At 35.3% G+C, this 144179-nt stretch overlaps 8 protein-coding genes and 1 long non-coding RNA gene across 9 annotated transcripts; 3 read left to right on the top strand and 6 right to left on the bottom strand.

Annotated features, from left to right (window-relative positions):
- The first annotated feature begins 14014 nt into the window (after positions 1 to 14014).
- On the top strand, positions 14015 to 17949 carry LOC127082890 (wall-associated receptor kinase-like 14). Its single transcript, XM_051023117.1, has 3 exons — positions 14015 to 15073; positions 16257 to 16337; positions 16457 to 17949. Exons 1-3 carry the CDS (start codon positions 14320 to 14322, stop codon positions 17809 to 17811), a joined length of 2190 nt encoding a protein of 729 aa, XP_050879074.1. The 5' UTR covers positions 14015 to 14319; the 3' UTR covers positions 17812 to 17949.
- Positions 17950 to 18551: 602 nt separating this feature from the next.
- LOC127082891 (allene oxide synthase 1, chloroplastic) lies at positions 18552 to 20236 on the bottom strand. The gene has a single exon (XM_051023118.1). The coding sequence runs from the start codon at positions 20182 to 20184 to the stop codon at positions 18631 to 18633; it is 1554 nt and encodes a 517-aa protein (XP_050879075.1). The 5' UTR covers positions 20185 to 20236; the 3' UTR covers positions 18552 to 18630.
- A 6866-nt stretch (positions 20237 to 27102) lies between these two features.
- LOC127078651 (E3 ubiquitin-protein ligase SIS3) lies at positions 27103 to 27697 on the bottom strand. Its single transcript, XM_051019086.1, has 2 exons — positions 27443 to 27697; positions 27103 to 27339 (listed from the first exon to the last, which is right to left on the bottom strand). The coding sequence occupies exons 1-2, from the start codon at positions 27695 to 27697 to the stop codon at positions 27103 to 27105; spliced, it is 492 nt and encodes a 163-aa protein (XP_050875043.1).
- An 11095-nt stretch (positions 27698 to 38792) lies between these two features.
- On the bottom strand, positions 38793 to 39387 carry LOC127078650 (E3 ubiquitin-protein ligase SIS3). Its single transcript, XM_051019085.1, has 2 exons — positions 39133 to 39387; positions 38793 to 39029 (listed from the first exon to the last, which is right to left on the bottom strand). Exons 1-2 carry the CDS (start codon positions 39385 to 39387, stop codon positions 38793 to 38795), a joined length of 492 nt encoding a protein of 163 aa, XP_050875042.1.
- Positions 39388 to 44653: 5266 nt separating this feature from the next.
- Positions 44654 to 47033, top strand: LOC127085628 (uncharacterized). The gene is made up of 4 exons (XM_051026132.1): positions 44654 to 44938; positions 45029 to 45370; positions 46139 to 46479; positions 46633 to 47033. The coding sequence occupies exons 1-4, from the start codon at positions 44770 to 44772 to the stop codon at positions 46849 to 46851; spliced, it is 1071 nt and encodes a 356-aa protein (XP_050882089.1). The 5' UTR covers positions 44654 to 44769; the 3' UTR covers positions 46852 to 47033.
- A 1551-nt stretch (positions 47034 to 48584) lies between these two features.
- On the bottom strand, positions 48585 to 50720 carry LOC127085699 (octanoyltransferase LIP2p, chloroplastic). Its single transcript, XM_051026195.1, has 3 exons — positions 50185 to 50720; positions 49943 to 50093; positions 48585 to 49207 (listed from the first exon to the last, which is right to left on the bottom strand). Exons 1-3 carry the CDS (start codon positions 50572 to 50574, stop codon positions 48834 to 48836), a joined length of 915 nt encoding a protein of 304 aa, XP_050882152.1. The 5' UTR covers positions 50575 to 50720; the 3' UTR covers positions 48585 to 48833.
- Positions 50721 to 58828: 8108 nt separating this feature from the next.
- LOC127085348 (exocyst complex component SEC3A) lies at positions 58829 to 106578 on the bottom strand. Its single transcript, XM_051025868.1, has 25 exons — positions 106206 to 106578; positions 105431 to 105501; positions 104864 to 104944; positions 104549 to 104616; positions 104339 to 104441; positions 103930 to 104078; positions 103019 to 103136; positions 102114 to 102218; positions 94069 to 94170; positions 93841 to 93978; positions 93058 to 93186; positions 92881 to 92961; positions 92711 to 92785; positions 71562 to 71726; positions 71357 to 71492; positions 71170 to 71234; positions 65101 to 65271; positions 64938 to 65014; positions 62408 to 62489; positions 61126 to 61223; positions 60895 to 61003; positions 60727 to 60798; positions 59319 to 59384; positions 59157 to 59246; positions 58829 to 59080 (listed from the first exon to the last, which is right to left on the bottom strand). The coding sequence occupies exons 1-25, from the start codon at positions 106378 to 106380 to the stop codon at positions 58970 to 58972; spliced, it is 2637 nt and encodes an 878-aa protein (XP_050881825.1). The 5' UTR covers positions 106381 to 106578; the 3' UTR covers positions 58829 to 58969.
- Positions 67703 to 70603, top strand: LOC127085349 (uncharacterized). The gene is made up of 3 exons (XR_007789102.1): positions 67703 to 68448; positions 68726 to 69617; positions 69713 to 70603. It is a non-coding gene; the product is annotated as an uncharacterized LOC127085349 (long non-coding RNA).
- A 7573-nt stretch (positions 106579 to 114151) lies between the features above and the next one.
- Positions 114152 to 115916, bottom strand: LOC127084875 (probable galacturonosyltransferase-like 1). The gene has a single exon (XM_051025388.1). It carries the CDS (start codon positions 115596 to 115598, stop codon positions 114576 to 114578), a length of 1023 nt encoding a protein of 340 aa, XP_050881345.1. The 5' UTR covers positions 115599 to 115916; the 3' UTR covers positions 114152 to 114575.
- Positions 115917 to 144179: the final 28263 nt, after the last annotated feature.

Raw genomic sequence — 144179 nt, 5'->3', positions numbered from 1 at the left:
CTTTAAACCTTTTCATAAATGAAATACATCTTGTCTTAAGATGATGTAAAGCAATGTTTCGTCCATAATTGTTGAGTTGAGATAAATGACGTTTTTCTGAATGTTGATTTATAAATCCATTCGATGTGTGGTATACGTCCGCTCCACATCTGTTTTGGGTAAAACAATGTTTCTCGTCGATTAATACAAGATAGTTTTTGCTAAAATCGACCAACAAACAAACATTTTCTATCCAGAACTACGTGTTCCTTGAGTTCTCTATTGAGATACGTAGGAATAGGATTGCGAAATCTTGTCAGGCTCATTAATAAAAAACTTAGGTTTAGTCCCATTTGTTGCAAAAATCCAAAAACATCTTCTCTTTTCTTTTGATCCTATTATTATTTCCCTCATAATAACTTGAGAAGCCTAACATTTCTAAGCTAACATTGACACATACAATTAACCTAATGGTTCCCGTTGAGTACAACGAACGTGAATGGTGCTAATACCTTTCCCTTGTGTAATCGACTCCCAAACCCTGATATTGGTTTCGATGACCATAATCATTGTCGTTCCTTCTTGGATTTTATAAATATTCCCCTTTCCTTATTACAAATAAATAAATTTTGGTGGCGACTCTATTTAGTCCATCATGCGAGCGTATGATTGCGTGTTCGGGTGCGACAACATGCAAATGAAAGAAAATATGATTGAAACATTCTCCTTGTAGCTGATTCTTTGCAATGGAAGAAAAATGATTCATTGTTTTCATATTTTGGCCTTGAGCTAAGAAACCTTAGGTTTGGCTTGCCACAGATGGAATTAACCCCTTTGGTAATATGAGCATTAACCATTCTTCGTGGCCTGTTCTTCTCACGATTTACAACATATCTCCTTGGTTGTGCATGAAGCACAAGTATATGATGTTAAGTATGATAATTTATGGACAAAGACAACCCAGAAATGACATAGATGTTTATCTAAGTCCATTAGTTGAGGATTTAAATTTTTTGTGGGATAAAGGTGTTGACGTTGATGCTGCATATTCTGGTGAAAAGTTTAGGATGCATGCAATATTATTTTGCATAATGAACGAATTTCTTGCATATGGTGATTTGGTTGGATATAGTGTCAAAGGAAATAAAGCATATCCTATATGTGAATCTGATACTTGTTTTCACCAACTTGAGTTTGGAAAAAAATACTATTTACCTTGGGCATCAGAAATTTCTAAAACCCAATCATCCTTATCGTAGATTGCATAAGGATTTTAACGGAGAACATGAGTTTCAAAGTGATCCCAAACCTTTAACTGGCGATGGAATTTATCAACTACAAGAACAACTTGATGTTGTCTTTAGAAAGAAAAAATATGGTCCCGTTGAGAGAAATATTTGGAAAAATAGATTGGTGTTCTTTGATCTTCCATATTGGTCTAGACTTGATGTAAGATATTGTTTTGATTTGACGCATGTGGAGAAAAACGTGTGTGACAGTTTGATTGGAACACTTTTTAACACTCCAGGCAAGACTAAAGATAATAACAATTCCCATTTAGATATGGTGGAGATGGGTATACGAGAACAGTTGACTTCAGAAGATAGAGGAAAAATATCTTATTTGCCTCTGACATGTCACACTCTATCTAAAAAGGAAAAGAAAAGTTTTTGCGAGTGTTTGCATGATATCAAAGTTCCTCAAGGTTACTTTTCAAACATCAAAAAACTTGTATCAATGAAAGATCTCAATTTAGTTGGCTTAAAATCTCATAATTATAATGTCTTAATGCAACAACTTCTACCAGTGGCTATCTGTGGCATCCTTCTAAAAAATGTAAGAGTAACTCTAATCAGATTGTGCTTATTCTTCAATGATATATGTAATAAAGTTCTTGAATTCAAAAAATTATATGAATTAGAAGATGAGGTTGCAATAATATTGTGTCAATTGGAGATGTATTTTCCTCCATCATTTTTTGACATTATGGTTCAAATACTTGTTCATATAACCAGAGAAATCAGATATTGTTGTCTTATTTATTTAAGGTGGATGTATCCTATAGAGCGATACATGAAGATCTTTAAAGGATATACGAAGAATCATCACCGTCCGAAAGCTTTTATCATTGAAAGGTACATCAGAGAAGAAGTTTTTGAGTTTTGTTCAAACTATTTGTCGGAAACAGAGTCTATTGGAATTTCATAGTCTCGTCATGCTAACAGATTTGAAGGTAGAGGTACTCAAGGTTTAAATGTTAAGTCAATGGGTCGGGATGTAGTACTTCAAGCACATTAGTGTAGGTGAACCTTACATAGTTGCTCACAAAAAAGTTATAAAGAAAAAATATCCCCGAATGAATGACAGTTGTTGTTGTCCCGACATAACAAGGAATTCATAAGTTGGTTTAATATGAGAATTTCTAAAGATGATTGTGCATCTGAGACAAATAAATGGTTATCGTACATGACAAAATTCATTGTGATAACTTGGACGAAATACGATATTTCTAATTTGAAATTCTTGTATCAGATATGAGATGTCAAAGGTAATGTCACGACACTAATATCTGAACAATATAAACAGGATAAAAGATAAAGAACAATAGTACAAGTGACACAAACAATTGTTAACCCAGTTCAGTGAAAACTCACCTACGTCTAGGGGCTACCAAGCCAGGAAGGAAATCCACTAAACAGAATTAGTTCAAAGACTCTCAGTAAACACCTTCAAGTTACAGTCTTTTCACCTAATCTCTACCTGTGTGACTTCTATCTAAGAACTCTTAGATAAGAGATTCTACTCACTCCCCCTCAATCACAACAGTGATGTAAAAACAAATATTACAAAGAAGAAGACACTCTTCAAGAATACATACTTGATCTTGCTTAAAAGCTTCAACCAAGTAAACACACACTCATGCTTCAAAGCTTAGAGTGGACAAATTACAACACAAAAGTCAGTCCAATTCAATCATCAACAGGATGAATGAATGGCTCACAATACACAAATGCACACAAGACTAAAACCCTTATTCTCTCTCACTCTTTTGCTCGTTCTGTTGTGTGTTAAAACCAGGTTCTACATGGCCTTTTTATAGAAGCATTTGAATGGGCTTGAACATCATAAAACCCTAAATCTATTTTCCTTTTGTATATTCTTATGACAGCTGATCATATCTTGTTAGAAAATAAATAAATCTGGTTTTAATTACTGATTGAATGGCGCGTTTAATCTCCACATCAATCACACATAGATTAGCATGAAAACGCAATCAAAAGATACATAACATTCAGACTAAATGTTTTGTATACACATGTCTTGACATCGGGTCTGACATCTCAGCTAAATCCTGCACAACCATATTTAAACACCCTGCAGGAAACTGATATCTCTTGTCAAGACAACACTTGTGACATCTTGTGATAACTCTAGGTTATACCAAAATTGATGCGAACACATAGAACCAACAAACTCCCCCTTTGGCAAATTTTGGCTAAAACATACATCAGATCATTTGTTTCACAAGAGAATAATCACAGTATTAGTTCAGCAGCAGAAGTAATAAAACACACATTACTAGCTAAAATAGCAACTAGTAAACACATATTAAACACACATGCGCTTGTGCTCAAAACACACTACCTCCCCCTCCAACTAGCATAAGTCTGCTTAACACATACAAAACAATTCTCCCTCTAACAACACCTTCAATATCACCTATAATAAACAAATTGTCTCCAACGTACTTCTGTAACATCATCTGTATCATACAGATTATCTCCAACATCATTTGTAATGTGTGTAACATCATCTGTATATAGTATAGCATAGCTCATTTAGCTACTTCTCCCCCTTTTTAGCCAAAAGAGACCAAAAAGACAAAATAAATGTCTATTTAGTCAAACAAACAGAATGTCAAAGCAGAATGTTAAGTGTTACAGATCCAGGAACAAACACAGCTTTAGACAAGCTGAGATAAAATCCAGAAAATCCAAAAAAACCTGAAAAATACATCAAGGCAACAGAACATGACTGCCAAAAGAACCACCACACCATCACAACACACCATCAGAAGAGTGGGAGACAACTTCAACAAAAAACTAGTCAGAGGAGCTAGAGCTTGCATCTTCATCAGCATCAGAACCAGAACTGCCACTTGTTTCATCTTTAGTTTCAGACCTCTCACTAGAGGTTTGGGCTTCTGCTTCCTTGGCATGTCCAATATTCTCTCTTTCAGCTTGCTCCAAGCTAGCAATCAGAGCCTCCAAAGCTTCTTTCTTGACTGTTGCTACCCTTATCCCTGTATCCAATTCTTTACAAGTTTCTTTCAGCTCAGCAATAAGACCATCTTTTGAGGCTGGCTTTTTCACAGCAGATGTCATGACAATGTCTTCGACATGACTTCCTTCAAACAGTTTGTAGTGAACTGATAGAGGAGGTTTTCTTCTACTAGGAAGGTCATTTGTACTCAGAATTCCAGGGTGTTGGCTCAGGATAATCCCATAAATCATTGAGGGAAAAGCTATGGGCAGCTTTACTGCATTTGTAGAAGCATGTTTGACAATTTGTTCAAACATAAATCTACCATAATCAAATTTCAGCTTGGTTCCAACAGCAAATATGAATCTTCCAAGGGCATTTGAAATTGTGGAAATGTGGTTGGTAGGCACCCAATTTGCAGACCTTATCTTATGCAATATGGCATACTTCACAGTCAGCTTCCTAGCAGGGAGATGCTTCTTGCTAGGCTTTAAGTGATGAAGCAAGCTATCATCTTGATCATCCGAACTATCATCTTCTAGGTCAATCACCTTATTTACAGAATCATGCTTCTTAGACTGTGAAGCACTGGCAGTAGGTGATGCCACAGATTTCTTACCAGTCATAATTTGCCCTAAAGAGAACAAACCTTCAGCAGCCATATCCTTTTCAGACCTAGAAGAATCATCATCCTTCTCATTATGAGGTCCAACCTCAGGAGAGGGGTCCCTTCTTGATAGAGGAGTAGAAACTCCCTTTACAGAATGTCCTTCATTAGGGATTCTAGTGACTAGGTTTCTTATGACACGATCAGTGTGATGCATGTCGTCCTTAGAACTAGTGGCATATGTAGAGCTAGAAGGGATACTAGAGCTGTTACCTTTAGTGGGGAAAGCAGAGATAGATGCATCCATGGGATGGTTAGGAGCTTCTCCTGGAATGACATACAGCGGAATCACATCTAAAATATCTTCATCAAGAAAGTCCATTGAAGGCGTTCTATCCTTGTGAGTAGGCTTAGGAATTTGTGAACCAGATGGTGTTTGATGTTGTGACATCTTGTTGTTTTTGTGGAAAGGTTTCAGTTGCCCTAGCAGATGAGTTTGAGGAAGACGCAGAAAGTTGGAAATGTTTGAGTAGAGGTTGCGTGTGAAAAGGTAATAGATGGAATTTCCAATACTAGGTGATGATATACCATAAATGGGGCACTTTATTTTAAGTAAGCAGACAATTATTTGATTACCTTTTCCACTCCAAATTAATTGCTACAAATTCTCATAAATACAAATCCCTAATTTCCCTTTTAGAAATTCAAATAGATTTGCATCCAAGGCCTTTGTAAAAATATCATCTAATTGCATTTCAGTAGCAACATGCTCTAGGACTATAATTTTATCTTCGACTAGTTCTCTAATAAAATGATGACGAATATCAATATGTTTTGTCCTGCTGTGCTGAATAGGATTCTTAGAAATACTTATAGCACTCAGGTTGTCACAGTACAATGTCATAACATCTTGCGTGACATTGTATTCAGTCAGCATCTGTTTCATCCATACCAGTTGAGAGCAACTACTTCCAGCTGCTATGTATTCAGCTTCAACAGTGGACAGAGACACGCAGTTTTGTTTCTTACTAAACCATGATATTAAGTTGTTCCCCAAGAAGAAGCATCCTTCTAATGTGCTTTTCCTATCATCAGCACTTCCAGCCCAATCAGCATCACAATATCCAGTCAGCACAGATCCAGATCCATGAGTGTACAACATCCCATAGTCACTAGTGTCATTGACATATTTCAGGATCCTTTTCACTTGGTTTATGTGACTGACTTTTGGTTCAACTTGATATCTAGCACAAACACCTACAACGAAAGCAATGTCAGGTCTGCTTGCTGTGAGATATAGCAGACTCCCTATCATGCTTCTGTAGAGACTTTGATCTACACTAACACCATTTTCATCTTTAGAGACTTTCAGATGAGTAGGAGCAGGTGTCCTTTTGTGACTTGCATTCTCCATGCCAAATTTCTTAACAATATTTTTGGCATATTTTCTTTGAGATAGAAAGATAGAATCTTCCATCTGCTTGACTTGTAGCCCAAGAAAATAGGTCAGCTCTCCAACAAGGCTCATATCAAATTCAGACTGCATTTTTTTAGCAAAATGTTCGACCATCTTATTTGACATCCCACCAAACATAATATCATCCACATATTTCTGGGCTACCATGAGTTTTCCTCCTTCATTTTTGACAAATAAGGTCTTATCAATGCCTCCCTTTCTATATCCATTGTCAATGAGAAACACTGTGAGTCTATCATACCAAGCCCTAAGGGCTTGTTTCAGCCCATAGAGGGCTTTCCTCAACTTATACACATGCTTTGGAAGATTTGGGTCTGTAAACCCTTTAGGTTGTTCAACATACACTTCCTCATTTAAGTAACCATTCAAGAAGGCACTTTTTACATCCATTTGGAACAGTTTAAACTTCAGAATACATGCCACTCCAAGCAATAGTCTAATGGACTCCAGGCGAGCTATAGGGGCAAATGTTTCATCAAAGTTAACTCCTTCAACTTGAGTGTATCCTTGTGCTACCAATCTTGCTTTATTTTTAGTAACCACCCCTTGTTCATCAGATTTATTCTTGTAAACCCACTTTGTTCCAATAACATTTATTCCTTCAGGTCTTGGAACCAGTTCCCATACTTCATTTCTCTTGAATTGGCCTAACTCTTCCTGCATGACATTGATCCAGAATTCATCAGTTAAGACTTCTTTGACATTCTTGGGCTCAATCTTGGACACAAAACAGCCATGTGAGATCACTTCCCATGATCAAGTTGTGACCCCTTTATTTGGGTCTCCTATAATGAGATCTTTAGGATGATCCTTCTGAATTCTGATGGAGGGTCTCTTATTAATTTTGTCAGCTTCAGGTTCAGCTTGAGTGGGTTCACTCTCATTACTTTTGTCTGGGAAGTCAGCTGGGGCATCATTTAGAGATGTCTCAACATCGTCTGTGACATCAGTCGGTTGATCATCAACAACAACATTGATAAATTCCATCATTACTTTTGTTCTGGAATTAAAGACCCTAAATGCTCTGTTGTTTGTTGAGTAACCCAAAAGTATTCCTTCATCACTCTTGGGATCCATCTTCCTTCTTTGTTCACGGTCAGTCAGGATATAACATTTACTACCAAACACATGGAAGTATTTGACAGTAGGTATTCTTCCTTTCCATACTTCATATAAGGTAGTTGGAGTCCCTTTCTTCAAGGTTACTCTGTTGTGAACATAGCCGGTTGTGTTCATGGCTTCAGCCCAGAAGTGGTAAGGCAATTTCTTAGCATGAATCATAGCTCTGGCAGATTCTTGGAGAGTTATATTTTTCCTTTCTACCACGCCATTTTTCTGAGGGGTAATGGGAGATGAAGACTCATGACTAATTCCTTCAGATGAACAGAATCCAACAAATTTATTGTTCTCAAATTCTTTCCCATGATCACTTCTGATTCTGATAACCTGACTTTCTTTTTCTCTTTGAAGTCTTAGGCAAAGATCTTTGAATACCTCAAATACATCAGATTTTTCCCTTATAAAATTTACCCAGGTGTATCTAGAGAAGTCATCCACCACCACATAAGCATACTTTTTCCCACCAAGACTTTCCACCTGCATAGGTCTCATCATATCCATGTGGAGAAGTTCCAGCACTCTGGATGTAGTGTTATGTTTGATCTTCTGATGTGACATCTTTGTCTGCTTTCTAATCTGACACTCCCCATAAACTCTTCCTTCATCAATCTTTAAGTTTGGGATTCCTCTGACAGCTTCAACAAATATAATCCTCTTCATTCCTTTAAGATGCAGATGGCCCAGTTTTTGATGTCGTCATAGCTTCACTTCTTCTTCTTTGGCTAGAGTACACATTGATGAATAACCAGTTTCTTAAGAACTCCACATATAGCAGTTGTCCTTAGACCCGACTCCTTTCATGATCACTTCATTTTCTTTATTAGTAATCAGACATTCAGTTTTTGTGAAGTTCACATTTAGACCTTGGTCACACAGTTGACTGATGCTGATTAGATTTGCAGTCAATCCTTTAACAAGTAGCACATTGTCAAGGTTAGGGACTCTAGGGCAGTTTAGCTTTCCAATCCCCTTGATTTCACCTTTTTCTCCATCGCCAAAGATTACATAGCTGGTGGCATGAGGATGAAGGTCAATTAGCAGGTTTTTGCTTCCAGTCATGTGTCTGGAGAAACCATTGTCAAAATACCAGTCTTCTTTGGCTGAAACTCTGAAGGAAGTATGAGCTACCAGGTTAGTAGCACCAGTCCTAGGAACCCACTGTTTTCTGTTGACAGGGATATGGTGTTTCTAGGTTGATGATGAGAAGGACTAGGATAGTCGTACAACTTAAAGTAGAATGGTTTTATGTGGCCAAATTTTCCACAGTAATGACATCTTCATCTTTGGTGTTTTCCTTTATGTTGTCTTTCCTTATGATGTTGTGACACATGATGTGACATCTTTGGTTTGCTACCAGTGTGACTACACTCAGGAGTGGATTCATTGAACCCAAGGCCAGACTTGTTTCCTGCCATTTTTCCAGTCTGGAGGATTTTGTCTAAGGTGTCAGATCCACTATTTAGCATTCTGACATACTTTGTCATCTCATCCAGTTTGGAGTTCAAGAACACTGCTTAAATCTTCAACTTAGAGATGGTTTCCAAGTGTTCTGTCTTCTCATCCTCTAGTTGTGTTATCAATTTCTTCTGATTTTCCACTTGTTGACACACTTCTTCACTTCTGTAACACAACTTTCTGTAGGTAGTGGCTAACTCATCAAAGGTTACTTCATCATCACTTGAGTCTTCATCAGAACCTCATCTTCCAGTCAAGGCAGTCACAAGATTGGCATACTCTCCTTCTGTTTCACTTTCATCAGACCAAGTAGCAGCAAGAATCTTCTTCTGTTTCTTGAGATAGGTCCCACATTCAGCTCTAATGTGTCCATATCCATCATATTCATGGCACTGAACTCCTTTTCCTTGTTTGGATTTTTCATCAGATTTTGTTCTTCTTCCAGCATCATTGGACCTACTGATGTCAAATGAGTTGTTCTTGACATTAGACTTTGACCTTACATCCATCTTTTTCAGGAGTTTGTTGAACTGTCTCCCAAGTAATGCTACATCATTTGCCAGATCTTCATCAGTATCTTGACCACTTTCTTCCTCTTTCTCTTTAGTGTTTGACATGAAGACTATGCTTTTGACTTTCTTTTCAGATCCATCACTCATTCCCAACTCAAATGTTTGGAGGGATCCAATTAGCTCATCCACTCTCATATTGCAGATGTTTTGAGATTCTTCTATGGCTGTCACTTTCATGGCAAATCTCTTGGGAAGTGACCTGAGAATTTTCCTCACTAGTTTTTCATCTAACATCTTCTCACCCAGGGCTCCTGAGGCATTAGCGATTTCAAGGATATTCATATGAAAGTCATGAATATTTCCATCTTCTTTCATCCTCAAATTTTCAAACTTGGTAGTAAGCAATTGCAATCTAGACATCTTTACTCTAGAGGTACCTTTATGAGTGGTCTTGAGAATATTCCAAGCATCTTTAGCCACCTCACAGTTGTTCACCAGTCTGAAGATGTTCTTATCAACCCCATTGAATATAGCATTCAATGCTTTAGAGTTTCAAAGGGCTAGTTCATCCTCCTCCTTGGTCCATTGTTCCTCATCCTTCTTATCAGTTATAACTTCTCCTTCCTTAGTAATAACGGGATGTTCCTAACCTGTTAGAACAGCCTTCCAAGCCTTATTATCCAAAGATTTCAGGAAGGCTACCATTCGAGGTTTCCAGTAGTCATAGTTAGATCCATCCAGAATTGGTGGTCTGTGAACAGATCCTTCGTCTCTATCCATAGTACCAGAAAGTAACGTCCCAAGATCTCACCTAGAACCAGAGCAGGATGTCTGCTCTAATACCAATTGAAATTCTGGTATCAGATATGAGATGTCGAAGGTAATGTCACGACACTAATATTTGAACAATATAAATAGGATAAAAGATAAAGAACAATAGTACAAGTGACACAAGCAATTGTTAACCCAGTTCGGTGCAAACTCACCTACGTCTGGGGGCTACCAAGCCAGGAAGGAAATCCACTAAACAGAATTAGTTCAAAGACTCTCAGTAAACACCTTCAAGTTACAGTCTTTTCACCTAATCTCTACCCGTGTGACTTCTATCTAAGAACTCTTAGATAAGAGATCCTACTCACTCCCCCTCAATCACAACAGTGATGTAAAAACAAATATTACAAAGAAAGAAGACACTCTTCAAGAACACATACTTGATCTTGCTTAAAAGCTTAAACCAAGTAAACACACACTCATGCTTCAAAGCTTAGAGTGGACAAATTACAACACAAAAGTCAGTCCAATTCAATCATCAACAGGATGAATGAATGGCTCACAATACACAAATGCACACAAGACTAAAACCCTTATTCTCTCTCACTATTTCGCTCGTTCTGTTGTGTGTTAAAACTAGGTTCTACATGGTCTTTTTATAGAAGCATTTGAATGAGCTTGGACATCATAAAACCCTAAATCTATTTTCCTTTCGTATCTTCTTATGACAACTGATAATATCTTGTTGGAAAATAAATTAATCTGGTTTTAATTACTGATTGAATTGCGCCTTCAATCTCCACATCAATCACACATAGATTAGCATGAAAAGCGCAATCAAAAGATACATAACATTCAGACTGAATGTTCTGTACACACATGTCTTGACATCGGGTCTGACATCTCAGCTAAATCCTGCACAACCATATTTAAACACCCTGCAGGAAACTGATATCTCTTGTCAAGACAACACTTGTGACATCTTGTGATAACTCTAGGTTTTACCAAAATTGATGCCAACACATAGAACCAACATAATTATTCCTTTTATACAAAAGAAAAAGATAATCGTAGTACAATACAAAATAGTGGGGTTATGGTTGAGGTCGAATCCATGTATTTCTCTAGTTCGAAAGATAATAGTCCAATTTTTGCAACTTCCGCATTCTATGGTTTCATTGAGGAGATTTTGGAGATTGATTATGTTACTTTCAAAGTGTCTTTATTTAAATGCAAGTGGATTCCCAATAACAATGGTGTACAAATTTATGAGTTAGGACTCACACTGGTTGACCTTGGAAAGGAAACTTATAACACTGAACCATACATCATGTTTACTCAAGCAAAACAAGTTTTTTATGTGACAAACCCTGTGAACTTTTCGAGGAGATGATCAATTGTTCTCAAAGGAAAACACATTCCTCCTAGCGAAGATGAAAGCTTTGATATTCCTTTCACTCCTTCTTATGCAACACAAGTGCCTAATTTATATGGAGAAGTTGATAAAGATGATGTACATGCTACTCGTAACGATCATCAAGAAGGCATATGAGAAAATTAAAAAGTAAGTATTTTAATTCCTCATTCATAATTTATTGTATTTTATAATTACTAATGATGTTATTTTCTAACAACTATTATTATTTGAAATTATAAGTGTTTAAAGTCAAGACACCAAGAGACAAGACACAAAGACAACAAGATAGTATTATTTGTTGTAATGATGTGAACATTGTAGGTTGTTTTGTGCCATTTTGGTTTTGATGTAAATACAATTTTTGGTTCCAAATGGAATTGTGTTATTGATGTGATAATTTTTTTGTCTAATTCAATTAAAAATGGATGTATTGTTGTTTCTAGTCTGATATGATTCAGAAATATTCAGGTTTAAAATTTGGGAATACTGTAAAATTGAAAGAAAACACACACACACACACACACACACATATATAAACAAATTATATCACAACGATTTTTAACTTAACTGTTGTTATAAGTAGAACGCACTATATAGAATAATAAAAGGCATGAATGGTGTTGTTGGGATTCTAACCCACAAGACCTATAAATTATTTCACAACGGTTGATTGAATAAATCGTTGTTATAGGAAGCGTGCTACCTAACTTATAACCACAGTTTATCGCCCGTTGTGGAAACCACCATACATACAACCACATGCTACCTAACAACGGATGTGCAACTGTTATTATATGTGTTTCACAATCGTCATTATATGTGTTTTTCGTAGTAGTGACTAGACATTATATGTTCGAGAAAACTCACCTCTCGCAACCAGAACTCACATTTGATAACTTCACATACAACTTATTTTCTTGCAATATTTGAGACATGACTCTCAGATGCTTTGCATGCTATTCATCAGACTTTGAATATATCAAAATATAATCAATGAAAACAACCACAAACTGATTTAAGTACAAATGGAATATCCTATTCATGTACTCCATGAATACTCCAGGTGCATTAGACACAACAAACATCGACACTGAATATTCATAGTGACCATATCTCATTCTGAACGCAGTCTTCAGAATATCTTCTAGTTTCATACGAATCCAATAATAACCTAAACGCAAATCAATCTTACTGAATACGCAAACACCAACCAACTGATCCATCAAATCGTCAATTATCGAAAGATGATACTTATTCTTGATTGTCACTTTATTCAGTTGTCGATAATCAACACACAACATCATGTTACCATATTTCTTCTTGACTAGCAACATCGACGCTCTCCACGGCGAAACACTCGGTCGAACAAACTTCTTCTCAAGCAACTCTTTTAATTGTTTCTTCAGCTCACTCATCACTAAAACATACATTCTATGTGGAGCCATCGACACAGGACTAGTACCAGACACTAAGTCTATGGCGAACTCAATCTCGCGCTCTGGTGACAAATCACTAATATCGTCTAGAAACACTTATGAAAAACCTCACACTACAGATAACTCACCAATCACAACTTTGCTTTCAATCTTCATAGAAGTTAATATCATAAACACCTTAACATTATCCTTCACGAACTCATCCATTTGCTTAACAGATACAAACAACTCATCGCTTGAATCAAACTCTAAAAATGACACTGACTTGTCGAAACATTTGACATGAATATGGTTGAATTCCAACCAGTTCATTCCAAGGATAACATCGAGTTAATTCAACGATAACTCTATATTTTACAGTCTATTCCACATTAAAATATAGGATTTATAGGTCGGTCTGATGATCCGAGACCATTTTGACAACTCTATCATCAAATATCTAAGATGATCATTGTTGCCCTTCAAATATGTCATGTTATTTAGACTCTTTGAATCTTCGAATTTTGAGTATAACTTTTTTCTTAAACTAATTGAGATATCATATATGGTAAAAAGAAAGACACACACTAGCGTGAGCGGCCAAGGATGTGAAAAGAACTAAATATGATCAATCAAAATGACACGGAGATATGAAAATTGAGAAATCAGTACACACAATCACATATTTATTTTAATCCTATTAAAATACACAATTTCAATGCAATGCTAGAAACAATCCGCTGTTGGCCTAATACATCCTTCTAAGTTAGGTAACTAGTTCTAAAAAAAATTACCAAAGTAGTTTGAATTGAACTGTCCTTACTTGAATCCCCATCACCCTCATAAGACTATTTACGGTTGTTGCTTCTTCTCTAAGCAGAGTGTACCTCTATATTAACGGTCAATCCAAAACATTATTATTAATAATACTTTAATGTCATTATTATCTATCCACTTTTTTCTTCCACTCCAATTATTTAACTAATGTTGTCAATGTCATGAAACTATTCTCTCAAGAGTAAAGTATGGAGTGTGAAAACAAGACAATGACAGAGGTAGGCGTGGAAACAAAACATATTTGCATTTCACATTTCTTAACGGATTTGTTTCTTTCTTTCATCCACACGCATTCTTCTCCAATCCAATCCCATTCCTCTCTCATCATCACATGCATTTTTCTGTTTCTTTTCTAATCTTCCAAAATATAATAGTAACACTCTTTTTTTTTCTTTTTTTTCTCTATTTTCTTTCATTTTAATCCCTTAAATATAATGAAAAACTCAGTTCCTTAGATAATCTAAACCATGATCATAAAACACACACTTCTAATCCTTTTATTATTATCACTAATCTTTCTCCCACTAATTAATTCTCAAGTTAATTACCGATATTGCAACCGAACATGTGGTTCATCCAAACCCTCCCCTTACCCGTTCGGATTCTCTTCCGGTTGCGAAATTCGCCTCAACTGCACCGTCGACGGCGGAATCCTCATCGGCGAATTCCCAATCCAATCGATAACCTCGAATAGCATAATAGTAAACATCAAAGCACAATGTAATCGTCCGTTTGAAAGGTTCAACCAGCTCTTCAGCCACAAATACGCACCTACTTCCGGAAACGTGATTCTGTTACAGAACTGTACGGAGAATCTCTTGCCTTGTTCTATACCGGAGGCTCTGCTTCCGAATCACTTCGAATCGGAATCTAACGGTTGTAGCAACATCTCCGGTAGCGGCGGCGGAAAATTGAGCTGTTACTTTGAAAATAATACGAGACGTTTCGTGGATGAGAAAAGGTTGGAGAAAATCGGGTGTAAGTACTTTATGTCTTCTATATCAACGGAGAATTTGAGGAAGAATTTGGATTCGGCGGTTTCTTTGGAAGTGGCTACGATTGAACTTGGATGGTGGCTTCATGGAGATCGGTGTCGTTGTTCTGATCATGCGAATTGTACTGAAATTAAGTCGCCGATTGATGGAAAGCTAGGGTTTCGGTGTGGATGTAAGGAAGGGTTTGTCGGCGATGGTTTTTTGGCCGGAAATGGCTGCCGGAAAGGTTAGTTATTTTTTCCTCTTCTATTTGTTATTTTCCTTAAAATGTCTGCATAGTATTTAATAATTTTTAATTAAATCTAATAGTATAAGAGAGTATAATTAGTAGTAGTATTTTTGTAGTGGATACATGTAATTTGGAAATTAGGGAGTAATAATTAAAATAAAGCTTAAATTTAATGACGAGGAGGGAGTATATTTTCTTCCATCATATATAGACGAAATGACGAACGGTACAAAAAAAATTGAATTTATCTCCCATACGAAGACTCGTCTATTTTGTTTCTATAAAAATTAATCATAGAAAATAATGATAAAGGGCGATATTTAATAAATTGTTGATAATTAAATTTTTTGAGGGGACAATGCATAAAAAATTTGTATGATAAAGGGCGAATTTGAACTTTTTTTTTTACACGAAATTTTCAAAATTCGTCTGTATATTCAGGACAAAAATATAAAAATTGTGAAATAGAGAACAAAACTTCATAATTAAAAGTAGAAGATATTTTGTGCTTTGACTAAACATTGCTTAGAAAATGTTTTATGTTGTTTTCTTAATTATCTAAAAGTGACGGGGGAAGATATAGAAAGACCTTAAACATGCGTGTTAGACTTAGCTAGATCAATCATCCATGATTACCGGGAATTTAAGTCAAGAAAACTAATCAATTAGCCAAGTGGTCAATTTTTCTTTTCATAATTCGGTGCACTTTTCTTTTTATTCATCTTTTCCATTTTGTCTCAACATTTGCAAGAGTTCCTTATTACCCGCAAAATAGGGAAGTTTCGCCTAAAAGTCTAAGGTAGTTGCTCAATATGGCAACTACTTTATTCTTTTGCACTCCCATTTCTAACCCCTTTATCACGGGACAATACTAGTATTATTTATAAAATGTTTAATCAATCCTCTCTTCAATCTTACGTATAAATAAAAATATATAAATCCTAAATTTATTTTCTTAATAGTTTATGGGCCATAATTTTACCTGTATTTATATCCATGCTCTGTAATCCCCCCACAACTACACACTATCTTAACGGAAATAAATAAATATACAGTACTATGTATTTAAATATATACTTTTTTTTTAACTGGATTCAACTTGATTCTAATTTTTTTAATAATTTTGAAATAATGAAATTAGATATACTAATTGTCTCATTTGAATTTGGTTTGTGAACAGCCTCATCTTCAACATGCAATCCAACAAAGTACATGTCCGGAAGATGTGGAGGAACAGCTAGGTTCATTGTCTTAATCGGAGGTGTGTGCCTATTTCATGTTCCAAAAACCATTTGAGATTGTTTTAGGATTTAAACACATATCTTATCAATGGAAATGTATTCGACTGCAAAGCCAACTATAGCTTATATTATTTTGCAGGGTTTGTTTTTGGTGTTTCACTGGTGATTACTCTGGGTTCAGTATGTTGTTACTTTCGCCGACGCACCAAATTGAGAATAACAAAGAGCACAAAAAGACGCTTCACTGAAACTACTAACAATTACAGCATTCCTATCTATCCCTACAAAGACATTGAAAAAGCTACAAATAGTTTCTCAGAGAAACAAAGGTTGGGAACCGGTGCATATGGTACAGTTTATTCTGGAAAACTTTACAATGATGAATATGTCGCCATCAAACGAATCAAACACAGAGACAATGAAAGCATTGAACAAGTCATGAATGAGATCAAGCTAATTTCCTCTGTTAGTCACCCCAATTTAGTGCACTTGTTGGGATGTTCCATTGAATATGGAGAACAAATCTTGGTGTATGAGTTCATGCCTAATGGAACACTAAGTCAACATTTGCAAAGAGAGAGAGGAAATGGGCTTTCATGGCCTGTTAGACTCAAAATTGCAACGGAAACAGCACAAGCCATTGCACATCTTCATTCAGCAATTAGTCCACCTATTTACCATAGAGATATCAAATCAAGTAACATACTTTTGGACCGCAATTTTGGATCGAAAGTAGCAGATTTTGGACTTTCTAGACTAGGAATAACAGAAATATCTCATGTTTCTCACGTTTCAACTGCGCCACAAGGAACCCCTGGCTACGTCGACCCACAATATCATCAAGACTTTCACCTTTCTGATAAAAGCGATGTATATAGCTTTGGTGTTGTTCTTGTTGAGATCATAACAGGACTAAAAGCAGTAGACTTTTCTCGTGCTCATAATGAAGTTAACTTGGCTTGTCTTGCTGTTGACAGGATCAGAAAAGGGCTATTAGTTGATATTATAGACCCAATAATATTTCTTGAACCCCAAGCAAGCCATGATGGGTGGACACTTTCCTCCATACACAAGGTAGCTGAGGTGGCATTTAGATGTCTTGCATTTCACAGGGATATGAGGCCTTGCATGACAGAAGTAGCAACTGAGTTAGAGCAACTAAGGTTGAATGAGAGGAACTCTTTTGAAGAAAACAACTCTATTATAGCTTCAATAGATCACATATCTTCATGCTCTTCTTCTTCTAGCCAAAGTGAGAAACCTTTGAGTACCACTATATTGAAGAACACCGCGCCTAAGGATAAAGGTCATCTTAAGCTCGAGACTAAGCCCGTTTCCTTTAAGTCAGTTGATAGGCTCAATAGTAGTTCACCGGTTTCGGTTCAAGACCCAGACCCATGGTTTAGTGAGCAGAGTTCTCCTTCGTCAAGTAGTTTCCCCAGCAAGTCATTTGATCATGGATCAGACTCATATGGTCAACAAGCTAGTTTGTAGTTTATTGTAACTGCCTATAAGTTTATCTCCCTGTATAATAGCTTTTATGATATGTAACATTAAACAATGTTTGAATTTTTAACTTAGTAATTTTAAAATCTTGTAAATCTACAAAAGACATAGAGGAGGATTTTCACATGTCCAAAGGGTACACCATATCATAAGTTGTACTGGAGGCTTCCGTTGTTCAATTTTTGAGATGAGAAAGCACAAAAAGAATAAGAACAAGAATAACTGAAATCTTCACTAGCACCTCCCATGAAAATACATGACAAAATGGATGTAAGAGAAGTAATAGTTAAGAAGAATGAATGAATGGATTTAGTTTGGGATTTCAGAATCTCAATTATAGGGTTTTTTTGCCTTGTTTTTTTGTTTGATTTAATTTAAAACAAAATGAAAATAACAATCTAGTGCCACATTATTTAATGAGAAAATGATCATGCAAAATTATTTTTATACTATCAATTAATAATAACTATCTGTTTCATCAAATTAGTCCGTAAATTTTAAATTATTTATATGATTTGACATTTTAAAATATTTTAATTGTGTCGTCAAATTAGACCGTAAATTTTCAATTATTTATATGATTTAACACTTTAAAATATTTTAATTGAATGTATGTGTAATACTTTTTGTTAAAAAAATATCCGGAAAAGAAAAACCTAACAAAGTACTGCAATTTTAAAAATTGAAAGATCAAAAACTAATTCAAATCAAAATAAAACACCAACATATATACTTAAATATGATTAGTTAATGAGTTAATCCAAACAATGTATTGTCAAACCCTTATATCAACATGAGTGAGTAAAACTAAAAGGTGGCTTTCTTGAACGAGGTAATGGTAACAGACGATCCTGTTGCCCCCTTTTCAACTTCAACCTCAAAAGTATCATATCTAAGAAACAACTCCACCACCAAAAGTCTAGAAAACAACACAACAAAATCCTTCCCAGCACATTGCTTATTACCAACATTTGTTTGTTCCGTTTCAGGACCATTCGACCATAACACATGTTTCAACAACTTCTCCCCTTCCCCCAAAAACCTATCCCCAACAAACTCTTCAGCTCTATCAAATATCTTTGGATCCTTAGTCGCAAACGGTTGAAAACCAAACAGCATTTCACCTTCCTTCACTTGAAACGCATTCTCGTGATTCTCAATCACTAAATCACGTTTGGCTTTCGCGTACTGAAACGGCACTGGTGGATCAATTCTAAGGGTTTCATAAACCACTGATTTCATCAGCCGCATCTGTTCCAACCCAGCCATAGTCACTTTCCCGCCGTTCGATTTAACAACCGATCTAATCTCCTCCGCTAACCTACGGTGAAGATTAACCCCCGCTTCTCCAATATACGCCAACATACTGGGAAACAAAATCTTCATTCCACCAAATGAATTAAAACAAGTGGCGAATATAAGATTGTGAACCGCTTCTTCTTTAGAAACTCCGAGTCGAACCGCTTCATCCAAAACCGGTCCAGAAGATGACTCGTAGAAAAACTCATATAGTCTTTGGTAATCTTTCTTCACCAAAGCTGGTGGAAGAAGAAAAGTGTGAAGAAGTGGTTCCTCGATTAACCTCGGAAGACCTATAGTAAGAATTGGACCGAGCTGAAGCGCGGTCCATTTCGTAATTATACTCGGAGCATCAGTTCCGAGTTTTGTTTCGGAAGGGTTAACTCCGTAGAATGCTTTTGCGAGGTAGTTAAAAGCTGTTTGATCGCCGGAGTCAGCGAAAACAGCTTTTCCTTTTTTTGCAAGCTCTTTCTCTAAAGTTTCGAAGAGGTTTGTGTAAGATGAATGAAACTCAGGGATGAAATGGCTGCTTCGAGATTTGAGGAGGAAGAAGAGAAAGCGTTTGAGTTGGTCGTGTTTTGGTTCGGAGGGGTCGAGGTAAGAGAGGATTCGGTAACCGCCGGTGAGTTGTGTGGAAGGCATGTAAGTTCCGACGAAGAGGTCTCGTTTTTCTACTTTGGAAACGTCGAAGAGAATAGGGAAGGATTTAGCGTCGAGTAAAACGATGACGTTTGGGTTGGATGAAATGAAAGGGCCAGGTGGCATGTTGGCGCGAAAAACGGTTGAGTTGTATTTTTGGATTCGGTTTTTGAAGAAATTGGTTTGGCCTTCGTTGTAGAAATAATCTTGACGGTCTTTGATGGGTCCTATAAAAGGGAGGCCATAGTCGCCTGGTATTTCTCGCATTGGTAATGCAGATGTGATCGTGTATGCTTTTATTGGATTAAGAGGACATTTGGATATAGGAGATTTTGTTGTTGTTCTCTTTAATGGAATGTCCTTTTGTAGGAAAGTAGAAAATAAAGAGATAAGGGATGATGATGATGATGATGCTGCCGCCATTTTTGTGTTGCTTTGAAATGGAAGAAGGGAGAAGTGATTGTTATGAACAGTTGAGGCTTCTATTTATAGATACCAACATTGAAATTTAAGACAGTTTTGTCAAGATTTGGATAGAAAAAACGTGTAAAATGCGCATTGGCTTGTTTTGTTTCTTTTCTTACTAAATGATACTAGTATTCGTTTTTAGATTTTGCTACTATGAGCTAAGCCGGTGAACCAAAGGATAAAGACATGTGGGAATAGTGCTGATTCTCGTGTGTGTGTGTGTATATATATATATATATATATATATATATATATATATATATATATATATATATATATATATATATATATATATATTAAAATTTTGTAAACATCGTAAAATAGAAAAACTCTAATTAAATTAATAATATTATTAATTTTAAATATAAAAATATTTTTTTTAAATAATCAATATTTTCAAATATAATATTGAAATAATCAAATTTTTAAAATATTTATTAAAATAGTCATATTTTAAGAGACGTGAGCATGATATATGACGCATTCTTTAAATGTTTAGATATAAACGTCATTTGATATGACGCATATATGTACGTATGAGGAGCCATTAAAATTGAAATATAGAAATAGACGTTATTTGATATGGTGGATGCATGTAGGAGAAATCATTAAGATTGATGAATATAATATAATATTTGAGAGCATATAATACTTAAGAGCATGTTCATATTTTGTTTGTATTATTTTTTTTGAATTTTTTAAGTTCTAATTATATCATAGTTTATGCATTAATTTTTTTTAATGAATTATGGTAGATTATTAACGTCAAACAATTTTGTTCAATGAATTCTGGTAGATTATTAATTTGTTGTATTAAGAAGGAAAAAGTGAGATTGTGACATGTGTTGTTATATGAACAAAAGGAGGAGTTTGTATGAGATTGTTCAACGCATAATCTATAATATAACTAAAATTTAAAAAATTCAAAATAAGTCATATTCTTAAATGCGTCAATATTAATAACTCCTTTATTTATATATATATATATATATATATATATATATATATATATATATATATATATATATATATATATATATATATATATATATATATATATATATATATATATATATATATATATATATATATATATATTAAATATACGTTTATTTGTTATGGTTACATCTTTTAAAATATGATTATTTTGTTAAATATTTTGAAAATTTAATTATTTTGATATTATTTTTAAAAATATTAATTATTTAAAAAAAATAATTTTATAAATTAAATTAAATAAAAATATTAAAATTGTAATTAAATTTTAAAAAATTAACGTATGTTTAATGATAAAAAAATTCCTTAATATAAAAATCACGGGACTATAATTATAAAATTGAGTTGATACATATCAACCTATTGATAAAATATAAAATAGATTTGTTGAAGAAGTGGTAAGAAGAAATTCTAACAAAATTGATTTTAAATTTAAATATATTTATCATTTAAATATAATCGTGAATATCTAAAATCCTTATACAACAACTATGACTAAATGAATTTTACGATTATAATTTTTTTCAGTATATGAATTAAATTGGAAATACGTAGATATGAAAGTTTATAAGAAAGATTATGATGAGTGCTTAAATATAGAATTGTAATTTGCCACTATCTTTCAAAATAGAAATCTTAATTGAAAGAGAGTTGCCACTGCATTTTCTGTCCAGTTTATTAATAGCTATTTTTCAGGACAAGTTATTTTTGGACGGTAGGAATGATTTATTTTATTATCTAGAATATAAGAAAAATTGGTCCCAATTACCATCAAAATATGATCTCCAAAATTTGTGTGGACTGTGTTATTTTTCTTGAGAAGTAGGTAGGCACTAGCGTAATGGTTTTGAATGCAAACAAACGATGAAAAACACTAAAATAAAACGTGATTTTCTTTTCCTTTAAAGGAATTTTGAGGAAAAGATCGAATTATTTTTCTTTTCTTTTTTGTTTTTTAAAGAAAAAGTCGGATTCGATATACTATTTATAGTTGAAAATATAAGCTTAATAGGCAACCTAAATTTAATAGTCCAATTTAGAGCCGTGAAAAATTGTATTCAAACCAAATATCGTTATATTTGCACATGCACGTGTCGTTCATTGATATATTAGGGAATATATTATAATATTAAATTTAAGTAAAATACTCTAATTATAATTTTTTTAAATCTTTTTAAACCCTACATCTGTACATTTGATGAGGGATGTAATATTGAAAAATATGTTGATGGGTTATAACACATCCATTTATAGGTGTTTGTTAGCTTGATGCACCTAGACACTAAAAGTCAAAATTAACCTTTTTCAAAATAAGTGGACATAAAAGGATATATAATTTGCTTTATCAGTTTTCTATACTTTTCTTTTTTCTAAACAAAGGGGACGTATTAAAATCGATTTTTTTCCACCTTTTAAATTTTATTTGACACTCTCACATCTCTTATATTTTTACTATAATATCTTTTGTAATTCTTTTATGTTTTTGAAATATGGTGTGTTTTCAGGATTTTTAAAATTCTTTTAAAGAATTTCACGATGGTAACACACATAGACATCAACCTCGCTTCAAATTTCTGAACATTGTGGTTGAAAAACCTGAATTTTTGGAGGTGGTTAATAGTAATTTGAAGATTGAGGAGACTAGTAAACCGATGTATCTTCTTTGGATAAAAATGAAACATTTACAACCTTTCCTTAGGGGCTTGAATAGACAAGTGCCTGCAGATGTAGATAGGATTGAGGAGTATCGAACAAATCTCACAATTGCCCAACAAAAACTAGCAGGTGATAGGTTTAATTAGAATCTGATTCGGGAAGTAAAGAGGTGGAGTGATATGGTTTTGCAGGTAACTGACGAGGAAGAAAATTTACTGATGCAAAAGGAAAAAGTAACTTGGGTGCAACTTGGAGATGGGAATAATTCATATTTCCATGCAATTGTCAAAGATAGAAATAAACAAAACAAAATTCATCGGATTGTGGATGGTGACACAATGACTGACTTCAAGGAGATAGAGAAGGAAATGTTGAGATACTATGGAGATTTGGTTGGCAAGGCAACTCGTGAGTTACTCCATGTGGACATTGAAGCTTTGAGAAATGGACCACAACTAAATGAGAAATACCACCATGATCTAACAGACCCTATCACTGAGATAGAAGTATGGCAAGTCCTAAAAAGTATTGGAGCATTTTAAGTGAGGAGATAAAGAAAGAATAATGAAATAAGGATTGTATTATTAAATTGAATGAATAAAACTGAATTATAAAGTGTCTATTTATATACACCTGAGTGACTTCCCTACTAAGTAAAATAATAAACTAAGTAACAAACCCTAAACCTTAATTAACTTTGGGCTTGGGCCACACAACTCAACTTGGATTATATCTAATATCTCAACATACCCCCCTATAATCCAAGTTGTCGAAACACACTAATGATTGTCGATCTGAATTATTCCTAATTTCTCTCTCGGAGTTAAGAACCTGTCAATCTTCAATGCTTTGATGAAAATATTGGTCAATTGTACTTCACTTGAGCAATATATTACTTCAAGTTCACCTCGATTCACCTTTTCCCTTAAGAAGTGAAATCTAGCTTCTATGTGCTTACTTATTCCATGCAAAACTAGATCCGTCGTAAGATTTATGGCTGACTTGTTATCGATCTGCAGTAATAGAGGTTTCTTCACTTCAACCTCGATCTCTTCCAACATATATCTTATCCAAATTTCTTGACACACAGTGTCGCACCTCGAAAAAATGGGGATACGACTTCAAAGCGAAGCGCAATTGCACGCTCGCAATGATGGACTGAACAGAGTCGCCACCGAACTTTATTTATTCCTAAAAAGGAAAGGGGAAATATCGATAAAACCCAAGACAAATGAAAGGATAAGATATGGTCATCGCAACCAATATCAGGGTTCGGGAGTCGATTACGCAAGGGGAAGGTATTAGCACCCCTCACGTCCGTTGTACTCAACGGGAACCATTAGGTCAATTGTGTGCGTTAATGTTAGTTTGAAGTGTTAGGCTTTTCAAATTATTACGTGGGAAAGAAAGAAAGAAAGAGAGGAGAAAGTTTTTGGATTTTTGACGAAGGACTAAACCTAAGTTTTTTATTAATGGGCCTGACAAGATTTAAAAATCCTGCTCCTACGTATCTCAAAAGAGAAATCAAGGCTTACGTAGTTCTGGGTAGAAAAATGTTTGTTTGTTGGTCGATTTTAGCGAAAGCTATGTTGTATTAATCGACAAAAACATCGTTTTACCCAAAACAGATGAGGAGTGGACGCGTACCACACATCGAACGGATTTATAAATCTACATTCGGAAAAGCGTCATTATCTCTACTCAACAATCGTGGCCGAAACATTGTTTTGTATCACTTAAGACAATATATCTTCCATTTATGAAAAAGGTTTTTGATTAGTCGCACGGCGGCAAGAAAAGAGAGTTTGATTGGTTTGATGTATTTTGAGTGATGGCGAGAACTTGGATGAGCGAGATATACATCTCGAATCCTAGCCTCAGGAGTGCATGGTATACACCATGTTCCATTTCCATCCTTATTGAAAGAAGTTAAGATAGGAATTAAGTATTTTTGAAATTTGATTGTGAAAGGGTTTGAAGAAAACCGCATTGGCAATTTTAGACGATGGCGAGAGTTAAGATTGGCGAGGCATACGTCTCGAATCTTAACCTCAGGAGTGCATGGTATACACCATGTTCCATTTCCACCTTTATTGCGAAAATGTTAAATAAGAATTAGGTATTTTGAGTTTTTGTTGTGAAAATGACTTGACCATAGATCAAGTATTGATGGACGATTGAGAAAGATTTGACTGAGTGTTTGAAGAAACAAAGTGGGTAAGTTGGATGATGGCGAGAGCTAGGATTGGCGAGATATACATCTCGAATCTTAACCTCAGGAGTGCATGATATACATCATGTTCCATTTCCACCTTTATTGAGAAAAGTGTTGAATATGAATTAATATTTTTTGAGTTTTTGATTATGAAAAATGGCTTGACGTTGGATCAAGCATTTGATGAAGTTTGAAACAAATGGGATGGAATAGGATGGAGAAATGAGTTGATTTGTTTATTGAGAAAATGCTCGACGTTGGATCGAGTCTTTATTTTGTATTTTTTTTGAAATTGTTGATTTTATTCTTGTGTTAGTATCTAGCTAAACAACCAAACCATAGAGAAATAGAATAGTACAAGATTATTACACATTGGGGGAGTGGGGTACATTTGTCAAATGGGGATTGAAAAATCATGAAATAAATAAATCGGAACCAAACGAATAATGCATGAGTGTACGTGCAAGAGAACCGGCTCATTGTAAGAAAGCCCAAGAGTAAGCTATGTGAGGTTGATGGCGATGCTTAAAAAGCAATCGACTTACACGGGTTTGAAAATGGGCTCGATATTAAATCGAGAAAAGTATGATTTTTATAGTTTTAAAAATGGTTTTGCATGTATGATGAAATTAATAAAGAAGCATGGACATAAAAAAGTATTAAAAGAAACAAAGTGCTAAAAGATAGTGAAATACTAAAAAAATGAAATGCTAAAAAAAAGAAATACTAAAAATGCTATCTACGAGTATCGAACCCACTCCTCTTGAGATTACAGCACTACGCTCTCTCCACTAGGCTACTTACTAACTAACTGATAATTTATTGCTAACTTAAATATATAAACTAATGTAAATTAAAAGAGATTAAAATAAAAACTTAATAGAAAAAGAACCGTTAGTCAATTGGCAATTAAGCCCAGCCGCCTGGCTGTTGGACTTACCAAGGGGAAAAGATTGGAAACCTAAAACAATTATTAACTAACTAATTAAAAGAATCTTTTTTCATAATGTTTTTCTCTTTAAAACTAATTATTCTATTTAATAAAAAAAATGAAAAAAGAAAATAAAGAAAGAAAAACAAAAACGGATCTGTCTCTCTCACAAAGCTCGCTCTTCTCTCTCTCGCGATGCTCTCCACCTCAAACTCCCGTCTTCCTCACGAAATCTCTCGCGCCCCCAATCATCTCAAACCTTCGCACTCACCTCTCTCCCAATCGCTTCCAATCGCGTCTCTCTCAGATTCTCAAAATCTCATCATTCTTCTCCCTCGCCCAAACAACGTGAAAAATTGGAAGAAAAGCTCACCTTCGGCGAAACGACAGAGACGATGGCTCAAACTCGCTCCTTCCCTCTCCCAAGCAGGTTTTTGATTTTTTAGATTTAGGTTTTTTTAAGTTTTCGCTGCTTTTCCTCCTTTCCGCCTCCGATTGATTAGGGTTTTCTCTCTGAATCCCCTCCTATTTATCCTCTTCAAATTAGGGTTCAGATTGATGCTCCAAGGTTTCAAAAGAGAAAGCTTTCAGAAGCACTTTCGGATTCTCAGAAGTGCTTTTCCTATCTGATGATAGATTTCGAAACGGTAATCTGCACTTAAGCTTTTCCAATCGCTTTTTGTCCCAATTCCAATTTGGGAACTTTTGAAAATTAGCTATTTTTACTAATTAATTGGTGTTTTTTACTGCAGTGAAGATGATACTTGGTTTCGGTTTCCTCACAGCCTTGTTGGAATTGTTTTCGTTGCTTAGCTTCTGAAGAGAATAAAGCAGGATGCAATTTGTTTTATGCAGCCAACAAAACCTTTAGTTATGTATCTCGACTGTCAATTGTTAATGAACCTGTGTGTTATTTTTCAATCTTGGAGATAGAAGCACAGAACAGCTCCATATGAGTGCAAACGAGATTAACAAGATCCCTTATCAAAAAATCAATCCGATTTATATTCCTCATGCGTCTCAGAAACCAGATGTCTAATGAAGTGATCAATTGCATCCTCAACAACAGGTGAATTCACTTTTGCTCGCCACTCAAATTTTGCAACTGCTTTTGGATTCTCGGTAGGCTTCCTTGTAGACTGAATATTGGTAGAGCTACAACAAACTCAATGTTCTCTGATTTCAAAGTCTGAATGAGCTTATGTGCCATAAGAGGAGTAATATGCACTGCTCTCTGAAATAGCTCTGAAGCAGCATTAACATTCCCTTCTTTGAGCTTAGCCATTGCCAAATCATGATAAGCATTTCTTTTCTTGTTAAATTTTAGACAATTGGTCTTCAAGGTATCTCAGGTCATGTTTATGTGGTTGTGTGAATGCAGGGCGTGTTCAGCAGGATAAAGGTTGGTTTCTCACATAGCTAGTTGTTGTCACAACACTGGCAGAAGATCGCTCAGAATCTGGACGGAGATTGGACGGGGCACTAAGATCAGGATTTGGAAACACTGAGCAACGGCAACGATGACATTTCACATTCAGCCTGAGCCACTCGTCAATGCATTCAACATGAAAATTGTGTGCACAAGGCAAGCCATGAACCTTATTCCCAACACGGAACTCTTCTAAGCAGATGGGGCATTCACTGCAATCCGTAGGAACAACCTTTAACATGAACTTTGGAAGTTCCTGAATCAATGCTTCAACTGCTTCTCTCTGAGCTGGTGTTAGGTAAAGTCCTGGTCAAGTGAGTTTTGTTGTCGCTTTGGCTCTAGTTCTGAATTCAACTTTTGAAAATTGGGAAGTTTAATGAATGGCTTTGGTATTGCAGGGTGCTGCTATGCTGTTTTCTGTTTCAATTTGCATTGCAGTTTTGTAAGTTGGTAGCTATGACAGTTGTTTCCGTTGCCCTTTCTGCTTTCTTTTACTGCAGCTTATATTGTGCAGTGGCTTTTATGTTTTGTAGCCACGTCCTGCTTTTGGCTCCTTGCAGCTTGTTGTTTGGGGCTTTTGTAAATGAAACCGGGACTGCTGTGATATTGCAAGTTGGATAGAATTGACCGCACCGCCGAAGGCTGCATAGCAGATGACGCTTACATGACTGATTTGAGAGGTATTCGACGGGTTTGGTTGCAGAAGGCTCCGCTGTTGTTGTTGCGGGACCCGGATAGACTTTTTCATTTGAATTGCTCATGATGTATGCCATGAAGTTTGATGTATGTAGCATAAAATGTATATGAATAACCAATGAGGCATAATGTAATGCTTATGTAAAATGCTTGTTTTGATATGTAAAATGTGCTTACAAATGGAATGAAGTGTATGAGAAAGTAGCATTACGTACCATGCTTTTTTTTTTATATTGCCCTTTTTTTTAGGGATATGCAAATGATCATAAAATGTGGATAATTGAGAAGTTGGTTTATAAAAATGGAAAGGATTTTAGGCATAATCCAAAACTAACTTAAATATCAACTTAAATAATAATAACAAATCAGTAAAAACCAAATTAAAATCAAATTAATTTATAATTCATTTAAAATTACTTGGATATCAACTCTAACATTCATTTGGAAATAAAAATCGATTAGAGTTTTAATCGTTAGTAAAAATAAACAATTAAGATTAAATTGACAATTGGAATTAAACTTAATTTGAAATTAAAATCAAATTAAAAATAAAATAAAAAAGAGTCAAGATATTAAAATCCATTTTATACTGATGAATGTATGCAAATGCAAAAATAAAAGAAAAAATGGAAAGATTTCAGGATCAAAATCGGGGTATGACAGTTGCCCCTATTTAAGTATCTTCAACTAGAGAATATGAAGCAGGACACTCTTCATATGATCATAGTAGAAGATGATTAAATACTAAGAAAACCCGGATTTTGATCCTGAATCCCTATGACATGATGTGATATGATATGATATGCATGACATGATATGCATGACATGATATGCGTGATTCTTTTTTTGTAATTTTTATCTGATAGGGATATGGTGGACCCTTGACAGGAGATGCTATTAGACAGACCAAACTGTGGGGAAAGCTGATGATCCACAGGGAGGCAGACAAATGGTAAGAAACAACTTGCTGGGGAAACAATCTTGCTGGAGAATCAGACACACACTGGGGAGTATTCAAAGTGAGATTTGATAAACGACACTTAGAATACAAGGGATTTCGGTAGTAAGTTCACACATGACTTACCGAACCCGAATAAAGGAAAAGATGCTACAACAGGTTCATACATGACCTGACAACGCTGGGGAATAATCAAGGGGAAAACTCTTCAGAATAGGTTCATGTATGACCTGATACCGGAATAAGGGTTCAACAACAAGTTCATACATGACCTGAATGATATTGAACAAACAGAGAAAAATCTTCAGAGCAGGTTCAAGTATGACCGGACCCCGGAATAAAAAGGTTCAATGACAGGTTCATACATGACCTGAATAGGATTGAACAAAGGATCTTCAGAGCAGGTTCAAGTATGACCCGACCCCGGAATAGAAAGGTTCAATGACAGGTTCATACATGACCTGAATAGGATTGAACAAAGAATCTTTAGAGTAGGTTCAAGCATGACCGGACCCCGGAATAAAAAGGTTCAATAACAGGTTCATACATGACCTGAATAGGATTGAACAAAGAATCTTCAGAGTAGGTTCAAGCATGACCCGTCCCCGGAATAAAAGGGTTCAATAACAGGTTCATACATGACCTGAATAGGATTGAACAAAGAATCTTCAGAGTAGGTTCAAGCATGACCCGTCCCCGGAATAAAAGGGTTCAATAACAGGTTCATACATGACCTGAATAGGATTGAACAAAGAATCTTCAGAGTAGGTTCAAGCATGATCGGACCCCGGAATAAAAAGGTTCAATGACAGGTTCATACATGACCTGAATAGGATTGAACAAAGAATCTTCAGAGTAGGTTCAAGCATGACCGGACCCCGGAATAAAAAGGTTCAATAACAGGTTCATACATGACCTGAATAGGATTGAACAAAGAATCTTCAGAGTAGGTTCAAGCATGACCGGACCCCGGAATAAAAAGGTTCAATGACAGGTTCATACATGACCTGAATAGGATTGAACAAAGAATCTTCAGAGTAGGTTCAAGCATGACCGGACCCCGGAATAAAAAGGTTCAATAACAGGTTCATACATGACCTGAATAGGATTGAACAAAGAATCTTCAGAGTAGGTTCAAGCATGACCGGACCCCGGAATAAAAAGGTTCAATAACAGGTTCATACATGACCTGAATAGGATTGAACAAAGAATCTTCAGAGTAGGTTCAAGCATGACCGGACCCCGGAATAAAAAGGTTCAATGACAGGTTCATACATGACCTGAATAGGATTGAACAAAGAATCTTCAGAGTAGGTTCAAGCATGACCGGACCCCGGAATAAAAAGGTTCAATGACAGGTTCATACATGACCTGAATAGGATTGAACAAAGAATCTTCAGAGTAGGTTCAAGCATGACCGGACCCCGGAATAAAAAGGTTCAATGACAGGTTCATACATGACCTGAATAGGATTGAACAAAGAATCTTCAGAGTAGGTTCAAGCATGACCGGACCTCGGAATAAAAAGGTTCAATAACAGGTTCATACATGACCTGAATAGGATTGAACAAAGAATCTTCAGAGTAGGTTCAAGCATGACCGGACCCCGGAATAAAAAGGTTCAATGACAGGTTCATACATGACCTGAATAGGATTGAACAAAGAATCTTCAGAGTAGGTTCAAGCATGACCGGACCCCGGAATAAAAAGGTTCAATGACAGGTTCATACATGACCTGAATAGGATTGAACAAAGAATCTTCAGAGTAGGTTCAAGTATGACCCGACCCCGGAATAAAAGGGTTCAATAACAGGTCCATACATGACCTGAATAGGATTGAACAAAGAATCTTCAGAGTAGGTTCAAGTATGACCTGACCCCGGAATAAAAACAATTGGACTCTGACCGTAAGCAATGGACTACAACCACCCTTTAACGGATTTTGCCAACAACAATTGGACTTGAAAATGACCGGGAAAACCGGATGTTGGTTTAAGGGCACCAAATACAAACTGGAATCAAAGGTCAAAGGATCATAGGATCGACAACAAGACCTGAGTCAATGCAAAATGAGCACGAAGTACATTTCGGCTATGCATGATTTGAATTTCCTTTTATGCATGATATATGAATGATCATGATTATGAGAATGCTGACACTGGGCAGACTGGGAGTTTGTAAAGGCTTTTTATGGAAGCTCATGATTCCTCAACACCGAGAACTCAACCAAACATTTTATGATAGATGTTGTCAAGGGAGGATTCTATCCAGTTTGATGGCCACAGCTTAGCCAATGGATCCTTTTGGAGGATCAATGAATCGTGCTAGCATAATTTTCGGGCACTCGTCTTAAACTCGATAGTTGTTGACGTATGGCAGAATTTGTTTGAGCAGTTCGAAAGCACGAAGAAAGAGGTTCTGCCCCTCTGTGGCTCATCTTGCCCCAGTTTGTTGGGTCTTTGGAAATGTTCACCTTGAAAGTGAGTTTGGAAACAACTTGCCATGAGACTACCTCGAGATGGCTTGCCCCAAGTGTTTGAAACTTGCAATGGTCCGAACTTGACTAACCAAATGTTGGAATGGTAGACTCTTGATTGATTGTCCTTTGGATAGCTGGACTTATTGAGCTCCGAGGTGGCTTGCCCCGGTCTAAGTCTTGAAGCAAATTACTCTTGGTAAGGTGACCCTTAGGGTGATTAGCTCGAATTAACTGATGCTCAAAGTGATTTGCCCCTGACTAGACTTCTTTCACTTCATCAAGTTCCTCAACTGTGTATTGAATTTCTTTGATGCTAAGTGTTAACTTGCAAATAAGATTGTTCATTCAAAAATGGTAATTTTAATGCAGTGTTTATGCAAAAATTTGAAATCAAAATTTATTGATATGAACGGGTGAAATACAGTGAACGAGTCGTTGATCAAGTCATTCACAGTATGCAAGTTGGTGCCATCAAATGATTAACAAAAATCGTTTGGAGTCAAGTTAACACAACCTTGTTATAGTATGCTTTCAAAATAAACCCTGCCTCAATTAGGTCTTTTAAGGGTTGTAACGTGGTCTGGTTCACGGTTTTTTTTTTTGAAACAAAAGGATATAAGGCTCAAAATTTATTTTTACCCACCCCTTCTTCTTGATGATCTCCAGTTCCTACGTTCAGTTAATTCGATACACGCATCCGACTTCCAAGAGGGTTCGAAGGTGTGATGAGGATTCAAGACGAATTTTCTTGAATGGCAGTCACCTTATTTTGTTTTTGTCGAGGATTTAATGACCTCTTTTGATTGATTTATTTTATCCCTAATTTTGCCTGGACCGCTTCTTTGAAGCTTTCGGTCCATCGGGATGCCCTGACTTTTGCCTAAGTCATTTTTGTGGTGTTTGACTTAGCGGACTTTTTTATTTTATTTTTTAAAGGTATTGACTGCCACATTATTGGTGGATAAGGATCAACCAACACTAATTTTAGCTTTTCTTAACTTCTTCGACACTTCAACATGTGCGCGAAGGATAACATGTGGTTGAACCCAATTGGAGGGTATACATATGGACGATCTTTTTGAAAGATCGAATGCACGATCAAACTATCTGAACACAACTACCCTGCCCCAGGTTAAGATTAAGGGTTTTAGATCCGAAATAAACACCAACTTCTAGGCTCAAAGTGGTTGACTAGGGATTAACTCCTTATCTCTTCAGTGTTTGGGGATTTGAAACAATGCCTTACATCATCGATAAGGTTTTACTCAAAAGCATACCACAACAATTTCAGGTGTTTTGTTTTCATCATCCTCCCTCCAATCTTTGTTAGCACAACGGTTTGGTAAACAAAAGTGAATGAGAAGAGTATTTTTGTTTTTTAACATAAATGAAAAACGAGTGAATACGAATGGATCAATTCAAAAGATGCATAAACATTTCATTAATCTTACCAATTCAAATAAAACAACAATGTTTAAAAGCAAATAACAGTCAACATGCAAAGAAACTACAAAAGAAATGCTGAAACAGCCAAATGATTGCCAGCTTTAGGAAATGACTTCTTCAATCTTGATTCATTAACTTAGGGGGGCACCCCTTGAGATCTTCGCACTTATCCGGTCGATGGGTTAACATTTACCACCAAGCTTCCTTCTTGAAAGGCTATGTACTTGTTGTCAATCAACTGCTGTACTTTGGCTTTGAAAGCGTCACAGTCTTCAGTTGAGTGTCCTTCTGACCAGGCATGATATCCACATTTCTCATTTGGGTTATACCCGGGTGGGTAAGGTTGTGGAATCGGCTTAAGAGACTTGGGAACCACCAACGAGTTTTGAATCAGAGGTTGTAGGAGTTGGCTATATGTCATGAAGACTGGATGTCGAGGATCATTTCTTCTTTCCAAGTTATTTTGAAACCTATGCTGATTTTGATATCTCAGGCCTTGGGCTTGTTGATTTGGATGAGGGGTAAACCAGGATTGTTGGCAATGAAGACCAGAAGGTGGGGGTTGCTGGTACAACACTTTGGGCATTGCTAACTGCTCATTTTCAGCCACTTGAAAGTTGGGATCAACAAGCTTTTTGACATTGGCAGGATGATCTTCAAATTCTTTTCCTTCAGTCTCATCGTTGTACGCATGTCTCTTGGATTCACTACTCACTTCTCCTTTTCTTTCATTGGTTAGGGTCGCGACATTGGAAATCCAAGACGGTATCTCAATGCTCTTACCAGGAAACAATGATAGCTCACTAGCCATATCCCTGACATCTTCCTTGTGGTACAAAACCTTGAGGGGTATCAAGGGTCCTTTCCCTTTATCATTACTTGGCCCAGAGATCAAGGTATATGTACTTGAGACTTCCTCCTTGAGTGTTGGTGACCTTATGTCAATCAATCTTTGCAGCTTGAGCTTAAAACTCACGCATTCCTCGATGGAGTGCCCCATTGTTCCAGTATGGTATGCACACTTGATCTTCGGGTGATCTTCTTCAAAGACTAAGCTCTTCTTGTTAATCAGTCCTCGTACCAAATATTTTAGCGCACAGCAAGAATCTAGGTCATGTCCCAATGCCCCTTTATGGAATTCACATGTTGCATTTGGATTGTACCATGGCAGGTATGGTGACACAGGTGTGAGAGCTCAAGGGGTTACCAAAGTATTCTGGATCAGTAGCGGGTAAAGCTTGCTATATGGTACCGGAATCGAGTCATTGTGATCCTGGTTCTTCTTGCTCTGATTCTGATTTTTGTTTTGAACCTGACTTCGGTGATTTTGAGGAGGAATGGCCAGAGGATGTTGCTGATGACGTCTTGAGGGAGGTCCATATACTGGTAAATGAGGAGTTGCCACATAGAACTTCCCTTGACTTGAGGTAACACCGGATGGATGCGGGGTAGTAGCTCTCTTTGTTGCAGCAGCGTATATTGGGTGACCCTCTCTTCCCAACAAGACTTGCACCGTTTCCAAGACCCATCTCATTTGGCTCTTCAAAAGATTGAGTTCCCCCTTCAGTGCTTCTTGGCCTTTCCTTAGCTCGTCCATCATCTCCTGAGACATGGTTCTTTGTTCTAAACGCGTGTTGAGAATCACTTTGCTTCACGGACAAAAGATGGATGAGTTTTTTTTTTTTGGTATTTTGTCTGGAGAATGACATGCATTATGATGCGATGCAAATGCAATGGAATGCGAATGAATGCAATGCAAGCCATGCACATTTATTTTTTCATACACGGGTTCAAAAGTATGAGGTACTGATGAATCTGATTGTTTTCCAAGGATAGGTTCTCACCGGGTAAGATCTAAGGTTTTGTTACAAAGGATTCCCAGAGTCATTGATTCACAAGAATGTTTGACGCTTACGGGAAATACTTTCCGGTCGTCAACTCCATCAAGGGAATCTATTCTGGGTGAGGTTCTCGTACCGACCCTTACGAAGTATTCACCTCGGGAGTCCGTACTACGCAACCATCGACTGGGTTCTAGACAGGATACTCAGAGTCATAGATTCAAAAGACTGTTTGACGCTTACGGAAAATACTTTCCGGTCATCAACTCCATCTGGAGAATCTATTCTGAGCGAGGTTCTCGTATCGATCCTTACGAGGTATCCACCTCGGGAATCCATACTACGCAACCATCATTTCTAGCTGGCCAAAGGTTTAATGTTCTAAAAGGTCCTTAGAGTCATGGACCCTTTTGAAACATCGGCGCTTACGAGGTATACATCTCGGGCGACAATATTTGCAAAAGGATCTACTCTAAGTGAGGTTCTCGTACCGACCCTTACGAAGTATTCACCTTGGGAGTCCGTACTACTCAACCATCGTCCTATCTTATGTGTTTTTCGCTCTAGACTCGGGTGTAGAGTCTTTCCCACATGGTTTGCAATCAAATACCCAAGTACCAACAATCACAATAGAACCAATGTACAACAGATATCAATATAACAATAAAGATATTAAAAGCAATAAATAAGGGAAAAGCCATAAAATTAAACAAACAAAGGCACACAGACGTCCTAACTAGGCTTGACTCACTTAGGGATAAACTGTCCCCAGCAGAGTCGCCATCTGTCGCACCTCGAAAAAATGGGGATACGACTTCAAAGCGAAGCGCAATTGCACGCTCGCAATGATGGACTGAACAGAGTCGCCACCGAACTTTATTTATTCCTAAAAAGGAAAGGGGAAATATCGATAAAACCCAAGACAAATGAAAGGATAAGATATGGTCATCGCAACCAATATCAGGGTTCGGGAGTCGATTACGCAAGGGGAAGGTATTAGCACCCCTCACGTCCGTTGTACTCAACGGGAACCATTAGGTCAATTGTGTGCGTTAATGTTAGTTTGAAGTGTTAGGCTTTTCAAATTATTACGTGGGAAAGAAAGAAAGAAAGAGAGGAGAAAGTTTTTGGATTTTTGACGAAGGACTAAACCTAAGTTTTTTATTAATGGGCCTGACAAGATTTAAAAATCCTGCTCCTACGTATCTCAAAAGAGAAATCAAGGCTTACGTAGTTCTGGGTAGAAAAATGTTTGTTTGTTGGTCGATTTTAGCGAAAGCTATGTTGTATTAATCGACAAAAACATCGTTTTACCCAAAACAGATGAGGAGTGGACGCGTACCACACATCGAACGGATTTATAAATCTACATTCGGAAAAGCGTCATTATCTCTACTCAACAATCGTGGCCGAAACATTGTTTTGTATCACTTAAGACAATATATCTTCCATTTATGAAAAAGGTTTTTGATTAGTCGCACGGCGGCAAGAAAAGAGAGTTTGATTGGTTTGATGTATTTTGAGTGATGGCGAGAACTTGGATGAGCGAGATATACATCTCGAATCCTAGCCTCAGGAGTGCATGGTATACACCATGTTCCATTTCCATCCTTATTGAAAGAAGTTAAGATAGGAATTAAGTATTTTTGAAATTTGATTGTGAAAGGGTTTGAAGAAAACCGCATTGGCAATTTTAGACGATGGCGAGAGTTAAGATTGGCGAGGCATACGTCTCGAATCTTAACCTCAGGAGTGCATGGTATACACCATGTTCCATTTCCACCTTTATTGCGAAAATGTTAAATAAGAATTAGGTATTTTGAGTTTTTGTTGTGAAAATGACTTGACCATAGATCAAGTATTGATGGACGATTGAGAAAGATTTGACTGAGTGTTTGAAGAAACAAAGTGGGTAAGTTGGATGATGGCGAGAGCTAGGATTGGCGAGATATACATCTCGAATCTTAACCTCAGGAGTGCATGATATACATCATGTTCCATTTCCACCTTTATTGAGAAAAGTGTTGAATATGAATTAATATTTTTTGAGTTTTTGATTATGAAAAATGGCTTGACGTTGGATCAAGCATTTGATGAAGTTTGAAACAAATGGGATGGAATAGGATGGAGAAATGAGTTGATTTGTTTATTGAGAAAATGCTCGACGTTGGATCGAGTCTTTATTTTGTATTTTTTTTGAAATTGTTGATTTTATTCTTGTGTTAGTATCTAGCTAAACAACCAAACCATAGAGAAATAGAATAGTACAAGATTATTACACATTGGGGGAGTGGGGTACATTTGTCAAATGGGGATTGAAAAATCATGAAATAAATAAATCGGAACCAAACGAATAATGCATGAGTGTACGTGCAAGAGAACCAGCTCATTGTAAGAAAGCCCAAGAGTAAGCTATGTGAGGTTGATGGCGATGCTTAAAAAGCAATCGACTTACACGGGTTTGAAAATGGGCTCGATATTAAATCGAGAAAAGTATGATTTTTATAGTTTTAAAAATGGTTTTGCATGTATGATGAAATTAATAAAGAAGCATGGACATAAAAAAGTATTAAAAGAAACAAAGTGCTAAAAGATAGTGAAATACTAAAAAAATGAAATGCTAAAAAAAAGAAATACTAAAAATGCTATCTACGAGTATCGAACCCACTCCTCTTGAGATTACAGCACTACGCTCTCTCCACTAGGCTACTTACTAACTGACTGATAATTTATTGCTAACTTAAATATATAAACTAATGTAAATTAAAAGAGATTAAAATAAAAACTTAATAGAAAAAGAACCGTTAGTCAATTGGCAATTAAGCCCAGCCGCCTGGCTGTTGGACTTACCAAGGGGAAAAGATTGGAAACCTAAAACAATTATTAACTAACTAATTAAAAGAATCTTTTTTCATAATGTTTTTCTCTTTAAAACTAATTATTCTATTTAATAAAAAAAATGAAAAAAGAAAATAAAGAAAGAAAAACAAAAACGGATCTGTCTCTCTCACAAAGCTCGCTCTTCTCTCTCTCGCGATGCTCTCCACCTCAAACTCCCGTCTTCCTCACGAAATCTCTCGCGCCCCCAATCATCTCAAACCTTCGCACTCACCTCTCTCCCAATCGCTTCCAATCGCGTCTCTCTCAGACTCTCAAAATCTCATCATTCTTCTCCCTCGCCCAAACAACGTGAAAAATTGGAAGAAAAGCTCACCTTCGGCGAAACGACAGAGACGATGGCTCAAACTCGCTCCTTCCCTCTCCCAAGCAGGTTTTTGATTTTTTAGATTTAGGTTTTTTTAAGTTTTCGCTGCTTTTCCTCCTTTCCGCCTCCGATTGATTAGGGTTTTCTCTCTGAATCCCCTCCTATTTATCCTCTTCAAATTAGGGTTCAGATTGATGCTCCAAGGTTTCAAAAGAGAAAGCTTTCAGAAGCACTTTCGGATTCTCAGAAGTGCTTTTCCTATCTGATGATAGATTTCGAAACGGTAATCTGCACTTAAGCTTTTCCAATCGCTTTTTGTCCCAATTCCAATTTGGGAACTTTTGAAAATTAGCTATTTTTACTAATTAATTGGTGTTTTTTACTGCAGTGAAGATGATACTTGGTTTCGGTTTCCTCACAGCCTTGTTGGAATTGTTTTCGTTGCTTAGCTTCTGAAGAGAATAAAGCAGGATGCAATTTGTTTTATGCAGCCAACAAAACCTTTAGTTCTGTATCTCGACTGTCAATTGTTAATGAACCTGTGTGTTATTTTTCAATCTTGGAGATAGAAGCACAGAACAGCTCCATATGAGTGCAAACGAGATTAACAAGATCCCTTATCAAAAAATCAATCCGATTTATATTCCTCATGCGTCTCAGAAACCAGATGTCTAATGAAGTGATCAATTGCATCCTCAACAACAGGTGAATTCACTTTTGCTCGCCACTCAAATTTTGCAACTGCTTTTGGATTCTCGGTAGGCTTCCTTGTAGACTGAATATTGGTGGAGCTACAACAAACTCAATGTTCTCTGATTTCAAAGTCTGAATGAGCTTATGTGCCATAAGAGGAGTAATATGCACTGCTCTCTGAAATAGCTCTGAAGCAGCATTAACATTCCCTTCTTTGAGCTTAGCCATTGCCAAATCATGATAAGCATTTCTTTTCTTGTTAAATTTTAGACAATTGGTCTTCAAGGTATCTCAGGTCATGTTTATGTGGTTGTGTGAATGCAGGGCGTGTTCAGCAGGATAAAGGTTGGTTTCTCACATAGCTAGTTGTTGTCACAACACTGGCAGAAGATCGCTCAGAATCTGGACGGAGATTGGACGGGGCACTAAGATCAGGATTTGGAAACACTGAGCAACGGCAACGATGACATTTCACATTCAGCCTGAGCCACTCGTCAATGCATTCAACATGAAAATTGTGTGCACAAGGCAAGCCATGAACCTTATTCCCAACACGGAACTCTTCTAAGCAGATGGGGCATTCACTGCAATCCGTAGGAACAACCTTTAACATGAACTTTGGAAGTTCCTGAATCAATGCTTCAACTGCTTCTCTCTGAGCTGGTGTTAGGTAAAGTCCTGGTCAAGTGAGTTTTGTTGTCGCTTTGGCTCTAGTTCTGAATTCAACTTTTGAAAATTGGGAAGTTTAATGAATGGCTTTGGTATTGCAGGGTGCTGCTATGCTGTTTTCTGTTTCAATTTGCATTGCAGTTTTGTAAGTTGGTAGCTATGACAGTTGTTTCCGTTGCCCTTTCTGCTTTCTTTTACTGCAGCTTATATTGTGCAGTGGCTTTTATGTTTTGTAGCCACGTCCTGCTTTTGGCTCCTTGCAGCTTGTTGTTTGGGGCTTTTGTAAATGAAACCGGGACTGCTGTGATATTGCAAGTTGGATAGAATTGACCGCACCGCCGAAGGCTGCATAGCAGATGACGCTTACATGACTGATTTGAGAGGTATTCGACGGGTTTGGTTGCAGAAGGCTCCGCTGTTGTTGTTGCGGGACCCGGATAGACTTTTTCATTTGAATTGCTCATGATGTATGCCATGAAGTTTGATGTATGTAGCATAAAATGTATATGAATAACCAATGAGGCATAATGTAATGCTTATGTAAAATGCTTGTTTTGATATGTTAAATGTGCTTACAAATGGAATGAAGTGTATGAGAAAGTAGCATTACGTACCATGCTTTTTTTTTTATATTGCCCTTTTTTTTAGGGATATGCAAATGATCATAAAATGTGGATAATTGAGAAGTTGGTTTATAAAAATGGAAAGGATTTTAGGCATAATCCAAAACTAACTTAAATATCAACTTAAATAATAATAACAAATCAGTAAAAACCAAATTAAAATCAAATTAATTTATAATTCATTTAAAATTACTTGGATATCAACTCTAACATTCATTTGGAAATAAAAATCGATTAGAGTTTTAATCGTTAGTAAAAATAAACAATTAAGATTAAATTGACAATTGGAATTAAACTTAATTTGAAATTAAAAATAAAATAAAAAAGAGTCAAGATATTAAAATCCATTTTATACTGATGAATGTATGCAAATGCAAAAATAAAAGAAAAAATGGAAAGATTTCAGGATCAAAATCGGGGTATGACACACAGCATAAGATCCTGCTATATATTCAGCCTCACATGATGACAATTCAACCACAAGTTATTTTCTCGAGCACCATGAGATTGGGGCACCAAATACTTGAAAGAAATATACAGTAGTGCTTCTTCGATCTTTCTTATCTCCATGATGATCAGCATCTGAATAACAAGTAACCATATGTTCTTTGCTTTCAGAGTCTCTTCGAAATAAAATTCCATAGTTTGTCGATCCTTTTAAGTATCTAAGGATTCTTCTTGCAGCTTTCATGTGTGACACCCTTAGTTCACTCATATATTTGCTCACTAATCCGTCTGAGAAACATATATTAGACCGACTGTTGCACACATATCTCAGAGATTCGACAATTTGTTTGTACAAAGTTGCATCGACTTTGTCTTCCTCTCTATGCTTCTCAAACTTCAAATTTGGTTCGATAGGTGAAGATGCAGGAGTCGAATCATCCATCCTGAATCTTTTGAGTATCTCCTTGACATATCTTCTTTGATGTAGCACCATACCTTGCTTCAACATTTGAAATTCCATGCCTAGGAAGTATGACAACTTTCCCAGATCCGACATTTCAAATTCCTTCTTCATCAGCTCTTTGAACTTTGACAAGTTCTTCAAGCTATTTTCAGTTACTAGCAAGTCATCGACATATAAGCATATGATTGTTATATCTTGTGCCACGACCTTAACATAGACACCATACTCAAATTTGAATTTGACGAATCCCAATTCGACCAAGTATGAGTCGATCTTTTTGTTCCATGCCCTAGGTACCTGTGTGAGACCATAGAGCGCTTTGTGCAACTTGTATACTTTCCTTACTTCCTCCTGAATCACAAATCCAGGAGGTTGTGTGACATACACCTCTTCATCTAAAGTTCCATTCAAAAATTACAATTTCACATCTAAGTGAAATGTCGACCAACCTTGCTTACATAGCAAGGTTACCACTAGTCGAACAGTTTCCAATCTTGCGACAGGTGCAAAGACTTCAGAGTAGTCGAGTCCTGGTCGTTGAATAAATACTTGAGCTACGAATCTCGCCTTATATCTTGCTATCGATCCATCAACATTGTGCTTTAACTTGAACACCCACTTCACTTTAATAGCTTTTGTATGTGCTGGAAATTTGACCAACTTCCATGTATTGTTTCTTTCGATTGCTTGTAACTCTTTGAGCATACCAGACTTCCACTTCATATTCTTTAAAGCCTCGCTATAGTTGATTGGTTAAGCACCTGCAAGTAAAGCAAAATGATCTATTTCTTCATTTGTTATGACTTCATCATCACTAACCACTTCATAGTCTTGAAGTCTTGTTGGACGAACTCTAGTTCTTTGAGGTCTTTGACTTGTGCTAGCCATAACCTCTTCGACTTCGAATGCGTCGGGTATGTCAATGTTAACTTCGACTTGAACTGGAATATCGACAATATCTTCGACTTCGACATCATTACTTACTTCATCAAAATCATAGCTCATCAATGGCTTGTCAATTGCATCACTAGAATTCCAATCCTAGGCAGAATTTTCATCAATCACAATATCTTGACTAATCGTAATCTTCTGATTAATTATATTGAACAACTTGTATGCTTCAGTCTTATGATATCCTACTAAAATCATAGGTTCACTCTTGTCATTAAGATTCCTTCTTCTTGCATCAGGAATATGCTTGTAACACATATAGCCAAACACTTTCAGATGACTCACTGATGGTTGTTTTCCACTCCACGTTTCTTCAGGAACCTTGTTCTTCAGCTACTTTGTAGAGCATATGTTCAATATATAAACAACAATAGAAACAACTTCATCCCATAAGGATTTTGGCAAATTCTTCTACTTCAGCATGTATCTTGCCATGTTCAATATGGTCATGTTTCTTATTTATGCTATTACATTATGTTGAGGAGTATAAGAAGCAGTTACCTCATGATCAACACCGTGTTCTGCACATAATGCTTCAAATATCTTGGATGTGTATTTTCCACCTCCACCAGTTCGCAGAACCTTGATCTTCTTTTCACTCTGGTTTTCGACAAGCATCTTGAATCTCTTAAAGATTTTGAATACTTCGTCTTTTCTCTTGAGCACATAGATCCACAACTTTCAACTAAACTCATCGACAAACGAAACAAATTATTTGTTTCCATCAATGATATGCTCCTTAGAAGGAGCACATACGTCTAAATGTACAACTTCAAGTATGTCGAAGGATCTCATTGGCATAGTCGAAACGAAAGACTTTCTGGACTGTTTTCTGACTAGACAACCTTCATAGAGTTTGTCGGGCATCTCAAGACTTGGTATATCAGTTACCATATCTTGAGTGATCAGTTGATTGAGCGATCTAAAATCTAGATGGACAAACCTCAAATGCCACAAATAACTAATTTATGGTCGACAACTATTTTCAGACATTGTACCTCAGTCGAACTGATCATGGTCTTATATGTTTTATTCTTCGACATAGGAGATTTCAAGACCAAATTATTCTGGATGTCGAAAAGTTCTAAGGCTCTATTTTTCATAACCATTGAGAACCCATTTTTGATCCTTTGTCCAACACTTAGCAGATATCACTTCATTCCAGGGATATATAGTACATCTTTGATCAAGGATTTCGCTCCATTACTCCTTTGAATAACTATGTTTCCAGTACCTTCAATTTGCAATGAGCTATTATTAACAAGTTTGACCTTGCTCTTCTTTGACTCATTGAAATCTACTAACCATACTTTTCAACCAGTCATATGATTCGAGCAACATGAGTCAAGGAACCAGATCTTGGATTCGACATGGTCATCTGCAACTGTAACCATAACCACCATATCATCATAATCATTTGAATCTTGACGTGCAAGATTGGCTCCTCCGTCCTTGCCTTTTGTTGATCTCTTGTATTTCCTGTACCAACAATGCTTGGCCAAGTGACCCCACTTTTCACAATTATAACACTACACACCTTTTTTCTCTTCTTTGTCTTTTTGATAGGAATTTCCTTCTCATCTTTTCGAGGATTCAGAAGCTCTATCATCAACCTTATTCTTGTGAGGATTCGACCAAGACTTCTTGCCCTGAGTCTTGTCGATTTTGCTTTTGAACTTGTTGGAACCATCATTCTTCTTCCATGATTGAGCATGTAGTGTTTGTATCGAGTCTTGAACTCCTTTTCTTTCTACATTCCTAATCTCATGCGCCTCCAACGAACCAACCAAACCTTCTAGTTATAGGATTTTAAGATTGTTGGATTCTTGAATAACTACGATAACGTGATCAAAGTGAGAGGTCAACATACGCATTACCTTCTCAACTATCATCTTATCAGTTAGAGTTTCACCACAACCCTTCATGAGATGAACGAGTTTCTACATCTTCGACACATAGCCTACAATCTTTTCGTCTTCTCCCATCGACAACAATTCATATTGTCGTCGCAAAGTTTACAACTTTACGACCTTGACTTTCTCGCCTCCTTCATAGTACTTGACAAGAATATCCCATGTCTCCTTCGCCGATTCAACATGAGCGATTATGTCGAAATTAGCCGCATCAACCGCCGATAGGATGTAAAATCAAGTTCGTTAACTAAATCAACTAAACTTGAACTATACACAGTTCGACTCGTTAAGTTCATGAGTCAACTCGATTATATATGAGAAATATTATAATGTTTTTAAGATTAAGTTTAAAGATTTACTCCAAATCTTAACCTTATATTCTTCATTTCGTACTAGTTATGGTAATAAACCTGACAATTGCATTCAAAATCATCATTGTTGGAGGCATAATGTCATTTGCTAAAATAACATGGTGTAATGTATCAATTTCTATTAATTTAAATTGAGTAGTTTTTGAAATGTATCAATTTCTATTAATTTTCGGTGTATTATTTTATTAAATTTGCAAGATTCCTAAATATTTAAAAGAAGTTGTGTATTTTTTGGACAAATTTAAATTTAAATTGAGTAGTTTTTGAATTAGTAGATTTTTTAAGACAGTTAAATTTCCAATAAGATAACTTCTATTTATTTCAATATTTTCTTTTAAAAAATATTAATTTAAAATTTTAAATATATAAAAAATCTTAAAAAATAGATTTTAAGTCTGTTAAACAAGTGAATTGGTCCTAACGAGTTGATTATTTGTGAACTTATAAAGAATCAAAGACTTTATAACCATAGATTCGAACTATATCATTACAAAATATTATTAATCCCTTGGAAAGGGTTTTAGGAGCAAGAATTATATCCTCACCTAAATTCATGCAATGGAACTTCAAACTCTTTGTTGCGCTTTTCCTTCTCAACCACTTCAGTTATCCAATCATCATCATCGTCGTGTGAGTAATCATCAATTTCACTCATTCCATTTCAATTCTTCAAACACTCTACTCAGACATCAGAGACAGAAATTTGCGTTTGAAAAAGCATCCAAATGTAAGATTTTTGTCCCATTTTTGTTGTAGCATTTTGGCTTTTGTTTATGTCACAAACCATTCAAAGTTTTATTTTTTGTTTTGATTTCAGGGTTAAAAGGGGTGGGGTTTAACAAATTTCAAAGGACTCTTGTACATGCTTCTGATTCCACTGTAAATGGTGCTTTGGAAGTTGAATCAGTTCAAAGTTCTAGTGTTCCTGTTAATGTGGTGGAAGTGGAACCGTTTCATGGTAAATCAGGTTCTGTGTCTTTTTATGGGTTGACACACCAGTCTGTTGAAGAAGGGAAATTGGAATCTGCTCCAATCAAACAAGACGAGAGCTCTTACTTCTGGGTATGGGGTCCTATTGCATTCATATCATCTTTGATTCTGCCACAGTTCTTCATTGGCACTGTTGTTGAGGCTTTTTTTAATGGTTTTATTTTAAAAGGTATTTATGATAGAACTCTACTCATTTATCTTGCTGTCTCGTGCTTGAAATTGAATGATAATAAGTGTTTTGGAATTATGAATGGCTTGTGCTATTATACTCTGTTACGAACCTTCGTGTAAATCAGGTTGTCACAAATCAAGTCGCGTTAGAAATTTTCTTTAGACCTATGATGAAAATAAGAAGCATACTTGTCCTAGACCAACCCCTCTAAGACTAACAAATTTTTCTATATTGGTTTCTTGCTTGTTTGTTCTAATAGAGAGCTGCCTTTTTAAAGGTTACAGACAACTGACACCAAACTCTACTACTGATAAGGATTCTACTATGCATTAGTTAACCAAAGTATAAAAAGATAACATATTCCTAATCTTAAAAAGATAAGATAGTCTTAATCTTTATGCATAGCATAGCCGTACTTAGATTTGGCTATATCTCTGGTCCTTCCTGGGTTTTGGATGTAGGCTCCAGTGGAATCAGTTCACTGACATATAAGTTGAATTCTTACTAATATATACGGAGGCTTAAAATTGAAGCCTTTGTTATATAACTTTTAGCTAATATGGTAAAGTTGTGTTTCTACGGTGTTCTGTTGGACTAATTTGTTGAATTCTGAATTTTGGATAAGTAAAATGAAATTTTGCTTCCAAAGAAGTCTAGACAGGGTTATGCAAATGTCATGGTTTTGTATGTGTAAGAAGTGAGAACCTTGTAAATTGCTAGGGAGAAGCATCTCTTATACACATTTCTGTTATCAATAAAATGCAGATATTGTAACTTCAATCTCTTCCGAGGCACTGTTCTATATCGGACTTGCAACATTTTTGGGGGTGGCTGATCGTGTCCAGAGGCCATATTTGCAGTACAGCTCTAAAACATGGGGTCTCATCACTGGCCTCAAAGGATACTTAACATCTGCTTTCCTCACAATGGGTTTGAAGATTACTGTTCCTCTCCTTCTTTTGTACGTGAGCTGGTCTGTGGTTCGCATGGCCGCTGTTGTTGCTATAGCTCCCTTCGTAGTTGGCTGTTTCGTTCAATTTGCATTTGAGAGATATTTGGAAAAGCGCGGGTCGTCGTGCTGGCCTCTAGTTCCTATTATATTTGAGGTTTGTCTATGATCTATCTGTTTTGCTTTCAAATTGATTTAATATCGTAATGCCTACTTGGACGAGTCTATTGATTGAAGAAGAAGAACAAAAAAAAACTCGTTTTTTACCAAGAATGAGTAGTTTTTATAACCTTCTCAATCGATTTGCCAGGTATACAGACTTTATCAGCTTACAAAAGCCGCTACCTTCGCTGATAAGTTGATGTACTCTATGAAGGACCTACCAGCGTCACCTGAAGTACTAGAACGAAGTGGAACTTTGTTTGGAATGATGGTGATCTTCCAGTTACTGGGAATTGTGTGCCTTTGGTCATTGATGACTTTTCTTTTGAGGCTATTCCCTTCTAGGCCAGTAGCAGAAAATTACTGAGTTTTGTATGAAATGTGGAAGAGTGAGTGTTGTATATATTCGGAATTGTATAACATTTGGAAGATGTTTCATAAAAGAAGTCGTGTCATTCATTGGAATTCACTTCTGCTGTCATTGTAATTCATTTCTGTTTTAACTTCACTATCATCATTCACCAAGAAAAAAATGGCGTCTTTCTATTATCTTGTTTGTTTACAGACAAAGTAATTGATCGGGATTATCTTTAATATGTATTCCATATCCACCTAATCAAGTACATAGTAGCACATGGAACAATATAGTTTTGCCTTTCAGAAAATTTTGAAAAATATAACCTGCTACCTAAGCATGTGTAAATTTGAATCACAATTCACAATTTGGTTTATATTAACACAAGTTCTGAACCACATTTGCAAGTGAAAGACAACATTTAAAATCTGATGGAAATTAAAATCCTACTAAATAATAATCATAATTCAAAATACAATTTCAAGTCCTACGCAGGCACAGACACATTGGAGAATCTACTAAGAATCTACTAATTAAGAATGTTTTAGAACCAGAATTCCTGTTAATTTATGAATAGAAGAGTCTTTGGCAAATAAAATATTAGATTCAAACTTTAATTTTTAAAAGTAAACTAATTTAGAGAAATTATTTTTTCACCTATGTAGGTTTTCTCTAATCCTGGGTTAAAAGTCAGAAATGTTTCTAGCTTTTGGAGATGCATCTCCGAAAACACCATTTTTTCACAAAATAAGCGTAAATGGTTGATCGTCTCTCACCTTGTCAAAATTTAATTCAGATATATATCTTTGTATGTGTTTTAGCCTTTTAGGATTTATCCATATGCATCTCCGGATTAACCCTTGTTTTTAAATTCAGATGTTTTTTCGAAAATGCATCTATGAACGCATTTAATTAATATATAACGCACGACAGAGAGACTCTCTTCTCCTTCATTTTGTAAAACTTTTGAGATACCCCATTGAAGCTCATGAACAACATTCTTTCATTCTATTTTTTACGGATCAAAATATTATGCAGCTTCAGTCAGAGGGTATAGAGACTGGACTGTTTTAGAAAGGTGGCGATGATGCAGTTTCCCTCGCACATGTCATTCTTACTGAGTCATGGAATGCCTTGGGTTATCGGTGGCAAAAGAGAAGTTAGAGAGTTAGAATTAGGCATGCACACTCTGTTATGTTTTTTTATTAATTTTTTTTTGGAATGTTTTAGTATTATTTTCCATACTTTAAAAATAATATTTATAATGTTATGAGATGTTTTTTTAATCAATGCATTACTTTGTTTTATAATGTACGTGTTTATTAATGTTTGAATTAAATTATGACACTGTTAATCGAATTAAAATGATTTTGGTTTAAAAAAAAATACAAACTTAGGACAATGTTTCTATCCAAGATGCATGCAGAGAAGTTTTTGAAAATGCATATCCAAAATAATGTTATTTAAATAGCTTAAAACACACTCAATGGTGTTTTCGAAGATGCATCATCGAATACACCTTCAAAAATTTCACAGATGCATCTCCAGACTAAATTTTGACAAAATTAAGGTGATTGTTTAACTTAAGAAGATGTGTCCGGAGATGCATCTCCAAAAATATTTGAGGATAATTTATAGTTTTCAGAGATGTGAGCCACACCCTAAAGATGGAAAAAGAAATGGTCCTTATTTAAGCAAAGTTTGACTCGGCCTTTTTCCACCCCTACCCCTGCTGCTTACATTACTCGTGTCAAAGCAACATGTGATTTTATTCCTTCTGTCTTGAAAATATCACTTCATTGTTTTCACTTCCTTTTTGTTAAGATTGTTACATAAACAAGTTTGCTTATAATGTTATCACATACCCTAATATACAAGCAATCGGTATTCTAAACACAAGATAGAGTAACAAGTGTGTTTGATTGCAAGATTGAAGATCCTTTAATCTGGCCATATCTATAAAAAAAACTAAATAAGCTATGTGTCTATGTGCATTACAAAAATTCAAGTTTGCTGTTTCTTTGGTATATAACTTCCTTTCCTTCACTTTCACACAACATGGGTACAGAAATAGTTCTATTATGGTACTCAAGCTGAAACACTTTTGAGAACTCTTCAATTAAGGACTTATGAATCATATCAACAAGACTGTTATCATCCAAACCACGCAAATCAGATGTTCCATGATCATTACATGATGACCGAGCTTCTCTCAGTAACCCTTTGATACTCCCAACTTGACGGTCGCGGATTCCACACGGGACGATCCATTTAAAGGGACTCAAATCCGTCGTGACATTGAGTGCTAAGCCATGGTAGGTTATCCATTGATCCACTCTTATACCTATAGCTGCCACTTTCTCATTTCCTGAAATGCAAAAGATGTAACAAAGAATAAGGAAAAACACAGATTAATGACAGTTAAAATTTCAGCATTTGTTTTAAAAGTTAAAACATAACGAATTCAAGCACAAATTGAATAAGCTCTGACAATCTTGATAGGCTGCAGTATACTAAATTATCAATTATGATAGAATCTTGTCCAACCCATTTTGCAGTGGATCATAATACTAGTAGTGATCATGATCTAATTTGCTATGATGCATGAAATCTATAATGTGAAATTGCCATCCCCTATAGGAGAAGGCATATAAAAAGAGCGTAAATGTAACAAGCATTAGCGTAACGGTCTGTTTTGATTGACTTAGCTGGGCTTATCTACTGGTATAAACACATCTGATAATGTTTGAAATGACATGTTCATAAGCTATTTTCAACTTATTTCCATAAACTCGTCAGAATAACTTATAAAAACAACTTATAGAGATTATATTAAGACAAAAACTAATCCATCTATATACAAGTTATTGATGTCGACAATAACAAAGATAATATAGACTTAAAGTAGTGAATCACCAAATTTACAAAATAACAATTTAATCCTCTAAACCGAAGAACATCGCTCAATTTAGTTCCTCTACCAAATTATTGTTTAGAAAACATCAATCAAAACCAATGAAAGACATGATTATTTCCTTGAATACTCTATAGTGTTGTATCAAAACTAACAATTTAGTAATTCAGTTTGCAGAGAGTTACTTACCAACCCAAACACCGGTTAAACCTTCCACCCGAGAAGCATGAATCGAAAAGGTTGAAGACAGAACACCAATAACAACCTCTTCAAGTTTTCTGAGATACCAATGAAGATCCATCTTATGTTTTCTAAGGTTGATAATTGGATACATCACTAGCTGCAAACCCAAACCCAAACCCAAAACACATTTACAATTCAATACTAAATTCCAAAACCCTTAACAACAAGAAATTGAATCAGGAACATACCTGACCAGGACCATGGTATGTAACTTCTCCACCACGTTCGGTACGATGAACATGAAAGGGAGGATTTTTAATGTCGAAATTGAGGTTATTGTCGGAACTAGCGGTACCCAAAGTAAAAACAGAAGGGTGTTGCAAAACAATGAGAGTGTCGTCGCAATCTCCTTCGTTTTGAATCTGTGATTTCTTTTCTTTGACAATGTGTTTTTGTAAAGACCATGCCACTTCGTAAGGAATCAACTCTTGATGGAAATCTATGAGTTCACACTTTCGCAAACATTGCACCCTTTTGATTCTTCTTCTTCTGTGGACATTGGAAACTGAATCGGCGTTGGGTCGGAGAAAACGAGGTTTGGTGAGAGTGAAACAACAACACTCTCCCAACAAAATCATGCTTAGTACTATGAATTTTGGTTTTTCTTATGTTTTATAACTGGATCTATGTTTTGTCCGGTCCAACCGGTTCAGTTGAGAACCGGACAAAAGAACCGCTTTTTCATTGGTTCTACCTCTTGAAGCTGAGGCTGATGCACAAAAATAGTGAGAGCGTATTTAGACTCAGGTGGATTTATTTGAGTTGCCACAAAAGAAAACGGGTTACGTCTAAACTAAACCAGAATCTACAACACAAATAGGCAAATATTTTTAGGAAATTTCTTAATTAATCCTGCATATTAGTAAGATACCATGCAAAAATACAAAAATGCGTGTATGTATTTTTGAACGCACTCTGAATATATAGAATTATGATTTAACGTTAAAATTATGGAGATGTATCTTCAAAAGTATTTCGGAGATGCATTTTCAGACGGTATTAGAGCATATCTCGCGTCAGAACCATTATTTTTCCTCATTTCTAAAAAAATATAAAATTTTCTCAAAATCCCAAAAAAAATCATCAACCAAGTATAAAATCAAACAACCAAGCTCAAAAATTCTTCAATCAATATCAAGTACATTAGAGACATCATCCAACATTGAAGTAAAGTCTAAATTTGTAAATTTTTGATGTTTAGAAAAGTTTTTTGAATTTTTGTGTAAATGAGTAGAAATTGATGATTTAGGTAAGAAATGAGTAGGAATTGCATGAATGGTAGTTTATACACTGTAAGACATGTTTGTTGGTTAAAAACAACGATCAAATCATTATTTTAGGGGTTTGTATGTCTGCATTGCCACCATTAAATGACCTGAAGAGTTACAGAAATTTCCAGAGATGCATCTCTGAAATTTTTCAACGTTTTGATTCACATTACCGAAGATGCATCTCCGTAAATTATGAGTCTGTTTTAATTTTTTTGTTGCTTTTATTGATTGTATGGTTGCTTGTACCAATTGTTTGGTTTACTTACATGTATAATGGTTGATAGAGACGATGGACTGAGGCACGAGAGGATTGCATAGAATGCATCAGTGCGGAGGGAGAAAAGTCAGGATTCAGAGGCTCCTGTTCACTCTAGCCATGTGGAGGCATCTACTTATGGGATTCATACTTCTCCATCTTCTTCTTCTCGTAGGAGACGAGTTTCACCTACCGGCGCTTCACTGCCTCCATCCTCCCGCAGGCGACAGGTTTCACCTATTTAGGCGCCAAAGGTACCCGAGTCATCTGTTGTACCTGAGACACCAATGCCACCTCCGACTGATGATGCTTCTGAGCCAGTGCCACCTTTGATTGATGATGCTTCTGAGCTAGTGCTACCTTCGGCTGATGAGGCTTTTAAGCCAATGCCACCTCTGGATGGTGAGGCTGCTGAGGACGATAAGTTCAAGCCACCCTAGGCATTTGGAGGAGGCCCTGTAGAGTTTTTATTATTGTCTCTATAACTATACCATACTGCCAGACATATCTGGTACGAAGAAGTAGTTTTAGTTGGATTCATTCTTTTTCATTTATGTTTATTATTATGTTACAAGTTTCCAACTTTGATTTTTATTTTTCTGCAGGATCGTGATTCACTGAAGTTTATTAACAATGAGCGGAAGATTATTGGCTTGCCTCAGCCGAATAAGGAGTGGTTTCAGGCAACTTTGTCCCTATCTGGGATGAAGGACTTGTGCATGACCGGTTATATTAAGGTCAACCACGAGATGCTTAATGCATTCATTGAGAGATGACACACTGAGATCTCGTCATTTCATCTCCCACTTAGTGAGATGTCTATCACACTCGATTATGTGTTGTGTTTACTGCATCTTTTGATTAGGGGGAAACTTCTAAATCATGTGAGGATTAACAGAGACGAGAGACTCAAGATGATGGTAGACTATCTAGGAGTTGACCTACAGGATGCCATAGGGGAGTTTGAAAAAACTAGAGGATGCCATGCTAGGTTTGAATTCCTGAAAAAAGTATATACATATGAGATCCTTAGAGCTGAGGAGGCTAGAGGAGATGACGAGCAGGTGGGGCTCCATAGAGCGTATGCTATGAGAGCATACCTGCTATGTTTGGTTGATATAACTATTTTGGTGGACGAGAGTGCCACTTATATAAATGTCATCTACCTATGCTACTTCAAGGACTTCAAGAAAATCCATGAGTACAACTAGGGGACTGCTTATTTGATCTGCTTGTACTCGAGGTTATCAGAGGGTTGTAGGTGGAAGACAAAGAAGGTCACAGGCAGCATCACACTACTGACGATAATATTTATTGGTCTTTTAATGTTTCATTTTTATTTCATCTTTGCAACGCCCTTACTGATGATTCGTGTGTTTCTTCACTTTTCAGGCTTGGATCTCCAGCCCTTCCCGCGCATCTCCGGGTAGTTGTGTGTACCGACTTACACAGAGGATATGTCGCATGCTTATGCATTTCCCCACTCAGAGGGAACTAGATGATATAACCGTTTAGACTGTATATCGACTGCTTGGTTGTCGAGGATATGCATTTCAACAACTATGTCGATCACCGTGAGACACAGACATTTGATGACATGGTGTTATACTCAAGATAGTTGGCTTGGCTCACGTCTCACATTTCCTCATCTTCCTGAGTGCGTCATGCAAAAATTCGGCTACACTCAGACTATTCCTAGACACCCTGTTGTCTCTGCTCCTCATGTTATGACACATAGAGAGATGGAAGCCATGTTTGGTGATTATTTCAGTTATATGGTACCGGAAGAGGTACATAGTATCATAATGAGAGTTACTAGAGCTACATCGACGGGTACATCAGGTGGTTCTTTAGGGTGTCACATTCATATATGATATTGGTTGCTCTAGGAGATCCACCGAGACCAGCTTATCAGGAGTTACTAGAGGATGAGCAGACACAATTAGATCATGTTCATGATTTCTTGCCTAGATGTTGTTGTATAACGGAGATTGCGCAGACATGCATTGATAGAAGTATCTTCCCTGATGGGTCTGATGTGAGGCAGATCCTGATGCATTATGACAGAGGCACGAGAGATATTGATGTATCGGAGACAACGTCAGAGGACGATGGTAGTGGATATTGAGGAGACAGAGGAGCTGTAGTCCGACATACAAAATAATAAATAGTAGTTGTACTTTGGATTTATTATGGGTTGTATTTTATTTTCGCTTCATTATACTTTATCGTGTATTTCTAATTTATTTATATATGTCATTTTTGGACCATCTGTATATATAATTTTTTGCATATCAATTGTATGGTTAGATCTCATCACATATCAGGGTTCTTAACGTTTATAAATCATCACTTTCATCCGCGTAAACCATAAAACAAACATAGTATGTACTGTTCTGATAAGGTACGGAGATGCATCTCTAGAATAATAAACGTGTAAAATGTTTTTCAGAGTAAGATACATGGTGTATGTTTTAAAATATTACAGTGATGCATCCCCAAATCAGTTAATATTTTTTATTTAATACGAGGTGCTCCAAAGATGTATCTCCGAAATTTAAAGAGCATTTTAGATTTTGCAGAAGGTATTTTTCCAACCCATAGAATGTGATAAGAAATTCTCTATTTTTAAAGGTATGGTGTGGTTTGGTTATGTTCAATAGAATCAGTTTTATTGACCATTCTGCATTAATATTTGATAAGGATTAATTGAGTAAAACTAATATTTCATTTTTAAAAAATAAGACTTGGAATTTTTTTCAATTATATATATTTTAAATTTATAGAAAATTAATGAATTAATCACTTATTGAAAAAATATTTTATTCTACTAAAAGGCATAGTATTGTAAAAGACACTATCTTGTTAGAATTTTAAACATTACTTGTGATTATTTTGGAATCTACGAGAATGAATTTGATTTTTATTTTGTTATTAAACTTGATTGAATAAATTGTCAATTTGTTAAGAAATTTGTTTTGATTATGTATGAGACAACTTATCTTTGTTAGCATTGGCACACTATGTGTTTGTTTTACTTCAGCATTTATTACAATGTCTAGTTCTATATTAGTTCAATTAGAGGTTTGCAAATATTTAATTCAAATTTGTCTAGTAAAGATTTTAAATTATAAGTTTGTTTGGAGAATATTTAATTGGATATGGTTTAAATAAAAGATTTGAATTTGATTTTAGTGAAAAAGATTTGATTTATTGTTTTGGGATTTAATTGATTTTTGGTCAAATCCTATTGGATTTTTCGTCTGAATCGTGTCTGTTATTAATGAGATGGTTCTCCTTGTTTGAAAACAGTCTCGTTTTGAAGATTCATGAGTTCCATATTTTGTTTTCGAGAGTCTTCGTGTTTTCTTGTGTAGTAATATACTCTTGAGCGTCTTTCTTAAAGTTTATTCACGATCAACATCTATTAATCAAATAAATTTGTATAGTAACAACTTCATCCCATAAACTCTTTGGTAACTCATTTCCTAGCAACATACACCTTATTCTCTCTAAAATAGTTATATTTAGCAACATACACCCAACTCTATCTAAAATAGTTATATTTATGGGTTCAACTAAGCCATTTTGCTGAGGTGTTCCACCAATAATTATATGCCTCTTAATAGCATGTTTCCTGCAAAACTCATTAAACTACTCTAAAACAAACTTCAAGTCATTGATAATATTTAGTTTTCAATTAATTCACTACAAAAATATACCATTCATTAAACTTTTCAAATGTGTCACTTTACTTTACAGAATGTAGACCCATACTTTTTTAGAGAAATAATCAACAATAAAGAATAAATAGAACTCATCCCCCATGAGTTGCCACCCTTATCGGATCCCATAGATATGAGTAAACATACTTAAAAGATTTACTAGAATTATGCACACCACTCATAAACTTCACACCGTATGTTATTTTCACCGAATTCAATTATCACATAATTCTAGCTTAGTTAATTTCTCACCATGATAAATTTTCAACACCCCATGTTCAATTTTAGTGTGCTAGTCTAGTCATGAAACATGCTTATGTAGTCTTGTAGGATGTCATTGATTTTTTCAAAATTTTGGTATATGATGTAAGGGAGTGTCATAGTTTTTGATAAATTCAGTAGACTATTTTTTACAATATAAAAAAATACAAAGTTAACACTATCAAACTTTTGATAAATCTGGTTTGTATTATAGGATTGTCCAAATTTTTAAAATACAGAGATAAAATATAAATGTTTTTCCATAATTTATAGTTTTATACTGTGTTTTTGAAAAATCGGGTATAAAATCATAGATTTTAAAAAAAAATCTTTTGATTTTATACCCATATTTTTGAAAAATCGATATAAATTACAAAAAAAAATCTAAAATTAACTTTTTTTCATTTAAAGAAATAAATAGTCATTTTGAGAGATGTGGGGTGTTAAGTATAAGTGTGGAGGTGTCAAGTAGGATTCTCTCAAAATTGATGTTCTAAAATATTGATCAATAGTCAAGTTTATGTCATGATACTCAATTTATGATTACTTAGATGAAGAATTATGTTTGAGACAAATGTCATATCGCAAAGTAGTATTTAACAAAATATTTATATTTTTGATATTATCTTTTATTTTATCTAATCATAGAATTTCATCCATATTTTGATAAAATAATTTAAATAATCCATTTATTAAAATAAATATTCAAATTAATCCACTTTCTCACGTGACATACTTTCAAAAAAATATTTATAACACAAAGAAAATGTCAATCAAACTGACAACAGTGTATAACATATAAGAGAAAACACCAATTCAATTAACGATAATGTATAAACACATAGGAGACAGTTGTACGCTGTCACCAATTGAATTGCGTTTTCTTTTATGTGTTGTATACCGTTATCAATTGATTAGCGTCTTATTTGTGTTGATTTTTTTTTTTAAATGAGTTAGTTTTAGAAATATATAAAAAATTGATTAATTTAGATATTTATTTTAAAAAAATGAGTTATTTAAGTAAAATTTTCTTCTTTAAAAATTTCAATGGGTACAATTTTTTTTTCTATTGTTGTCTCATTTTGGCTGATATTAATATGAATCAGGACAATCTCTTCAAAAATTTGGTGTATATTTAAAATATTATTTTCACATACACGATTATATGTTGTTATCTCTAGAGTTAATTTGCATCTTGGTTAAAAATGCTAAAATGAAATGTTAATGAGATGTCTCCAACAAAACTTATAACATGATTTAAGAAAAATCATTTAAAAAATTAAGATACATAAGTTATACTTATACATATTAGATTATATTAGTATCTATTGTGGTTTTCTTTATTGCACTGATTTATAACAACATAATTTATTTTATTTTTTTTCTTTGAGCAAATTAGATATGTGACATGTTGAATCTACTTCAACTTTTTAATTATTTATCTTTTGAAAACAATATTTCATTTTCAATTACTAATGTTATTTTCTGCTAAAAATTCATTAAAAATTAACCTATTAATTATAAACTTTATTCATAATCTGTGATGTGCTATTAATTAATACCGTATTTTTAAGATTAAATTACAATTTTGATCTCTTATTTTACGTGATTCACATAATTGATCCCTGTATTTTAAATTTAAATATTTTTGATCCTCTATTTCAAATTAAAAATAATTTTGATCCCTCTTTTATAATTTTAAATTTTAAATTAACGATATTTTTATTTTTTAAATGATAAATTATTTATAAAACATGACAAACCATTATATATAAATATGTTATTTAACTTTGTAGATAAAATTAAAATTGTTTAAATTTAAAATAGAGGACAAAAACTGTTTGAATTTAAAATAGAAAGACTAATTTCATTAATATGACAAAATAGAAGAACCAAAACTATAATTTAGTCTATTTTTAAAAATGTAATATAAAATTTATTTTAGTTTGAATTGATGACTATATTACTCTGAATCTTTTTTAAGTTGCGATTAGTTATTGTATATTCTATTATTTTAAAATAATTAACCATTGGAATAATTATTTTCCTATACATCGAATTCAATTATTAATTTTTATTAAATAAAATATATTGATAATATTTTCCAACCACCTTTAAAAAGAATTTGTTATCTATTTTAAAGTTTTAGAATTACAAAACAAAATCTTAGCAGTGAACTAACACTTATCAATACTATTCACACAAGTTCAAATTTCAAAATAATTACCTGACTAAATAAACATAACTCTTACTATTACTATTGAATTAGCACGTCTCAATCAATACAATTCACACAAGTACAAATTTCAAAATAATTATAGTGACTAAACAATCGCAATTTTTAAAAAATACGGAATACTATATTGATAAAAATTTGAATGAGTTAATCACACTGACTCAATAAATATTAACGTTCAAAAAGTACTTACTTAAATATCAAGAAATTGTCCACCAACCATACAAGCAATACATTTTCCCAAATTCAAATTAGATATGGAGTTGAAAATGTTCCAATGTGATTAATTTTTCATAAGAATATTAAGTAGTAGTTACTTAAAAGTAATGATATAAGAAATAATTAAAAGTTAAATAAAATAATTAATATCAGATTGTTGGATATATATACTCATCACATTCTCAAGACGATACATTCAAATTAGGCATACTCAAATTAACCAATTATTCATATTCATATTTAAATTTGATTATTAAAACCGATTACTTATTAATATAATTTTAACCAAATCTATATATTTTATATTTTTTTAATATGATTTTAACCAAATTTATTTTTTGAATATTCATATCTAAAATAAAAATCAAATTTGTCTATTTTATAAAAAAATTAAAAAAAAAATTTATAATTTTTTTGAATATTCATATCTAAAATAAGATTTTCTTTTTTGAAAAAAAAAGGTTTTTTTATATTATTTGAAAAAAAAATATCTGAAAATTTTATTTTTGAAAAACAAACTCAGAAAGAAAAGATTTACTTTTATATATATATATATATATATATATATATATATATATATATATATATTCAGAGATTTTATTTTTTGAAAAATAATATTTCTTTTTGAAGAAAAAACTAAAAATAAAAAAGTGCTTTAAAAGAATTTATTTTTTTTAAAATTTAAATAAAAATTAATTCTAAATCGGATATGGATATAACCGACTTGTTTATATCCATTTAAAAAAAATAAAAACGATTATAAATCAAATGCTTGCTTCAAGTAACTAAAGCACAAAAATGCATTTCATCAAGTAAATTACCTTTCATCTTAGTAAAAAAAAGAGTGCATTTTATTAAGTAAATTACATTTCATCTTAGTAAAAAAAAAAGGATGCATTTCATTAAGTAAATTACCTTTCATCTTGGTAAAAAAAGAATGCATTTCATTAAGTAAATTACATTTCAGTAAAAAAAGAATGAGAAAATGTGTACACAGATAAACCTTTACATGTTAGCTAAAAGATCTTTCAATTCCTGTGTAGTAGGTACTGACTCAGCAGGGTAAATCTTGGCCACAAGTTGGACGAAACTGTCATACTTATCAATAAAATCCTTCTGCCATAGTTTGAGGAAACGAAAATCAGAACTTCAATATGTACCAATTAAGCCATGCCAACGTGAATATGCATACCTTGCATTTATCCCACAAGGAAGGTAACAGTTCCTCTGAAGTCAAATTCTTCTGCAATTTCTTATACATTGCACCAATGGACCTGTCCATCTATTTAGAAAAACAAAGTCAATTCACAAATTATGCAACTTGCAAAAGGGTTATAAAAAAAGATAGACTTACCCCAGACAAACTGGCCTTTAGCATCTTCCGAAAATCCACTTTTGACAACCCAAGCTGGAAAGGAATCTGAAATTTAAGGAAAGTGAAATATCAGGATGTAGATGTCAAGTTCGGCTGTATATTTCATACATAAGAAAATAAACACAAAATGAAAATTTCAGAGGTGCAAACATAAAACCCTTCAAGTCATACAATGGTGTGCAGTAACTCTGTAACTTTTGAGCAAAAGAAAGTAAATAAATTAAATTAAAAGACATGATAGATGTCATGTCCATTTGAAGATGAAGATCATAGAAAATTTGAGAAGAGAAAGATTTAGATTATGGAAAATGAGAAATGTTCCGTTCTTTTTTAAGTGTCATTTTTTTTACTTTTTACATATACCAAGAAAGCTAATCATATTGTTACTTTTCAAATAATAATTCTCCTTTTACCTATAATATCTTTAATTATTTATTATATTTATTTTACTTTTCCTCTTTCTCTATAATAATCACCTAAGGGTAATTTTAACAAAAGTGCAATTATACTACCTTGAACTTTGCAAATGACAATTAAAAAAAACAGTTTTTTTTCAAAAAAGTGACATTTAAAAAGAAACGGATAGAATACCTAGGTATATGGCTAACTAGGTAGATGAATGTATTTGCTACAAATCCCAATACAAACATTAATTCCAAAAAAACAAAACAACACCAGTAGATTCTAGAAGGTCGTATAACATTTTAGAATATGGGTTTGACCCAATTCATCCCTATAATACCGATTTATAAGATGAAGACTACCCAAACTTATAGTACGCCCTAATAAAATCATATCTCTAGGCAATAAGGAGCTAAACCCACACCTATTCTCACCCAATACAATGAAGTTGTTGGAAGCAGCGAAATTCAACAACCTGAATTTTGCAATTATGGCGGTTAGGGGTGGAGTGCAATTAAAACAATATTCCAATCCCAAACCCAATGAGCTTGGACAATGCAAGAAGCTCAACAACAGATCTAACATATACTCTAATACAAAATCAGGAAACAATATGAAAAAATCACGAAACAATATGAGTATGGACAAGGAAGCAGATACTTCTCTCTCAGTTTACACTTTAAGAATGAATAGACAAGAGCCGATTTATAGACCAACTTGAATGAAAATGAGTAACTAATGACAAGTGAATACATGAAGTTTGTATGCTTTTCATTGCTAATACTTCAAGGATAACTCCAACTATTAGTGTAACCTTTCATTTCCATACTTTATACTTGATGCTCAAAAAGAATTTTTGGAATTGAAGAACAATGATTAGTTCTATAATTTAGGAGAAACATTGCAAATATGTTTAAAGAAAAAACTCTGATATATTCAAATGTTGTAAAGCAAGATCTATGAAAGATTATTGAAACCAACAAACCTCTTCAGGTGCAACATTATTGAAAATCAAGTCCTCAATCCTTCGAGCATACTGGAAAAGGCGTTCAAATTGCTTTCCAAGGCAAAAAATGGATAATGAGATATTTCTAACAGGGTAGAAATTCAAGTATGATCAACAACCAAAACAAAATATAGAAGAAATACTTACATAATAGATAATCATGCTAATATGGCGCGAGCATGATTGCTCATACGCTTCACTAGCTTGATGATAAAACTTGGCCAAAGTAGGCACCACATTGGCTAGGTCATACAAACTGAGCAAAATGAACAAAGTAACAAGTGAAAATCTGTGTTTTCTTATACAGAATCAACTTAACATACAGGGAAAATTGAAGCAGCCTTGAGCTTTTTCTTTGCATGGGAAATGGTAACAAACCTATTCTGAAAAGCAGCATAGTTCTCTATAAGAAAAATATCTGCATACTTTGGCTCTGTTTGTGCAAGTTTTTCCAAAGTTACAAACATTATGCTAACCTGTCAAGCGACAAAACCATCAACAAACAATATGCCGATATTAATTACATATTGTTGAAACAGATGACGGAAAACAAAGTGACAAACAAAACAAAAAGAAATATTGAATACTTGAACTGCAGGCAAGAGGGTAAGCAACAAACAATTGAAATCACCCTTGGTATTAATCAACTCAATGCAGATGACTTAAGAGTATCAGTTCTTCATTACGGTCCAACAAGGGTATAGGAAACAGTCAAAACAATTTTTTTTTCCTATTTAAATATTTGAAAACATTATGGTATTTTCATAATCAAATTAATTATCATGTATTTAGGAAAAAGTTTACCAAAGTACTATGGGTGTTGTTCTTTGCCAAAAATATTCATAATTGCTCATAGCCATAACTATATGCAAAATGTGCTTTTTGGTGGAAACAACACCTATGGTACTGCAGGTATTTTTTGACCGCTTATTAAATGACATTATATTCTTTACACCAAATGCAGCTTAAGAGAAAATAAGAATGAAGAATAAGACAATTAGGTAATCACCTATTGTCAAAAGAAACAAGGAAGCCTCTCCAAAGTCAGAGGCATAAACTAAGTAGATACAAGGAGGAGACTATCATCATGAAAAAATGAACCCTCTCAAAAGTCAAAAGCATAAACCTATATAGATACAAGGACACTATACAACCTTGAAGAATGTTCACAAACAGAAACCATAGGATTATAACTTGCAATATATTCCAAGTTTATTTTTTTTAAGCAAAAAGTTAAAGCGAAGCAAAAGATGAAGGCATTGACATCCTAACTAGGTTGGCACCCCAGCACCCACACCCAAACCCAAACTGCTCAACTCTAACTAATATTATTAAAATGAAAAGAAAAAGCTTGGGGGGACTTCTAATTAAATGCATTACAAACATGAAAAAAGATTTCTTCTCCCACAGCCTCAATTATGAAGGAAAAATACAGGTAGTAGATAAACATATTCAAGAGTGGCAGGGTGATTAACTAGATTGTTATAATACTCTTAATTTTAGGAAAGCGAGTACATTAAAATTAACTAGACCTATCATGTAAGTTCAATCTGAGATGGCACAAAACAACGCAAAGCTTAAAAGGAATCAATTAGACCTATCATGTAAGTTCAATCTGAGATGGCACAAAACAACGCAAAGCTTAAAAGGAATCAATTACAAATTTTGTGTACGCTTGGTCAACCAAATCCCTGGACTGGCCAGCAATGTACTGCTCCATCCGTGTTGCAAGGGTTGCAAATCTATAAGAAAACGATTAAAACATTAGTTAAGGCTGGAAACTTGAGACATTAAATACAAATTGGAACTAAACAGTGCAGCTGGTTTGAATATGGAGGCAGCTTATCAACTTCAACCTATGGAGCACTGACACAAACTCGGACACCATACGCAACATTGACACGTCAACACCAGTAATAATTTGAAAAATAGTGGTTGATGAAGCATGTACACTTCTTGAGGTGTCGCGGTGTCTGGGATGTTTCCTACGCAGATACCCATACTACCTTCATACGACATGTGTCAAACACTCCTCATCAAATGTCCTACTAAATAATAATTTTTAAATTATTTGGACATGTGACAAAGACTTCATGGACACTTAGCAAGTTGATCAACATTTAAATACTGATCAACGACTGAAAGACAATTCTTTTAAAAAGATTTTCGGTTTTTCATTCAAGAAATTTCAGTAGTTTTGAAATATTTCTCTTTAAGCTTTTCATACACACGTACATAACTACATATATAAGGGATAGATCAAGTGAGCACCTGACAAGGGAGAGGATCAAATATTGACCAAAATCATATATGGTCAAGATGAACATCTTTTATGTTTTCAGCTGATATGCCCTCTATTATCCTATATTATAGATATTTCTTGTGTTAGCGTGTGCATGCTAAAGCAAGCAGTGTGTTTGTGTCTATGGTCATGCTTTACATTCAAATAAATGAATGTACACGCGTAAATGAGGTTGGCCTATTGGTAAAGACTCTGAGACCTCAGAGTGTAGTCTCAGTTTCAAATTCTACTAGGTGCTAGCGATTCATGAGATTGGTCACCAAGTTTAGTCGGTCCTAATGCCGGATACCGAGTTTTCAAAAAATAAATAAATCTATCTTAAAATTTGGAAAATTTGGATTGGAGGTAACTCATCCCTACAAAACCGTCTTGTAGAGTGAGGGTTGTCAAAACTTTATAAACACTACACATATTATACTCTAAGCAACGTCGGACTAAATCCACCCCTTCAAACCCAACAAAATGAAGATGTTAGAGTTTGCAATGAAAGGCAAGTCAGTGACGCAATTAGGCTACTAGGAGCGGACCAGAATGAATGCGGAAATCAACAAAGGACACTCATAAATTGGGAATCTTTGATTTGATATAATATAAAAGAAATATTACTCTCTCCATCTCAGAAAATGTGATAACTCAAAGAAAAAGAATGATGATTTTTTAAATTATCCTTATTAACAATTAATATATTTTCTTTATCATAAATACATAATAAAAAATAATAATTTTAGTATTACTCTCTCTGTCTCATAAAAAATGTCTCATTTGCATTTTTTTCTGTCTCAAAATAAATGTCCTTTTAGAATAACAATGCGGTATTTATTATTATTTTTCCACTACTAAACCTCTATTTTTTAACTTTCATTGTATTCAACTACTCTATTAAATATAATTAATAAGGATATTATGGTAAATGATATTAGTTTTATCATTAAAATCAACACATCTAATCATTTTCTTAAGAATTGTGTATTACTTAAATAAGACATTTTTTATGAGACAGAATGAGTAATTAATAACTCTTTTTTAGATTTTTTTTTAAATGTACGGGTTATTAAGAGACAAGGCTTAATTAGAAGCATTATGCAATTTACTATTTCTTTAACATTAAGCACCCACTGGGTTTTCACATGAATATAAGTAATAGCAATCAATAAAGTTGATAATTTAAACAATTAAACATATTCTTGATATCAGGGCCGACCCAATTATATCGGAGGCCCTGTTCTAATTACAAAAATGGACCCAACTTTTTTTTAAAACATAATTATAATAATTAAAAAAAATATATCAAAAAAATATTTATATATAAATTAAAAATAAATTTAATTATAATTATTTTGAGTTTTGATCAATCTTGATTTTTGTATATATTGAGTTTTTATTATAATATTTCTTTCGATTATTGAGTTTTTTTAATAAAATTTTATTTATTTTTATTAATATTTATAAAAAAAATTGAAAATTTCAAAAATTTAGGCCCTCTAATATTTGGGGCCACAGGGCCGGCCCTACTTGATATGCATATAATCAAGCAAACATGCTAATTAGACGACATCATCATCAACCTTTCTCTTTCATCTATTTGTATGCCATGTCAGTATCTTTCCAGACAAATCAGCAACTTTAGATAGCATATTTAGTTTCATCTAATTTAGACTAACCCAGAATAACCTAATTTGAAATTAATGAGGTTCACAACAGAAGATAATGACTCCTGTTTAACAATATTCAATGGTTACAGAGAATTTTTCACTGCATGCATGTAGTAGACAGGATATTCTAGTTTTGTCAACATTCTAAATTTTGTATAACAGGAAAAAACTAAAAAGTGGACACTGAGCTATCATTCAAAAACATATCGATTTTTTGGGGGAAATAGCCATTTTACCTGGGAATGTAGGGTAGGACACTTTGGCGAACATTGCGTTCACTTCTTTCAATCTGATGGCAAGCATCATCAACAAACTAAAAGATTTCCCATTAGATGAATTGAGTTAATATAGCAATCTTTTAAATGTAAGGGGAAATTCTATGTAAAGCTAGTCACATACACGAGCAAACATCGTAGATATCCGAGACTCAAGGTCACCAAGCAAAAGGCGGACAAATCTTGCTGCATCAGCTTTTTGACCAGAGAGATAGCGTTCTGTTATTCCGTGCATTGATATGCAGCATAAAGGATCAATCTTGCATGCCCACTCCACAACAGCATAGAAGTCTTCCTGAAATTATATAAATTGTAAAGCAGCATACAAGTCTTCCTGAAACTATATAAATTATAAAGCAGCTTTATAGTAACGCTGTCTTTTTAACTTATTTTTAGGTTCCACAGAAACATAATAACAAGTGAGGAAGAGAGAATGAATTGGAAGAGAAGAGAAATACGGAAAAACTTGTGTCTGTATTGTAACAACTAGGAGATTCTCCTTCGAGGGAGTTTCTCATTACACCTAGTTACAAATATTTAACAAAGGCCGATCACTATCACAACTCCTGTTAAACTGCTAAACAGCCCCCATTCCAAACAAACCAAGCAACAACTTAATCATTCCACTTTTTCACTCTTTTAAGAATACACATTCCAATTATCATCACTATTGTTGAAATACAAGAGACTGAGAGATATTTGAATAAATAATCTGTTTTAAAAAAACTACGGAGACTATATTATATATATAGAGATTACAGATAATTACATGATATAGTCGATGTGGGACTGCTCTATATACAAATATTCTTAACATTATATATTTACAAATATCAACACTCCCTCTCAAGTTTGAGCATATAAGTCAAATGCACTAAGTTTGTCATATATATAATTTGTTACGGAACTTCGCAGAGATTTTGTAAACACATATGCCAATTCATCATTAGAGTTGACAAAGCTTGTGACTACGTCGCCTGATTCAATCTTCTCTTTGACAAATGACAGTCTATCTCAATACTTTTGGTCCTCTCATGGAAGACTGGATTTGAAGCAATGTGCAATGTAGCTTGATTATCACAAACAAGTGTCATTGGTCTTGCTTATTTAATTTGAAGTTCTTTGAACAACTGTTTTAACCAAATGAGTTCACATTAGCTATTGTCATGACTCTATACTTTGCCTCGGCGCTTGAATCTTGCAACTACATTTTATTTCGTACTTTTCCATGGTATAAGGTTTCCTCCAACAAATACACAATACCCAGAGGTGGATCGTCTATTAATGGGTGACAGTGTCCAATCAGCATCGGAGTATCCAACTATCTGAATATATCCTTTATCTTCATACACGAGGTCTTTTCCTGGAACACATTTGATGTATCTCAGAATCCGGACAACATCAATGTGTTCTTGGCAAGGAGAATTTAAGAACTGACTTACCACACTAACTGCAAAAGAAATGTCTGGGCAAGTGATTGTGAGATAATTCAATTTTCCAACCAATTTCTTATACCTTCTTGAGTCAGATAGAGGCTCCCCCTGATTGGGTAGGAGTTTGACACTTGGATTCATAGGAGTCTCAGCTGGTTTAGCATTCAGAAACCTGTTTCTTCCAAAATATTCATATCCTATTGTAAGATCCCAATTTTGACCCTAAGATCCCTCATGCTATCTCATCATATGCATTGGCTTTGTGATCACACCTTGGCATCCTCCTTACCCCTCATTCATTGGGTTTGCATTGGGAGAGATCACCAAGCACATTTGATTGTATCATACTTTGTTTTTTATTATTTACTAACTAAAATGCCAAAAATATGTCAATGTATATAGATTGTTACTTTTGTAGGTAGTGTGTGTTCACCCATGCTCCATCAAGCTCATATCTGGGGTTTAAGACCCTCAATGCAAGGTGATCAATCAAGAGATGGTTCATGTTGACTCTAGACATCATATATGGATCCTCATGTTCTTCATCTATCATTTTGATCAAGAATTCATCAAGAGTTTGAAGCTTGTTTGCCTTGGAAGCCCTAATTCATCTGGATATCTTGTGTGACTTCCTCAACAAGTTTTTTCATCATTTGATCAAATATTTCAAGGGATATTTCATATTACATCATCTTACATATATATGATCCTCCATTTGATCAAATATCACAAGGGAGTTAATGGAATATGTCAACTGCATCAATCTTTATAACCCAAAGAACCTTGATGATATTAGAATTTGTATAAGTCATGGAAAATTCAGAAGACCAGAAGTTGGAGAAAACTCAACTCAAGCCACACAGTAGAATCCAGATTCTCCAATGGAAGTTGAATTCTCAGAAGGACAAGTGAAAGAAGCTAATAGAAAATTGATGGATCACACATACATGATGGATGACATCTGGCAACATGAGTCATCTCGTTTTGGAGATTGCTTTTTTGATGAGAACTTATCCGATCAGAATATGTCCCCATCTCATGAACCCATTTTTAAAGACTAGGTGACAAGTGTCCCTTATATTTCATAAGCTTGCTTATGAATAGTGTTTTCTCGTCTTTTTGTGTAAAAGTAATTCCATTATGTATGCATTAGAGATAAGGGTGTCAGGCTTTTAAAAAAGGCATTTCTATAATGTCATGCTTGTAAATAGTGTTGCTTTTGTCTTTTATGCTCCTCCTTGCCTATAAAAGGAGAGCTCTTGTAACATATTTTCATCAAGCAATCACAAATAGACCTCTTTGTGAGTTCAAGAAAAACTATGTTCTAAATATCTTTTCTTTCTCCCTAAAAGCTTTAGTTACTATATTCATATCATAATTTCCCACATAGATACGAGTATGCTCTACACCTGCCTCAAATGAGGATCTTGTGTATCAGAAAACATCTGACCTTCGATCCATATTACGGTCCTCAATATTATGGAATATCAGTTTTAATTTATAGTCCGTGTTATGCCTATAGTTGGCTATTTGATGACGATTCAGTTAAGATTGGTTTCATAATATGTGAGGCTCTCGGCCAGTATGGTATCAGAGTCTCGTTAAGAAGAAGGGATGCATATGGTGTGAATATAGTAAAGAGAGTGAGTAAGGGAGAAAACCACTTAAACACTACTAAACGATATCAATTTCTTATGAAATTGAGATACGACTTTGAAGTATCTACTTCAATATGATGCATATGAACCTAATACCGTCTCAATGACATCATTGAAGAACAAAAATAATCTATTGTGCTTTTGTTGTAAGCACTTTGGAGATTATGCCTTCAAATTTCCAAAAAACTTTTGCAATTACTGCAAAAAGGATAGACACATTATTAAAGAGTGTCAACTACACTAGTAATGCATCAGCTTTCACAACCTAGGTTGATTCGTCTACTGCTGTCCAACAATATGTGTCTGCTGCTGTCCAGACTTTGACCCTTCAAATGGTTCGCAAAATGATCATTTCATCGTTCTCTACTTTGGGATTCTCAAGTAAATCATCTTCATCTTGGTACTTTTAGTCCCTGGGGCTTCCAACCACATAACCAGCAAAACTCAATTTCTTAATAATATCACCAAATATTCAATAAATCTCAAGATACATCCTGATAATAGAAATCAACTACTCATCAAAGCAACCAGTGATATTTCTTCAACTTTAACCGATGTTTTTGTTTCTCTTGGTCTCTCTAGAAATCTTATTTCTGTTGGTTAATTAGTTAACAATGATTGTCTAGTTCAATTCTCAAAATCTGATTGTCTTGTGCAGGATCAACACTCAACACTCAGGGACAATAATCGTGAAGGGATCTAAAGTTGAATGTCTCTTTCCACTCAATTTATCTTTGTTTCTAAGTCTTTCTTTACCTTCTATTTTGTTCAATTCTACAACCATTGATTATCAAGTGTGGCATAAACGTCTTGGTCATCCAAATTTTAATGTACTCCATGAGATGCTAAAATTTGGTTTTCTTGGAAATAAATAAACATACTCCATCTCTTGATGCTATTTGTTTTGACTTCATTCCTGGTAAGCTTGGCAAAAGTAAAATTCTTCCTTTTCCAACACATCAACTGAATGTAACACAACCTTTTGATATTATCCATAGTGATGTTTGGGGAGTGACACCAATTATATGTCATGCAAATTACAAATATTGTGTATCTTTTATCAATGATTATAGTCTACTTACATGGTCTATTTTCTTCGCTCGAAAGATGAAATTTTTTCCACTTTTAAATTTTAAATTTTTTGATGCTTATGTTCAAACCCAATACTTACTACTATACTACGACTAACTTGTGGTGATACAACTACTTATGGGAATACTCACCACTATAAATTGGCATGATACGACCCAATCCAATTTAATAGCGGCGAATCTTACTCGATGACCGCTAGTATTGACTGGTTCGGCCGTGAGCAACAACGACGATGATTTTCCAATATTTGGCAACAGCAACGGCGGAGGCCGCGGTAAGGGTAACGACAACAGCAATGGCGGAGGCCGCGATAACGGAAACAACAACGGTGGGGACCGCTGTAACGACAATGGCAGCAGATGAGGCCGAGACAACAATGGTGGATGGTGTCGCAATGGTAACAGCGGCACTGGTGATGCCAACGGTGATCTCGATCTCGATCTTCTGAAAGAAACCAGGTAGTCAAATGTATCCTAAGATACCTTAAAAGTTATTTTGCATCACGGTCTCCTTATTCAACCTGCCTCACCCATTCAATCCTTCACTTTCACAGGCTTTTGTGAGTTTGATTGGGCCTCAGACCTAGATGACAGAAGATCAACCTCAGGAGCATGTATTTATCTAGGTTAAAACCTTGTATCATGGTGTTCCATAAAATAGAATTTAGTTGCCCGTTCTAGTGCAAAAGCAGAATACATAACCCTTGTCACTTTATCTACTGAAATTCTCTGGCTTAAATCTCTTCTCTCTTAGCTACACTTTAAGTTTCACACTCCTTAAATACTATGCGACAATTTAAGCACAACCTCTTTGACACACAATCCAAATCTCCATTGCAGAACAAAACACATGGAGCTTGACATATTCTTTGTCGGAGAGAAAGTAATGAACAAAAGTTTAGTAGTGTCTCACGTTCCAGCTCAAGACCAATGGGCATATGTGCTCACCAAATCTCTATCTGCAACTTGTTTCATCAATCTCAGAGGCAAACTGAGGGTCTTTGACGAATCCATAGTTAAACAGGAACCTCCTGTTTAAGGGGATATGTTAGAGATATTCTCAGTTAAGGTATGACAGTTGGCGCCTGTGCCAGCTGACATGCAGTTAGTTTCTGTTATAATAGTATGTAGTTAGTTCCTGTTATAACAGTAATAGATTGTTAATCTCGTATAGTGACGCGTAGCGCCGAACCCCCAAAATACTATAGTGGCATAGCGGATAGCGGAATGACCGCTATTATGAAGACTAAAAAAATGTACATAGTAAGCATAATTTCTAACAGTATGTATACCCCTATCAAAATGAGTTCCCATCAAAATCAAATTGTAAAAGTAGTCAAAATGACTAAACCAAGTTCTAAACTTAAACAAAATGAAATTTCTAAATCACATTCGTGTTTTCCTCGTCTTCACTTGATTCAAACTCTTGTTTTTGCACCCCAACTCCTCATCTCCATTAGACACTGTTGTAGCTAGTCTAGATTACAAACATACTATTATAGCAAGTGTAGATGTCAAGTATCTCTTGTTAATTCATTAGCTCCAACTGCATTACCAACAACTTCTCAAAACCAAATCATCTTCTCCCAAAACCAAATCATTTTTCCGATAGCTTGTTTCTGTTAGTTTCTGTTACGGCAGCTCCTTGAATTTAGGAATTGTTTCCTTGATTCAAGGGAGTTAGTTTAGCCTAACTTAGAGTTGAATCTATTATATATATATATATATATATATATATATATATATATATATATATATATATATATATATATATATATATATACACACACACACACGTTCGAAAGAATCCTTCTGGTTGAAAGGCGCACCCAAAAAGACCCTTTCCGAACGGATCAATATTAGAATTTTGGAAGGTCCTAAGGCATATAAGAGGTGGAAATAGAATTTCCCTAAAAATAAACTATTTTCAACAAGCCTTACCCCAAATTCCTAGACATCTCATATCAAAAATTCAAACTGTTAAGAGAGAGATATTTTATTTTATGCATACTTGAATTCCATCAAGCAAATCCTGAAGTGCTTCATTTAAAGCTGCAAGCTCCACAGGACTTATACCTGGAAAATTAAACAAAAAAGTAGCCAAACTATGGAACAATTGATCACAACAGAGGAAAATCAAACCATGATGACTTGTAAAATTTAGACATGCAGAAAGGATATTTGTTGAGATGAGGTACCTGCACTGGGTTTACTATCACTATCATCAATGTCCGCAATTCCCAAATCATCGTCATCTTTAGCATCAATGGATCCTGATTTATTACCGTCAAGTGTAGGAACTTCGAAGCACATGAAATGTGCAAAAAAAGAACTCTGAAACATAAATCATGAATAGTTATGATTTTAAGTTATTGAAGATAAACAAGTTTCAAGAACTTTCACCTCATCCACCATAAGTGGGATAAAAACAGTGAGCAACTTTGCATAAGCATCAGCAACTGAAGAAGTGTCAACAGAATTTGCATTCTGACCAGAACCCGTGGAACCTTCGGTTAGACTTCTAGCAGTTTTATTACTAGCACGAAGTTCATTAGCATACTCACGGGCCTGTGAAGGAATGTTTAAACCTTTAGATTCAGCATACACACTATTCTACCAAAGCATAACAAACTAGTATGACCAATAATCCAAAATAACTTCAACATAAGGAACAAAAAAAAGTTGATTAGAAGAGAAGATTAATTGGATCAAATGGCGTTCAAGTAGAGAAAAATCATTTAAATAATCTGAGAAAATCATTTAAAAACCCTAACTAATGATTTGTCACATTGTTTTTCTAGGTCTCTATCTATCTCTACTAGCCTCCCCCTAATCTACATTTCTAAATGGGACTTCTATAGAAATTACACATACCCTAATCTACTTTTCTAACTCGACTTCTATAGAAATTTCACATTCCCAACCACCTAGGTTAATATTGTATTAATATCTTCCAGAAAAGGTGATATCTTAAATTTATCTCTAACACAATCATTCCTAATACTATTATGTTGTGTGCCTATGTTTCGTCGATCTTAACACTTAGCCATTCATAAATTTGAGCTTAGATTTAATATAATTCCGTAAAACCAATTTGTAAGGTGATGACTCTCCAAACATTATAAGTATTACTTATGCCATATTTCCAAACATTATAAGTATTACTTATGTCATATTTCTAGGCAATATGTGGGACTAAAACACACCTAGCATAGTGAAAGTGTTGGATGATGCAATGAAAACAACCCAAAATTTATGTAATTAAGGTGGTTAAGGGAAGACCTCAATTAAGGTGAATTTCCATAACACCCTCTCATGCCCAACCAAGTCTTTGCACCTAGAGAGTGGGCGATGCTGGCGGTCCAGTAAAGAATCTTGAATAGGCAATGATATACTCTTAGAATTTGGCCCAACAATTGATAGTAAATCAATCATTCTTAATTCTATCTTTTGTGTGACCGTGCATTGGTCTTGGCATTTTGTGGTTTGTAAAATTTGGATTTAGAAACTCAGCCTCACAACATTGGCTTGTAAGGCGAGGACTGCAAGTTCCAGCCAAATTATCTTGCTTGGCTTCATCAAGTTGAGTCGACTATGCAAGCTCATTGTCTCCATTGCTTCGAGATGCACTTGAGACTTCAGTGTGTTTTATTTTTTAATCGGATGGTGAGTATGAGTTGATAATACTACAATTACGATCTATGAGTTACATGGTCAAATTCTTAGTTGGCAACAAGCAACGTCTCTAGAATTAATAATTCATGTTTGGACCTTTAGTAAGGCCTATTAGATCAGAATACTCTATTTAAAGATATTAATATTTGTATATTCATAATCACAAATAATATTTAGATTCAACATGGTATCACAAGCTCTCGTTCGAGAGGGTTTCGCTTTCGCATAAAATCCTAACTGCCTTAATTGCAGTACCTTTTTTCAAAACCTTAGCCGCCTTAATTCCGGTTATTTTTTCGAAACCCTAGCCGCCTTAATTGCAGTTTATTTGTGATAGGATCCAATTGGTCTAGGAATAGAAATCACAACCAAGAATTCAAAAGAAGGAAAAGTACTATTGTATTATTATTTAGGTAATAAAGTTAGAGATCAAATGGGATCTAACCATGAATACAATATACTATGAAAGAAATAAAGAAATACTGAAAATTAAATTAGGGTAAGCAATTCGAGCTGCTTAGCACTCCTATGCAGTAACTGCAATCTAAATAATTCTCCTCCACTTCTAATAATTAATTCCCTATAAATAGAATCTAGAGCCCTATTCTCTCACTGCCCTTTGGCAGTCAAATCTGTTGCATTTAAATAGGTGAATTAGTTGTTGCATTTAAATAGGTGAATTAGTTGTAGCTGCAACTAATTAGATGAATTAGTTGCATTGACCTGATCTTGTGCTTCTCTCCCTTTATTTCTGCACTTTCTGGTATAAACTATACCGTATCTATCAATACCCCCTCCTTCAAGACTCTCTTTGACCTCAAAGAGAAAGTCAGGGAACTCTTGTCTCATCTTTTCCACCAATTCCCATGAATTTTCAAATTCTGGTAGTCCTTCCCACTTCACTAGGACTTCTAACTCCCCCTTCTCATTGACTCTAGTGTCCCTTGCTTCCTCGGGGCCTGGTTCCAATTGCCAACTCTCATTCATGCAAGTAGGTAAGGGTTGAGTTTCTACATTTGCTAAGACTGCCTTTTTTAACAGGGATGCATGGAATACTGGATGTACTCTACTATCTTCTGGTAATTTGAGTTTGTAAGCCACAGCCTCTACTCTTTCTATTATCTCATAGGGTCCATAATATCTCGGGCTTAGCTTTTGGTTGAACCTCTTGGCCAACTTTTGCAACTTATAAGGTTGGATTTTTAAATAAACCTTATCTCCTACCTGATAATCCACCTCTCTTCTATGCTTGTTGGCTTGTACCCGCATTTGGTCTTGTGCTTTTAGCAGTTGCTCCTTCATTTCCCTAATCATTTCATTCCTTTCAGCAGTCAGTTTGTTGACTTCTTCTACTGCAGAAAGATGCACATCTCCTCTAACTAACACTGGTGGCCTTCTCCAATATAAGGCTTCAAAAGGAGTGGATTTAAGGGAGGCATGGTAATTGGTATTATACCAAAATTCTGCCCAAGATAACCATTTAGGCCACATTTTAGGCTGCCTCCCGGTCAGGCACCTTAAGTATGTTTCGACGCATCTATTCACTACCTCGGTCTGTCCATCAGTCTGGGGGTGATATGCACTACTGTACTTCAACTTTGTACCAGCCTGTTTGAACAACTCTGTCCAAAACGAACTCAGAAAAACTTTGTTCCTGTCGGAAACTATTGAACTAGGAAATCCATGCAGTCTGACTATTTCTTTGACAAATAGTTCTGCTATATCCTTGGTTGTGTAAGGATGCTTCACAGGCAAGAAATGAGCATATTTAGTCAACCTATCAACCACTACCATAATAGTATCTATTCCTTGAACTTTGGGTAATCCACCAATGAAATCCATGGATATATCACTCCACAATTGAGTGGGAATCGGTAATGGTTGTAGAAGACCACCAAGACTCAAAGTTTGGTATTTATTCCTTTGGCAAACTTCACAAGATTCTACATAGGACTTGATGCATTTCCTCATTCCTTCCCAATACACCAAGCCTGCAATTTTCTTGTAAGTCCTTTGATAGCCTGAATGTCCTCCCGTGGCAGTATCATGAAACTCATGTAGGATCCAAGCAATCCTGGGTGATTGTTTTGGAATCACTATCCTACCTTCATGAAACAGTTTACCACCTCTTAGTTGATAACCAGGATGACTCGTTGAGTTACTCACTAAATCTTGAATAAGATTTTTCAACTTTTCATCTCCCTGTATCTCTTCTTCTAATCCTTGCACATAGAATCCCATCCCTTCCTTACAAATAGCCTTTAACATGGTTCTCCAATTTACTTGGCTATTACACATGGATGGATCTCCTTGAATAATGTGCTTGTTCCCCTGCACTTCCCACTTCAAGCATAAGTTGCCAAAATTTGCTTCTATGTTGCCTAGACTGGCCAACCAGTCCATGCCCAACACCATCTCTGAACCACTTAGTTCCATGATAAAAAAATGTTGTTGGAACTTAACATCTTGGATGTTGAATTCCAACTCTTCACATACCCCCTGATTCTTCACCTTCTCTCCATTCCCCACCTCAATGACATAAGTAGGTGTCTCCGTTACTGCTAAACTGAGCTCCGTCACCAATTTAGAAGCTATGAGATTACTTGTAGCTCCTGAGTCTATCAATGTCAACACCCTTCTGCCTCCTATTTCAGCCCACACCTTAAAAGACTTGTTGGAAGTGAATCCCTCTCTACTCTGCAAGGACAGTTGTAAAGTCTTTAACTCCTCTATTATTTCAACCTCTTCCTTCTGCTCTGTCCCCCTATCTTCTCCTTCCTCTTCTTCACTACTTGTCTCACATAATTTCAGTTGCATATGCTTGAACTTGCACACATGTTCCCTATTCCATTTATCCCCACACTTGAAACACAATCCCTTCTTACTCCTTTCCTCCAATTCAGTAGGGTTAAGTCTTCTTCCTTTTGGCCTATCAGTAGTCACTGAACCACTCTTCTCATTCTCCTTCTTAAACCCACTGTACTCACCAGGATCCTTGAACCTCGTGGTACCTCCCTTGTCCCTCCAACTACTTCCTCTCTTCCAAACCACTTCATTTTTTTCTTCAATGAGTAAAGCTCTGTCCATTAGTTCAGTTAAGTCATGGCTCTCATATAATTTTAGCTCTGCTTGAATTTCCTCCTTCAAGCCATTTAAAAATATTGACTCTAACATCACCCTTTCCTCCTTACGTAGAGGTGCTACAAGTCCTTCAAACTTGTCCCTGTACTCCATCACAGTACCCTTTTGCCTCAAACTCAACAGTGGTCCCAATGGATTCTGCAATAACCCAGGTTGGAATCTTCTAAGGACCGCTATTTTGAACTCTTCCCACGTTCTTAATGGTGTTTGCTCCTCCCACCATTGAAACCAGTTCAAAGCCTTCTCTTCTAACGCCAAAACCACCGTATCCACCTTGTCCTGCACACGTATTTCATTCAATCTGAAATAACGTTCCACTCGTACTAACCACCCATACGCATCTTCCCCTTTGAAAATTGGAATCTCCAATCGTCTCCTACTTCCTCCAAAACTCGAACGGTGACCACCATTGTTACGTGTTGGGCGACGCCGTGATCCTGATGAATCGGCGCTCTGGTCGCTCCACTCGTCTTCCTCGTTGTTACGATTACGCCCTTGTCGACGGCGAGGTTGTGTTTCAACAATAAGTTGACGAACCTGATCCAACGAGATCTGGGGACGTGAGTGTATTTCTACCATCATCTGCCGCATTTGTTCCATCGTTGCTTCCATCATGCTCGTTCGCTGTTCCACGAGTTCGATTCTATTATCCATAATGCTTCGTGTCGTCACGACCATTAACTGATGAAGATCTAACCAGGCTCTGATACCAATTGATAGGATCCAATTGGTCTAGGAATAGAAATCACAACCAAGAATTCAAAAGAAGGAAAAGTACTAGTGTATTATTATTTAGGTAATAAAGTTAGAGATCAAACGGGATCTAACCATGAATACAATATACTATGAAAGAAATAAAGAAATACTAGAAATTAAATTAGGGTAAGCAATTCGAGCTGCTCAGCACTCCTATGCAGTAACTGCAATCTAAATAATTCTCCTCCACTTCTAATAATTAATTCCCTATAAATAGAATCTAGAGCCCTATTCTCTCACTGTCCTTTGGCAGTCAAATCTGTTGCATTTAAATAGGTGAATTAGTTGCTGCATTTAAATAGGTGAATTAGTTGCAGCTGCAACTAATTAGATGAATTAGTTGCATTGACCTGATTTTGTGCTTCTCTCCCTTTATTTCTGCACTTTCTGGTATAAACTATACCGTATCTATCAATTTGTTGCTGCCTTCATTGCAGTCACTAGGTACTTTTCACTCGTATTCAGTGTTCATACAACTGCACCTATCCCATCTATTTTTTAATCTCACCACCACACCATTGTCGAGGCCTTGAAAAAACCAGTCAGACCCCAAAATTTCACCGGCCATTCTCCGGTCACTAGAAAAAAAAAATTAAAAAATTCTTCTCCACGGTTGGCGTTAAAGATGAAAGAGATGATTACAAGTCTAAATCATAAATACCAAACATTCTTACGATTTACAAGTTGCAAGAAAAGAATTATTTGAAATAATTTTCAACTCATGAAAACAACTTTGAAATGTAAAGGGAAAGCAAGACACCTAACAAAAAAAAACTCTCAAAATGACAGATCCCAAGTTTCAGAGGTGGGGTACAAAAGATTTCACCATCATTGCATGGTTATGGCGTTCAATGATTCCTGAAAGGAGATTTGGAAAACATTAGAAAAGACTTGTTCTAAAACCAAAGATGCTGCCCAAATATATGATGTGAAGGTGAAAATGCTTACGGCTAAATAGGGAAACAAAACAGTTACAGAACATGCTAATCATCTCAAAGCCTTGTGGATGGAGTTAGACCACTACAGAGTTATCAAAACCAAGTGTACAAAAGATTTAGCAACACTTAAGGAGTACATTGAGCAAGATAAAGTCTATGATTTTTTGATGGGATTCAAATTTGACTTTGATCTAGTTAGAATGCAAATTCTTGGCAAAGGAAAAGTACCAAACGTTAATGAGATAGTGGTTACAATGAGGAATGAAGAAAGTAGAAGGGGGTTAATGCTGACAACACCACATGTAGAGAGCACAACCATGCTAGTTGAAAAGAATTTGACCAGAATGGTTGGTGAGAAAAAAAGAGAAGGAATCTATGTCGAGAAGAAGAGCAAAGGAGTTTGGTGTATTCATTGCAACAAGCCTCATCATACTCGAGAAAAATGTTGAAAATTGAATGGAAACCCTCCTAATAGATAGTGAGGATAGAAGGGGGACTTATCAAGAAAGGGAGGACATAAACACATGGTTGGGAGTATTAATGGAGACAGTCTAGAAAAAGGGATGCAACTTAACCTAAGTGTTATAAATAGTAATTTTATTATTGTTATTTTAGTATTATTTATTATTGTTATTTTAATATTATTAGTAATTTATGGTTGGGTATTTAGTAAGTCCCATTAGGTCAGAATACTATATTTAAAGAGATTAGTGTTTGTCTATTCATTATCATCAGTAATATTCAGATTCAAACATGATATCACGAGCTCTCATTCGAGAGGGTTTCGCTTTTGCATAAAAAAAAACATAGCCGCCTTAACTGCGGTTCCTTTTTCAAAACCATAGTTGCCTTAATTGCGGTTCCCTTTTCAAAACCCTAGTCGCCTTAACTACAATTCTTTTATCAAAATCCTAGCTGCCATCATTGCGATTTTTTAGGTCCAGAATCACTTTTCATCTCCGAAAATATTGTTCATCTGTGGAACTGTTCATCTCTGAAAGTAATGTTCATTTGTGGTACTGTTCATCATCGAAATGCTTTTCCTTGTTGAAAACATTATTCATCTGTAATACTGTTCATCGTAGAGACAATGTTCATTTTAAAAATAAAATTGTTTTTCATGGCTGGAGTTAAAGATGAAACCGATGATTACATGTCAGAATCAGAATTACCAAACATCCCTTCGATTTACAAGTTGCAAGAAAGAATTATTTGAAATGGTCTCAACTCGTGAAAATAACCTTGAAAGGTAAAGGGAAAGCAGGACACCTAACAGAAGAACCTTCAAACAAGACAGATCCCAAGTTTTAGAAGTGGGATACAGAAGATCCCACCATCATTGCATGGTTATGGCGTTCAATGATTCTTGAAATTAGTGACACATGCATGTTCCTAAGTACGACAAAGGAGATTTGAAAAGCATTAGAAGAGACTTATTGTAAAGTGAAAGATGTTGCCCAAATATGTGTAAAGGTGAAAACACTAACGACTAAACAGGGAAACAAAACAGTTCCAGAATATGCTAATTATCTCAAAGCCTTGTGGATGGAGTTAGACCACTACAGAGTTATCAAAAATAAGTGTTTAGAAGATTCGACAACACTTAGCACGATAGCATCTATCATTTTCTGGTGGGACTCAACTCTGACTTTGATCAAGTTAGAATGCAAATTCTTGACAAAGAAAAAGTACCAAACATTAATGAGATAATGGCTAGAATGAGGAGTGAATAAAGTATAAGGGGGCTAATGCTGACAACACCACGTGTGAAGAGCTCAACAATGCTAGTTGAGAAGAATTCGACCATGATAGTTGATCAGAAGAAATTGGGAGGAACATAAACATATGTCAAGAAGAAGAGAGAAGGGGTGTGGTGTATTCATTGCAACAAGTCTCGTCATATTAGAGAAAAATGTTAAAAATTAAATGGAAAACCTCCTAATAGAGAATGGGGACAAAAAGGAGATTTATCAAGAAAGGGAGGACATGCACAGATGGTTATGGTTGGGAATACTAGTGGAACCTTTGATGTTATACTTGATGAAAACCAAGTCTTGCAACCTTTGATGTTCCAATTTATTTCGCTTCATGGAATGAATCTAAAATACACCTAATTTGAAGTATTAATTTAATAATACTTGAATGTAAGATACTTTAATATCCTAGTAAAAAATTAATACTTACATGCTCAAAGATGCGTTACGCTCACATCCGGAAGCACTGCAACTCAGACTCAACACTTTAACAGCCAACAATTACAAATTCAGAGTTTCGACTCAATAAGACTTCTACCACTCAGCTGCAAGTAAAAAATTAATAATTGTCGACCTGGAGCTAATTGCCAAATTCCAATAATTCTAAAAAAATGAACTTCCATCTTACCTAGAGCTAATGTCGACCCTTGTCTAATTGCCACTCTTATACCAAAGAGACCTGTAGTACCCTTGTACTGTGCCAATGGTACTGAAATCTTGTCTTTCACTTCATCACTTTCACTAAATGTCTCAATGCATTTACGGAGGTCTCTCACCAATTTAGGATCATTTTCAATTTCTGGTTTCTCATAATAATATTCGGGATTGAGATAGTAACCCGCAAAATGTAACGGATGATGAAGTTGACACTCTCATCTTTTATCAATGATGTCAAATACGACTTTATACTTGCTTGAATTTGAATTGAAATTTTTTTCAATTGATTCCTTCGCTACCCCCATTGCTGCATATATGTAACCTATTGCGGGTTTCATTTCATTATCAACCATTCTTAGCACATCTACAAGAGGCGTCATGACTTTAAGAGTGTAGACAAACATCACTCCAAAATGATGACATGAGTATAATACTAGTTGCCATTTTTCCTTTAGAATCCTTGGCACACTTGGAAATCACCCATTCATCACAAGTAAACATCTCTCTAAGTTTACTTTTTAGTTCTTGTAACCTTTGTAGAGTAAGGAAAGATGTGGCAAACCTTATCACTCCATTTTTAATCAATTCAACATTGTCGGTAGTCTTTCTCATTAGATTCAAAGCAAATGTGTGGTCATAAATGTAGCCCACAACCTAAATCTATTTTTTATAACCTTACAACCTTTGGAATTTTTCCTATGTCATCTAACATAAGGTCTATACAGTGGGCTGCAACATATTTGGTCTTTTGAAAATTAATATTTTACACAGCGCTACATAATTACTTCCATTGTCCGTAATTAATTGAACAACATTTGATTCACCCATTTTCTCAACAAAAGTGTCCAACAACTCAGTTAGCTTATCCTTCATCTTGGCATATCAGAAGCATCGACACTTTTCACAAACATGATTCCCACCGGACAATTGACCAAGAAATTAATCAAGGTTCTACCTTTTCTATCCGTCCAACCATCTGACATAATTTAACATCCATATGTATTCTTTTGCACCTTGTGATTCTTCAACAAACCTTTTGTATATTCCAACTCCTTTTGAAGGAGTGGAACCCTAAGTTCATGAAAACTTAGCGGTTTCAAATGAGGACCATAGCTTCCAACGGCTTCCAAAATCAACTTAAACGCTTTTGCATTTGCTACGTTAAAAGCAACTCTACATGTACAAACAAAGCGAGCAATATATTGTAAGGTTCTTGCTCTCGCTTCTTTATCACACGCATCATTGATGCTTGTGTCCTTAGTCTTCTTAAAGACTAAATCCAATGGTCCTTTAGTCCTCTTGACAACCATTGAAGATGTCTCAGCAGGCCTTTTTCCACTTCGAATTCGACTTATTTCCTCAATTTCATTCGTATCATCCGCATCTAATTGCACCAACACCTCTTTTAATCTTCTTTTAATTCTCCCTTTGTCAACCATATCAGCATGTGATATTGCTTTATCTTCTGCCGATATTTTCAAGTAAGGAACTACATCACCTTTTATTCCTAAATTGATGCTTTTTTGCTCTACTAATTCCCGAACTACTAGCTAGATTACAAAAATCACATGTCACGCTCTTCTGGTTATTAATATTCTTCCAATGATTATACTATGTCAATATTACTACCGCTTGGTTTGAAGGTTTGACCACATGAAACAACCGAGGTAGAATTTCGTGTAGAGGAAGATGTTGGCATATTATCTAGGAATAAAACATAAACAGAACTCAAAGGAATGAAAGAAAAAGGATGAAACAAAAGAGATGAAAGAATAGATGAAAGAGTACAAGAACTTACACTAAGAAACAATAGATGAAGGAGTTTAAGACATAAATAATAGATGAAGGAGTATAAGAGCTTACAATCAGAAAAATTAAGGAGGAGGAGGAGGAGTGACGGAGTAGGGGAGTGCCGATTGTCGGAGAGAGAGACGAATGGAGAAGGAGCGTGGACGTAAGGTTAAGGCAGTGAAGAAAACATGTAGAAGGAAAGAATTTTAAGGCCTAAATAGAAGAAGAGGAAGTTTGAACGTGGAGGAAAAGAAAAGAGTTTTAACATTTTAAAAAGTAAGGGAAAAATAGTAATTTCACATATAAAAAAAGCAGATAAACCGCTGCGCCCAGGATGCGACCCGCATTTGTGGCGATATCAGTCGCGATTTCAAATGGCGCTCCGCCCCCATCTTCTTGCACGGTTGGGTGGCCACTCCAGTCGGCCCGCCCGGGATCACACCGTTTGCGGCCGTGATTTATAACTCTACTTATCACATGGCACCCTTATCCACAAACTTTTTCGGGATCAATTCGGGAGGTCAACATGAGGGAGTATTTTTACTGTGACTTTTTTTTTAGCAATACACATTTGTGAGAGCCACATCACATACTCACCCAAAACCTAAAGATTTTTTTTTAGCAATACACATTTGTGAGAGCCACATCACATACTCACCCAAAATCTAAAGATGATAGGTGTGTGGATTCTCACACTTATAAATGCTCAAGTTTCCATATTTCTAATCAATGTGGGACTTCCCCACACTACTCACTTATTATTCTCAACACTCCCCCTCAAGTGTGAGTCTATCCATAATGTTCCCCCTCAAGTGTGAGTTTATCCACAATATTTCCCCTCAAGTGGAAGCTCTTCCATCCACATACCGCCGTTGACACTTTATCCACGACTATGTAGGGATAATTTCGATACAAGTGAGGTGGTCATTTCACTTGAACCAAACTCTGATACCAGTGTCGGGGTCAATTCAGGGGGTCAACATGAGAGATCATTTTTACTTTGAGACTTTCTTTTTTAGCAACACACATTTGTGAGAGACACCACATACTCACCCAAAATCTTAAGGTGATAGGTGTGTGGGTTCTCACACTTATAAATATTCAAGTATCCACATTTCTAACCAATGTGGAACTTCCCCACACTACTCACACTTGTTATTCTCAACAACGTCCTTCATATCACAAAATTGTCTACTGGCCTAATTTCCATACAAAAACTCACAAAAGACCTATCATGTAATGTTACTTTCTACAATAACTCTTGTGTTTTCCAGGAGAAGAATTCGGAGAGGACGATTAGAAGTGCTAGAGAATGGAAGGGTCTTTACTACTTGAATAACAAAGATTCAAGCCCAAATTTTCTCAACAATAATTTATTTTTTAAGAATCAATAAAGATCAATAAGGAGAAGGTGCTCTTATAACATTGTCGTCTGGATTATCCATCATTTAGAGTCATTAAACAGTTATTTTATGTTTTATTTAAAACATTAGACGTTGAGAATCTTCATTGTGAGGTGTGTGAACTTGCTAAACACAAGCGTGTATCTTTTTCCGTTAGTAATAAAATGAGTGCTTTTTCTTTTTATTTAATTCATACAGATGTGTGGGGTCCATCTAATACTCCAAATATTTTGAGTGCCCGTTGGTTCAACTTTTATTGATGATTGTACTCAGGTTACTTGGGTCTACTTACTCAAACAAAAATCTGAAGTTAATCGTGTGTTTTCTCAATTTCTCTCCATAGTTAAAAATCAATTTAGTATGAGTATTAATACGATCCAATTTGATAATGCAAAATATTACTTTGATCATAATCTTAATTATGTGTCAAAATGAAGGCATCATCCATAGTCTTCGTGTGTTAAAAGTCCCCAACAAAATGACATAAAAAATGAACATCTGTTAACCAAACACATGCTATGATATTTCAAAATAAAGTTCCCAAGATATATTGAGGCGGGGCCGTTTTAACTGCATCGTATCTCATAAATCGTTTGCCTTCTACTGTCCTTGCTTCCAAAACTCCTACGGAAGTTTTATCCTTGTTCTATCCTAATGTGTTCCGCTCTAGTAACCTCACTCCTAGAATATTTTGGTGCACATCGTTCGTCGATATTCATAGTGATGGTAGAGGAAAACTTGATCCTAGAGCCTTAAAGTGCATTCATAGGATATTCTTCCACCAAAAAGGGTTACAAATGTTATTATCCACCATCTCATAAATTCTTTGTCTCTAGAGATGTCACTTTCCATGAACAAGAAAATTATTTCGTGGAATCTCATCTTCAGGGGGAGAACGTAAACAAGGAAGATGAGTATCTCCTGCTTCCTGGCCTTATTCTCGAACCAAAAGTTGAGGTTGAAACTAGTAGTGACAATGTTGGAATTGAATTTTATTCTGAAAAAGATGAGAATGTTAAAACTGATGTAAAATATGGGAAGAGTATATAGAAGAAGAAATATCATTCATGAATCTACTCATATCGAAGAGTCTGATCCGATATTACATGAGGTAAATTATGTTAGCCCTTCAAACTCTAATGATTCAATTTCTGAATTTTCTCATGAATAGAATCCATAATCCAACACAACTCCAACACAACTCCACCACCACTACCATAACACTATAAAGATTTAAATCTTCCAATTGCCCTTAGGAAATGTTGATATTTGTAAATACATAGTGTTAGAATATTTGTATATAGAATAGTCCCACATCGACTATATCATGTAATTAGTTGTAATCTCTCTCTATATAATAAAGTCTCCGTAGTGCTTTTAAAACACACGGTTTAACCTAAATGTCTCTTAGTCTCTCCTAATTCAATCTGGTATCAGAGCCTCGTTTAAGATCCGGTGGACCACCTACTATGGTTTCCGCTATCGGGCTACCCACCATTTATTTCCACGCTCCAGATGTACAGTCCTGGGCGTGAGGGGGTGTCTTAAGAGTCCCACATCGGACAATATATGGCCTGAACATGTGTTTATAAGTGGGGGCAGTCCTCACTCTACCAACCGGTTTTGTAGGATTGAGTTAGCTTGTCGTTGGCTTTTGACTTTATACAGTGAAGGTTGGTCCAGATGGTAAGATTGATCGATTTAAAGCTTGCTTGGTAGCCAAAGGATACACTCAGATTTTTGGATTGGATTATAGTGATACCTTCTCGCCTGTAGCCAAGATGGCATCTATTAGACTTCTTCTAGCCATTGCAGCCATTCGGTATTGGCCTCTTCATCAACTTGACATCAAAAATACTTTTTTACATGGTGATCTTGAAGAGGAAGTATATATGGAGCAACCATCTGGATTTGTTGCTCAGGGGGAGTCATTGAATATGGACTGTAGGTTACACATGTCTCTTTATGGTCTTAAGCAATCTTCGAGAGCTTGGTTCGGCAGATTCAGCGCTGTAGTACAACAGTTTGGTATGGTCCGTAGTGAAGCTGACCATTCTGTTTTTTATCATCACTCAGCCCAAGGGTGTATTTATCTTATTGTGTACGTAGATGATATTGTCATAACTGGCAGTGATCAGCAAGGTCTATTCCAGTTAAAACAACATCTCTCGAATCAATTTCAGACAAAAGACCTTGGTAAACTCCGCTATTTCTTGGGTATTGAGGTAGCCCAATCTAAAGATGGTTTGGTGATTTCTCAACGGAAATATGCTATGGATATTTTGGAAGAAACATGTTTGTTGAATGCCAAACCAGCTGATACTCCTATGGATCCAAGTGTCAAATTACTACCCAATCAGGGGGAGCCTCTATCTGACTCAGGAAGGTATAGGAGATTGATTGGAAAGTTGAATTATCTCACAGTCACACGTCCAGACATTTCTTTTGCGGTTAGTGTGGTAAGTCAGTTCTTAAATTCCCCTTGTCAGAAACACATGGATGTTGTTATCCGGATTCTGAGATACATTAAATGTGCTCCAGGAAAAGGTTTAGTGTATGAAGATAAAGGACATACTCAGATAATTGGATACTCTGATGCTGATTGGACAGGGTCACCCATTGATAGACGATCCACCTCTGGGTATTGTGTACTTGTTGGAGGAAACCTTATTTCCTGGAAAAGTAAGAAACAAAACGTAGTTGCAAGATCAAGCGCCGAGGCAGAGTATAGGGCCATGGCAATGGCAACATGTGAACTTATTTGGTTAAAGCAGTTGCTCAAGGAACTTCAAATTGAAGAAGCAAGACCAATGACACTTATTTGTGATAATCAAGCTGCATTGCACATTGCTTCAAATCCAGTCTTCCATGAGAGGACCAAACATATTGAGATAGACTGTCACTTTGTTAGAGAGAAGATCGAGTCAGGTGACATCGTCACAAGCTTTGTCAATTCTAATGATCAATTGGCAGACGTGTTTACAAAATCTCTAAGAAGTCCCCAAACTAATTATATATGTAACAAGCTTGGTGCATTTGACTTATATGCTCAAGCTTGAGGGGGAGTGTTGATATTTGTAAATACATAGTGTTAGAATATTTGTATATAGAATAGTCCCACATCGACTATATCATGTAATTAGTTGTAATCTCTCTCTATATAATAAAGTCTCCGTAGTGCTTTTAAAACACACGGTTTAACGTAAATGTCTCTTAGTCTCTCCTAATTCAATAGGAAAGAAATCAGAAACTGTACCAAAAAGCCACATTACCCTTTATGCGATTACCTAAGCTTTACACGTTTCACCTACCCACAAAGCCTTTCTCACAAATTTGAACACTATAACAATACCTACCTCTCTATCTGAGCCATTGTCTGACAGAAAATGGAAACAAGTCATGAATTTGAAAATTGAGGCACTGGATAAGAACAATATTTGGGTATTGATTTCTCTACCAAATTGAAAAAAAACTGTAGGGTGCAAATGGGTATAAACTGATAAATACAAGGCAGATGGATCTATTGAGAAGAACAGGGCAAGATTGATAGCCAAAGCATTCACTCAAACCTATAGAGTAGATTATTCATAGACATTTTCTCCAGTTGCAAAAATGAATATTGTCATGGTGATATTATCTCTAGCGGCTAATTACAATTGGAACTTAAACCAATTTTATGTGAAAAATGCATTTTTTTCATGGTGAGCTTGAAGAAGAAGAAATCTACATGGATGCACCTCATGGGTTCCGTGAACATAATGCCACTAACATTGTGTGCAAGTTAAAAAAAGTTTATATAGGTTTAAGCAATCGCCACGAGCATGGTTTGGAAGATTCACTAAAGTTATGGTAGGTTTGGACTTCAAACAAAGTCAAAGAGATCATACCCTATTTATCAAACATTCTGAAATAAGGGAAGTAACTGTGTTATTAGCATACGTGGATGATATTACAGTCACAGGTAATGATGAGGATGAACAACTATTGTTGAGCATACACTTAGCCAAGGAATTTGAGATTAAGACCTTGGAAAAACTAAAATACTTTCTGGGAAATGAAGTTGTCCACTCTTAAAAAAGAATTTTCATATCTCAACAAAAATACATTATTGATCTTTTGCAAGAGATTGGCAAGACAACATGCAAGCCTGCAAATACACCAGTTGATCCAAGTGTAAAGTTTGGAAGCACAAAAGAAGATATTGCGGTTGATAAGAAAATGTATCAGAGATTAGTCGGAAAACTTATATACCTCTCACATACTAGACTTGATGTTGCTTTTGTTGTTAGCTTAGTCGGTCAATTCATGCACCAACCAAAGAAGATTCATTTACAAGTTGGGCTCCAAATTCTACAATATTTGAAAGGAACGTCTGGTAGAGGAATCTTATTAGAAAGAAATGGGAGTGTGGGTCATGAAGTATATACCGATGTTGATTATGCAGGGCCAATGGTAGATAGAAGATCAACTACAGGTTCTTGTACTTTCTTAGATGAAAATCTTGAGATTTGGAAGAGTAAAAAATAAAATGTGGTATCAAGATCTAGTGCTGAAGCAGAGTTCAGGGCAATGGCACAAGGGATATGTGAATTACTATGGTTGAAATTGATTTTAGAAATCTCGAGGATAAAGTGTGATGAACCAATGAGACTTATTTTGATAATAAATTTGCTATTAGCATAGCCCATAATCCAGTACAACATAATAGAATCAAATATGTTAAAGTTAGCAGACCTTTCATTAAAGAAAAATTAGACTGTGGTCTTATTTGCACTCCATATGCGTCCTCTCAAGGCAACCTTGCAGATTTTCTAACGAAAGGGTTAAACAACAATAATTATGAAAGAATTGTTTCCAAGCTGGGAATGATAGATATACATCCACCATCATAAGGGGGGTATAATAAATAGTAGTTTTATTATTGTTATTTTAGTATTATTTATTATTGTTATTTTAATACTATTAGTAATTTATGTTTGGGTATTTAGTAATGTACATTAGGTTAGAATACTCTATTTAAAAAGATTAATGCTTATTATTCATTATCGTCAATAATATTCATATTCAAACACTAAATAAAGTAGAAAATGAGATCTCTCCTCAGTAAGTTGGACCAACCAACAGGTATTTGTTCTTTAACACATTGAGATACGTTTCTATATCCTTTTTCTTTTGGCAAATCTTCATTTTCGTTTGGACTTAATGCTTCAGAAATACCCTTTAAACAATATTGGATATTGAATTCTAGAGCCACGAATCACATGACACCATTACCCACACACTTCGCCACTTACTCACCTTGCCTTAGTAACTAAAAAAATATTCACTACAGATAGTACTCTTATAATTATGACAAGTCAACAAACATTTCAAATTAATTCATCCATTACCCTTAATAACGTCCTTCCTATCCCAAAGTTTCTACTAGCGTAATTTCTACACCTAAACTCACAAAAGATCTATCATGTAATGTTATTTTCTATAATAACTCTTGTTTTTCAGGACAAGAATTCGAGGAGAATGATTAGAAGTGCTAGAGAATGGAATTGTCTTTACTACTTGGATAATGAAGATTTAAGCCCAATTTTTCTCAACAACAATTCCTTTTTTTCAAAATCAATAAAGACCAACAAGGAGAATGTTCTCTTATACCATTTTTCGTTTGGGTCATCCTTCATGTAGAGTCATTAAGTAGTTATTTCCTCCTTTATTTAAAATTTTAGATGTTGAGAGTCTTCATTGTAAGGCGTGAGCTTGCTAAACACAGGCGTGTACCTTTTCTACGTCAGTAATAAACTAAGAAATTTTCTGTTTTATCTAGTTAATATAGATGTGTGGGGTCCATTTAATATTTCAAATATTTCGGGTGCCCGCTGGTTCATAACCTTTATTGGTGAATGTAATCGAAATACTTAGGTCTACTTACTTAAACAAAAATCTGAAGTTAGTCGGGCTCTCCATGGTTAAAAATCAATTTGGTATGAGTATTAAGAGGATTGGAATGGCAAGAATTACTTTAATCATAATCTTAATTTTGTGTGTCAAAATGAAGGTATCATCCATGAGTCTTCGTGTGTTAAAACACTCCAACAAAATGACATTATTGAGAGAAAAAATGAGCATTTGTTAGACCAAACACGTGCTATGATATTTTAAAATAAAGTTCCTAAGAAATATTGGGGCGAGACAGTTTTAATAGCATTGTATCTCATAAATCGTTTGCCTTCTATTGTCCTTGCCTCGGAAACTCCTATGAAAGTATTATTCTCATTTTATCCTAATGTGTTCACCTGTTGTAACCTCATTCCTAGAAGATTTGGGTGTACATCGTTCGGTCATATTCATAGTGATGGTAGACAGAAACTTGATCTCTAGAGCCTTAAAGCGTGTCTTCATTGGATATTTTTTCACCCAAAAGGGTTACAAATGTTATCATCCACCATCTCATAAATTCTTTGTCTTTAGAGATGTCGCTTTCCATAAAAAAGAAAGTTACTTCGTTGAATCTCATCTTCAGGAGGAGAACGTAAATAAGGAAAATGAGACTCTCCTATTTCCTGACTTTACTCTCGGACCAGAAGTTGAGGTTGAAACTAGTAGTAACAATGTTGGAATTGAACTTGATTCTAAAAAAGATGAAAATGTGTAAACTGATGTAAGATATGGGAAGAATTTAGTTTATACAAGAAAAACCATTCCTGAATTTGCTCATATCCAAGAGTCGGTTTGACATTACATAGGATAAATTTTTTTAGCCCTTCAAACTCTAGTGATTCAATTTTTGAATTTTTTCATGAACAAGATCCGGAATCCAACTCAACTTCACCACCATTACCATCACACTATAAAGATTTACATCTTCAAATTGCCCATTGGAAAGATACCAAAAAGCCATTTTATCCTCTATCCAATTACCTTAACTTTGAACACGTTTCACTTACCCATAAAGCCTTCCTCACAAATCTGAACACTATAACATACCTACCTCTCTATCAGAGGCATTGTCTGACAGGAAATAGAAACAAGCCACGGATTTGAAAATGGAGGCAATGGATAAGAACAATACTTGAGAATTTGTTTCTCTACCAAATGGAAAAAAATTGTAGGGTGCAAATGGGTATACAATGTTAAATACAAGACAGATGGGTCTATTGAGAGGTACAAGACAGATTGGTAGTCAAAGGGTTCACTCAAACATATTGAGTAAATTATTCAAAAAGATTTGCTCCAGTTGCAAAAACGAATACTGTCAAAGTGATATTATCTCTAACAACTAATTACAATTGGAATTTAAACCAATTTGATGTGAAAAAAACATTCTTTCATGGTGAACTTGAAGAAGAAATCCACATGGATGTGCCTCCTAGATGCCATCAACACTGTCTGCAAGTTAAGAAAATCTTTATATGGGTTAAAGCAATCGCCACGAGCATGGTTTGGAAGATTCCCTGAAATTATGGTAGGTCTGGGCTTCAAACAAAGTCAAGGAGATCCTACCCTACTTACCAAAAATTTTAAAACAGGGAGAGTATCTGTGTTATTGGTGTACGTGGATGATATTATAGTCACAGGTAATGATGAGGAAAGACAACTTGAGCATAGGAATTTTATATTAAGACCTTGGGAAAATTGAAATATTTTCTGATAATTGAAGTTGCCCACTCTATGAAAGGAATTTTCATATCTCAACAAAAATAAATTACTGATCTTTTGCAAGAGAATGGCAAGACAGCATGCAAGCTTGCAAATACACCAGTTGATCCAAGTGTAAAGTTGGGAAGCGCATAAGAGGATATTATGGTTGATAAGAAAATATATCAGATATTAGTTAGAAAATTTATATACCTCTTACATACTAAACACAATTTGTTTTTGCTATTAACTTAGTCAGTCAATTCATGCACCAGTTAAAGGAGATTCATTTACAAGTTGCGGTCTGAATTGTACAATATTTGAAAGGAAGACCTAGTAGGGGATCTTTATTTGAAAGAAACTGGAGTGTGGCTCTTGACAGCATGCAAGCTTGCAAATACACCAGTTGATCCAAGTGTAAAGTTGGGAAGCGCATAAGATGATATTGCGGTTGATAAGAAAATATATTAGATATTAGTTAGAAAATTTATATACCTCTTACATACTAAACATAATGTTGTTTTTGCTATTAACTTAGTCAGTCAATTCATGCACCAGTCAAAGGAGATTCATTTACAAGTTGCGGTCTGAATTGTACAACATTTGAAAGGAAGACCTGGTAGGGGATCTTTATTTGAAAGAAACTGGAGTGTGGCTCTTGAAGCATCTACCGATGCGGACTATGCAGGGTCAATTGTAGATAAGAGATCAACTACAAGTTATTGTACTTTCTTAAGTGAAAATCCTGTGACTTGGAAGAGTAAAAAATAAATTGTAGTATCAAGATCTAGTGTTGAAGTAGAGTTAAGGCAATGACATAAGGGATATGTGAATTACTATGGTTGAAATTGATTTTAGAAGATTTGGGGATAAAGTGTGATGAACCAATGAGACTTTATTTTGATGATAAGTTTGTTATTAGCATAGCCCATAATTCAGTACAACATGATATAACCAAACATATTGAAGTTGACAGACATTTCGTTAAAGAAAAATTAGATAGTGGTCTTATTTGCACTCCATATATGTCCTATCAATGCAACCTTGCATATCTTCTAATAAAGGGTTGAACAACAATAACCTTGAAAGAATTGTGTCCAAACTAAAAATGATAGATATACATTCACCAATTTGAGGGGGAGTGTTGTAAATAGTTACTTTTATTATTGTTATTTTTAGTATTATTAATAATTTATGTTTGGGTCATTAGTAAGACTCATTAAGTCAAAATACTCTATTAAAGAGATTAATGGTAGTATATTCATAATCACAACTAATATTAAGATTTAACACTTATAGCTAGACTCACACTTCAACAAAGAAAAACTAGGGGAGGTCCAATTACAGTTTATGTTCCTTTGGAACAACAGTTGACAGATGTGTCATCTAAAGGACTTCCCACGAGATCTTATTGAGAAGTAGAGAACAATAGACATATAACCTATATCTTGCATAAGTTTTTCTTTATTCTTTGGAACAACAGTTGACAGATGTGTCATCTAAAGGACTTCCCATAAAATATACATAATGAAAGTTCCTTGTACATTTAAATTATTCAAAAAAAAATTCTTCCACCTGTTTTGTAACACTCAAAAGATATCCAGGAAAGAAAGATTACATTGGACTTTTTTAGTTTAAAAAACATTGATTTTGTACAAGTAGTTATATCGGCAAATATTTCCACATGTAAAGTGGTCATTTCTCAGTTAATAAATTACTCAAGTGTAAGTCATAGCATGATTTTACCACCAAATGACCAAGAAATAAAACTAACAATAAAACAGTGAGTATTTGTAATGTCATACCTCCCTGCGAAGAAGCAAGTTTAGAGAACAGCAATAAGCTTTTTTCAATGGGCCCAGGCAATTCTTATCAAGAATCTGCATGTTGAGGAGAATACAAAGAAATGAACACAAAAATATATGTATGTAAAACAAAACTTTGAGAAGATGCTGTAGTTAATTCATAACTAAACCTTTAAATGTTGCAAAAGGCGTGCATATGTCCTGCACTTGTATCGCAGGTCAGCATGATCTGGCCTTTTCAACTGTCCCCGCTGTATAGAGAAAGTAGACAGTGAAAATTTAAGATTCTTTTAATTTTATCAAAAACTTGAAGAGTCTAAGATTTAAATAGTTCATGCAGAAAATACCTGTGAAAAGTAATTCTTATCATTCATCATGAAATCAACAAAAGTAGCAAAGTAATTCCTCAAAAACTCAGAGGCTCTCCTAACAAAGGTAGATTTTATTATTTGAAGTTCTCCTCGCTTCTCTTTAAACTGAAGAAGTGGGAAAACACCATTAAAATCAATAACCTTTAGGTCCTAAAAATGTTTTAGTTAAAACATGGGGAAAATATCTCATAATGTTAGAGTAATTTAGATTATCTCTTAAGATAGGTTTCTTATTTCCTTAAGGTTTATTTGGTTTAAGAAAATATTTTATGATATCATCTTCTCTTTCACTTAACAATTACAAAATGTTCCCTTTATTTCGTGTTTGCAAAGATTTATACATCGACAAATGGAAAAAATTGAAACTAGAAAAACAAACACGACAATGTGTGAAATTATTATGATTTACCAGTGAAAACAGAAAATGAAAGTGGAAAATATTTTCTCTGATCAACAAACCCTTAGTTTTTTTTTCTACTTGGAGAATCGAATGAGGATTTAAACGAGAGGTGGGAGACTTGGACTCAAGCTTTAGAAAAGCATATTCTCTTCCTCATACCCTATCAAAAACCTTACAATTTCAACACTTTCCTTATTTTCTGCAGCCAATAAATAATAACTTATTTGCTAAGCGAGGCTCCCCAATCAAAATAAGAACATAATAAACTTATCAAACTAATCAAAATGGTAGCAATTGATGAATAAAAATCATAATTTCCGCTTCAAAACAGTTTTTCAAAAGTAAGGCAAATAACATACAGCTCTCATCTTTGCGTAAGTGGGATCTATGTTTGACACTTCAAAAGCACGCAAGGCCCCAGTCAACCACTCACATGCTTCAATATTTTGAAGCATTTGCGCTTCATCAAATGAATCTCCTGTCAAAAATGCTGAATACTACAGCAAATGAAATGTCATTAAAATAAATATTTTGATTAAATCCATTAAACTTTAAACTATGAAAATTCACCATTTAAAAAGACATACCTCAGAAGGGATATGCAATTGCTCGACAAGTTTATCAAGCTCAACAATGAGAGATTGGTTATTTACTGATTGCATTTCCAACTTGTTATTGCGGATTTCAATCTAGAATGAGAAAAGTAAAGTGAGAAACATGAAGACATCATTTTTTTTAATTAAAGAAGAAACTCATTAAGAGTAGACAGAGAAGATTGTTACAAAAGATTATGATGATAAGAAAACCTCCTTACAGAAAAGAAAACAAACAAGAGATTAAATAACACATCAATCCAGCAAAGCTACCCAATCTCTCAACAATCTACGAGAGAAAGCCTAGTAAAAATACCATAAATTTTACATAGAATATAACCAGGTTGCATAAACTCGGCCTAAAGAAGCTGTTCATTCAATGAAATCTCCTTAGAGATGCAAATTACTTTCCAACCATATGCACCAAAGAGAGACACTGACTGAATATTGACACAAATATTAGTCTTCTTTTAGTCTAAAGAGATCATAAAATATGAATACTCCAAGTTCAAAAATAAGGTAGTTGGCTGTTATTTCAAGTGATAGCTGTAACAGAATATGATTCTGTTATTTGGTAAACTATATTGTACACTCGACTACTTCCCTCTCAAATTCAAGGTAATTGACTGAGAGTGCTTGTCTTCCAGCGTAGTTTTGTCTCTGAGTGAGAAATCATAGAGGACAGGGTGGCTTAGTGAGAAGGTGGCTTAGTGAGAAGGTTAGCAACTTGGTATGTTGCTGGAATATGTTAGACGACTAGACATTTACTGATCAATTTCTCTTTAACAAATGATGGTGTGATGTTATAGACAATGAGTTGATATTACTTTGATACAAAAGACTAAACACTAACCCCCTATTTATGGGATACAAGACTCCTAATCCTAAATACAAAAGAAAATGAAAAAACAAATCATTATAATAACTAAGTAATATGGAAACTAATCTTATGAGATAATCTAAAAGATACTTTGATTATAAAAATATTTCTGTGTTATAACACTCCTCTTTAAGTTAACAATTACTAAGCTTTACACTTACAACTATACCCTTTGAAAGAGAAAACATAACAACCGCCTTTCATGAACGACGGGAAACCAAATCATGGTGATACTGGGTCAGACGTCAAACTTAGTCTGTAACAACTAACTTATGCATGGGATATGTCAAGTTTTGTGACTGGTATCGGCAGTTCAACCTTAACAATTGTCGGATAGTTGGACTACCAAAACCACCAACTTCCATAAAGAAATGTGTGTACTAGCAAGGCAGAAATAGAACACCAAATAAGATTGTGTTGACAAATCAAAGTTGATTGTGGCTGGAAAACTTTAGGGACAGTGAATAGTGACACAGGCATGACTATAGAGACAGAACAACCCGCACATCAACAAATAACAACTCAAAATTTGTAGTTGCGGATGAATGTTTGTGCACTTTTACCATACAACAAGCAGTGCAACTATACTTTCTCACATGTAGCTAAAATGGCGTATGTTAGACTCCTCTATTTTGCAGCTTTCTGACACTAACCTCTTCATCAGCGTGACATTAAAAATGTTTTTTTTGCATGGTGATCTTGAAAATGAAGTATTTATGAAGCAACCACTTAGGTTTTTTACTTAGAGGGAGTCATCTTCCATGGTTTTTTGGCTACACAAGCCCCTTTATGGTTTTAAAAAGTCTCCTTATGCTGAGTTTAGCAGTGAAGCCAACCGTTTTGTTTTTATCATCGCTTAACCCAAGGGTGTATTTATCTTATTGTTTATGCATATGATGTTGTGATCATTGTTAGTGATCCGAGGATATTACTCCAGTTGAAGCAACATCTTTCTAATCAATTTCAAACTAAAGACTTTGGTAAATTCTATTACTTTTTAGATATTTAAATAGTCTAATTTAAAGATGGTCTTGTAATTTCACAAAGGAAATATGATATGGATATTCTTGAAGAAATAAGTATATTGAATGTCAAGTCAAATGATACTCATATGGATCAAAATGTCAAACTTATACCTAAACAAAAGAGCCTCTATTAGATTTCGAGGAGATATGTGAGATTGGTTGGGAAATTGAACTATCTCACATTCATTAGTCCAGACATTTTTGCAGACAATGTGGTAAGGCAGTTTTTAAATTCGCCTTGCCAAAAACACATGGATGTTGAAATCCGGAATCTGAAATACATCAAAAGTGCTTCGGAAAAATGCCTCACTTACGAAGATACAAGATATACTCAGATAGTTGAATACTTAGATGCTAATTAGTCAGGTTCACCCATTAATTTACGATCCACTTATGAGTATTGTGTACTTGTTAAAGGAAATTTTGCATTTGAAAAAAGTAAGAAGCAAAATGCAGTTGCAAGATCCAACATTGAGGCAAAATAGAAGGACATAGCATTAGTAACATGGGAGCTCATTGTGTTGATAGTTTCAATTTGACGAGGCAAGGCTAATGAAACTAATATGTCATAATCAAGTTGCATTGCATATTGTCTCAAATTCAATTTTTATAAGAGGGTCAAACATATTGAAATAAATTGTCATTTTGTCACAGAGAAGATCAAATCGAGCGACATTTTTGTCAATTCCAATGATCAGTTGGCAGATGTTTTTACAAAATCACTTTGAAGCTTGGTGCATTTGATTTATAAGCTTCAACTTGAGGGGAGTGTGAGGGAGAGTGTTAACATTTAAATATAGGATTATTTTGTATATAGAGAAATAACATATTCTAATACATTCTAGCATATTCCCCAATAGTTAATGTTGTAGATTGTATATTGACTTATTTCTGAGCCTATATAATAGAACTTCTCAGAATTTAGGTTGGACCTAACTCATCCCTACGAAACCGGCTTATAGGTTGAAGATTGCCCCCACTTATAAATTCAATACATGCCATATCTCTAAGCAATGTGGGACTAAATCCACCCCTTCAAAGCTAACACAATGAAGGTGTTCAGAGCTGCAAGGAGGCAAGCCGAAGTGTCACAATTAAGACGACTAGGGACGGACCGCAATTAAGGCGGAAAGTCCAACACACCCCTCACGGTTGGGCCTCAATGAGCTCAAAGCGTGGGCGATGCAGGAAGCCCAACAATGAATCTAGGATAGGCTCTGATACCATCTCAGAATTTGGTTTAAGTTCCAATTACAATTAGCTGCTAAAGATGATATCACCCTAACTGCATTCATTTTAGCAACTGGAGCAAATGTCTCTGAGTAATCTGCTTTGTAGGTTTGAGTGAATCCTGGCTACCAATCTTGCCTTGTTCCTCTCAATCGATCCATTTGCCTTGTATTTAATAGTGTATACCCACTTGCACCCTACAGGTTTCTTTCCATTTGATAAAGAAACCAATTCTCAAGTATTGTTCTTTTTCAGTCCCTCCTCTCCAAATCCATGGTTTGTTTTCATTTTCTGTTAGACAGTGTCTCAGATAGAGAGATAGGTAGTTTTATAGTGTTCAGATTTGTAAGGAAGGTTTTATGGGTAGGTGAAACGTGATCAAAACTTAGGTAGTTGGATAAAGGGTAAAGTAGACGTTTGGTACAGTTTCTGGTATCTTTCCTCAGGGCAATTGGAAGGTGTAAATCTTGATAGTGTGATGGTAGTGGTGGTGGAGTTGAATTGGATTTTGGTTCCTGTTCATGAGAAAATTCAGAAGTTGAATCACTAGAGTTAGAATTTACCTCATGCAATGTCAGGTCAAACTCTTGGACATGAGTAGATTCAGGAATAGTCTTCCTTCTTGTATATACTAAATTCTTCCTATATCTTACATCAGTTTCATCTTTTTCAGAATCACTTTCAGTTCTAAGAGTAAGGCCAGGAAATATAAGGGACTCATCTTCCTTATTTACGTCCACAAAACCGGTTTATAGGGTGAGGATTACCCCCACTTATAAACACATAACATATCTCAAAGCAGTGTGGGATTAAATTCACCCCTTCAAAACTAACACAATGAAGGTGCTAGAGGCTGCAATGAGGCAAGCCAAAGTGTCGCAATTAAGGCGACTAGGGACGTACCACAATTAAGACGAAAGATCCAACAAAGACGGAAGGTCCAATAGAACTCCGTGGTGTAGTTGAGACACACAGTTTCATCATATGTCTCTCACTTTCTCTCATTCAACAATATTGTTCCTAGCAACTGGTTCCCAATAATATCCTCTTTGACAGAGACATTAAAAAAAAGAGAAACAAAACTAAATAAGAAGCTCAAGACAATAAAGCTATCCAGTCCCTCTCCACGAGGCCACAGGCTGAATACCAAAGAGATCTGCATTTATAATTTTATCCCTGAACCAATTCAGAGGCAGATAATATCTTTGGAGTGCAAACATTTCACTCTAACATGTAACATAGTACACTAAAAAGCAACATAAACAGCATGTTAACATAAAATTTACCACTCCTTACACCATTCAAATCCTTTGACACCAGCCAACATAAATTGCTTCAAATGAAAATGACGCACCTAATACTCAAAGATTCACGGAATGTGCCATCAAACCAGGTGTCCATTCCAGATTAAAGTGGAACTTGGATGCTACAAAATTAACTTGGTAACTGTTTTGAAGCTATATCATGAGATAGTGTTTATTTTCATGCTTTGCTTCTCCTCCTGCTTACCTTTTCATTTTCACTTTGTTCTTGGTATTGGTTTAGGAAGATAAATCTTCTAAAATAAAATAAATATAAGCTATTAATTGTTGGAAAATATATTATTTCCGGTTTTATTATTGTCTTTAATACTACCTTTATTTTTCTTTATTCTCCATTAAGGAGAAAATCAATTATAATAATTGTATCTTCACTATATAAACCAGTCTAAGGCTGACGAATAAAATATTACAGCTTTTATCTATTTTTTCCAATATGGTATCAAGAGCACTGTGTTAGGGGTTACCGTAAAGCTTTCCTCAACATATTTTTGTTGGTTTAGGAGTTACCATAAAATTTTCCTCAACATATTTTTGTTCGACCCGATTCACATACCCGTTTAGCCTTCTATGGCGAATAACAACAACAGATGGCCTTCCCCATCACAGGCCTACACTGGATCCAACCATGGCGACCAACCACAACCTGAATCGGGCGTCGGCCACCGAAACGGTTGTGGCCGCGGAAAAGTACCATTGCCAACTCTTCGTGAAATTTTTGCAGAAATAAGAAGGAAAGAGGCACGACAAGGAATTATGATGGGCAAGACACCATGAAATTCTGAATCTGAAGGCTCAACTCTGGCTACTAGGAACCTTGGCGAGGGAAGAAGGTCAGACAAAGTTTCTTGGTGTGATCACTGCAAACGCGAATGGGCATACACGTGAAACTTGTTGGAAGCTCAAAGACAAACCTTCTAACTGGAAGAAGAAAAGTGGTCGTGCATTTCAGGCTAGTAATTCTGATCAAGGGCAGCAACCTCCTCCGTCTCAGTTTCCACTCACTACGGAGCAATTAGATAGACTGTACAAACTCCTCGAGTCTCCAACCCCTTCTTGCTCTATAGCAACAAAAGGTAATTTTGCATTTCTTAGTGTCAGTCTCAGTCATGCTTGGATAGTAGATTCAGGAGCCTCCGATCACATGACAGGTGAATCTACTTTGTTCTCTTCATATAGTCCATGTGCAGGTAATCAAAAAATAAAAATCGCAGATGGCTCTTTTTCAACCATTGCAGGTAAAGGGTCAGTTGTGTTGTCTCCAATGTTAACTCTTAAAAATGTCCTTCATGTTCCAAATTTATCTTGTAATTTAATATCCGTCAGTAAATTAGCCCAAGATATAAATTGTCAAACTAATTTTTTCCGATCTCACTGTGTCTTTCAGGATTTGAATCGGGGAATGATCAATTTCCTAACAAAAGAAAAGGTAAGTCTATCTCTATTTCTGAGAGTCGTATTTTTGTATCCTGATATAGATGATCATGTTGCCATTAGAAAACCTATCAGATCTTTCACTAAACATCCCATGTCCAATTTTATATCATATTCAAATTTGTCTTCATCTATGTCTGCCTTCACTTCAAAATTGTCTAGTGTAGAAATTCCAAAAAGTGTACAGGTTGCTCTAGAAATTCCAAAGTGGAGGGAAGCTGTACTTGTGGAGATGAAAGCTCTTGAAAAGAACAAAACTTGGAGTGTTACGTCACTACCAAATGGCAAGAAGACAGTTGGATGCAAATGGGTGTTTACTGTGAAGTATAATTCAAATGGATCAATTGAAAGGTACAAGGCTCGCTTGGTGGCTAAAGGCTTTACTCAGACCTATGGTATAGATTACTCAGAGACATTTGCTCCTGTTGCAAAATTGAACACTGCCAGAATTCTTGTCTCTTACTGCTAACATGGATTGTCCTTTGCATCAGTTAGATGTTAAGAATGTCTTTCTTAATGGCGATCTATAAGAAGTATATATGGACATTCCTCCTGGCTTTGAAAACAAATTTGGATCAAATGTGTGCAAACTAAATAAGTCTTTGTATGGATTAAAGCAGTCCCCTAGAACTTGGTTTGAAAAATTTACTCGGTCCATGAAGAAACAAGGGTACATCCAAGGACAGACTGACCACACCTTGTTCACAAAATTCTCCCACAATGAAAAAGTTGTTGTCCTGATTGTTTATGTTGATGATATTGTCCTTACTGGAGACGATACAGTGGAAATGGAAAGAGTAAAAGAGAAATCGGCAGTAGACTTTGAAATCAAGGACTTGGGATTCATGAGATATTTTCTAGGTATGAAGGTTGCTCGGTCAAAAACTGGTATTGTGGTTTCACAGCAGAAATACAATATAGACTTGTTGAAAGAAACAAGAATGAGTGGATGTCGTCCTGCAGATACGCCTATGGATCCTAATGCTAAACTTTGGGGAGAAGGTAATGTTTCTGTTGATACTGGGAGATATCAGAGATTGGTTGGGAAACTGATTTATTTGTCACACACCCGACCTGATATTGCTTTCTCAGTTAGTGTAGTGAGTCAGTTTATGCATTCTCCTTTCGAGGAACATCTTGAGTCAGTCTATAGGATACTGAGATATTTGAAGGGAAATCCTGGAAAAGGATTATATTTTAAGAAGACTAGTGAAAAAAATGTGTCTATCTTCACCGATGTCGATTGGGCAGGTTCAATCACAGATAGAAGATCAACCTCTGGATATTGTACCTATGTTTGGGGTAATCTTGTGACATGGAGGAGCAAGAAACAAGGAGTTGTAGCAAGGAGTAGTGCAGAGGGCGAGTTTAGAGCTATGTCTCAAGGTATTTGTGAAGGATTATGGATCCTTAGAGTCCTAGAATAACTTAAGATGAAAATTGAGCTTCCATTGAAATTGTACTCTGACAGTAAAGCTGCTATTAGCATAGCTCATAATCCAGTTCAAACAGAACCAAGCATATCGAGATTGATCGACACTTCATAAAGGAGAAGTTAGATGCGGGAATCATATGTATACCCTTCATGACTTCAAGTCAACAAACTGCGGATATCCTGACCAAAAGTTTGGCAAGGCCTACTTTTGAATATTTGATAGACAAGTTGGGCATGATAGATATCTATGCACCAACTTGAGGGAGGGTGTTGGAAAATATATTATTTCCAATTTTATTATTGTCTTTAATACTACCTTTATTTTTCTTTATTCTCAATTAAGAAAAAAATAAATGTATCTTCACTATATAAACCAGCCTAAGGCTGACGAATAAAATATAACTGCTTTTTTCAATTTTTTCCAATACTAATATAATAGGACATCAGAGTTAACAAAAAAGAAAAGAAAGGAAAAAAAAATATCAAAAGCATCTTTGCTATTGTGGTGACAACAGCATAAAGAAAAACAAAAGAGATCGAACCATAAAAAATAAAAAACAACCAACTACACTTGTGAATGCGCTATGCAATGCTCTAGCCAGAAAACTAAGATATCAAATGAATGAACATGGATTACCACAAGCACTGCTATAAAACCATAAAGAAAATTGTGAATAGGCACATTGTGCTCCAACTTGAAGTGTAGAAGCCCTTACTGATTCAATATCCTCCCTCATGTGTCTGAGTTTCACATTGAACATGCCTAACCATTCATCCAGGTCTTCCACACAATTTGAAGCAGCTTCAAGCCCTTGCAACACCTTCAAGACACAAATTGGTATGTGTCACTACATAAAAACATGTGAATGCAATTTAAACAACCAATTATGAGAAACATGAGGATTAATAAAATGAAGAAGCGTTTTCCAATCATAGTGTTGTTACCACAACAACTTTAATGGTTTAAGTGGAAAATATGATATAAAGTTGAGCCTCACGTCAACTAAAGATATGGCCTAAGTAGGGCTTATAACACTTTGACAGTTCTCACCTTATGAGTCACTTTTTATGATGTTCAATTAAGCCCAAAATCTAAGATGGTGTTAGAGCTTATCCTAGAGTACCGTTATTGGATCAAGATCTCTGATATTCCACCATCATCAACACACATTCTAGATGTTCAGTTGTGAGTGTGAAAGGGTGTTTTGAGATCCCTGTTATTCCATCCACATTACTCCATGCATCAAATGTTCAGTCTTGAGCATGAGGGGGTGTTGAGAATCACACATTGACTAGGGATGTGTCTTAGATAGTGTTTAAAAGACTTGGGCATATGTCAGTTTTGGGGGTAGGGTTAGGCCCAAAACCGAAGGGATAAATCAAGAAAATCGTTTAATCTAAATGAAGGGTCAAGAATCCAAGCTGTATTGGTTTAAGTAATTATAATCATAACTTGAAAAACATAAATAAACAGATTTTTCAGTCTAATATTATCAATTGACAAGGGAGGAAATTAAGCAACAATATAATATATAAAACTAAAGGGCCTGTTAAACCTAAGTAAACAATAAGGTGATACCAGTAAAAGAAATGTAATAATCAACTCAAAGAATAGTTGTACCTCATCTATCAAAGGTTCACTTTCTAAAATAGCATGCACATTTGCTGCTTCCAGAGCCTGGAGCTCTCTTTTCAACCTTTCAGAAAACGCCTCTGCTTGACTAATACCCGTGATATAACTGCCCATTCAAAAACTACAACAATTTAATTCTGCACATTGATATTATAAAAAGAAGATACTGTTTAACTTTTTTATAGAAATGTAAATGAATTATATATGTATCCAGCCAATGCAATTACATAGTTGTTTCCTTTGAATTCTTTTTGATAAAAGTATATAGAAACATCATGTTCACTACTTTCTATTTTTTGTGGGGTAGTAACTCCACGGGTGTGATGACACCCGTTTAGGCAATGTAGTCAAGCACGAGATCTTAAGTAGGATCGACCGGCTTGTGAAAGATCATAAAAATCGTATCGTTAACACACACACGCGTGCATGTGCGCGCACACATGAAAATTATAATAAAGGCCCCAAAATAAGCCCCAACACGTTTTTTTTACAATCTTGCTTCAAAACGGCCGATCTTGACCACGCCGGCGACAAAAACGATCTTTCTCTTATCATAATACTCTCAGGCGTCTTAGCACATAAGATCTCACAATCCAGCACTCGTTATTGACGACACTGCTTTTGGGTATAAACTAATCCCTACTTGGGCGTTGGCTTAGTTCTATCCACAAGATGCTTCTAGTATGTTTAAAAAATACACCAACATGATATTAGCAACTAATTTATGAATTCCCTGTACCAATATCAATCATAAAATATGGCCAAAAAATTTAAGATGAAAGAGATAAAGGCTTTCGGTGGTATTGAATAAACCCTCTGCACCCGTAAGACATTAATGATATGCTTACACATCACAAAAGTTTAACCTCAGAATACATTTTAAGGCAGATAGCACCTACTTTCCCAAAAGAGCTTCCATGTCCTCTTCCTCTGCTTGGGAGACAAGCTCCTTCTCAACATTGACTTTCAATTCTGCTTCATTGACATGATATTCAACAGTAGCGCCATCTGCTCGGTTATTTTGAGTGGAAACTGCAGGTGTGTTTTCCTATATCACGTTGGTAAAAATAAATAGAGAGAACATACGGTCAAGAGTAATTAACAAAAATTACTCATCAAGGGCATAGTCATTAGAGTTTAACATTCTAAGCATTAAATCAAGGACTTCAAGATCACTTATGAGAGAAGTCACCCTCCATCCAAAGTAGTAAATGTTGAAGACTTGAAATTTAACAGGTTTACAAGACCATGACTGTAGCTTGATTGTAAACAAACTTCAAGTTTAAGTATTAGAAGACCATTATGCACCTTAGCCCAAAGAGCCATCTCCACAACATCGACACCAACAACTTTAGGAAGGCGGCCCAGGGCATCTTTGCAGATATTCAAGATAGAAAGCAGAAGGCGGTTCCTGCAAAATGTAATAGATACAGCGAAGAAAAGTCCATCTCCTTATATACAGTCATAGACTGTTGAAATTTACGTGCTTAGATTATATGTTTCTATCAATGGTATAACCTGTCATCAATATTGCGCATTGTCCACTGTGGAGGAGCCACACTGTGATTTCTAAGGTTATCAAATCCCTGTAAGATATATATTCATCAATAATCCACATCCCACCGGAGAAAAAAAAAGATAAGTAAGAGAAAATGGATGTATCTTGATTTGCTTCGATTCTAGAAACAGAGAATATATGTATAGTGTATTAAGTTTTCTTCATTCAAAGAGTAGGGGAACCCTAGGTTATCAGCAGAGCACCCTGCTCAGATTGTCCTACATCAATAATTTTCATAACATAAAGATTTGTGGGGAAGAAATATGAAATATTACCAAAGTAAATGTACATCCACTGGGATCATTAGATACAACTTCCACTTTTGAGAGATGCTTCAGCTTGTATATCTTAGCAGGCTGCAAGAACAATAAATATTACACAGCAACAATACTCTTTTTCCATTGAACTTTAAGACATCTAACCAAGACAAACTCAGGGCGGGGGCTGTGAGGTATTAGCTGACCCCGTTTCAGTTAATCTGTTTCTTTTACCAACAAAGGCAAGGTAGACAATCTCTTTACTTCAGGTAAAGCAAAATGGATACGGACAAACCTTGCAGCAAGGGTGTTTGCCAAAGTTGCTAGGGGTAAGTTGTATATGTTGACCAATTTAAATAAAAAAGGAGGCAACAAAAGTGGTAGGAACATTATTTCAATGGGAATCAATAAATAAAAGGTCATTTTTGTAATGCAGACTTTGTTCCTTCTTTGGGAAACCAGGACATGAAATATGGATTATGGAATAGGATGGACAGAAAACCTTGGTAACAACAAAAAAACAAAAACAAAAACACTAGCAACATGCATGGAAAAAAACAGCTTCTCAGATGAGAAGGAAATCACCTCAAGAACTCCTCCATTTGAATACTTTAAAACTCGAAGAAAAGCTTTTGTCCGTTGAGTTTTCGCTTTCGCTACACAAAATAACATGTTGTCACTAACACTCATACAAAGAAAGAATTAAACAACTAATTGCAGCACTAACACGAGGTGACCACATGCAATCACCTACTCAGAGAAGAGTAGAGAAAAAGAAGATTTCCCCTTTCTATTCTGTTTTGTTCAACCAAGAGAATCTTACCAATATATAAACTAGATAAGAATACAGTGCGAACTAATGTCTCAAAATGCCAATTCTTCGCATTCATACAAACTACGAGAGGGAAAAATCTACAATCATTTGTTAAATTAAAACAAGAGAATCATAGTTTTCTAATCTCTGACCAAATCATCCGCTATGCCGGCTGTTTATGAAACAGAAATTGCCTATTAACTTGTTTCATAACTCAGAATCAAGTATTTGAATGCATAATGATGCATAAACCTTACATGTAAACTCCTTACAAAATCAAGTAAACCCTCAAACATATACCCTAAGCTTGTACATATCCTCAGAACCGAGTAATTATTACATTTCCCAACACAACCAGGATAACATGCACTTCTTCTAATGAGCCTCGCAAGACACATACGGAATGCAGCAATGCTACATTTCAATTTTTTTCACTGACAAATTTTATTGCGATTAGAAGTTAAATTTTCGGTCCTCCATAATTTTCCGAACAGGGATTCGAGCATTAATAGAGAAAATGCAGAGTGAAAGAGTAATGGTGCGTACTAGAGATAGCGAGAACCCTAGGTTTAGCCATTTGACGACCAAGCATGGCAGCTTTTCCCCAGGTACCGAGAGTCTTCACGACTCGGATGGAAATGACGATCTTCTGTTTCGTGCCTTCAATTGCAGTCTCGCAAGCTCGCCGGAGTTCAGCATCGTCGGCGCTAGATTTCGCCATTTTCTTATCTCTGATCTCAAAATCGAGAATCAAGAACCGATTAAAACTTTCTGAGAAGAAGATGTGAATGTGATGCGCATAAGGATGCAGTGAAAATCGTTTAAACGGTTTCAGTTGGATCTTTCTCTTTGTACACGTGTCACTATAGGAACTATTGGTTGGGTGCCAAAACTTGGCGGTCCATTGCCTAACGGCTTCACAATAGTATTAGTATTTATTAATTTCCACTTTTTTATTTTCTATATTTTTCATGCATAGGGGATATACTATAGAAGCTCCATTTTTACATTATTATTTAACTAAAAGTTAATTATAGATTGGTAATTTTCATTTAACTAATCATTCCTATTATTACTAACATGTTAAATGCATTTCACAAATATCCAAAAGACACGTTTTAATTACTTATGTTTTTAAAATCCCTTATACAGTCTTCTTTAGAATAAAATAGTTCTTCTCAATAGTTGGTCGTTCCATTTTTCACAATAATGTTAAGTTTTCAAATTTGAATTTAAGGTTTGAATTGCTTTTTTTCTCTTCACTAATTCATTTTTTATCTCCTGGGCGTTTTTTTTCCTTCGTGCTAACTTGATATTGTCATCAAATTTCATGTTTCTTTCCCTTGCGTTTTTTAATTTAGTAATATCAATAAGCAGCAATGAATGATTGACATGCAATTTTGCGGTAACATTTTGTTGTTCTTTTCCCTGGCATTTTTTTTTCGTCATATTACTTTGCAGGAATCAATGTCGCGCAAATTCGACAACATCGTTGATATCAATGATTCGAAGGAGACATGGTGTCTTGTTGTTCGTATTCTTGATCTTTGGAGCCTTCCTAATAGGAAGGGTATATAACACATTGAAATGATTGTAATGGATGCAAACGTCTGATGCATTATGGTTGTTTTTTTGTTTTTTTTTCCTTTTTTTATTATACTCATTCGAATACTAATGAAACATGTTGTATTATACTATTTCTATTGTATGGTGATCGAATTCAGGTTTTGATTCGAAGTGACCATACCACAAAGTGGAAACAATTGTTGAAAGAAGATATGACTTGCATAATAAATAATTGTAATGTAATGACTTTCAATTGAAGGTTTGCAATCACATGAAGAAGTTTGTTTTCCTAAGTGGTACAATTGTGAAGCCTATTGAACTTGGCACTATTTCCCCTAAAAAGTTTTTCTTCAACGAATTTTCTGAAACCCTTTGAGATTGTAAAGTCGACAGACTTGAAGGTATTTCCTTTACATGATATTATATTAATAGAATAACATCTTGCTCAATATCTTTTTCAATTGTAACCTAATATGTCTTTGTTTATCAAATATTATAGGTGTTGTCCACGAAATTAACAATTACCAGTCGAAGTCAGACGGGAAGAAGATTGTGGTTTCGTTGAGACTTAGTAATTTGAGGTAAATCTGTTATATTTTGTATCATTTAATACTTTTATATGTTGAATTTACATAATTTTAAACTTTCTTCAAAATTATGTTTATGGGCAATATTATAATCTGCAGTTTATGTGACATCTATGGATATAAGTTTTTAAGTTACTATCAAGATGAAACAAAATATGGAGCAATTGTCACTGTTCTGACTCATACAATGATTAAGGATTGAAGGTTATTTTATGGAATCAAAAATACATATGCATAGTATATTATAATATTATTTGATGTAAATAGTATTTGTGTTTCTTCATTCAAATCTATTTTTGTAAAATTAAACAGTTTGCAATGGATGGAGTGACTCAAAATTGTTGATCAACAAAGACATACTTGTTATCCAAGAACTTTTGTCAAAGTATATTATCTTGGAAATTACATATTTTCTGTTAAATCTGTTATACAAGTTGATTATGTTTTTTGTTGTAGTTTTTGATAATACTTGAAATGTTATTTTCTTTAGGTTACCTGATTCGTAGAAGAATAAAAAACCTACACAATCCATCTAAACATTGTCTAACTGGTCTGATGGAACACAGTTTACATCGGTTGGAAGGTTTGTTTATAATGCCAAATGCATGTTTTTAAGTGACTTCTGCGAGTTAAAGCAGGTACACTTTATAAATTGTTATTATATTCAATTTGATTTATAAAAAGAAAACTCTAATTTATGTTTATTAATTCACTCTGATATAATGAATTATTAGGAGACTATATGTGTTATTGTAGCTTCCAAGTTGAAGTTTGTTATTTCGAAATACGAATGGTTCTACTATGGTTGCACAAAATACTCTTTAAAATCTATTGCTCCTACACATTCTTATAAATGTGGTTGTGGTGAAGATGTTAAATAACATATACCAAGGTTAAATTTGAACCATTGTATTTCTGTTCGACGGGTTTATCATGTCATAATATAAAAATAATTTAAAAATATATTTTAAAATTGTCATAGGTATAAGGTTGAGATTTATGTAAGAGATGGAGATGCAAAGTATCGATTTGTATTATGGGATAGTGATTGTGTGAATATCATAGGCAAAACAACTTAAGAGACGCATAAATCAATGTTGGAGGTATAACTATTTTTATGATTCAATTAAAATTTCTAAATAATTTTACTAATCATGATTAATAAGAGTAATTTATCGATAATAATTTCAATCAGATGGAGAAGATGATCTATGGTGTATCCTGATGAGCTTGATTTGCTTTTGAACAAGAAAATGACATTTAAAGTTAAGGTTCAACCAAATTTTAGTCAAGCTTCGGTTCATAAGCTTGATACCGATGAATCATTTTATACTCAGATAGTAAATGAATACATCAATTACGAAGTATATCGTGTTATTTTTTATTTCAACTTCCACGAAGTCATAATTATTATCAATTTCAACAACCATTTATAATATTTCTTTAGCACCGTTCAGAATCAGTCTAAACCTCAACGTCCAAAGGTTGTTGCAAGTGAAGCCAATTCTCAATTAAGTTCTGTTGTAGGTTACATATTCTTTCATAATAAATATTATAATGATGTTGTTGTAAATATATCTTATATTTTTGTATTTCTTTATATTTATTCTAAAATGCAGAATGCAAAGGTTGTAAGCAGTGAAGAGAATGTTGATTTATCTACCATAAGTATAAACCATTGGCATCTTCGTATGATATGTTTGCTTTTTTTTTTTTTTTACATTTATCCTTATTTATATTGCTGATTATCTGTTTATATTTTATGTAGCATTCAATGTCTGCATGTGGAGAGAATGAACCTAATTTTAACAATGATGTAACTCCAATTAAAGTGAATTCATCAGTTTCAAAGGATGACGATCTTGACTATGACATTGTTGGAGCTACACAATACTCTAGAATCAAACCACCAAAGAAAGTAAAGATTGAGCCGAACAGTTGAAATATTGTTCATCCGTTCAAAAGGTCATTTTAAGTTTTTATTGTTACCATTTAACTTTTTTCAGAAAGTTGTGTATTAGATATTTACAATTATTGGGCATAGTTTAGTTATCTTTTGAACTATTTTATTACATCCTGTTAGAGGAATCTACAATATTTTTTGAATGATCACTTATGCAAATATAATTTTACAATGTCTATCCATTTTTTTTTGTAATTTCATGAGATTTTTTTTATCCATTTTATTTTTCTGACTATTTTGTTCAAACTATTTTGTTAAACTCTGCGAATGCTACATAATATTACTATATAACATAATAATACAGTGTATTTAATATATATATATATATATATATATATATATATATATATATATATATATATATATATATATATATATATATATATATATATATATGAATCAAAATTGTCAAAGTTTAATGAACCAAAAAGTTTGTACTGTGATATATTCAATTGTTTTATTTATTTTATTTAATTTTTAATAACCGAATTATAATGTAAAGTTGTTATATATATATACATATATATATATATATATATATATATATATATATATATATATATATATATATATATATCACTGTGTAGTGTACATTTGTTAATGCACTTTATGTAATGCATATAATGTTGGACGAATTTTAAAGTACCCAATATACTTTGACTTGTTTGGGTTATAATTGTAAGCAACTACCGATAATTATTAACTTAAATTGATCTCAAATATGAATTTAATTGCTAATAACAGCAACAAAATTATTTATTAAAATAAGATTTCAATGGCTGAGAAGGTCATCAGTTGCTTTAATACGGAGGAATATCAGATGCTAACATATCAATAACATTGTAATAAAATTGTTGAATATTCCAAAGTTAAGTTCAATGAAGTTTCCTTTTGACGGTTTATGTTACTAGGTAAACAATTATTACATTAGACAATTAATACCATAGTTGTGTTTTGACATTAACTAAACTCTAATAGATTGTGCATAGGATAGTGGTCTTAACGTGGAGGTTTTTGAGTATATATTCAATATTGGAGTATAGGGTAGTGGTTTTCATTATTACGAAAATCTCAATTATATAGATATGAATAAAATGTTATTGTTTAGCAGATTATGTTGATTATTTATGATCAACCATATTCCTTCTTGAAAAAACATTACTGACAAAGATTTACTAGATAATGAATCTTACCAATGATGATGAACATTCCAATTTTATACGTGGAATTAAGAGAATGAAGGTTGCAAATGCAAGTGTAAGTAGAATGAATGTACTCAGACAGAAGAAATCAAAGAGGATGAAGACTATGAATAAAGAGAATGAATATGAATTTGCTCCACGTGCTGAGCAACGACGTTCGGGTTTAAGGACTACATTCGCAAACATTCAATCCAATTATTCAACTATTGTCAGTAGTAACATGTTATCACCCATAACTAGCAATATTCCATCCAATTTTACTCAAAATATTCAACACATAACATCTTCCAGAACCCAACCCAATACAAGGGGCAATTTCAAATTCAGAAAAGTTTCGTCCTTTCAAATAAACAGATTAGGTGTTAATTTGTCAAAGAGATTTGATACCACATTAGCTAATACATATGTTGTTTCCTGAGTCAAACATAAGTTATATGTCACCTTCTAAAACTAATAATCTGTTTATGGATTCTGAAGATAGCAATTATGAAGGTAGTTTTATATTATACCCTACTTATAGATATAAAATTTATTATAATAACTTATTGATCGGGTTGGTAATGTGTTTGGTTTTAGTAAGTTATAATTCATAGTCAGATGGTGGATCGTATGACAACATTGATAATAATACAATAGATTTTACAACTAGAACTTCTTCTGAAGCAGGTATTATTATGACCATGTTGTTGTTTAAAATTGTAATCATGGTTGCATCAAAGAGATTGATGAAGGTTTAACTGTGTTTTATTTTTATTTGTTAGAGGATGTTATTGTAACATATGATATCCAATTGTTCAATGTCTTAAGTGTGGTGCCCGTACGTGGTATCGGGAAAGAAAATATAAGAGTCGAAATACTACAAATCCTAAATTTTCAATGTGTTGTGGAAATGGAAAGTATTTAACTTCCTTTGCTAAAGATGCCACCTAAAGTGTTGCAGGACCTGTTATTTGGCAGTGAAACAAGTGAGTCAAGAATATTTCAACAACAAATTAGAATGTACAACATGATGTCCGCGTTTACATATCTTGGTGCAAAAATAAATAATTGTTTTAATAATGGTAGTTGTCCTCCTACTTTCCGTATTCAAGGTCAGTTCTACCACAAAATTGGTAGCATGTTACCATTGCCGAATCAAAATTCTAAATTCGTGCAACTCTATATTTACGATACAGAGAATGAAATTCAAAATAGAATTAATGGAATAAGGTATGTCTTATAACATGGTTTTTCATATTTGCAATGTATATTATGTTTACGGTAGTGACAAATAATACTTGAAATTTATATTTATCTTATTGGCTTATAGGACAAAAAGTGGAGTTGACGTTGGGATTGTTTTTAAATTGTTTAAAATGTTGTAGGAAAACAACATTCATGCTTAATCATTTCGGATGGCCAAGGATATATTGGAATAATTAAATGTTTCTGATTTGAAACTTCATCTTATTTATGACCGGAAAAGTGATGGAAGGATATACAATCAACCCACTATGTCTGAGGTGGCTGCTTTGATTGTGGGAGATGTTGATATCGCCGGGAAAAAAAGATATCATAATGCAAAAAAAGTTTGGTGATCTTCAAAGAATTGATGAGTATCATACCGGTTATTTAGGATATCAATATCCATTGCTTTTTCCATGCGGTGAAGATGGTTATATGCCTAACGTAAAGCATCAAGCAAACACTTCAAACCCTACTGACAATCAACAAATCAATAATTCTGAAATGCAGCTTGAAGATATTCCATGGGAAGAAGCGACAAAAAGAAATCGACTTACAATCAGAGAGTGGTTGGCGTTTCGATTGGCAGTGCATTACATAACTTAAACATAACTTAAGAAAGCAATAATAAATAAGAAAACTTAAACACTACCATATGATTCTGGACGTTTCAGCATCTTAATTATGTCGTCAACAAATCTTGAAATCTTAGCACCTAACTCGATCGACCCATTTGTTATCCTACGACAAAATTATCTTCGCATATCCTTCACATCTTCATCGGTCTTCAATTCAATAAGATTGTATTTCCCCTTCCCGACAGTACCAATTCAATCTTCACGAAACTCGATCTTTCTCACATTTCTGTTTTCGGTATCAAGCAACAATTCATTCAACTTGGACGTCAAACCGACGAGAGATGAGGTGTCATCTAGAAGCTGAAACTCTACCGGAGGTGAAACTCAATTGAAGTACATTCTGCCTTAATCAAAAATTAAGGAAGAGATATTTTTTAAGATGTTTTTATTAAACAACAAGTGATCCCCATATTTACACCAATCAAAACCATCCATAAATGTCAGCAAAATCATGAGGTTTAAAATTTCAAACAAATAACACTATCATAAATTTTACTTTGGCTAAAATTTTTTCGGTATTAAATGATAAATTTCAAAATTTCTAAAATTAATTGAAACTTACCAAAAATTTTGAAATTTCTAACATGCCAAAAATTTACAATCTACAAAAAAAAATTATACCAAAAATTTCATTTTTAACTATAAAAATTTTGAACGAAAATTTCATTCAATTTTCAATCGAAGACAATTTTGATATTTTGAAAGTATAGAGGTGTCATATTTAATTAGGATTAGGAGTTAAAATCTCTAAAAGTGGTATTACACAAGTTGGATAATTATATGTGCCCCGTCTAAACCCACTTTGAGGGTTTGTAAAATATCCATGAGTTTTTTTTTCGGATACAATATCAAATTGCCAATTTAGTGATTGTGCTTTTATGAGTTCATGTATTATTAGTTATATTCAAACTTCTACAAATAAAACTTTGAAATTAATAACTATTTATTACAAATGTGTTGAATTATTTATTACAAATTGTTTAGTCAAATTTTCCTTATGAAAGAGTAGAGATTAAAAATAAAAAAATATAAGGAATTCAAAATAGAGATGAGATGAATTGAAAAGGAGTATTAACGAAAGAGTAGAGATGAATTGAAAAGGAGTATTAAGGAAAGAGTAGAGATGAATTTTTATATAAAATAAAAAATATTTTTTCATATATATAAAACTGTCAAAACGACGGAGTATTAAATCGAATCCGGTTAATTTACTAATTATGAGAGGGAATTCAAAATAACCTAAAATTACAACTACAGTAAAAAAAACAGAAAAAAAAGCATAGACATGTATAAAGAAGAGAAGATGAAGAACTTAAACAATCTAGTGTCTCCACGGAACTTTACTGCGTCCTCGTTATTATCAGTAATCAAAAAATAAAGAGTGGTTCATGAATCATGAATTCTAGCATCCAAATTACAGAGATATTTTGATATGCACAGTTATTTGAAAGAAATAACAGAACAATTATCAACAACAAAATATTAACAACACAAGAATCAATTTACTGTCATTGCAAAAATCATAAATCTCACTCACCACCAACTTCTCCAAGACCACCTTTTCCGCCCAATCTTTGCTTCATTCGCAATAATAGTATTTCCCCAAAGAAGATCAACCTTTTTGAAGCACTCTCAGGTCTCAAACTTTCATGAAAGTCCATCCATTAAATTCAAATTGTATATAACTACTGGTATATGTATATGTATATATATATACTATATATATGTATCAATGATCAAGAATCAAGAGAAAATGGAGTTTGTAACAGATCATAGGGTGCCCATAGTGCATCCAAAGGACAAGGTCTATTAGCATCTAATCTAACCCAAGGTTTACCTTTTCCACTCCAATGCAACAAACTCACTGGACCAGGATGAAGATTTCTACAAAGACCACGAAAGTTATCTCCTCCAAGTCCATGTTGATTCCATCTATGATCCACCGAAGCAATACTCCCAGCGAAAACAAGCAAAAAAGGAGGCAAAGAACCCAGTTCATAGATTCTCATTCTCTTCTGCAACTCCATCCAGTCCTCGATCTTTGAAGTATAATCCCCTTCTCTCCATCTTTCTAGATCAATCACCATCACACCCGTGTTGAAATAACAAGGCTTTCTGTTAGCAAACGTTAGAGACAGAGAAGGGTTAGACCAGAACGATGGAGTGAAATAGGATGTGAAATTCGCGTTGCAGTATTCCGGTGCTGCTAAAACAGAGTCTTCTCCTAACGGTGTTTGTGCTAGTTTTGCAATGTCGTCGACGAGAATAAGGTCGGAATCGAGATAGACGACGCGGGTAACGGAAAGTGGTAGGAGATTTGGTAGGTAGGTACGAGCGTAGTTGAGAGGACAATCGAGAGCTGAACGGATTGAAGTTGAGATGAGGCCAGAGACGGTGGTGTCGTCGAAGGTGTAGAGATGGAATTTGAGATATGGGAAAGAGGTTGAGATTGTGGCGTTTAGATTGGAGGCGTTAGAGGAACAAACGAAGTGGAAGAAGATGTTCTGTGGACATGAAGAGTGTTGGAGGATTGATAAGATTGCTGCCATGGAACCTCGGATGTATGTTGTGTCGAGTGTCATTGCGACTTGGACGGTTGGTTTTGAATTTGAAGCGTCGGTAATGGAGGGGCATTCTGGGGAATTGTAAAATTCTGGTGCTTCTTTGAATTGATGGGTTATAACAGTAGTAGAAGAGAATGATAAACAAGGTAAGAAACAGAAGAAGAGGATGAGAAATGAATGTTTTGGTTTTTGCATAATTTTGGGTTTGTAGGTGTGTCGGTTGGGTTTGAGAGAGAGTTATGTTATGGTTGAAGTTTGAGGTTATGAGAGAAGGTTTGGACGGTGTGATGAAAAAAAAAGGAATATATTAAAGAGAGAATCTGGGAAAAAGGGAGAGAATAGAGTGTAGGTGGATGGGGTGGTGAAGATGCAATGCAATGAAATTGGGAGATGAAAAGTCAAGAATTTAATTAAGAGTTTATGGTTGAGTTTTGAGTTCACATTGGTTATGTCTTTGGGAGTATTTATGACTCGTCGTGGAAGGTTTGCTAGCCTTTTCAGGTTTTGGTCCCTTACTCGCTTTTCATTTTCAAGTTTCCTTTTCTTTCTCTTAACTCTAGGTAACTTGACCTGTCTCAAAGTACTAGTATTTTATAGACTTTAATTAGAAGTAAATTAAATAATTTTATTTAAAAAAAGCTAAAAATAATATTCTTCCTATTTCAAGTTAAAGATAAAACCCTAGTAGGAAACAATATCTCATATGGAGAATATTCTCCGATATACTCCCCCGTTAAAAGTAACAGAAACATACCTATTGATTTTCTATGCCCCAGATGTAAGGATACTCTTGAAACAATAGATCGTAGTTTTATGGAGTATTGGTGGATGAAGTATGTATGGTTTAACTCACCCCTCAACATCAACTTCAACAATCAAGAACATAAGGGATTTATGAATTGGAGTAAGAATCTTACGATGAACATAACAACAGAGCAAATAGAGATGTTCATACACATAATCGACAATATATGGTTTGCTAGAAACAAAGCTTATCATGATAACGTTGACATACATGCGTTAGGAGCTGTGATGAATGATCGCGACTTTATGAGTCGAATTTGGGGTACAAACTGCAAGTGCACAGTTCTATCGCGTAGTTTTAAAAGATATCGATCCCACAGGGACTTATGAATCGATATACCGTTATCTAAGGTTACTTCGTAAAGCTAAGGCGGGTAATACTTTGATTGTTTGGGGAAAAGTTAAAACTAAAAAATAGGATCTAAATTAAATATCAACTAAACGGATATCGGTATGTAGTTCGTCGTAATTAGGGAATCAATTCTTCGCTGGTTTCTTGGTTTTAAAATAAATCTTTTCAGTTGATACTATTGATTAAAAGTCTTATCTCAAACTCTCGCTCTGTTGAATAAACCATGATTTTATATTAACGTAGCTGTCACTTATTAGTTAAATCAAAAACCACTTTTTGAAAACAATAGAATCCGTAGAAACTCTTTTTAAGAAAACACTAATTGTTTAAACACCCTTGTCTCAAACTCTCGCTCTGTTGACTTAGGTTATATAATTAAATTCAAATGCTTAACTCTCGTCCTCACATTCAACCTTTAAAAATACTTTTTGAAAAAGATTAGAATTTAATTAACTCTAAAAATTGCTCTCGCCCTGATCTAGAATTAATGTCCAATTAACACTGTCCAGTCAAAAACTCAAACTCTCGTTCTATTGATTTTAACTTCTTTATGTCTTTTACTTTCGTACAAAAACCTTGTTATTAAACCTGTAAGTTGAGACTGTAAAAAGAGTGATTTTATTTTAAACTTAATTAAACCAACTTAGTTGTGATTCCTTTATTCCGCTTACTCTACATACCGATACCTAAATAAATTAGCCAGACATGCTAAACAGATCTAAATAATTATCATGCATAAACAGATTCATCTCAGGCAAATAATATAAATCAACAATAAAGCAGGGCATATATAAATTCAAACAATAATTAAAGAACCTGAGTAATTAATAGCAGTCTTGAACATCCACCACAGACCGGTTGGATTTGTTCTTGAATTCTTCAATCAGACAGAAAAATAAAAGTGAAGGAATAAAAATCTAGGGTCTAACGTAAGGTTAGATCTAGTGAAAGGTACACAATAGTTTCCGGTGTAGAAACTATTGTGCAAAAAATTAATTAATTGCTGGAAAGGAAAATAGAAATTGCAAAGGGAAAAAAATAAAGACTGTAAAAATAATGCTGTAAAATATGCTTGCACTGCTGGAAGAGAAAAAGCGCGGAAAAGAGAAACGGCCGAGGAAAAAGCAGAAAAAAAGAGACGTAGGGTTTTTGCCAAAAGCTACTATTTATATTAGTCACTTTTGTAACTGCTTCCAAAGGTTTTCCGTGTACATAGCCTTCACGTTGCAAACGGTCAAGCGTAACAATAGGCCTCAACGTCTTTGTTGCGCTTCTGGAGCTAAAAATATAGGAGAATGGTGTGACGTCCGTCACACCATGTGTTACGCTCGTAACACAAGTGGGCAGAGCGTGACGCTCGTCACAGCCTGTGTGACGCTCGTCACAGGCGTAGCGCTTGTGCTTTTTGGGCTGGGCTTTGGCTTTTGATATTTGCTTCTTTTCATTCCTTTTTCACCTCCTTTTCTTCCTTTTTCACTTCCTTTTCAAATAAGCTACCTGAGACAAATAGAAAGAAAATACCGAGTAATATCGCGTAAAATGAAATAAACTGAAGTAAATAATAATTTAATTTAATTAAATCGAGTCCTAGAATGTGATATTATTTCATGTTATCAAACTCCCCCATACTTAGATCTTTGCTTGTCCTCAAGCAAAATACAGTATAGAAATCGCTTAAAAATTTAGCCAGGTGAAATTTCAAAACACACATCAATTCGTACTAGGTTGCAAGTAGATCTTGTTTAGAAGCAACTTGAGTCTATTCTCGACATCAAGAACAACCGTTACCGCATCTGATAATCTTACCTCACGCAAACCAGTTCGAGTCATGCTATTATAGCTAGCCTGGTTCTTTTACTCTTATTTCACCCGTTTTCATTCTAGCGAAATCACATGAACTGAGCTTGCCCTAGATGTAGGCCCGCTTAGGGGTTGATGTTTTATGAATCTGAATAGTGACTTATTTGAGTTCTGAGAACTCGGGAGCATGTTGTCATACATTGCGAGACTTTTCCCCATCGCTTAAGTCTTCCTTCCTATGTTGACTTAAGTTAGATATTGATAAGAAAACCCTGTAAAGTCGAGTGGACCCATAAGATAGGGAATCCACTAGGATTATTATCTCACCTCATGTTGTTGATTATTTTTCAGGTAGTTCCGATCAAGCGAAGGGTAAGGACAAGATAGAGTGATGTCCTTGCTTACCTGATGTTTTGGATGGCTTCTCCGCTGTGTAGATATTTTTTGAGATCATTCTACAATGATCTAGTTCCTAGTTTTATTTTGGGTATCTTTGTGTATATTGCCATGTAGTGTTTTCTTTTGGGCATGTAATATGTACATTATTATCCCTAGGTGCTTATGTATTTCAGTACCAGTATTACACTATGTATAATATGTATTCTAGACATATATTATATGTGGGTGTTACATAATCCAGAGGTATGGGGAATCTGAAGAGATTCTTTCAGCAAGTTAAGTTCACTCACATCAAGAGGGAGAGAAACAAAAAGATTCACAGACTAGCTAGGGTTTACGCTTTAGGAACCACAAAGAAAAATCTGGATCCTTATGTAACTGGGTCAAAGGCCCATTAGTTATGTGTTTGGTTGTGTTGGCTTGTCCAGCTATAAAAAAAAGTTAAAGATAAAAGATTATATTTATTACGAAAATCAAAATCTAATACTTATAATATTTTTTAATCCTTTGTTAGAATAAATTTTATATAAACATATAAAAAATATTTTTATTAAATATTGATTATGAAAAAAAAACGAGAGACAACAAATTTAACAAATTTTTAATTTTATCTTATAATGTATATATTTTTAAGATAAAATTAAAATAAAATATTTTTTTTACTTATAATTTGAAATAAAAATATTTTTTATTTATAAATTAGAATTGAGGATGTATTACTTCTATTTTAAAATTACTAATCAAATATAATCTCCAAGTCTTCTTTAAAAAAATTCCATAACTTTTATTATCATCACATTAGACAATCGTCCGAGTTAATCTCAAAAAGAAGAAAAAGGGTACTGAGAGAAAAATTCCCCTCTTCATAGAGATAATGGAAAGTCACCTCATCAAGCCAGGGGCATTCAACAAGAGATTCACTAAAATGATTAGAAAAGAAAGTAACAACCTCTTAATGAATCATTGCAACCCTTTAAATCCATCCACCTCCACCTACCTTAAGAGATAACATCACATTCCTCCAATTTCTACTTTTCATATAGGCATGGAAGAAGTCAATATTAGCATATCCCTTTTAAGATAGTTGGCTTTAGACCTTTAAAAAAATTGGAATCTTTGATTTTAATCAAGGACTAAAGGCTTTCCAGTACCTTTGACCTAGTCACTACCCCATTTATTGAAAGAGCCTCATGATCAAGTTTCAAGTCTATAGTACTTACCACTTTTCTATAGGGCCATCTTTGAGGGCGTGTAAGGCGAGCTACCATACAGGATCCAAAATTTTCTAAGGTTAAACTTGTGGTTAAATAGGATCTCAACAAAAATCACATATTTAAATTGTGTTTTAATAACCTCTATTAATTTTCATGGTTAAATCGCAACTAACTTACACAGGGCCTTCAAAAACTTGAGACGACTCTACTTATCTTAAGGAATCAATATGGGAGTCAAGATTCCCAACACACATTCTCATTTCAAACCTCGAATAAGGATTTTAGGGATTTCAACTTCTCTTTCAAAATAAAAGCTTTCTAAATAGAGGAAAATTAGTCATTCCACCTAGCAAGGACTACCTTCGTAAAGTCACCATGGTAAATCCAATAGTTATTAAATTTAAAAGGCTTAGGACCTCCCAACTGATTATTGAATAGTGATCAGAGACATCTTTATACAAGGTCCATTGATAAGCCACACCTTGTATCTCCCACCAAACATTAGATACAAGAAACATATACAACCTATTAATCACCCCTATTAGGCTGGAACTAGGTGGAGTTTAGACATAAGAATAGAAAGTCGATCAAATCCATATGAGAGAAAAAACTACATAAGGAAGAGTAATCAACATCATTATCCATACTAAAAGAACCATCACCACTGCAGTGATATATTTGGGAAGGGCCTAGTAAGGGCGGGAAAGTGGCGACCTTTAGGAGGGGAGACATTTATACGTGACTCTCCATTAGAAATTGTCTCGCCCTAAGTGCCCTCTCTCGCTCACTCATAGGAAACATGGGAAAAGATGTTCCTCGGTTAGAGGGAAGTCATAATCAACTATCTGATCCATATATCCCTAGGAAATAAGAATTCAATGGACAATTCGTTTTGAGTTTAGAGATCCAAGTTTTATTTTCTCAGTTTTTATGTATTTTGTATTCTCTTTGTACTCAAGTCTCCATTGGATAACTTGATCAAGGTTTATTCGATCATGTTTTCTTTATTATTTTCAATTTAATTGCTTATCTATTTTCAATTGTTTATCATGAATTCAATTATGAGCACTATTTTGATTGTATTTTCCCTCGGTGAGTAGTCCATTAGGGACTTAGGGTCATTGGGCTTATCTCATGACTTTGTATGATTCGTCACAAGTCGATTACGAGAGTCTTTTGTCTGTATTTATTGTAATACATGAGTTCATGCATTCCAACCCTTGTACAAAAGTAAATTGTTATAAGGTACCGATCATAGTCTGAAAGGAGTTCAACCGGAGTGCAAGTTTTTAAACAAATGAGTTCAATACAATGAAAATGCTTGGATAAGTTTGAGAAAAGTTCTGACTTTTATAGATGAGAAAAAGTAGTGAATCCTCGACGAATATTTTGGCGCCGTTGCTAGAGGTCGATTGCGCTTGATATTGAATTACTGTTTAATCACCGTATATACTAGAGATTTAGTTTCCTGTTTATTTTGTGGTAGTTCTCGTTGCTCTTATATGCACAGAAGTCGTTATGCTAGGAGTTTAGTCGAACCTGTGAACAAAATTGAGTGTTTCTTACGTGAGAGACGATGAAATCGTTGACAGCAAGAGGTAGTTGATCAAGTAGTTGACACTAAGCCTCTTAAGGATTATGTAATTCTTACCGAAGAGGAACCATATTGTAGTATTGTGCACCCATAGATTGCGGGCAAATAATTTTGAATTAAAACATTCTTATATCAGTATGGTGCCACCCATAACAAAATGTTGGAGACTCAAATATCCCAAGTTGCTCAATAACAAGCTTCTACTTTAGTCCCTTCCGAGTCATTTACGGGGCAGTCCGAGAAAACTTCTAAGGGCCACTTGAACATTGTGATAACTTGCAGTGGTAAGCAAGTGGGTAGTTATAGTGAGAGAGAAAAAGAGGTTGAAGAGAGTGAGCCAACACCTCCTAAAAAGGAGGTTGTTAAAGAGGTTGAGAATGAAGCACTTTATGTTTCTCCCCTTCCTAAAAACCAACTGTACCTTTCCCGCAAAGGCTTGTAAAAGCCAAAGTAGATGCCCAGTTCAAAAAGTTCATGGAACTCCTTAAAAAGATCCACCTCAGTGTGATTTTCACCGAGACACTAACTCAAATTACCTCTTATTCTAAGTTTTTAAAATAAACCCTTTCTAATATAAGGAAATTAGAGGGCCATGAAAATGTGGCTATGACTCTTAATAGTAGTGTTTTGATTCAAAATATGGTGATCCCTAAGTTTAAAGATTTGGGGAGTTTTTTTATACCCTATCAAATAGGCACCATAAAATTTATGAGAGCATTTTGTGATTTAGGGGCTAGTGTTAACCTAATGCCTTTGCCTATGTGTAAGAAGTTAGACATTGGTGAGACGAAACTGATAAATATGTCTATGCAAATGGAAGATAGACCGTTTAAGTGCCCCATAGGTGTGTTAGAAAATGTTTCAGTGAGAGTTGAAAAGTACTATGTACCAATAGACTTTGTCATAATGGACATCGATGAGGATCCTAAATACCGATACTTTTAGGCAAGCCTTTCTTAGCTACGGCGGGAGCCATCATCGATGTTAAGAAAGGGAAGTTAACTTTTGAGGTAGGAGAAGAGAATTTCAAGTTTATATTGGCAAAACTCTTGAAAAATCCTTCATTGAGGTATTCTTGTTGTTCAGCGGATTTGATCACCGATTGTGTTCAAGAGAGCGCGTCAAAACCTCCCCTGAAAAATAAGTTGGAAGAGTGTTTGCTTGATAACACCAAAGTTGAGATAGATAATACCAAAGCTAATGTTTATGGAGAAGTTATGGACAAAAGTCCCATTCCCACTAACCAAGGCTTTGAACCACCTCTTGTGCAAGAAGATGAACCCAAAAACCAAAAACCCCGACTAGCGTTGAATAAAAGTAAGTCTAAGAAGAAGAAAGGATTGAAAGAGAAGGTCCATGAAAAATCGGACCTAAAGTATGAGCCTCCTCATAGAAGGAGGAAAAAAAAAAGAAGAATGCATGACATGCATGACTAGAATTAGTTGGGCTCCGGAAATAGATAAGGGACATGTTAGGGTCTCAATCTAGAAGGAAGCACCCTCCTAAGTTTGATGGTGTAGGTGGTCGAGCTAAACGACCTTAAACAAAGTGCTACGTGGGAGACAACCCACACCTTTTGCACTAATTTGTTGTCTTATTATTTTATTTTTTCTTTTAGTTAATAAAAATCTCACAAAGATGAAGCAACACAAGTAAAAAAAGTTGATAAAGTCGAGAAAAATCGATAGAGGAACTGTACCAAGAGAAACCTGACAAGAACACAAAACACACAAAATTGCCAATACAAATACCAGGTAGCTGCTACGAGCGTCCTAACAGGTGCTACGGGCCATACCAACCCCTTATGCCCAAACCCTAAAAGCCTCGCCCCAATCGATAAACCATGTCCTTGCTACAGGAGCCCGTAGCAGGTGCTACAGGCCGTCGTAAGCCTAATGCACCAAGACCAAATCTTTTTCAATTTTTTTCAATTTTTTTGGGCCCTGGCCACCCCTCTCTCACCCAATCATCCTCATTTACTCATCTTTAAAGCCTCAAATCTGATTTTTAAAATCTCATTATCACAAAATCCTTCTCTCTCCAAACCAACCATCTTCGTCATCCTTCCACTTTCTTCGAAATTCTTTCCAAAAAAACTCTATTGTTACCAAACAAAAGCTCTCACCTTTAACCCCTTTCCACCTCCAAATCCTAAACCACCTTCACAAAACTTTCATCAATCATCACCCTAATCACACTTCTGAGCACAATATTCTAAAAAGCTCACTTTGAGTTTTCAACTTTTATCAACAATGGCACCCAAGAGGAGTGATAAGGGGAAGTATATTGCTGAATCATCAAGACCTAGGAAAAGAGGAAGCACTAGATCCTCAAACCCTCACAAAATTTTCTTTGAGGACAAAAATCAAGCTAATTGGTACTCCATTTTGATCAAGTGGAAAATTACACCATTAAGGTACATGCGAGAAAGCACTATATATACCCTTGGTCTAAAAGCCGAAATAGATATAATGTTTCACTCCATAGGGTTATTAGATTTTGACAACTTAGTTATTACCTGAATACTCTATGTTCCCTGAAGTAACATGCGAGTCCAACGTGTAGATTTTTGCCATAGTACTCGGTTTCTGAGAAGTACTCTCGATTAGTTTATAATGACATCCCAACATAAGTTAGATTCACATGCATGTATTATTGGTTGGGAAATAAATAATTTTAGCATCAAAATGATGAAAAGACGGTAAAAGGAAACTACACCTTCTAAGTTGAGTAACCTTCACCTGGTTATTTAGCCTAACGGTGGTTAAATCCCAAACATCGTCTCAAAGTGGAAAATTAAGCCCACAAAAGTGTGTAACTTCATCAATAAAATAAAAATAAAAATAAAATGGCGTATGCACAAAAACTCCCGTCCGATCTTGTGCATGTGATGACAAAAATAATTCCATTGCCTTAATTTGATTGTGCGAAAGAAAAAGGAAGGAAAAATTGAAAAAGAGACTTAAGTACAAATCATAGTTGGAGAGGTGTTTGAAAGGGATACTTAGGTCCACAATCTTATTGTGGTTAGTGTTCTTACGGATACCTTTGGTATCAAGTGATTACTGAGAGAACTAGACCTTAGCCAATCAGAATGAAAACTCACGTATGAGTATGAATAACTTCATTTTCGTATAATTTTTTCATGTAGTGGTCCGCTTGATCCAAAAATTTGCATAAGCAAGCTTTGTTGCTTAAGGGCAAAAATGGTCTAAGTTTTGGGGAGTTTGATAACTGGCTTTTACACCATTTAATACTCAAGTTCATGCATTCCATCCCTCATACGAAAGTAAAGTGTTCTTAGGTACCGATTGTAGTCTGAAAGGATATGTATCGGTACTGAATCCTCGACAAATAATCCAGTCGAGCGAAAGCCAACGAATTATTCGTCATCGATATGGCAACACACTGGAGAAATCATATGTTATCCATATTTATCCATTTTTTATAAATTGTGTTAGAGCTCTCGTAATATAAGTGACTTGGATCGTAAGAATGTGTCAGAGTAAGAACCATGACCCTACATCATGTTTGCTTCATTATGATTTAAGTGATTTTCATTTAATTTATTTTTCTAATAAGTTCTTTTTATTTAAGTTGTTTAAAAAAAATATCAATATCCTTGAGAAAAGTTCTGATTTTTATAGCTGAGCAAAAGTAGTGAATCCTTGACAAATAATCTGGTCGAGCAAAAGCCAACGAATTATTCGTCATCATATGGCAACACGCTGGAGAAATCATGTGCTATCCATATTTATCCATTTTCTATAAAAAAATTTTGAGCTCTCGTAATAGAAGTGACTTGGAACGTACGAATTTGTTAGAGTAAGAACCATGACTCCACGTCATGTTTGCTTCATTGTGATTTAAGTAATTTTCATTTAATTTATTTTTCTGATAAGTGTTTTTTATTTAAGCTATTTTTATAAAATATCAACATTTTAATCTCTCTAGATATACATTAATATAACATATTTTGGTACTCAATCCATTGGTCCTTGTGGTTCGGTAATCTTTTACTACTTAGCATAGACGTGCACTTGTGGCGTGTCACCCTTGAAGGGATAGGGACAAAACATTATACCCTCAACATGACACTTACACACATAGACTCTTACCTTACTTGAGTTGACTCTCTCTCACCACTGTAAACACCACCAAATAGGGTCTCTCACCATCGTGAGCAATCCCTAACCACTTTTAACTACAAAGGCCTCTGAGTATCCCTACGTACGTAGGGATACCACACACTCATATACTTTTAACAAGTACAGTGGAACCCACTGTGGGACCCTGGTAAAACTAACATAGACCATATCTCTTTCAGTATTATCTCCCTAATATGGCCAACAAAACTATATACTTCAGGGTTAACACATTAGTTAGGGGTTTCTCCAGTGGAGGAAGTTATAACTCCTCCTAGAGGAAATACGCCATATAGGCGCTGACGTAAACATAATATCTCTTGGGTTCTCATAAGTGGAACAAAGAGAAGCATGAATCAACATCACCTTTTCTAACAGGGACTCTGTTGGAGTCCTTCCTCGTGATAATGACCCCATGGTCATCACTGTGCAACATGGCAATTCAGATATCAAGCGAGTCTTGAAAGATATCAGGAGTTTTGCTTTTATCCTATTTTAGGATGCTTTCCAGAAACTTCATCTCAATATTAGCAAAATTAAAGAGTTCTGGAATTTGTTAAAATAATTTCCAAGTGAGTAGGTACAAGTGAGGGGCCACGTAAGCCTTGAGACAACCTGTAGTGAGTGATCTGACTCTAGGGCAATCGAAGTCAGCTACCTCATAATAGTCGCCTTATTGCTCTATAACATCATCTTGGGCCGACCCGCCATCAATGCATTAGGGGCAAATATTTATACCTAATACTTGGTCCTGAAATACATACTTCTTGGTAGGCGCGTGAGGACAGTTTGAGGGGACCAACAAAGCGCTCAATAATGTTATTAGTGCAACCTGGCGATGGAAAGGGAATAACTCGCCTTTATGGGTGCCCCCTCCTCGAGGCTCTGGATGCAAACGTTGATTATTGGGGTCCTAGGATGGGCGTGGAAAACAAAAGGCTCACACCCACATAGGACTTGAAGGAAGGCAGAATAAGTCCCTCATTCCAACAAATGACTATGATAGGCACCTCGCTCACCGAGGAAGAAGAACATGATTTAGTCAACCAACTCATCAGAAACATCAACTTGTTCTCCTGGTCCCCTATGACATGGTAGGAATAGACACCTGGGTGGTGTTCCACCATATATCATCAACCTTTTTGTCGTTCCATTGGCACAAAGGAAGTGGAAAGTTAGCGAGGAGAAAAGAGCCACCATTGATGAAAAAGTAGGAAAGTTAACCAACCCTAGGTTCATCATGGAAACAAAGTATCTAATCTGGTTATCAAACATAGTGTTGGTGAGCAAAGCGAAGAACAAGTGACACATGTGCGTGGACTTCACCAACTTTAACGTTGTTTATCCTAATAATCCATATCCAATGCCGAATATTGATCGCCTGATTGATAAGTCCTTAGTCTACGACATGTTGAGATTTATGGATTCATATTCTGGCAATAACCAAATTCAAATGGATCTCCTGATTGCACCCAAGATGACCTTCATATTGAACCATGCGAACTATTACTAATATGTCAAGCCCTCCGACCTTAATAAAGCTGGCGCCACATACGAACGACTCATGGATGATGTGTTCTCCCACTAGATAGGGGGAACCTCGAGGTCTATATTCACAATATGATAGAGAAAACCACTTAAGGGTGCAACCATACCATAAACTTGGAGGATGTCCTGCTATTTGTCAGAAAATACAACACGTGCTTGAATCCCTCCAAATGCTCTTTCAGAGTTTAGGCTGGGAAGTTCCTTGGATTAATGCTAACGAAGAGAGGCATCATAGCCAACTCGGATAAATGTCAGGCAACCATCGATATGAGAAACCCTTACAACATCAAGGAAGTACAACAACTTACTTGTCACCTTGCTACCGTATCTTATTTCCTCTCTTGTGCGTTCGACCAGGCTTTCCTCTTTTTCACTGATCTGATGAAGAAAGAGAGATTTGAATGGAACAGAGAGTGCGAGGAGGCCTTCTCGAAGATGAATAATTTTCTTACATCTTTTCCCATTCTAACTCGCCTGAGAGAGGGATCGTCGATGATTTTCTACCTTGTAGTCACATATCAGGTGATAAGCTCAGTATTATCCAGGAGACGTATAAGGCATAAAGGCCCGTGTATTTCGTGAGTAAAGTTTTAAAAGGCCCTGAAACACATTATCAAAGGATTAAAAAACTAGCATTGGTCGTCAGTATCGTCGTGAGTAAGCTCTTGTCTTATTTTTTAGGGTTAAAAAATCATCGTAAAAACCAATTACCTCGTTCGGTAAGTCTCAAAAAAATCAGATATGGCGGTGTCATACGGTGAACTGACTTGGTGTGTTTTTGCTTTGGAAAGCAAATGTCGCGGATAGCAAGAGTCGCCACCGACTTTTCTTTTATCCAATAAGGAAAGGCAGAAAAGAACAGGAAAGACCTTGATTAGATTTTGGGTTCGGGAGGTACATTATACAAAGGGAAGGTGTTAGCACCCTTTGTATCCATGGTTATCCATGGGCTCTTAATTGCTTGATCACTTATGTTTTTTTTTCTTGTCTGAGAAAGTGTTTGTGAATTGCTTAGAAAATGTTTTGAAAAGAGAGCTTAACTTTGTAATGATTCTTGTACGAATGTACACAAAGTATTTATCTCGTTTAATTTTGAAAGTTGTTTAGAAAAATATAACTTGGCAATGATTCTAGTATGAATGTATACCAAGTGGTGATTTTCTAGTAGATGTTTTGCAAAGTGTGATGTATGAAAGATGTTTTAGGTTGTGAGTCAGCAATTAAGAGTTATACCTACCCAAGGTCTTTATGGGCATTTCCTATCCTTATGAGGGTAAAACTGTCCTTACTATTGAGAAGTAAGTAGTTTTATCCTTTGGATGTAAAAGGGACATCGTAGGGTCATCGATTGGTCATTGAAGGCAACATTCGTAAGGATACCTTAGCATTCGAAGGGACAATCATCATTTAACCGTAGGCTACAACGAAGGGTCATCGAGGGACAAAATCATATATTCGCAGGCAACATCCGAGGGACTATGATTTATCTTATAGGGACATGATGATTTAACCGAAGGGTCTTTGCTAAGTGCATCTCCACATTCGCGGGACATGACCATAATACCGTAATACCGTAAGGCAACAAAGAGAGGTCCAAGATCACATATTCAAAGGCAATATTTTATAATCAATTAGGTAATTAGGATGAATCTCCACATTATAATCAATTAGGTAATTAGGATGAATCTCCACATTATAATCAATTAGGTAATTAGGATGAATCTCCACAGGGGTATCCCACAAATAAAGGGGAATACTTAGCAAGCTACCTTTTCCAGGAGTATGTGAGCCCTTACAATATTCAGCAAATAGGTCAGAATACCAAATCAGGGTGCAATCGAGAGTTGCACCAAACCAAAAGGAATCACAACAGTAATAATGTCAGGTAAACCATGCATGGTTACAATAAAACATGTCAGATTAGCAAAAATCAGAACAGAAAAATCAGCGACTGTCATGTTCGCTGCTGCCTCACCTAGCGAGGGTCTGGCGAACCCTCGCTACATGTTCGCTTAGCGATGTGCTAGCGAACGGCTGCGGGTTTTGAATTTAAGAACAGTACGATTTCAGCAAGCTCCACACCCTATGGCATCCATTACAGAAATTTTATGGTTAAACATTCAAGATATCCATACATATTTAAATCCACATGCAAAACCTAAGATATATTTATAAATTCAATCATAGTACCACATGTAAATGGGAAGCATAAAGCGGTAGTGGTAGTGCAAACCTGTTGGCAATTGAATTGCAACGTTGAATTGGCAGATCACTCTTAGGGTTGGTGCCGGATTGAGTTGGGCGGAGATAATCTTTGTGCAGATTTTCCTTCAAGGTTTCCTTTAGGGTTGCTCTGAATTCTCTGGGTTAGCCTCCAGGGTTTGCTGTTCCTTCTCTCTGTCTCCGTTCCTCCGTCCCTTTTTTCCGTCCTTGGTTCTGACTGAAGTTGTGGTATTTATAATGAATTTTTGTGACCTAATGGGCTCAGAATGAAGCCCAAAATTCCTGGTGTTCGCAAGCTTCGCTAGGCGAATGGTATAGCGAAGGGTTCGCTAGGCGAAGGATTTGCTCGCCTAGCGAGCAAGCCAGTTTAGGCCATTTTCTGGATTTGGCCACCTGTATGTTGGGTCTTTGTTCCCTTAAGATCAATGTCTTGAAAAACAAGTTGGAATGCCTTGAAAAATGCCTTGCAAGATTAACGGGAAAATTTTGGGGTATGACAGACGGGAAAGATGGTGTTTTGGGCGGTGGAACTCTCATAACACGACATCCAGTACATCCTGAGAGGAAGCAATAAATCCCAAGCTATGACAAATTTTTTGGCAGAATTTTGCTCGCGCTTGGAGGAGTAGAGACCCTTAGAATGGACACTATTAGTTTATGGTGCCTCTAACATGAAGAAAAATGTAGTGAGAATTATCTTAGAAGGACCCAACGACATACTAATCGATCAAGCACTGAAGTTTAAATTCAAGGTCACCAATAATCAAGCGGAGTACGAAGCCCTCATTGTTGCCATGTTTCTCTCCTTAAAGATGAAAGCCTCCATATTGAAAGCTAATAGTGAATCCTAGTTAGTCTCCAACCAAGTCTCTAGAAAATACCAAGCCAAATAACCTCAAATAATTAAATATCTACATAAGATACGAAGTTTATCAACATATTTTACGTATTTTGAAGTAGAACATGTTCCCCGAGAGCAAAACTTTAGAGCATACCTCCTATCCAAACTCGCCATCTAAAAAATAGTGGGCTTTAACCGGACAATGATCCATGAGACTTTCTCTTTCCCTAGTATTGAAGCGAACAAAACCTTCTCCCTAGAAGTCACCCCTGAGTCAAGTTGGATGTCACCATATTGTGATACCTGCAGGAGGATGAACTCTCACAAGATGAAGGGGAAACAAGGAAAGGTCATAAACAATTCGCGAGTTACACCCTCCTTATTGGGAAAATTTATAAGATAGGATGATCCTTCCCAATGTTGTGATGCCTGAGGGAGCATGAAACCGCCCTGGTCCTTACAGAAGTCTATAAAGAGGCATGTGGTAGTCATATTGGCAGTAAGGCTCTCGCCTATAAATTAATTAGGGCAATGTATTATTTGTCTACTTGCTAAAGGATAATATCTCCTTTGTAAAGAAGTGCGACCAGTGTGTGAGGTATGTTGACCTTCATCATGCTCCACGAGAACTCCTTCATTCCATGATTCGTCGTAACCTTTCTACCAGTGAGGTGGACACCCTAGGCACGTTCCCCCTGGCGTCGATCCAACTAAAATTATTGATTGTGGGAGTATATTACTTCATAAAGTGGATAGAGGCGGAAGATGTTGCCAAAATCATAGCTGAAAGGGTCCTCTGTTTCTACTGGAAGAAGATTATGTGCTGGTTCTGGCTACCCAGAATCATCATCTCCGACAATAGAACCCAGTTTTCCAACACTATAGTCACATAATTTTTCAAGGAATTAGGTGTCTAAACAAAATTTGTATTTGTTGTCCACCTGCAAGCCAATGGCCAAGCAGAGTCGACGAACAAGGTGATCCTGAAGGGGATCAAGAAGAAGCTCGATGACGCAAAATGTTTATGGACAAAACTTCTTCATGAGATACTATGGTCATATCATACCACCATCTCTCCACTACCAAGGAAACTCCATTCTTTATGGTATACGAGACATACAATGATGCCCATAGAGACTGAAATGCCCTTATGGCGACACTCCAAATTCAACAAGGAGGTAAACGAAGTAAGAAAGGAATGTGTTGCATATCTGGTCGATGAATTAAGAAAAGTCGCCCATAATCAAGAATTTTCCACCAAACATAAAGCCGTCTGAATATGCAAGAAGACGACTTGATCCAGTGAAGTTGTTTTACCTACACAACAAGGAAAGCGACATCCCGACTAGGATGGGTCATATCACATATTCCAGAAAATCCCTCATGGAGCATACAAGCTGCAGGAAAAGAATGGAAGACTTATACCTAGGACTTGGGACTCTATCTGTCTTAAGTATTACTACCGTTAGACTATTTGTAATTTCTAGGGGGGAAATTGCCCACATGCGTACAAACCTTTGAATGTTTATGAATAAGAAAGACATTTTTTCATGATATTATGTATGTTGGACTTCCACGCAAATATCCTTGCCTCCTTGAAGGGCTATTTGAACATGCTAGACTTCCATGCGAAGATCATTGATGCCTTAAAACACTATTTGAATATAATGAATTTCCGTACGAAGATCCTTTCCGCCTTAAAATACTATTTGAATATGATGGACTTCCGTACAAAGATCCTTCCTGCCTTAAAAGTCTATTTTAATATGTTGGACTTCAATGCGAAATTATTTCCGCCTTGAAAGGCTATTTGAACATGCTGGACTTTAATGCGAAGGTCCTTGTTGCCTATTAAGGCAATATGAATATGTTGTACTTCCATAGTAAGGTCCTCCCCCCCACTAGGGAAATATGATCGAACTAACCACCAAGGGACGAGACCTAAGTCTGGCCAAAAAGACTTAACTTAAATTATTGTATGAGCGATTGATAGAAGTCCCGCCCGAGAGGTCTAACGCCTCGCTTGAGGTACTTGAAGTATCATCCTCCAGGCTCAACATAACATCTCCCAAGGGAATAAAAGCCATATCGAACATGCTTATCTAAAATTCTCACCTGAGGTACTCAGAGTTTCCTCGGGTGGGATCCAACATAAAGTCTCACCTAAGGGACACTATAAAAGTCTATCCCAAGAGACTTAACTTAAAGTCTTGTTTGAAGGCTTGATAAAAGTCTTGACTAAGAGGTCTAATGCCTTTCCAGAGGGACTTGAAGTTTCATTAGCCATACTCAACATAACCTCGCCTAAGGGACTAGCAGTCCAATCGAACATGCTTATCTAAACTTTCTGCCCGAGGAACATGGAGTTTCCTTAGGCGGGATCTATCATAAAGCCTCTCCCAAGGGAGGCGACCGAAGTCTATCTTAAGAGAATTAGCTTAAACTCTTGTTTGATGGATTGATAGAAGTCCCACCCAATAGGTTTAACACCTCAATTGAGGGAATTAAAGTCTCATAAGCTAGTCTCAACATAACCTCGCCTTAGGGAGTAAGAGTCTCATTGAACATGCTTATATAAACTCCCTTCCTAAGAGACTCAGAGTTTCCTTAGGCGGCATCCAACATAAAGTATCACCCAAGGCACATGATTGAAGTCTATCCCAAGAGACTTAACTTAAAAGTTTTTTCTGAGGGCTCGATAGAAGTCCCACCCGAGAGGTATAATGCCTCGATTGAGGGACTTAAAGTCTAATTATCTAGGCTTAACCTAACCTCTCCTGAGGGAACAAGAGTCACATCGAACCTGCTTATCTAAACTCCCTACCTGAGGGACTTGGAGTTTCCTTGGGCACAATCCAACATAAAGTCTCATCCAAGGGATGCGACCGAAGTCTAGCCTAAGAGGCTTAGCTTAAAGTCTTATTTGAGGGATTGGAATAAGTCTCATCTAAGAGGTCTAATGCCTCACCTGAGGGACTTGAAGTCTCATCATCCAAGATCAACTTAACCTTGGTTGAGGGACTAATAGTCTCATCGAATAGGCTTATCATAAATCCCCGTCTGAGGGACTCTAAGTTTCCTCGGGCGGGATTCAACATAAAGTGTCTCCCAAGGGATGCGGCCAAAGTCTAGGCCAAGAGACTTAACTTAAAGTCTTGTTTGAGGGCTTGATAGAACCCCGTTCAAGAGGTCTAACACCTCGCTTGAGGGACTTGAAGTCTCCCTAGTCTGGATCAACATATAATTTCAGTTAGTGAGTCTTATGAATTCATGATTCCCCAATTCTTTGTAGTTTAAAGCACATCGCCCTTTGTCAAAGCCCGCATGCTTGAGGAAATATGTAGTGATATATTTGTAAAAGACCTGCTAAGGTCGAGAGAGTGGTGACCTTCAATAGGGGTGGCGCCTATAGGTCGTCCGCCATTAGGAATCTCTCTCCCTAAGTGCTCTTTTTACTCACCTAGTTATGGGAAACATGGGAAAAGACATTACTCGGTTAGAGTGAAGTCAGAGTCAACTGACTGATCCATGTAACACCCTAAACCCTAACTCTTAATATAAAAGTTTTCTACTTAAACCAAAATATGCAACCTCAAGGATATTTTTGAAAAACTTCATAGCGAAATTCAAAATATCTCAAAACATAAAATAATTATGTAAAGCAAATACTCAATGAAAATAACTCCAAAGAAATTGTCATGCCTAATTTTTCCAAGCATTCATTCATTAAAAACATTCACATAAGTTCAGTAAAAGACGAAATTCAGTCAACTTTCGGTCCGTTTTAAATTCAAAAATTGATTCAATTGCACTATTCACGCCGGCTCTCATCTCAAACCACACTAACACCACACCACACCACCATCATTAAAACCACCATACATCTCAAACCACATACCAACACAAACGTACAACCTGCATATCCGTTTCCCACACTCACCACCTTCAAAAGACAATATCTTCCACCCAACATATCCCCTCTAAAACATAATTGAACCAACCATTATACAAACTAATAACCACAACGACGAAGAAAAACGAATCATGAAAGAAAATAATAGCAAGTTCACGCCACTCACAACCTCCACAAACGCAGTTCCGATAGCATGAAAATTGCAACCATCACATAACCGGACATCTAACATCAGTTCCATCACCATACATCCCCCTCCATGCATGGCCAAACAACAACAACTACAACTCCACGCATGACCAAGCAACAACAACTACGTGAAGCTCCATGCGAACCACACCGATCATCATCACTTTGTCCGCATCGCCAGCGTTAACCACTCCTCCTCCTATGCACGCCTCCTGCTCGCTGGAATCACATCGATCAGTTCCGCGCCCCTGTATGACGTACTACCAGAGCACCTCCCTGGTAATTTTGTTTTCCTTTCTTTTTCATGTGGGTTTCACTTATAGTAGTTGTTCTTATTCATATACATATGTTTCTTCTAGGATGATTTGCTTGCTTATGATTTATTCTTCTTCATATACATATGTTACTCCTATGGATGATTTGCTTGCTTATAATTATGGAGAATGATTAATGAAGAGAGAACAAGAGAGGCATGAGAGATCAAGAGAAAAGAGGGGGAGAGTTTGACTGTGTTATTGTGTTTTTTCTTCTGAATAATAACATTGAGAGAGATGAGGTTATAACACATTTTATTTCTTTTGTTTCTTAAGCCATGCCACATGTCATAAGTTAGTTGGGGGGTTTTGAATTTTGAAAAAAAACCTCTCTCTCTTTTTTCAACGAATGCCGCCCACACTCTCTTCTCATGCATCTTTTTTATTTTTCATTTTTTGTCTTTCTTTTTTGACTTATTATATTTATCTTTATGTTTATTTCTTTATTATTTATGGTTTGGGTCCAATTGAGTTTTGAGATTTACACTCTTTTTCTATGTTTACAACCATGTTCATATTTTGTATCCATCTCATGATTGTTATTTTTGTTCTTTTGACTTTATTTGTTTAGTATTTAATTTAATAAATTATTTATTTAATTGATTAGTTGTTTAGATATTAATTTTTTTTGATAGGTAGAATGTCCGATTATTTGATTTCATTAGATTTAGTCATTTAGATAGGTAATCTCTATTCATATTCATACCCTCATATGTAAATAATTTCACTAACTTTTCATAATTTCAACAGTCAATTTCGTTTTCTAATCATTTTCAAATTTAATTTCAAAAATCAATTCCAATTTCTAATAAAGTCAAACCATTGTCACCATCAAGATTGCTCGATCCAACATCGATCACCTCTTCCGCTTAATTCAATTTCTTTTGTAAAACAACTTCAAACACTTGATCCAATGTTAAGTTGTCCGTTTTCAAACTCTTTTTTGAAATAAATAATTTGATTGAAAAAGGATTGGGACAAAAGTAATTTTCTTCTCCCTTCCCGGGCGTTCATGTGATGGCCGCACTTAGCCTACCGTTTGAACATTCTTCAATCACATCAAAACACTTTTAAATAACCGAATCAAGTTAATTCTTTCATTGACAAAAAATGATTAGGATGAAAGTAACTTTCTCCTCCTTTCCTCGAGTATTCGTATGATGGTCGCACTTATCCTACCATTCGAATACTTGTCGCTTGTTAAAGAAACATGACTTGATTCGTCACGCAATTTCATAAATAATCTGATTGAAAAAGGATTGAGGCAGAAGTAATATTCTCCTCCAATTCCCGAATATTCATGTGATGGCCGCACTTAGCCTACTGTTTGAATATTCGTCAATCACTCAAAAATATTCAAACCAATCAAACTTATTTTTTGCCCGTGTGCGCCTTTGAAAAACCATTTTTAGAAACGAGTATGCTTTATCCATTTCAACGCGAAATAAACAAAGACTTCATCCTCCAAGAGCGAGCAACAAGTAAAGGTTTAACTGCTCAAATGTGATCTAAGCATCACTCTTTATTAGTAATCCACAAACAATTCTTTTTTACAATGAACTACGGAGCTCTGATTTTTTCATTGCACCATGAGAATACGTAGGCATGGGATTCTGAAATCTTGGCGAGCACAATAATAAAAAACTTAGGTTTAGTCCCTTTCTTTTCTTTTTTCTTGCTCAATAAGTCGAAGAAAACAATTAACGATAAGTAACATTCAATCGCAAGTTTAACTAAAAGGTTCCCATTGAGTACAACGGACATGAGGGGTGCTAATACCTTCCCCTTACGTAATCAACTCCCGAACTCGAATTTAGTTACGACAACCATTTTCTTTTCCTTTTAAGGGTTAGATTGATATTTTCTCTTGCCTTTTTTGGAATCAATAAAGTTAGGTGACGACTCTGTTCGAATCAATTTTTTCTGCGAGTGTGCGAACGCCTTACGAAGAATCATAGTTTTCGAGATACGCAACTGACGACTCTGATGGGGAATACCTGCAAGCTAAAGAGAATAAAGCCTAATTTAGTTTAATTTGCGATAAATGTTGATATTATTTGTTTGTTTTCTTCCTCTGTTTTTCTTCTTTATCTCATTTGTGCCTAATTGTTTGGTATACTTTGTGAGGTAGACTTTTTACCCGAGTCTCGAGAAAAACATTAAGATATGATGTGGTTGCATAGTGTTGGCTTGCGAGACTCACTTGTCTTGTTGGGGTAAAACGAAAACCACACTTAGAGTAGATACTCTTTCAGATATTGTCAACTAGCAAGTAACTTTTCTAAGGGGTCAATATTCTTAATTGTAAACAGATTGTAATATTTTCTGGGAAATTTTGGGAATATACATCATAAGATTTGATTTTTCTGTAAAATTTTGGGAATACACATCCTAAGATTTTCTGGGAAATTTTGGAAATACATATCGTAAGGTTTTCTGATTTTTTTGGGGAAACACGACCAAATAGGGTCACTCAAAATTACAGACATCTCTCAAGAACTCTAAGGTATGAATACAACATATATGCACAATTCAACAGTCATGACATCACAATCAACAACAAATAATATTAAATCAACAAACAATAGCACTATAGTGACCCTAGGTGATTTATCACAAATCCCCTTTGGTTTTCTGAACAACTCAGACAAAGCAATTCATTCATCAACTGTTGCCAATAAGGTTTTTCCCAAACCTTATTTGATCAAACATTTAATGCATCAAATACGGTGACAATATGAGATTTATTCAAAATCCCAATTGACATCAGTAAAATAAATCACATATGGGAAAATAAGGCCAATAAGGTTTTGCAAAAACCTTATTTGGCCAAACACATTACAAAAGGTAAAATAGCATAGCTTTTGGCGCCGATGGGAGGTAAGGACCCCTGACCACCCTGACTGCCTATTATCACCCATCAATAAGAAAATCTTCCCCCCTCGTTACCTTGAAATTGAAAATTTCAAATTCTTGGCTATGGCTTCCTAGCTCTCCCTTCTCCAATTCCTTAGTTGTCTCTTTTCTTCCATTCTCAACCACACGTACTGTAAACCTAGTTTCCCCTTAAATCTTCTTATTTATTTTACCGTAATTTTTAATATATTGGTTATTTCACTTTTTGGCATAACTTAATCAAATTTTCACCACTTCATCTCTTATTCTCAATAATTTCTAGTTTTTACCCAAACTTTTGAAATTATTATTTTTTATTATTATTTTAATTAATAAATATTTTACTTAAATAAATATTTAATCAAAATTCTCCAAATTTCTATTTTCTCAAATTATTACAAAATAACTATATTTATCTAATTATTTCTAATAATTCTAATAAATCTCATTTTATTTTTCTACTCCCAAGTCCTATAACCCCAGTAATTATTAAATTACCAAAATACCCATAAACACCAAATAACACAAATAATTCGAATAACACACAAATAAATATGCCAATAGTTAAATAAAATATTTAATTAAAAATTAGTGCGTTACAATCGACGCCCCCTAGGAAATAGGGATTCAACGGTCTCCCGTTGATTGAGTGGGAGATTATGAGTTTCTAGAAAACCTTAGATCCAAAAGCCTCTATAAATACCTTGCCCCTTGAAGGAAGATGAACAAATCATTATACCCTCAGCATAACACTTACATACAGAGTCTCTCACCTCACGTGAGTTGACCCTCTTTCACCAGCTTAAACGTTGTTGGAAATCCACCAAAACCTATGGAGAATTTCAATCAATCTTGATGAACAAGATTGTTATTACCCACACAATAGCAATGAAAAGAGAAGAACAATGGAGAAAGAAAGTAAAGAACGATGAAGGAGAAAAGTAATAAAATTCTGCAGAGTTTCTCTCTACCCACAAACTGTGGAAAACTTATGATTCACTTTGCAACTGCAAAATACTGTGAATATAATGTTATGAATACTTTATTCACTTCATTACAAAAATAAGTGTTACTCCCTCTATTTATAGATTTAGGTTAACTTGGACCTCAAGCCAATGCCCAAAACTATAAAAGCCCAAAATATCTAACACTACTAAAATAGGCATAAGTCGAAATCTTGTGTGATGCAACATGCTTCGACACTTCGACACACTAACAAAACTTAACATACTAGGTGGTTCCACACTTCCTCGTTCTGTCGAGCAACCTGCTTCGACATAAGGAATTACAATTCAACACACCACATAATTCATTGTGTCTAAGCTATCTACATTCATCATAGCTCTTAGCCTTCTGAATAATTCGACCTGCACTCCCTTTGTCATGATGTCTGCAATCTGATTCTTAGTTCTGCAGTGTTCCATATTCATCCTCCCATATGCTACATGCTCTCGAAGATAATGGAACCTCATCTCGATATGCTTTCTTCGACCATGTGCTATCGGATTCTTCGCCAGATTGATAGCTGACATGCCGTCGAGCTTCATGGTAATTGCTCCAAGCAGCTGGTACACCACCTAGCATAAACATATAGCCAACTGTGGATTTTTGACCCTCAGCATCACTACACCAGTTTGAGTCGGTGTATCCCATTAATTTAAATTCTTTTCCTTAGTCAGTTGCAGGAAACAAAATGCCATAGTCGAGAGTTCCTTTCAGATACCTTAGTATCCTCTTTGCCGCTGCTAGATGTGATACCTTTGGCTTCTGCATGGACCTACTCACCATACCTACACTGTATGCTAAGTTAGGCCTTGTATGAAAAAGGTATCGAAGTGACCCAATAAGTCTTCTATATTGGGTTGGGTCGACATCATCTTCATCTGAATCTTTCGACAGTTGTAATTTGGGCTCAGTTGGAGTCGAAGTTGGGTTGCAATCTTGCATCTCAAATCTCTTGAGTATTTCGCCTGCATACATTCTTTGATGCATCATCAAACCTCTACCACTCTTGTAGAATTCGATGCCAAGGAAATAATAAATGTCACCCAGATCTTACATTTCAAATTCCTTGTTGAGATCACCTTTGAAGTCTTCGATCTCCTTGCAGCTACCTGTTATCAACAAGTCATCGATATAGAGATATAGTATAAGTAATTCACTCTTACTTATTCTTACATATACTCCATGTTCACTTGTGCACTTCACAAATTCCTTCTCCCTTAGAAATCCATCTATCTTCTTGTTCCAAGCTCTTGGAGCTTGTTTAAGTCTGTACAGGGCTTTATGCAGCATGTACACCTTTCTTTCTTCGCCATGTTTCACAAACTCAGCTGTTTGTGCAACATAAACTTCTTCATTTTAGGGGCCATTAAGGAATGCACATTTCACATCCATCTGACACATCTTCCAGTTGTTCATGTTTGCTAGACCAACAACCAACCTGATTGTTTTGATCCTAGCAAGAGGTGCAAAAACCTCATCAAAGTCGATTCCTTCTTTCTGAAGAAATCCGTTCGCCACAAGTCTCGCCTTGTGTCGAGTCACTTCTCCTCTGGGATTCAAATTCACTTTGTATACCCACTTCATATCGATTGCCTTCTTGTTTTGGGGCAATTCGACAAGTGACCAAGTGTTGTTGACTTTGTTTGACTTTAGCTCTTCGTCCATTGCTTTCATCATTTTTGAATCTTTCAATGCCTCAGATGCATTGAGAGGTTCAACATCTTTGTAGAAAGCATAATGTACCAACTCACCTTCTTTATTGACTACGTCATCTGATGTAATCACACATTCTTGCAACCTTGCAGGCATGTGTCTTGTTCTTTGAGGTCTGTTTGGGCCTGCTTCACCTCTGACTTCTTCTTGTCGAACTTCTCTTTTGACTTCACTAGCTGGTTCATCATAAAAGATTCTCATTGAATCTTTCTTGACATTCTCAGTCCAATCCCACTCCTTAAGCTCATATATGATCACGTCCCTGCTGATCACTACTTGCTTATTCTCTGGGTAGAACAACTTGTATCCTCCAGTCGAATGATATCTTATCAGGATCATCTGACTCGACTTATCATCAAGTTTTCTTCTCAACTGATTTGACACATGTCTATGTGCTATAGACCCAAACACCCTTAGATAACTCAAGCTAGGCTTGACACCAGACCAACATTCTTCTGCCGTGATTCCTTCTAGCTTCTTCGTCGGACATCTATTCAGGATATTTGTCGCAGTCGACACAACTTCTCCCCATAATTCTTTGGGTAGATGCTCGCCTTTCAATATACTTCTAACCATATTCATAATGGTTTTATTCTTCCTTTCCGCGACTCTATTTTGCTGTGGAGTGTAGGGTGGCACCACCTCATGCACAATCCCTTATTTCACACATAATGCGTCGAAGTCTTTCGACACATATTCTCCACCACCATCAGTCCTCAAAATCTTGATCTTTCGATTGCTCTGTCTTTCGACCATAGATTTAAACTTGGCAAATACCTCGATCACTCCACTTTTCTTCTGGATCAGGTAAGACCACAGTTTTCAACTGAAATCATCTATGAATGTAACAAAGTATTTGTTACCTCCAATCGAATCCACCTGGAGAGGACCACATACATCAGAGTATATGATTTCAAGAATTTCCTTCGACCTGCTTCCTGCATCCTTACTGAAGTTGTTCTTATGCTGCTTCGCCTAAACACATTCTTCACACACTTCATTTGAAATGTCGATTTCTGGTAATCCTAAAACCATATTTCTTCTCTTCAAATCTCTGATGTCTTTGAAATTGAGATGGTCAAGTCTATAATGCCATATCCATTCATCTTTGCTGGCTGATGTTGCAAGGCACTTATGCTCCATCACATTAAGTTCAATCTTGAAGGTTCTATTCTGAGACATTGGAGCCTTCAAGATCAACCTTCCATTTGAGTCGAGAACTCTCATCATCTTGTCATCTTTCATAATCAGAACATCACCAACACCTTCAGCTGCTATAGTGTTGTCATTTGCAAATTTCACCATGTTCTTCATTGAGGGATTTATGTTGACAAACCAATCTTTCCTTCCAGACATGTGTGATGAGCATCCTGAGTCCAAGTACCACTGGTCCTTCAATCTCTCTTCTTCTCTTGTTGTAACCATCAACAACATCTCTTCTTCTTCTTCTTCATGTTTCGCCAGTTTTGCATAAGTTTCTTGATTCTTCTGCTTTTCTGGACAATCACTAGAGTAGTGACCATACTTCTGACAATTGTAACACTGAATGTGACTCTTGTCTGACTTTTGACCACCACCACTTCCTCTACCTGCAACACCACCTCTTTGGTTGCCTTGGTTCCAGGGTTTTCTCCGATTCAACCAGTTTCCTTCTTGCTGATTTCGACCAGTCGAATTATTGTAACCTCCTCTGCCTTTGTTGCCATTCTAGCTTCCTTTGCCTTTTCTTTCTTTTGCTGATTGAGCCTGCAAAGCCATATCACTTTTCGACTTTCCTGCAGCTTTTTCAGCCATTCTTTGTTCATGAGATTCAAGCGTCCCTTGAAGCCATTCCTTTTTCAATTTTGACAAATCTTTCGACTCTTCTATGGCTACTACCACGTGGTCGAACTTTGGAGCCAACGACCTCAAGGTCTTTCCAACAACAGATCTTGATGTCAACATTTCTCCACATACCTTGATTTGATTCACCAGTTTCATAACCTTGGTGAAGAAATCGATTATGCTTTCATTGTCTTACATCTGAAGCAATTCATACGTTCTTTTGTGATTGACCCTCTTTCACCAGCTTAAACGTTGTTGGAAATCCACCAAAACCTATGGAGAATTTCAATCAATCTTGATGAACAAGATTGTTATTACCCACACAATAGTAATGAAAAGAGAAGAACAATGGAGAAAGAAAGTAAAGAACGATGAAGGAGAAGAGTAATAAAATTCTGCAGAGTTTCTCTCTTCCCACAAACTGTGGAAAACTTCTAATTCACTTTGCAACTGCAAAATACTGTGAATACAATGTTATGAATACTCTATTCACTTCATTACAAAAATAAGGGTTACTCCCTCTATTTATAGATTTAGGTTAACTTGGACCTCAAGCAAAAACGCAAAACTATAAAAGCCCAAAATAGCTAACACTACTAAAATAAGCATAAGTCGAAATCTTATGTGAGGCAACATGCTTCGACACTTCGACACACTAACACAACTTAACATACTAGGTGGTTCGGCACTTCCTTGTTCTGTCGAGAAATCTGCTTCGACACAAGGAATTACAATTCAAAAAACGTCACCAAACAAGATCTCTCACCATCATGAACAAGTCCTAACCACTCTTAACTATAAATGTCTTTGAGTATCCCTTACTCAAATATGAATACCCCACACACATGTACCTTTTGACAAGTACAACCACCATTCCTCTTATTCGAAGAATACACAAAATTAAAATATCCCAAAACACACTACAATTCTTCCAAAGTATATATTAATTTTTTGATAAAATTACACAAGAGATCCTTTAAAAAAAATTGTAACAGATTGGTCATTTAAGTTTTTTTTAACAACTTAGTCATTTAGGGTGATTTCTACATCATTTTTCCCATATTTTGAAAATTTAGAAATGTTGTGACTGTTGTATTCCGGGCTGCACTTCATCATTTTCATATCACAAAATATTTGGATCCACAAGTATTACACTCACTCTGTTAAAAAAGATAACAAACAGTGCACATATTTGGTAACTTAAAGGAGCAAATTGTTACAAAAAAATTAAAGGATCAGTATGTTACAAAAAAATAACTTAAAAGACATCTTGTGTAATTTTGCCTATTTTTTTATATCAGAAATTAAAAATGAGAAAAATAGTGTTTTTATAAAATTGTTGGATAGTCCGAGAGAGTCAATAAATTAAACGTACATGACACCAAATATTCATCCAAACCTTTAAGTTGTCATATATATGAATCATATATCTTATAAATCCAATATTTTCATCATTTATAGAGACATTTACACCATATATCCATAAAAAAATGTGAGTCATTAGCCTTGATCCATATTAGGATCTCACATCCACTACTCCACATAATTTAACCATAACTTTGTTACAATTTGTTACCGAATATCAAGAGGATAAATGTTCAGGATTCAAAAAAAATATTGACACCACACTCACAATTTTAAGGTGTCATATATACATGTCATCTTTCTTTAATAAATCTAACATTTCTCCTATTTTTAGTTAATCTGAAATTTAATCACCTATATTTAAATTCAACAAAAATTAATAAGATAATTATGCTATAATTTTTTAATTCAACCCAAGAAAGTGAAACTAAGAAGCTTTCCAAAATCAGCAATATAAGATAGGAAGTACTCAAATTCATAATTCAAATAAATATATTACATATTAAGAAAACCCTTCAAAATAAAGAAAAGCCACTGCCCCCCAAAATTTAGGAATGGAAAATCCAGAACGGTAGCGACTGCTTTATGCTAAAGCGACTAAGACATAAAGACTAAAGATTATCATCACTCGTATTCGC

The sequence above is a fragment of the Lathyrus oleraceus genome, chromosome 5 (assembly GCF_024323335.1).
Source record: "Lathyrus oleraceus cultivar Zhongwan6 chromosome 5, CAAS_Psat_ZW6_1.0, whole genome shotgun sequence".
In the NCBI taxonomy this organism is placed as follows: Eukaryota; Viridiplantae; Streptophyta; class Magnoliopsida; order Fabales; family Fabaceae; genus Lathyrus; species Lathyrus oleraceus.
Note: the sequence above shows the minus strand (reverse complement) of the source record. Positions and strands in the feature narration are given on the sequence as shown.

Bases quoted from the DNA above. Each gene is read 5' to 3' on its own strand.
- LOC127082890 (XM_051023117.1), top strand. From the start codon at position 14,320: ATGATCATAAAACACACACTTCTAATCCTTTTATTATTATCACTAATC. The intron at 15,074-16,256 runs GTTAGTTATTTT...GTTTGTGAACAG, and splicing joins CGGAAATGGCTGCCGGAAAG to CCTCATCTTCAACATGCAAT. The intron at 16,338-16,456 runs GTGTGTGCCTAT...ATTATTTTGCAG, and splicing joins GTTCATTGTCTTAATCGGAG to GGTTTGTTTTTGGTGTTTCA.
- LOC127082891 (XM_051023118.1), bottom strand. From the start codon at position 20,184: ATGGCGGCAGCATCATCATCATCATCATCCCTTATCTCTTTATTTTCT.
- LOC127078651 (XM_051019086.1), bottom strand. From the start codon at position 27,697: ATGTTAAAGGTTGTTCCTACGGATTGCAGTGAATGCCCCATCTGCTTA. The intron at 27,340-27,442 runs GTGAGAAACCAA...AAATTTAACAAG, and splicing joins TTGTGACAACAACTAGCTAT to AAAAGAAATGCTTATCATGA.
- LOC127078650 (XM_051019085.1), bottom strand. From the start codon at position 39,387: ATGTTAAAGGTTGTTCCTACGGATTGCAGTGAATGCCCCATCTGCTTA. The intron at 39,030-39,132 runs GTGAGAAACCAA...AAATTTAACAAG, and splicing joins TTGTGACAACAACTAGCTAT to AAAAGAAATGCTTATCATGA.
- LOC127085628 (XM_051026132.1), top strand. From the start codon at position 44,770: ATGGAACTTCAAACTCTTTGTTGCGCTTTTCCTTCTCAACCACTTCAG. The intron at 44,939-45,028 runs GTAAGATTTTTG...TTTTGATTTCAG, and splicing joins GTTTGAAAAAGCATCCAAAT to GGTTAAAAGGGGTGGGGTTT. The intron at 46,480-46,632 runs GTTTGTCTATGA...TCGATTTGCCAG, and splicing joins TAGTTCCTATTATATTTGAG to GTATACAGACTTTATCAGCT.
- LOC127085699 (XM_051026195.1), bottom strand. From the start codon at position 50,574: ATGATTTTGTTGGGAGAGTGTTGTTGTTTCACTCTCACCAAACCTCGT. The intron at 50,094-50,184 runs GTATGTTCCTGA...TTGGGTTTGCAG, and splicing joins CATACCATGGTCCTGGTCAG to CTAGTGATGTATCCAATTAT. The intron at 49,208-49,942 runs GTAAGTAACTCT...TTTGCATTTCAG, and splicing joins TTTAACCGGTGTTTGGGTTG to GAAATGAGAAAGTGGCAGCT.
- LOC127085348 (XM_051025868.1), bottom strand. From the start codon at position 106,380: ATGGCGAAATCTAGCGCCGACGATGCTGAACTCCGGCGAGCTTGCGAG. The intron at 94,171-102,113 runs GTAAGGGCTTCT...TTCTCATTCTAG, and splicing joins TGAGGGAGGATATTGAATCA to ATTGAAATCCGCAATAACAA. The intron at 71,493-71,561 runs GTGAAAGTTCTT...TTTATGTTTCAG, and splicing joins TCCCACTTATGGTGGATGAG to AGTTCTTTTTTTGCACATTT.
- LOC127084875 (XM_051025388.1), bottom strand. From the start codon at position 115,598: ATGCAAAAACCAAAACATTCATTTCTCATCCTCTTCTTCTGTTTCTTA.